Source organism: Cupressus sempervirens, chromosome 2, assembly GCF_028749045.1.
Source record: "Cupressus sempervirens isolate cs-2001-9-10 chromosome 2, ASM2874904v1, whole genome shotgun sequence".
Lineage (NCBI taxonomy): Eukaryota > Viridiplantae > Streptophyta > Pinopsida > Cupressales > Cupressaceae > Cupressus > Cupressus sempervirens.
The window spans coordinates 221,407,977-221,552,155 of NC_143119.1; the positions used below are offsets into that span (position 1 = coordinate 221,407,977).

At 33.5% G+C, this 144,179-nt stretch overlaps 1 pseudogene; it reads right to left on the bottom strand.

The window, feature by feature from the left end:
- Positions 1-9,628: 9,628 nt before the first annotated feature.
- LOC149571847 (uncharacterized protein At2g33490-like) lies at positions 9,629-100,394 on the bottom strand (annotated as a pseudogene).
- Positions 100,395-144,179: the final 43,785 nt, after the last annotated feature.

Below are 144,179 nucleotides of genomic sequence, written 5' to 3' on the forward strand. Positions count from 1 at the left end.
AAAAAAACTAATTGATGAAAAAAAATTAATCAATTAATTGATGAAAACAAAAATTGAATTTGACTCAAAAACTAAAGAATTAAAGAATTGAATCCTGATGGAAATATCACAAAAATTAATCAATTAAAAGTTATTAAATAATGAATCTTATTATTAAATTAATTAAATCCCAATAAAAATAAAAATAATGATATTCCTCTTGGTTTTCAAATAATGTCAAAATGCAAAATTTTCCAATTTTGCCTCGCACGCAAGCCAAAATTTCCCAATTTTGCTTCCCGCGCAAGCTAAATTTCCCCAATTTTTCTTCTTGCACATACAATCAAGGGTTTGCTGAGACACAAAATAAAGCTCAAAATTTGCAGAGAGCATTGATTTAGCTAAACATACAACATATTGCAACAACATATACATCGAGAGGCAATAGCGGAAGGTGTAATATTGCTCAGTGGGTAGAGCAGTTAAAAATATTGGGAGGCAACATATTCTATTTATCTGTACTACATTTCAATTCAATCTTCAAGGTAATCAATTTATTCCCTTTTCTTTCTCAAGATTGAAGGATTCATGACATATTGGCCAGGGATTTCATTCATCTCCATAATTCTTTGATTGAATCTTCAAGGTAATTAATATGTTCATGTTTCTCTCTCAAGCACTAGTCTTAGGTTTTCTTTTCTCTTTCAGATCAGATCAATATTATTTTAAATGGTTTAAATTGATGCCCTATCTAGGCTATAAAATGCATTTTCTTAGTGTTTGTGATTCATCCAATATGTGATTAAGTTTAAGATGTCCTATGAGATACTCAGCATAGGCAAGAGGCTCAACCCCAACTATCACAGGAATGATTAGCATCTTGATGATTAAGTTGAGGATGTCCTTTGAGTTACTTGGCATAGGCAAGAAGCTAAATAAAGGTCATCTGATAAAGTTCATGCATTGTAGGGTTGCAATTAAGGCCATTTCATGTGATTGAAATAACAATCCTCACCCTCTAAACCTGAATGGCTACATACACATAGAACATAGATAATTCTTATAATTGTGGTATATATTCTACAGTGCTACATTAATACAAGCAATTTGAGCACACAGTTGCACCAATTGGTGCACAACACATCCATACCCTGCTCCAAAGCTTCTTTTCTCCACAACCTACAAGAAAGTAGACAAAGGTTGTAGAGTTCATCTTTTGCACCAGTCAGTAATTGCATTTGCTTGTTCAGCCCACACAAGGCCTACATTAATACAAGAAATTTGTTTTCAACTTTGACATATATCACTCTCTTTTAATAGCACATATCATTGTCATGATAAATAGTATTGTCATTCGCATTTGTGAAGTTGTGCCCTCATCCACTTTTTCACTGCTATAGATGGCTTTTCCACAGATTCAATCACATTTCCACATTAGATGTTAATAATAAAGTCAAAGAGGAAAAGGAAACACTTGTTAGATGTGAAGAGCACAAGTCAAAGGAGATGTAGTAATACATGCACTATCTTCTGACATTTCAAAAGGCGAGTCAAAGTTTGATTTACATATTAGTTTTGTGGATGGGTGTGAACTTGAAAATAATATGTTGGTTAGTGCTAATTCAAAGATTTCAAGTCACAAAATAGAATTATCAAGGTTATTAAAATAGAAAGAGGATGAACATATTGTTTGCAAGATCAATGTGAACCTCTAGTGAGCCTAATTCTATTGTTCTGTTCTATTATCTACAATTCATCCTGATTTATACCATTCAATTTTAACTATGTGGTTTTTGAATCGAATTCATTGATCTCCATTTCATGAATAGTGATTCAATAAGAACCCATCAATCATACAATAGCTTAATACCAATAATATAGTAAACATGTATGGGGTATAAAGTTCTTTTACTAAGAAAATGAAACACAAAACATACCCTCTAGCATTTTGAATATCCCAAGTCTTGCTACCATAAAATTAACTAGTTTTAGTTTCGGCATGTCTTGGTATAGACACAATTACAAGAATTTAAGGTATGCAACATGGAAATATGGAGATGTGAAAGTCTTTGCTAGATATCTTGTGTGTGTTTTCTCAGTGGTACCATTACATCTGGCATCATAGATCCACCATGGATTGAGAAACTCTATAACTATAAAACATCATTATTGCCTGCTAGTTTGATAATGGAAGGAGTGATTAGTCCATACATGTAGCATGAAAAAGATACTGAGAATCATTGAGGTGGGCACTCATGTCATCATTAATAGAATTAATTATGCAAAGTAGTTGTATCTCCTCTTGCCATTTATCAATTTGTTGTTGATGTGTCTTGCATTATCTATGTCAAGAACAACATTCTAATAATAATAAAAATGTATTTTATAGGGATAAAAATGTATTTTATAGGGACAGTCTAAAATATAAAACCCATGGGCATAATTGTAAGGATATTTTTCTTAGCCCTGGCAAAACCAACCCCTTGAAATTCCTTCTCCAATCCCCTAGCATTCACATCCTGATAGGAGTGTTTTGTCTGATCATGGTGGGTAGCAAAAATCTAGAGCATAAAATGGTTGTCTCAGATAGTTAACCCCCATATTTCTACCTCCTCAAAGGCCCCCACTACCCCTCACCTTCACCCTCACCCTCTTTGAGGTCTACAAATGGTCATTCTCAAAAGAAAATGCAAGTTCCCTCTGTGATTCCTCTCCAAAAAAACTCAGCTTTATCTCCTTCTATGGACCTCACAAATGACATAAACTTTCAAGCCTCTTCTTGTATCCTTCTCCCCATGTTATCATCTCATCCACCATTTATTGAAAGTGGATCCTCCTAGAAGAATCCTAATCCCAAACCCCAGTACAACAATGAAGTAGAAGAGAACAATTCTGCCAAAGATCTATCATTATTGACAGTGGTTGAAAATGGGAATTAATCAATCCCCAAATCACTTGTTCCTCCTCTAGTTTTGAAAATGGGAATTAAAATGTTTGATGCAGTACTCCTATTCCCTCCCAATATGCCATGTCCACATGCTTTCCTTAAATTTTCCTTGAATGTACTTCTTTATCTCCCCATTGATGCTTGGGAACTGGCTTATTGAACCATTTGATCTTTTGCTTCATCAATGTGCTCTTTCTTCTGTCTAACTTCTCCTCTTTCCTCTGTCTAATTTCTTCTCTATAGCCAGCTTTGGGCAATGATATAGCTCCATATTCTCTATTCTTCTTAAATAGATTAGCTTTTTGTACCTAGCTTCTACTTCAATAAGTTGGTTTGAAATTAGTATGGTGGTGAGTAAATTTCTCTTTGATTGTCATGCTTCACATAAGATAGTGGAAGACCACCAGTCATGGCAAAGCCATGCCAGATTGATAGACTACCACTAAATTGTAGCCATTTTGGATTTATTATGGGAGCTAGGTTTTTAAAGAATCAAAATTAATGAGAATTTGGAGTCAAGACTTTTAGATGTATCTTTGAAGAAAAACAATCGGTTGAAGTTTAATATTTCACTATGGAAGTGTATGCAAAGTGTATGTACATCCTGGATTATGTTAGGAGGTTTCTAGTCCCAATAGTTAATATGAACATTACAGTTGACTTTGTTGCTAGACTGGTGCAAGTATTTCCACTGTTGTTGTTGGAAATATCCTTACTATCCTTGGCCTAATCAGAGTCCAAAGATGCCACCTCCAAACTTATGGTAATGGAAATATCCTTATTATCCTTAGCCTTGTCTCTTTACAACACAAGGTAATAAATGTCTTTCCATGCTCGTAGCCATCAGTTTCCCCTCTTCCCAACTAGATCAAACATTATATTGGCACTTTGCCAAAAGTGAAAATAATTTTATTTAATTGTTATTTCTTAGCACTTGCCTTGTGTATTATAGGGTAATGATATGGACTTTGGTAATATATTATTATAATTTTTTGGCATAAGCCCTTTTGGGTTAGTTAAATATCCTTCACTTATGAAATTTGTTGATGTTAGAGCTCTATAGTGATGTAATGTACCTTGTCAGATTGCTTGAAATATGGAGACAATGTTCTCTGAACTTCAAAGTGAATGATACTTTTCCCCATTAAGCCTTCGAAGATATGAATTTAGTTCTCTTAACACTATGAGAGATTTTTCTTATCAAGTGACTCATATAATGAGACATCACCCATTTGTCTCAATGCATATTAATTTTGGTACAACTATGGGATATGGTTGCAATTTATCATATTGGTGTAGAATAGATTCGATTATTCACAATATATAATATATAGCACTGTCTCTATTTCACTATATTTATTAATTGATCTTTAATGTTTTAACAATGATTGTTGATGATATTCTTGACATAAGCGGCCAATACCAATCACGACCACTATTACAGGCATCTTCACATTAGAATTAGTGATATGAGAATTTCAGAACATAGAATAGCTCTTCCATTATTCAAGCTACTTTTTAAACTTACAAATAACATGATTACATCATTTGCAAAACGAAAATTTTGACAGGAACACATTGAGTAATGTGGATTAAAAATTCTATAACACTGACTACTATTAATTTGTGCTATTAGTTCCTGCCATGGCATGGAACTATTGCCATGGCTTACAGTTAAATAGTGATTAAACTAAAAGGAAACAACCAATCAAGTATCAATTTTCCAATATAGATATTTAAATTAATTTCTTTATTCAATGTTTGCTATAAATATTTGATCGAACATTAGTGGTTTCTTGTAAAATATGAATGGTGGTAGGCTCCGGTTGGTGGATGTAAAGGCATCGCCAAATTCCACACAAGAGAACTCCTAAATATAGAGGAAGAGGGTAAAAGAAAGTCTAGAGGCTTGACATAATTTACATTTAGGGTTATCCTCCATGTATTATGTGTTGGGTCTCTCAAGAAACTTCAGAGGCCATAGCGAGTAGACCAAGAGAAAAATGAAAAACAATTATCATCTAGGAAACTTTAACAAGTGTAGGTGGCTGCTTATGAAATCAACACTTGGCATCCATTATTCTCTTGAAGATGAGAAGTGTGCCCTCTTTATTAGCTTTGGTGCGTATATTTTAATGAAAAAATGCTATAGATCTGTAAACACTCTTATGTTGTTTAGGCTAGAGAGATCATTCAAAGTATACATAACATGTTGTTGCTGACGTTGGCAAGGTGTGGAATTCCATTTTCTCTCATGTCTCTAGCTCTTACAAATTGGTAATTTGGATTAGGGCCTAAAAAAATGCCTTAGCCCTATACCCCATAATTATAAACCTAGTTACAAACTACTCTTGCAAAATAGTATAAATAAGGATGATTGTAGGGATTATCTACCTTAAGCTTCCAATGGAAATCTTTCAATCAGCATGGATTGTGCTACTCATTGCACTGAGAAATCTAAGAAAACTTCTATAAAAAATGCTCCTTGTTCCAACACTAGTACCCATCATTGGCAATCTTCATTTAATCTCCCATCTTCCTCACAAATCTCTAGCCACTCTTGCACACAAATATGACCCAATTATGACCATCTATTTGGATTCTAAACCAGTCATTGTATTATCTTCCTCACACATGGCTAAGAAAGTCCTCAAAACACATGACAACATATTTGCAAACCACCATAATCTTGTGAGAAAGTATATAGAAGTACCTGATTGGTGGTTTTTCATAATTCTTGTCTTGACTTTAACAGTCACCATTATAGTATGTGAATGATTTAAGGATCAACTTCAATTGCAGTAGTGGGGAGTACTCCTTTCATGTGGCCTTTGCCATATTCTTCACTCTACCAATTGCCATTAGAAAGGCTACTATTGATAAGGTATCAAAGAAATCCATTTTGGAAAAGAGGACTGCTCATGTCGTGAATTCTTCCATAAATGTATTCTTAATATTTTCAAATTTCCACATAATATAAGGCTGATATCTTACAAGATAACAGTCTATGGATTTGTCCATTGAACCAAGTAATATATGATATATCTGTGGTTTGAGAACTGATCGACCTAAAGGAAATTTTATTGTGCTTTTAACTAACCTCTTTCCTAAGGCTGATATCTTACAAGATAATAGTCTATGGGTTTTTCCATTGGACCAAGTGATATATGATATATCTGTGGTTTGAGGACTGATTAACCCAAGGAAAACTTTATTGTGCTTTTATTAACTTGTAAGATGTTTTCTTATAAATTTCATTTCTTGGAAGTTGCATATTTCGTAATAGTATTTTTGAGAAAAAAGGAATTTCTCTACCTCCAATTGCTATTGCAGACAACAAGAGAGTTTTCCACCATTATCAGCACATTAGAACATATGGCTCTAGTGATCAGCCGGACAAAAAAGATTCTTTGTGTTTGGCTCTTGGATTTTACTTCCTCCAGTCTTTGACACTACTATGGCCATCCAATCATCTCACTAGCCCATGAATATGACCATAAAAGAAGAACAATTTCCAATTAAGGTCCACAGGTGACAGTCAATAGAAGATTTTTGTGCATAAATTTATGTAAAATTAGTAAGTTAAAATTCAAACTCCTTTTCAACTAGATTTCATAGAATCCTGGGTGTCTGCTGAGGATTTCAGATTGCTTTGGTGTTCCATTATTTGCCAATACTATAAGTTTCTTTAACTTTTGTTACAATTTCTTTTTATAGAAAAAAATTGATTCTAAATTGGTCCTTTTTTATTGGAAAAAGTTGATATCAGAAATATTAAATGGGTTTATTGCATACCTCTACAAGTTCAGGCTTTCTTATTGGAGAATAGACTTTGGAAGGCTGGCTATTGAAACCAGGGGATGCCCTATAACTGCTTGTCACCTCTGGCAATCCTATTTCTACTAGTGCTATTTGGGGGTGAATGTAGTTACTCCCTGTACTGAATTCTGTAGGCTTATCAAGATTTTCATATCCCTCTGCAATTTCACGTTCTGCCAATGCAATATCGACTTATGACACATCGTTACTATAGTGTAACTATGTCTTGCAAATTTCTTGACTCTTAAAAATCCCATTTTCTAAGATTATGGTTTTTGTTGCTGATGATACATGGAGAGAATCATCCTCTGCTGATGCAATATTGACTTCAACAACATTGTTATTGCAATGTATATTTGTCTTGCAATCCTGCAGACTCTCACCAAACATAGTTTTTGAGATTATGGTTTGTGCCACTAGTGATCAATGGAGAGAATCACGATCATTTTCTACTCGTCATTTCTGATGGAATTCTTCAGGCTCATCAAGCTTTTCAAATACTTCTAGTTCGGGCTTGTTCAAATTTTTATTGATTTCTGTCATGACATTGTGTTGTAACTATGTCTTGTAATCCTATTGACTTTCTTCTCAAAAAGTAGGGTGTTTCCTTATCACTTTTCTAGACTTATTTCATTTCATTTGTTTCTTCTTGTACAGCCTCTAAAGATGCCTTAAACTAAATTTGGTAAGGTCACTATCGACAGCTTTCCTAGATTGAAAGCTGGGATTATCATGACCCATTTATAAATGAGAATCTATTTGAAGGATCTCCAAGCCTTGTTCTAGAGCATAACTATCAACATCCACACATTGGAATAATCCATCAATGCCTACAAGCTTCGACATTTCTAATGATGTACTAGAGCCTTGTCTCACTAGTTCCATTTGTAGTTTGAATCTTTTGTTGTATGAATCTCCAACATTTTGTGCAGACCAGAGTTAGTGCCATCTGAACAAATAGATATTCAGTGCCATTTTTAGCTTTAGACATTTCAAATATAGTAGTAGAGTCCATGTTTAAGCAGGGTGATAATTTTTCATCCTTCATGAGCTCAATACCTACTTATAAAGAGCAAAGTACTTCAAGGGGTCAATTTAAAGAGCAGTAAAGAAGATTGGGATCATTCTAAAATGGAAGTATCTTGAACATTTCCCTTTTTTGATGTGTATGTCTTTGTAGAAGTAGTTTTTTTATTGCTTACATATGGTCATACCTTGAACAACTTATTGGATTTATTTTGATTTAATTTTGGCATCAACACTATTCAGAACACCATGAGGCTGCTTTAACTGAGATACTAGAAGTTATAACAGCTTTCTGTCGGACACACAAACTTCCACTAGCACAGACTTGGGTTCCATGCAGACATTGTAATTTGTAAATAGATGAACACATGGATGGAAAGAGCAGTGATACTCAAAGTGGCAACTTGAAGCAGACTTTCTTGTCACTTCAGGATGGGTCATGTTATGTATATGATCCTGTTATGAAGGGCTATAAGGATGCATGCTCTAAATACCATCTAGAGAAAGGGAAATGAGTCTCTAGGAAAGCTTTTGAATCGAACCAACCATATTTTTCAAAGGATGTAAAGTCTTTTAGCATAACAGAGTACCTGCTTGTGCATTATGCACACCTATTTGGTATGAATGCTAGTGTTGCTATTCATTTATGAAGCACTCACAATGTAAAGGATGACTATGTTCTAGATTTTTTCCTACCAACCAATTGTGAAGATATCTCTAAGCAACAACTATTGTTGAATAGTTTATCTATTACCATGCAGAGCATAAGTAAAAGCTTAAGAATTGTAGGTGATGATGAACTGAAGGAAGATGGAAGGAAGGGGAAGGAATATACATAGAATGAGTGTGAAAATTTCCCATCTGTCAGCAATATGCAGAGGAATTATAAACTATGCCAAATGCCTTCACCCGACATTTTAATTGGTCAGGACAATTTCTCTAGGGAAGGAATGGCTGACTAGGATTTGCATCAGTAGTAGGTACTTAAATAAATTTAATATTTAGATAGTTTAATGTGTGATAAGTCTTCAGCAATTGGTTTCTTTAAAGAACAAAACATGGTAAAATGTTACTCTGGTTATAGAAGTTACTTATGTGCATTTGCATCCTTCTTTCCACACAATTTCAAGGAAACACTTAAATTAACAAGGACCTTTTTGAGGTATTATTGAACTATTTAATTTTTAGCATATTGATATCTAGAGTATATATTTATCCTACGTAATATCTTACATTTGTTAGCCAAGTTACATGATTTTGCTTGCATAATGATGAGAATCATGTAATCTACTTCATTATAGATATCTAACATCATGTATTACAAGGAAGGTTCTCATCTGAATGATTGGACACACACACACACACATATATATTTATATATATATTAAGGAGATTACAATGGTGGAATATGTCTAGACTGTGGATGATTTCTAGTAGCCTGTGGTGTCTACAAGTAATTTGGTTTCTGGTTCTAGTCTTCTAACAAATTCTGTTCAACTATGTATATGTTGAGTTCTAAATCTCCTTAAAAAAAGTTAGGATGAATGTGAAAGTACAATCCATATGTCATTTCTTTCATTTGAGTAGTCTTTTAGATTTTATATGGAAGAGATCTTTAACTTGTTAAAAAATTTCATCTTGCTGCATTCCATATATGCAAATGGTAGTTAAGCACGCTCAGGCTAGAGTAGTACTGGGATGGGTAACCTCCCGAGAAGTCTCGGTGCTTCACCCTTGTGAGCATCACCTAGATCCAATGAGTGCTAAGTGTTCCATTTATTCTCATGAGAGATGGATTCATGTTGAATCACTACTCATAAAACATGGGTCAATGAGTTTTACTCAAAAATTACATAGTTAAATCCTGATGGTCATCTTTGGTGAAGTATCTAAATGAGCAAGTTCCTGTCTAGAATCTTCTGTTGGAAGACAATCCACAGTCTGATCTGCAGTAGAATTATCCATGCCAAATAAAGGGCCTGTCATCTACAAACAAGGTTTCAAGGCACTTAGAAATTTTTTAATCTTTACATATAACTTTTTTATAATTTTGTATGGATTCAAGTATATTTTTCCAAACCGAGAATCAAAGATTAGTAGGAATACATTTTGATATCATGGGACTCCTACTCTATCTTGTAGATAACTCCATTAGGACATAAAGTTTTCCATATTTTAAAGAAGGAAATTTTTCCATAAATATAGTGTCAACAAATGTAGATCAGAAGAACTGGGTGACTTGCTCCCTGTTGGAAAGTTTGGAGTGTCTTCTAGGCAGAGTATGGAAGTAAGAAAATGAGAATGAGACTGACTATTAGAAACTTTTGGTTTTGGTATTTGTAATTAAATTTTGAAGACCATTATTGTACCTTTGTAATTACTTGTTTTGAAGAATTTTTTGTCTTTTCTCTATATATTGTATCTTATTTGTTTCATGTATCAACCTTCCATGGCAAGTTTTGAAGGTTGGGACTATAAAGTGAAAGTATGAGAAAATATGCGAGAAAAAGATGTCAACACCAATCGAGGTATTATTTTCATATCAATACAATCTCTCTCTAATAAATTTGACCATGCACATGATTGTGATATTTTATGGAGAAGTATATTTCAACTGAGTTTCATATAGAAAATATATCTCTAAGATTGTCACTTCACTGACAGTTAAGAATACATTCAATTCTTTTATTTGAAGCTGGATCTCTAGTTTATCATGCATCTACCTTGCATACACATCACCAAGGTTATACCAAATTTCTTACACATTATCTTAGTTATTAAATAAAATTCCTAGCCCCAAAATGTTAGTAGAGTCTGTAATTGCAGTTTTACTATTGGAAAACACAGAATTTCTTAGGAAAATCTTGCTAGGGCATCATGTTCCTTGTAAAGTAAAAAATTATTTAAGTTAAAACCAGAACCATTTATGTTGATGTGCCTATGTTAAATCACTGGTGATGAGGAGCACAATGATTCTAATCACATCCTATGCATAAGGGTTGATTTTGCAACTTCCTTGGAACTACTCCTAGATCCCATAACTGATCACCAAGTATTGCATCCACTTAATTTCTCCCTCAAGACATATTAATGGTTATATCCCTCATATCATACCTTCTCCAACCAAACACAATTCTCCACATGCTAACATGTCTCAAACTCTAATCACACCCAAAAGTATCGATCACAGACTCCAACAATAACTTTATGTACTAGTCCTCACACATTAATCTACCTACCGACCTTATGAACACATAATCAAACCTTATCATTAACATCCCACACAAGGAACTCTCACTTCTATTGATATCACCAAACATTTATGATTCATTCTTGCCTTATGGCTATCCCAACCAAATCAGATATTTAATTATTTTACTGTCAATCAATGCTAGTCTCACATTGCTGTCCTAAATACCAAAAATCTTGTCCAATAGAATCTTCCCTTCCATAAACCTTTGATCCTTAAGAATTATATCCTTCTATCATCATCAACATTTCCCACATTTTCCACAACTTCCACTCATTCCAATTCCTGATTACTGATAGTGATACATCTCTTGCTGTCATTATGTGACAATCAATGTATTAAAGAAAATAGTTAATAAACATACCTTGTTTTGGTCTATAACCTTCTTCAAGGTAATTTTCAAATAAAATTCTCCCTAACGCACCTATCAAACCTCTCCCTACACTTATCTCCCTTGTTCAAACATTTTTCTTTTATGAACTAGCTTATATTTGAAGACATAGTGTTCCCTTCTTGAATGAGACAACATTTCTCATTTTTCATTCATTCAAAGAACATGCAAACTTGTGAATGAAATAGTACAGACTTAAGAATGTAAAATATTTTATTCCCTACCATCTATTATAATTTTGAGTCTTGGTCCACATTTTACATTTCAGATCTGCATTTTCAAAGTTACTGTTTATCCTAGTACGTGTTCAAACCAGATTTCATTGAAACTTCAATATCTCACTCAACACATAATGAAATTCAATGAAACAAAAACATAAATTATAGAGGATTAGGTATGTCCATAAAACCAAACAATCATCATATGATTTGTTATTTTTTGAGAATTTTCATGCTACAAATGATAGGCTGGGGATAGTAGGCTTCCCCTTGATTGTTAAAAAACATCAAAATATGAACTTATGAACAACCTTCCAAACAATAAATAAATCCTCCTTGACTTTGACCTACACAATGGTTATAAACAATGAATTCTACTCCTCATATTAATGCATATTTTCTTGGACCATTAGTGTCTCTACTGCAAACTTATGTGAATATGCCATTTGTATCATCCATAGGTACCCTGTTGTCTTCACATCAACCTACAACATCTCTATACTAGGAGAGAAAAAACTCTTCAATTAATCATCATGGCCCACCACCTCATCTTTAGCCTCTTGCATTCAGACCTCTATTGCAACCAAAGAATTTTCATCCCATTTACCTTGAAACTCAACTACTCCCTTATTCATCTCAAGGATGTCTCACCGTTGAGCCTCACCATTTAGTTTCATAGGAGTACCTTGCATGGTACCCTCCCTTTCTTCATCTACCATCTTCTTTTCTGCTGCTAACCTTTGCACAGGCCATTTTATCTTCTTAATCTTCAAATTCCAACTTGAATTTTGTTCTCCAATAAACCTTTCCAATGCCTCTAGCCTTTCCCTTATCTCCCTTAAATCATTTTGTCTCAACTCTTCTTCTCTCTTTCTCTTTTCCTCTTCCTCTCTTTTCTTCTTCTCATCCTTCCTAAACTCTTTCCATGCCTTCAATATCTCCCCCTCAAACCTTGTCAAACCAATATCCAACTATCTAGGACTCCCAACCATGATATCCCAACCCTTTGAATGTAGAGTGTCAGTGGGCCTTTACACAATGTCCAGTTATTAAGGATAAATTCATAACTGTTTATGAGATAAAACTTCTCACATTATCTCCCCTTACCAATGTTATTGTTCAAACTCAACTTAACAAACATCAAGTATTCAAAATTTGGTCATAATGTTGTTCAACATTCCATACAATATGGAATTTTTACCATGAGATCCTACCCTTGGATCAATCTTGTTTGTCTTGGATTCCCCTTACAATTTATCTTGAGAAGAACCTCCAATTATCCTATCAAGTGGTAAAGACTCATCACCATCTAACCCATCAATTTGTTCACAACATAACAACAACTCTTGTCCTTGTCCTATCTATATTTTCCATACTTTTGACACTTCCTTATGATAGTCATTTATGACTTCCAACCCAAACCCAAACCCAACTACTCAATACTTTCAACAATGGATCCATGCACTTTCTCCCTATAATGTTATCACAATTGGGATCCTACAAAAACCTACACCTTTCCCACACTTAAATCACAACTTACCCCAAACAATAACACTTATTCACATCTTGATTCTATTCTATTAGAGTCACTCTATCATAGTCCAAACATTCCTTTAATCATAGTCCCTTTCTTGGTCCAATTCATGTGCACTCCTTTGTATGGATATATGCAAGTTTCGAGATAGGTATTTTACATAGTCATCCATATTCATGTTGAATATGGAGGCTTATTCCTTCTGATCATGAAATAAATTACATTGCAAAGGGTCATTGATTATCCTAGTTAAGGGTTTTATCAGTTTCATTCAAGCTTAAATATCTTAATTGATTCCCAACCAAATTCGGTGCTTCAAGAACCTAGGGAATTCAAAGTGTTAACATACCCAATCAATGAAATGTTCAAAAAAATGAAATGGACATGTAACATCTTGGATAAAATTATTTTTTGGTATTAAAAATATTAGAGTAAACATTTGCCTTTGGTGGGGATAGCCTATGACTTGTTCTATCTTTATTGTAGTTGACATACACAGACAATTTGAGATGGTAGAATACACTAAAGAAGACTATCAGAAGGAGCTAGAACACATTGAAAAGGTAAGATATATATATATATATATATATATATATATATATATATATAGTTTTACAACAGTGAGTAACAAGTGTAGTTTGAGAGATTTTCTTGATATGGATTAAAATGTTTTAACTTTAAACATTTTACATATATTGTAATTTTTTGTATGTGTTTGTTCCTCTAGTAGATAAATGCAAGAACTATGGAAGGGAAATATACATTGGCATAGACCATGGAAGTCTTTCTAATTGGATCATGAGTTAATATGGTGATTCTCCTAGGGGAATGGTAAGTTCATCTATTATTTATATTTCTATTAAGTTGGGTGTATAGATTGTATGTTTAAGTAAAAGTTATTTTACTTTGCTAGAAAATTGTTTTATGTTCATAATTAATGTTAATTATATTTTTTTTGAACATACTAATGTCCATTGCCTTAAAACAAGTGAAATTAGTATTTGAATTTGCATGCATTTGTTAGAAGTTGGATTTCCAGATCTTTTTCTTCTTAATGAAAGAAAGCAACCAAGTAATTATGGTCCAGGTATATCATTTTCTTGTTTTAGAGATGAATGCCCTAGGATGGGATTATCCATTGCATTTGGGAGTTACTTAAGCTGGTGAAGGTGAAGATGGGTGAATGCAATTTGTAATTGGCATTGGAACACTTTTACAAGTTTCTTCTAATAATTCTCTTCCTCATTTTTGTGTCAAGATATGACAATTCTAGTTTCCCTGATGGAAGCTCTAGAAGAGTAGATAGATCTATGTAGAAGACTTGCAAATCTTGTAATGCAAGCTGCCAAGCTTGAGAAAGGAGTGGTAAGCTTGCAACTAGCTTCTGTGTACATGTATGGTGTTGATGTTTTTCTTAATCATCATTTTACTTTTAAATTTAGTATTGATATTTTAGAAGCTATTATTTTGATAGGCTCCTTTTGAGCAGAAACACTGCCACTACTTTGATTTCCAAAGGAGAACCAACCAACTTCCCATTCAGAAGGAGGTGTGTTACACTTTATTCTTCTAGGCTTGCTTTTTGTAGAATCTTTATACTTCCCTTTTCCCATTTGTTTGATATTCTCCTTTTCAAATTATATCAGTGTTTATTTTTCCATAGTGGAAGTCTTGTTTAATAATTTCTTTTTGTACTTCTACTCAGTCAAAGTCTCAACTAAAGGAATTCAATTTTGTGTTGTTTGAACTTTTTAATTAATTCATTAAATTTTATCATTCTTATTTTTAGTCATTTAAAATCTTGACACTTGATCTAGGCTCAAATTGGAAAAGTAATCTAGTCTTGATGTCGATACGTTTTAAAGAAAATTACATTTTGTTTATTTATCTCTTTCTACAGATCATGCTTATCATTAATTGAATTCCTTTCACATGTACAGGGTGATGAGGTAGGTTGCATGGGTGTTCTACATCAAGATGGGTCAGTTTTAATGTTTGTCACTCTTGATCAGTTGAAGGTGAATTTTGGATATAAGTTTTTGTTCTATTCAACAATAGTTGCTATGTCTCTATGGCCCCAAATAGTTGTTGAGCTGTAAGATTTCATTTGATTATTCTTAAATTCCTAGTACATGAAATGTGAATTTCTTAGCTTTGACTCTTTGTTATATAACCTTTTTGGGTGTTATATTGAGAATGAAATGAAACAAATAATAGTTTTTTATGTATTTTTAAAGGGTGCTAGCTCAATGGAAGAGCACCTGCTTTACAAGTAGGAAGATGTTGGTCGATTCCATCGTGCCCTATTATGACCAAGTACACTACCAAATATGTGACTAAATATACTATTGAATATGCTACTAGATATGTGACCAAATATAATATTAAATGTGCTACTAAATACACTATAAAATATGTGCCAAATATGTGACTAAATATGCTATTGAATATGCTACTAAATATATGACTAAATATACTATTAAATATGCTACTAAATACACTACCAAATATGTGATTAAATATACCAAATATGTGATTAAATATGCTATTAAATATACCACTATATATGTGACTAAATCCACTATCAAATACACGACTAAATATGTGATTAAATTGATGATCAAAGTCAGTGATCAAATAAGCAACTAAAATCATTTAGTAGTATATTTAGTAGCATTATAAATGACTGGATATTAACTACTATTAGTCATGTGATTGATTTTAGTCACATATATACAAATTTTAGTAGTTTTTCTAGTCACATATTGATATTTTTGTACTAGTGATAGGCAGAAATGTTCTTAGAGCTTTTCTTAAGATAGTATCATCATCTATTGTACTAGTAGCTCCTCTTATCGCATTAACACCATCGTTTATCCTTGAGAAATATTTTCACCTTCTTGCATTCTCATATCATCAAACTTACCTTTAAGACTTTCAACTTTGGCTCATAGAAAATTCATGTCTCCTCCATAGATGGTGCTTAAATCATCCCACATTTTCTTTGCACTGTCAAGACTTTTGAAATCATCAAATTCAGCATAGGTTAGGATAGAGGCAATCTCCAAAATTTCCTAGTTGTGTTCTTTCTTCTTTTTCAGATCCTTAGTAGTTACCGCTCCAATAGGATCAACATGCTTAGTAGTAATGGTAGATTGTGCATGATCTCCATGTATATGCTATTAGAGTTTCTACAATACCAAAATTGAGATGTATACCAAGGAATACTCTATCTCTTGAAGGTCTGGTATGTAGACTTACTACTTTTGAGCTATCCAACTATGATGATTACAAACTTAAAAATATTGAATTTTCTTTCAAAGATAAGCTATCATTGAAGGAACCTGATGACAAGAAGAAGAAGAAGAAAAAGACAAACTATATGTCTAGTGATAGTGATACAGTTGAGCAGGATGTAGATCAACTTGAAGTATTACTAGGAAGAAGATTTCATAGAGGTAAAGGCAAGTTTAAAGAAAAATTACCTATCATTTGTTTCAATTGCAATGAAGTTGGTCATATTGTTGCTAGATGTCCAAAGAAGAAGAAATATAGAGGTGGTGACAAGTACAAAAGTAGAAGAGATGAAGACAAAAAGGATTACAAATACAAAGGCATGAAATCTTGCTACATTGTTGAAGAGGAAAGAAAAGATGAATTTGATGAACATGATGGTGAAGTGGTGTGTGTTGCAATGAAGGATGAATCTAATGAAGATAAGGCAACTACACTTGTGTCTTGTGTGAACAAGAATGACAGATGGATCATTAATAGTGGGTGTTCACATCACATCACTGGAGATAATAGTAAGTTCATTACCTTGAAATTTTATGATGGAAATAGTGTAAAATTTGGTAATGATGCACCATGCTTGATAAAATGAAAAGGTTCTATCAAACTCATAGAAAAGATTTTATGTGACAATGTTTACTATGTAGAAGGACTTAACCATAATATATTGAGTGTGTCACAATTGAATAATTTAGGAAGTAAGGTTGAGTTTGAAAAAAACATTGCTAAGATATATGATGTTGATGGAAAATTGATTGGAAAGGGTGGTCAAACTAGGACTAATCTATTTTATATTGATATAGAGGATGCTACTTATCTAATTGCAAAATTTGATGATGTATGGCTATGGCACAAGAGGTTATGTCATGTTAATTTTGATAACTTGGTTAATATCAGTAACATGAGAAAAGTTAGAGGTTTTCCTAAGTTGAAGAAGCCTAGTAATATAATGTGCAAACAATTTCAATTAGGAAAAATGAAAAAGTCAAGTTTTAAGAGTAAAATTCATACCTCTAAATGAATACTAGAAATTGTTCATACTAACTTATGTGGACCAATTGAAGTGCAAAGATACAAAGAAGATAAGTACATTATGTTGCTTATTGGTGGTTATTCTACAATGATGATGATTATGCTTTTGAAATAGAATTATAATGCTTTCCAAATGTTTAAGTTGTACTTAGCAAGAGTTGAGAAGGAAATAGGTAAAAGTCTAAAATATTTGAGATCTAATAGAAGAGGAGAATTTACATCAAATGAGTCTAAGATGTTCTAAAATGACAAAAGAATCAAAAGACAAACATTTTCTCCTAGAACCCCTCCACAAAATGGAATTGTTTAAAGGAGGAATAGGTTTGTAATGGATTTTACTAGGACATTCATGATGGATAAAAATTTTGCTTTGAAATACTGGAGAGAAGTTATGTAAGTACAACTCTCTATACCTTGAACCATGTACAAGTCAAGAAAGGTACTCATTCAACACCTTTTGAACAATGGTATGGATACTCGCCTAATGTAAAATATTTTAAGGTATTTGGAAGCAAATGCTTTATTCTCAAAGATTTTAGGAATGGTAAACTAGATGAAAAAATTGAAGAAGGTATATTCTTAGGTTATTCCACAAGAAGTAAAGCTTACAAGTGTTTAAATACTAACACTAACAAAGTTGTAGAAAGTGCAAATGTGAAATTTGATGAATATATAGAAGTGCATGAGGCTAAACCTATAAAGGAACTAGAATAATACAAATAATTTGTATGATTTTATGAAGGTATGCCTACTAAAGAAGATGTTGTAAATCAAGCTACAAACCAACATCAAATGTTAGTGACTACCAAGTCGCATACATGAATGGTAAGTTGCATTTAGGAACCGAGCTACTTTCAGATGCTGAGTTACAAAATAAAGTTCAAGTACATTCTAATTTTAAGATTAGTGTACATTATATATATGCTAAAATACCTAACAAAAATTTACATAGTGACTCTGAAGTAGATAGACCAAATGAAAAAACCAAAGTTGAACCAAGATTGTCAAAATATGCTGAGAGACATCTTCTTATTATACAAATTATTGGAGATAAAGATGCTAGACCAATGACAAGAAACAAGTTGAGAAATGCATGCTTGCTAAGCATAAAATATCCTAAAAGAGTAAAATATGCCTTAGAAGATGTCGTCTAGAGTAAAGTCATGGAAGAAGAGATTGAACAAATTGAGAAAAACAAGACATGGAGTCTAGTTCCTAGACTAGAAGACAAAAATGTGGTTGACACCAAGTGGGTATATAGAAATAAGTTAGATGAAAATGGTGAAGTCACAAGGAACAAGAAAAGATTAGTCTACAAAGAATATGCACAAGAAGAAGGAATTGACTATGGAGAAACATTTGCTCCTGGTGCTAGATTGGAAGGAGTAAGAACTCTACTTGCTTATTCTACATACAAAGGTTTCAAAGTTTATCAAATGGATGTTAAATCTGTATTTCTAAATGGTATATTAGAGGAAGAAGTTTACATAGAATAGTTAGAAGGATTTTTTGATATCAACAATAAGAATATGGTATGTAGATTACAAAAATCTTTATATGGTTTGAAACAAGAACCAAGAGCATGGTATGAGAGACTTCATAGTTATCTTGTGAAGATTAGAACTGAAAGGACTAATGATAACAATAATCTATACATGAAGATAGAGAAAGGAAAAGGTATTTTTTTATCTAAAACTTTTGTTGATGATATCATATTTGGAGGTGAAGATGTTTTATGTAAGGCTTTTGCAAATGAAATGAAGCAAGAATTTGATATGTCTATGTTTGAAGAGATCAAGTTCTTTATGGGTTTGCAAATACATCAGATGAAATATGGTATATAATTCACTTAGTCAAAGTATATCAAGGAGATACTAAAATATTTTGGATTGGAGGATTCCAAATTAGTAAGTACACATATGGTGTTTGGACATAAATTGCCTAAGAATGATGATTCAACTGAGGTGAATCAAACATTATATAGGTCCATGATTGGAAAATTATAATATGTAGTACATAGTAGACCTCATATTGCATTATCTATAGGGATAGTTTTGAGATTTTTTGCCAATCCCAGGGAGAATCATTTGATGGTTATAAAGAGAATAATGAGATATCTAAAAGGAATGGAGGAATATAGTCTAAACTATAAGAAAAATGAGAAATTTGAATTAAAAGCCTATACTAATGTTGATTGGACTAGAAAAATTGATGATAGAAAGAGCACTAGTGGAGGATTATTTTTATTAGGCAAGATGCTGGTTACATAGACTAGCATGAAACAAAACTACACTTCATAATCTATTGCTGAAGTTGAATATGTTGTTGCTGCTATAAGTTGTACAAAAATTGTATGGATCAAACTCTACTCAAAGGTATGAAGAAAGAGATCACTAAACTAGTGACACTTTAGTGTGATAATACAAGTGCTATAAATTTATCAAAGAATCCTATGATGCATACAAAGACTAAGCACATTGCAATCAAGTATCATTACTTGAGATCTTTAGTTCAAGATAAAGAGGTGAAAATGGAATATATTAACATAAAAGAGAAAATTGTTGATATCTTCATAAAATAATTACCTAAGGATGCTCATGATTATCTAAGAGGTAAAGTAGGGGTGATACCCCTATCAAAGGCTATCTAAGTAAAAAAAGGAGTGCCCTACATCAAAAACGTTGATTATAATATGTTAGAAATTGATTTATTGGATCTTACTTTAGAAGCTTCCTAAAGTAATCAAAGAGCTCAAACTTCAAATTAGTCACAAGCAAGGTGACATAGGAGCAAGCAAGGTGACATAGGAGGAACTAAAAAAGTTCACATCTACATATTAAGATGACAAGTCTTTGGCATTGTTGTCAAAGAGGGAGAAATCCTAATGCACAATATGAGGGAGAAACATTGATTGCTAAGAAAGAAAGTGTATCTGCTAATAACATCTACCTTATAAGAGGGAGATACTATAGAAGGGAGATATTAGAATAGAACAAATTTTGTAACCTATTCAGAAGATGAAAGTTGTTGATAGAGGGAGATATTTTAATACAAGGAATTATTTTCTTTTTGGTATTTTTTTGGTCTTACTATTTTAAACCAAGTTAGTTTGGTTTATCTATTTGGGTTTCCATCAATGCCAAAGAGGGAGATTGTTAAGAAGGAGATTGTTGAAGATAGATTGATACAAGTATAATAAATGTGTTTTAATAATTTTTTTGTCATTGACATCAAACCTACTATTTTTTTGGTAAGACAACAACTTATATGACTTAATTACTATCACTTGTTTGATTGATGGAGAGGATTTGATCAAAAATATGTAATAAAAACACCCAAAAGAAAGGTTGAGTTATGATATAAAATGGAGTACAAGAATCAGCTAAGATAGTGATATCATAGTGCATTGATAATCTACTTATGGTTGCAAATGTTGGTTACACTAAGCAAGTTTAGGAGAACAAGTTAAACAAAGTTTTTCTACCAAGCTTGATTGAATGGATAGCAAGTGTCAAGCAAAGTCAGTGCAAGCCAAGTAGAAAATTAGTTGGAGCCAAGTAAAAGCCTAGTTTAGTGTATGCTAAGCAAAATAATGGATATCAAGTAAAGTTTAGTTGATTTCGAGCACTAGTAAACTTTAGTTCATGTGAAGTGATTTTAAAAAGTATATCAAGCAACACAATATGTGTCAAGCATCACAAGCAAGCTAATGTTAAGTGTCAACATTATGCCAAGTCTTAGTATTATTAGAAATATTATGAATTCAATGGAATTGATCTAACAAATTTGTTTTCTTAAATTGTGTGAACTAGGTGGAAGATAAGATTGATGAGTTGGTGGCATAGAATTCATGGTAAACTATTTTGAAGTGAATTCAAAGAGGATCAAAGGAGAAGCTTCTAAAAGTGATATAAAGTGAGGGGTAGATTCATTTAATCCTACCTAATCTTTCCTAACCCTAAATTGGACAATGGAGAATGAATGACAAAAGATTTTAATTCTCTATTTATAAGGATGGTTGATTAGAAGCAAGGTTTGTCATGTGAAAGAACCTAAGGAAGATAAGGAGTCAAGGGTATTACTTCATTTTAGTGATCTAATTGAGAGTTTGCATTGGCATGTTAAGCAAGAAGGCTTAAAGAGTATGGATTCTTGAAGGGCACGAACAAGCTATCAGAGCTAAAATGTGTGAAAGCCAAGTAGAATGGAGGACTAAATAGAGATCTATAATCTATCAATGGAGTTGTAAGTTGTTATTAGATCAAGCCTTACTATTACTTTCTAATAATTGTATCAGTCTAGGGCAAATCCTTTAGATTATGGTTAACCTAACAATCATTTGTAAATCCTTTAACCAAGTGACATTCCAAGTGAATGGTCTAAAGTCCTCTAACAAGGCTCACTCCTAATAGGTTGATTGAAATCTTTTAATAGAATCACATTTAATAGTGTGTATTGTAACCTTTAATAGGGTTGGCCTTTCATAGGGCATCACTTTAGAAGAGTGAAAAAGAGGAGCATGTTACTGGTGGTTTTTCCCAAATTGGGTTTCCACATAAATCATTGTGTCAAATATGTTTTTGAATATGTTATGTTTCATGTTTATATTTCTACAAATTGATTTGATAGTAACCTACAAGTTTTTAGTGATTGCATAAATCTTATTGATGCATGCATGATGATAAATATTTTATGGGTTCACTAAGTTGTGAAATTTTTTATTTATACATCTAGACCTTGGATAACTAATTCACCCCCCTCTCATTTATTATAAAAAATTACAATAGTGCTTGGTAGCTCTACTCTATCATAGTATCATCAAATTGTACTGCTTTTAGCATAACCTTGTCACTTGATCCTCTCAACACTAATAAATTATTATTAATCTTTCTTTTTATAGAAATATTGTGGCTTCTAAAATTCATGACCTAATTAGGGTTTGAAAACTTCTAGAATGTTCATTTGATCAAATCTATGATTCATTTTCATCCTTATCTTCACATTCATCATGCCTTTATATCATTCATTCTTACTTTTCTAGGGATTATAAACAATAATATTTTCATCCCTAATAAATCTTCTTAAATATTTACCTCAATTTCTATAAACTATGTTTTAGCTTAGTTAGATTCATTTACCTAGAATTTAGTGAACTTTCAAACATTCATGCTCGATCAATGTAGCTTGGTAACTCTTGATGTTCTTTCTTGGTCAAGATGTTGTCCCTCACGTATGTTCTTTTCTTGGTAATAATACTCACTTTGTTTCGCCATGCCTTCAATCAATTAATATGTACCTTCTTGATGATACTCCTGTGCTTGGTTATGATACCTACTTAGTAATAATTGCTCTTGTTTATTATTCTAATCAATTGTTATAATTCACTCGGTTTACTCCTAGGTTTGGTAGATATATTCCTATCTGGTAAGTGTGCTCACCAAGCATACTTTTTTAACTAATGAAAATATTTAATGTATGTGGGAGTAATAATGGGCATGTTCACATGCAAGGAATATTAAAGGACTAATTAGATATTCAAGATATCAACATAGTCAATATTTTGGTAATTCTCTATACTACTTTTAAAATTGTATATTGGGTGAATGCACAAAGTTGGGTCACAATTCCATGAAAGTCAAATTCGCGGAATGAGACCTCGTAGAGACGGGTACCCGATTTTTAAAAATGGGCACCCATTTTCGGCTCGAGTGACTAAATTTAAAAAATGGGCACGCATTATTTTTAAAAATCAGGTACCCATTTTTTATTTTCAAAAAATGGGTACCCATTTCTAAAAAATTAAAAATTTGAATTTTTAAGAAACGGGTACCCATTTCTTAAAAATTCAAATTTTTAAGTTTTCGACAGATTTTACATGCCACTTTTAGCTTTTCAAAATGGGTACCCATTTTTTGAAATTCAAATAATGGGTGCCCATTTCTTACAACATGAGGCAGGATTTTTTTTTTTTGCCTTAGATTTTTGTTTGGGACAGGCTTGGTGAGACCAAGCCTATGCCTTGGCCTCTCAAGATTTGGCTAAGGCATTGAACTGACAAATTTATGCCTTGCCATAAGTTTTAGAGGGTCTTCGCGATCAATTTTTTTTATAAAACAAAAACCCATTAGAGCTCTCACTGTCCTGATTTTAGAAATATAAATTTTATAGTGTTATGATTTTATTTACTATTCTTGTATTATTTTTTAATCAAAGGTGGTACCTAAATGTAAAATAGAAACATTCACTAAAACTTTAATAACTTTTTTATTTTATAATTTTTCTTAAATTAATTTATATGTCATCAATCTACATTCAATTCTTTTGAGGTTAAATTTTTTTATTTTTTTTGAAAAAAGTGAAGTTTTAATCAAATTATGGTGTCTGTACATGAGAGGTTTTAAAAATTTCCTTTATAGCCAATTAATAATTAATAATAATAAAAATATTCATTAAAAAATTCAAAAAAAATATTCTCATCAATCTTTGGTGTGTCAGGTAACTCCATTTAAAAGGATTCAAAAAAATTCATTCATTTGTGTCAAATTATGGTGTCTGTACATGAGTGTGGTATGGTCCTGAAACAGGCATTTTGAAAAAGTGGTTTTTGAAGATCCATATCAAAAAAATAATCCATCATATGGGTATACAAATAAATTACAAATTCAAAAGGAAGATTCCAAGCATTACAATTTTTATTTGTGAAGTATTTTATATTTAATCTCTAAATGGCTCAGATTTTGGCATCAATTGACAAAATATTTCAAAAAAAAGAAAAACACTTCCACTTTTTGGCCAAAAGTAAGACCCAACTTCTTGCACTGACCCTATTATTATAGTGGAATGAGAATATTTTTAATACAATTCCTAATATGGTTGAGGCCTCTAATAAGGTCATAGTCCTCTAACAAGGATATATACACTATATGTATGCAATAGACTCCTAATAGGGTCAAAACCTTATACAAGATACTTTTGATTAGTGGATCATTTTGTGGGTATCATCCCCATCAGGGCTTTCCTTTGGTTATGGTTTTCCTAGTTTACAAAATATGGTTTTATGTGTTTCTTTGTGGAATTCTTGTTATTAGTATTTGTTTTAATTGTTTATGTGTGTATATGGTTTATTTTTTTATATCTATAATTGGTCAAAAACCTGCCCCCTAGTATTCCCTATTTCTAACATTGACTATCTCACTCCTCTCCATTTGAGGTATTTTTAAAGTAGTTAATCACCTTCATTGGGTCAACATGTGGAGATGAGGGTATTGAGATGGATTTATCTTCCTCCAAATAGTTAATGTGTTTACCAATATTAGTGGCTCCATCAGGTAACTAGTTAGGTTGTAAAGCTTGAGTTAGTAATCTCAAGCCACATTCACTTCCCACTCCATCATTATTTTATACCTCCTCATCATTTGTTGGCTTCTCATTGGGCTAGAATTTATGTGGATGCACAAGCACACCCTTTTTTGCATTAAGTGTTGTTCATTAATTATTTCTATTGTACTTTTATTTTTGTCACAAGATTATGAATTGAATTTGCATTGTATCCATTCAATTTCATAAATAGATACAATACAATTATCTTTGCCTCACCTTGAATTACATTTATACCACAACCTAAAACAAAAATTACAATTTTACCACCTAATGATATTGGAACTATATTTGTGACAATATCTAATATTGATTCAAGTTGAGGTTGGACTAGTTATTTTTCCATTACCATCCTCATAAATAGAAAAATCCTCACTTGGCTTCATATCATCCAATAAGGCATATAGGTTGAAAGGAAAAATGTATTTCATACTAAACCCACTCATTGTATTTATTGGGTTCAATACCAACTTAAATTTTTTACTATCCATAGTTACCAACTCTTCATGTCCAATAACAATATGGAGGTTATTTTCCAACATCACATTCCCATTTTGTTTAAGTTATGTTTTCAAAGGTAAAAATACACTCACATCAAATTATGGACACTTGTAGTTGGTATGTTTGGGAAGTGTAAGTAGGTATATTTCTAGATATATTTATTGGTCAATTGATTCAATGCCATATGGTTGTTATGGTCGTCAAATTCAATAGGATTCATCTTTGAGGGAGTGACACATTTGGTGATGTTTATATCAAAAATTTTACACATAATTCAAAAATAAGTTAGTCATAATCAAGTGTCTTCTTGTATTATTATGCATATCTATGGCTCATAATTCACAATTTAATTATTTGTGTGCATCTTCTCTTTGAATAAGTAAAATTTGGTTATTCTCAAACCAATAGTATTGACATGTGCAAGGACAATGATCCACTTTATTCTTTTTTAGATTATATGGGGGGCATTTATGGATCCCATAAATGAAATTACTCTCATACTAAAGTTCCTTCTAAATTGCATGCATGTTTCATCACAGATCCAAATTATATTGGAGATGTAGTGGTTGAGTTTGTATGAACTTTATATGTTGTCATAAAAAATCTATAATAGTATGATGAACTATTATATCCATGTATATTTCCACACCTTTTTTTCTCCTAATAGGCAAGTCCTTGTGCTAGTGTTTGACACTTAGGTACCATGATCTACATGACATTCCATCTATAGATGGACTAACTCTTCCTACAATAATCTAGGGAACTATTCTCTGAAAGTAACTCATGTATACCCCATTCCTCATATCCACCAAGTCCTTGCACCACTACACTAATTATTCCTCATCTTTATTAATTAGAACTATTTTTGGACCCCTTATCTTTATCATTGTTATTTCCATTAGCTACACACTCAAGATGGGAGTACGTGTGTTCCACTTCTTTTCTATGACCCTCACTAATATACATCACCATTTTTATTCTTATGGATAAATAATTTATGTACTCAACTTTCCATCATCTTAATGGAGTTTTATGGGACATGTTAGTTGCAAAAAAAGCTCTCTACTACCTTTTTTTGGAATTGCCTCTGCTAAATTGATAGTAGGGGCATTAGTAGAAACTTGTGCATTTCCAGTATGAGAAATAACCATGGCATGTTTTTCACTGATAACATCTTGTGCATTGACATTTATATCTATGAAATGTATGTCACTTCTTACTCTTACACTTTTATGACTAGTGTTTACTATCCTTGACTTTCATTTTCCTTTCATGGTTGTAACTTAAGATGTAACCACTTTTCAAGGGTTCCCATAAAATTATTACTAAATACATGGGAATTTAATTTTCCTTTCATGGTTCTAACTTAAGTTAAAACCACTTTTCAAGTGTGCCTATAAAATTAGTACCAAATCCATGGGTTTACCTTGTTTAAATAAAGAAACTATGTTAAATTATTTACAAATATTAATGTGTGTTTGAAATTTTTTGTGCCTATAAGTAAATATATATATTTATGTATGAATGTATTTTTGAAAATAAATGTAGAAATATGCACATTAATGTATCTATATATGTGACTTTATACATACAATTATGTATGTATTGTATATGAGGACACATTTTTACATATTTCATAACCTACAACTCATGAGCACAAAAAAGGTGTTAGTAAATAGATTTGTCCTTCAAATAGAGATAAAAAAGGCTGTACAAGATGCCAATCATGAAGAAAAAATAATTCTAATAGTTGGACTGATTATCATTATATTGATAATCATCCTCTGAGTTGAGAGGTACACCTCCCTCTTAATAGATATATAATGAATCAAATAAATTTGTATATGTTTAACCTAAAGACACAAAAGTGGTTAATATTCATTAATCAACATGAAATGAATGTGATAATCAAGCTTATAAATGGAAATGAGAGAAAGACTAGTAGCTAGCCACATGACCACTTGTTGAATCTTCCACATCACAAAGAAAATGAAAAGAAACAATTTCAGCAACAAAAAGGATGAGTAATCCTATAGACTCAAACATCCATTTAATGAGAAATACAAGAAAATAACCAAAACCTAAAAGAGATCACCATATAATTTATCTCAATTAGAGAAATTGATATTTAGACCAATAGACCTAAAACATGATTTAACTATTTATTTCAGATACAAAATGATATGACCATAAGATCAAATCATCTTTGTTATTATAATCAAATTGCAAAAAAAAGAACTCATCTTCTTATTATATCTACTATAATTAGTACACATAAGATATTCTCTCTCTTTCCCAAACCACAAGACCTATAGAAAAGGAAAAGAAAACTAGGTGTGTTGATAGTTTTACAATAAATAATGTTTTTCTATTGCATTTTGATTCTTGTAACTATTTCTTGGAAATCCTTTTGATTATTCCTATGAATCATCTCCTTCTTTTCACTTTACAAAACTTTAATATTTCACCTATTTTAAATTCACATGGATAATAAAAAATATGTTTACCAATTTAAAATGCATCCCATACATATTCTTGGACAGGTGGCATATGTTGGTGACAAAGTGTTGTTGTGATCTTATGACTGTCGTTAGCAATTTAGATAGTATTGTAATCCAACATTCATAACTTTTAATTTGTGATAAATTCTACAAAATGACTTGGAGATATTCTATATAATTATATTTTTGCAAACCAATCCAAAATTTATCACAATCCAATGGTAGTATTAAAATTCACATCCCTTGAAACATGACTAGTTTTATGGTTTCAACAAATTCCTAGTTTTTGGTCTAATTGAAAGACTAGTATACAATCCATTATAAATTTTCAATCTGGCCATATTTTGAAAATCAAATATTTGATTATTTAGAAAACTTTATTTTGCACAAAATCTCCAAAAATTATAAAGATCCAATAGTGGAGCTAAACACTAGGCCCCCTGCACTAAGACCTATTTTTTAGTTTTTAGAAAATCTATTGTTACAGGTTACTATTGTTAAAACTGAACAACTTGAACTTGCACATCTGAACCTTTGAACTTGAACTTGCAAACTTAAACTTTTTAACCTTTTGATTTTGAACTAAATTAATGATTTGGGAATCTTGAGTCACATTTGGATTTTTAATCTAAACTCAGATCTGTGCTTCTGAACTATTGAACTTGGACTTTGAGCTCGGACTAGTGGTTCGAGGTTCAAGTTCAATATGAGTTGGAGGTTTTCAATTTATTTTGATAGGCCTATACTCAGAGATTTAACAAATTTTACATCTTATATTTCCAATCATTCCAATGAGAATTTGGGAAATTTTCCTCTCAACAACATATCCAAAATGGAGATAAATCCAACAATTAAATTTGGAGATATTGCCTCTGCATAAAGACTATTTTTCTAAGACTGTCATTTTGAAATTTTAACTTTGAACTCTGAACTATTGAATTTTTATTGATGTGCATTTTTTAATTGGTAGATGGAAAGCTAAATTTTGAATTTTAACTTTAACTATGTGGTTTAGGTTCAAGTTCAACACCTCCTTGAAACATTGTCCCTTTGCATCTGAATTTGGACTTTCTACACTTTTGAACATTTGAACTTTGAACCTAAAACTTTGAGGTTCAAAGTTTAAGTTTAACACAATCTTGGGATGATACCCCTTTACAAATTATACTTCACAAAACATCATTATCAATAAAAACCCACAAGATACCAAAAAATTTAGGGATTCCTTCCATGGGGTTGATTGTCAAAAGTTTAAACCTAGGGTGTTGAAAGCAAGCTAACAACAGGTATGAAAAAAAATGATTAACAATGCATTCAGTTAATGTAATCTTATAATGCATATATTTAATTTAACCTTAATAATGCATGAGATCAATGTGAATAAGGCATTGCATATACTCAATGATTACAAAGAAATGTATAGAGTGAATGAATAAAGAGAAATTCATAAAGTAAATTTTGAAGTCAATTATAAAATTATCCATGAAATAATTTGATAGTATAATTCCAAAACTGATGGACCAAATCAAACCCTTGATTGAATATGGAGAAATGGTTGAAACAAATAGGAAGCCATAAAATAAAATGAACACAATAACATTGCATGATTAAATGAGTAGGTTAAAATAAGACAAATACATATGGTCAATGTCAACTAGATGAATGTAAGACAAATACATATAGTCAATGTCAATTGAATAATGGATATAATCAATTCAAACTTATAAAATTAGTAGAGTGAGAGTGGAAAATAATTAAATTAATACTAGAACAATAGGTATTGGGTTAATTTAAGTGTCTTTGATCGAAGTCTTTCAAATATTTAGATTTCTCTCAATTCTAGCATTATAAGAGATGATAAGCATGATTCTTTGATTTTTCCATTTAGCTCCAGTAGGAACTTTATTTTCTCTTCTAGATTGGAATCTCTCTTTCCTCTTGGTTGGAATAATCCCCCTTGGGTCTCATGATGGTATAAAAATCTCATCCCTAAAATTGATTTTTTTTAGTTTATTATTCAAAACAAAAATCATCATTATTGATCATTTTTCCAAGAGGGTTTTTTTCCTTATTAATAGATGCTTCCTTTGAAAGAATGAATTGGAATGTATTTACCGTCTTTTACTTTAGTTCCCTTTTACCTTGGAAATGTGTAGACACATACTTAGTATATGGAACATTTCTTGGGTGTTTCCTAGAAAAATAAGGACTTCTTTTCTTAGTGAAAATGTCTAGCTTCTAATATGGACTTGAAGAAGGTGTGGTCATTGATTTCTCCCCATGCCTACTAGAATATTTGGGAGGAACATTATACTAGGGTTTTTAAGGATTAAGAGGAATTTTTGTGAATGATTGGAAAAAAGACTATCAATGACATTAAAGAGAATTATGCATCAATTAAAAAATAATATAATCTCAAAGAAGATGGTTATGATCCCAATTCATTTATATTATGTACTTTAAATTTCAAGGGGAAGAAAAAAGATGATAGGAAGGGTATGGTATGGTCCCCTCTTCCTGAGTGATGGTTAAAGGCTAACTTCAATGGTGTCACTAAAGGTAATTTGGGGTAGGATGGTTTTGGAGGGGTGGTAAGATACATGTATAGAAATTGTGTTGGCATTGCGGCCATCAATTAGGTGTATAGAATAGTCATGTGGTTGAGGCCAATAGAGCCTTCCAAGCCATTAAACTAGATAAAGACCTTGATTTCCATAATCTTTGACTTGAAGGTGATTCTAATATTATTATTAGATACTTTTTTGGAAAGAAAAAAGCTTTTTAGAATATATAATCTATCATTAATGAGGTAGAGATTATTATTAACACCTTCAATAAAGTGTTTATCTCCCATGATTTTTGTGAAACTAAGTTCTTGAACACATTTCCAACCTAATTGTGATGAGTAAAAACATCATTAGTGGGAAAAGGAAATATTAATAAAGACAACAAAATTAAGGAGATAACATAAATTGATTTGACAAATAGCTATGTTGCAAAGAATGTTTATAAAGACAAAAATGATATTTAAGTACTCCAATGCTAGGAAAAGAATCATTATTGGGACAAACACATTAGAAAAATATTTAATTCTACTATGCACATTTTCTAGGTCCTATTTTGTGATCTCATTCTTAGTTGGATTTGAAAAAGCTATTTGGGTCTACACATTGCTCATAGCTATATGGGAGGGTATCCAAAGATATAGTAGTAAAATTCATGCAAAGAGTGGAAAAACAAGGAAGAGATTTTGATTTAACTCAAAAAAGGTAGAGTCACCACTTACCTAGAATGCCTTAATGATTTCAAAATGGAGGTAATTTTAAAATATTTTAATAGATAGAATGGTGATTTTGTTACAGTGTATGGTGTTGGTGTGGAGATAAATGTTAACTTTATCTCTATTAGTACTAGTATCCCTTACTTTAGAATGAGTTCTTTAAGGAGAGGAAGGCTTTTGATGCTACAATGCATAAATTTCACAAAATTGGTGAGGAGGAGAAAATTCTAGTGAAGGTTGGGGAATACTATAACATAGAATAACATAAAACCATTTGGAAATTGGTCCTCACTTGTATCATAGCTTACTTAACCCTTGATGGGAGATATTCTAGTCCATTTCTATTATTTTAATTTTCTTAACCACTATTTTCATAAGGACAGGGTTTGCTTCCGCATCATTTTTCTCAAATCTTTGCATCATAGTTTGGTTGAATAGGGAAAGAAACCTAGAAGCCTATTTTGCATGAGGGCCTTATCCTTCTTATCTTAGAATATTATAAATCAAGGACTCTCATATCTAAATTAAGGACCCTAAATGTAAGAGGAAAGTTAAAGGGGGAGGTGTTTGAAGAGACTATGAGTGAAGAGCCCTTGGGGTATTAAGGATATTAAGAAGTCCCCTCTTAGCCTTAAAAATAGTTTGGTAAAGATAAGGGTATGGAAAAAATAATGAGAGTGGCCCTGTGTTTGAAAAGAATTTGATTGGTATTGTTAAGCCAATGTTTAATGAATCAAAAGGAATCTAAACTAGGGATAAAGATGTCTCCTCCATAAACCCCAAAAAGAAGAATGATGCATCTCCCTCAATCTATAAGAAGGGTGATGATAAATATATTGTTAATCTTAGATTGGTTTTGACATATGAGTGAAAATAAACTTAATTTATTACTTAACAATACTTATTGTATGTTGAGAAAGTAGTGTATGTTGAGCATAAGGTATCAGATAATACATGTTGAGCATAATATACAGTATGTGTTGAGCACTAGTATGTGCTAACAAAATAGTTAGTGCCGAGTCACTCTAGTGGAAAGCGAGATAATGCATGTCAAGTGATTCAAATTTTGAGTGAATAGTGGATGCCAAGTCATTTATAGGATGAGTTACAACATTAAAGATATAGTGGATGTGGAGCATCAGAGGCTTCAAGTGCCAAGTAAATAGTTTTAGACATAGTTGTTTGTAATGGAACATACTCCTATATAAACCATTTTTGGGCCAACTTGAGGATTTTTTTGAGATTCTAGAAGGTATATAAGAATTGGATTTAGGGATGTTCTAAGTAGAAAAATGAGTGAATCAAAATCATTGATTCCTACCTAACCTTAGGTCACGTATATATTTTTAAGAATGTAAAACCCTAAAGAGTTTATATGTGTAAAGGAAGAGGTTTGCATGCATAGAAAGAGAATTCATGGTGACTAAGGAGATGTGAAAGGATTTTATTGCAAAATCAATTAGAGGAAATAGAGGAAATCAGAGAAGACGATAGAAGTGATACATTTGATTAAGAGGATCAAGTATACACTGGTAAAAAGAAGATCTGATATCTAGCAGACTAGTGCTAATCAAAGGATCGAGGCTAAGACATTCTAATAAGTGAATCAATAACATATCTTAATAGAGTAGCCCTAATAGGTTTCAAGTTTCTAGCAAACTTTCATATATATCTCTTAACAAAGTTATTACTTTATTGTAAGTTAAAGTCCTTTAACCAAACACACTTTTAGCAAGGTGTTGAAATCTTTTCACAAGATGAGACCTAACAGTCCTTGTAAGCTTTTAACAGGGAAGACCTTTCATAGGGTAGATCATAGTTTATGATAAGGCTTATTTTAACCTTAATTGGCTACACTTTACAATTGTAGTAGTGAATATTTGTGGGTGTCATCCCCACCCCAATTTTACCTTCTCATTAGAGGGTTTCTAGGTAACCAAATATCTTGTGTTGTATGTTATTTTCTTTCATGCTATGAATGAATATATATTTAGCTAACTATTTCAATTACATGAAAATTGTGAGATGGATGTGTGGTGAATGTTTTATAGTTAAAGTTTAGAAGGAATGATTCACCCCCTGTTAGAAATAATAGTCCACCAAGATAACTGGGGGGGGTGAATCAACTATCCACTAATTAAAATATTTATAAACCTTAAACAATCTTATCTATTCAACCAAAGTAATAGAAACCATAGCAAGATGTACATAAACAACTATGCTAGATATGTTAACTAGGGAAACCCTTATCCAGAGGGAAAACCCTGGTGGGAATGATGCCCAAAAGATGATGTACTGATATAAATATTCCTTATTAGAGGATGGACCCTAGTAGGAATCTATTACAACATTTAGTACATATGAGTCCCTATTAGGAAACTTTGAGTCCTTGTTAGAAGATTCCAACCCTCTTATGAGTTGTAGAAGATAAAAAGACCCACCATCCAAACAAATTCTAGGGAAAGATCACTAAAATCACCATCTAACTTATCTCTCAATCATTCCTTGTAGAATAATTGTATATACTATATGTTAAATTCCTTACTTTATCCTCTCAACTAGACCAATCACTTTCAAACCTTGTAGACCAAATCACAAACCTCATATCCAAGTATCCAACTTTGGATCACACAATAAAATCTTGGCAATGAAGTTTCCTTCACTTCCACTCTACACTACTCAACTTCACATTCTGCTCTTCATGCTACTTACAATCACTTCATCCATCTCATATATGATAAAGGAAAATGTCCTTCATTTATACTAAACCCATGAAATAGTTCCTTGAGTCAACTATTACACCTGCTCAATTAATTATTATAAGACCACATTAAGAACACATTATACATAGTGATAACATTAATCTTTCACCTTACAACTTGGATATCTTTCTATACACATAATATTATGTTGATAAATCTTAGCCATGTCGTCACATTCATGTCTTCTTCACATCTTTAACTTCAACTTCTCATAATAAAAAATCTACTAAGAGATATAATAAGTTTACCAAAACATGCCTCTATAAATTCTTTCTCATAATAGTCTTCACTAAAACTTGTATAACTTATTTAAAACTAATATCTTATGCTTTTGAGGTTAGCTACATATACTAGAAACTTAGTATTATCTTCCTTTAACCTTGCTTAGTGAAAATTCTCAAAGATCTATCCGTACCAACTTGATCTCTTTGTTGTTCTTCTATTAGATACCACAAAAAATTGCTATGTTGACATCAATGATAAACATAATCATGAATGTAACATATCATCATGATAATGACCTAATCATGTATCTACAATACTCCCCCATAGGAATATCATCAGCATTCATGCTTTCAGAAATCTTCCCCTTTGGCATTGATGGAAACATAGATGAAAAACATCTAGTTCCAAGAATACCAACTACAAAATATTGTTAACCTTTCTTTTCAGATCATCATCATCAATCATTCTCCCATGTTGTACTTCTCTCAAATTTTTTTTTATGATAAACTTCTCCCTTTAGTGTATTCAAATTATTTTTCATGCTAAACTTCTCACCCATTGACATCAATGTCAAAGGTTTTAGCAACTAACAATCTCTGCAATGACTATTTCTGACTAGCTCAAGTGTCCAAAGACACTACTCAAAAACAACATCCAACAAGAGTCCTAGATGACTATGTTCATCATAGATACTCCCCCCCATAGGATGCATCAACATTCAATCCAAAAAAAACAATAGTGTTGTATTACACTAGATTGATGAACTCTTGCATCATTTACTCTAATGTAGGAATGGGCATAACCCTTATTATACCTCACAAATACTCAAAAGCCTATTTGGGAAGAGGCTTAGTGAAAATATTTCCAAACTTCTCTTTAGTGCTAACATACTCCAATCTAATTTTCTTTTCTGAAAACTTTCTCTCTCAACATGTGATACTTGATAGAAATGTTCTTGGTCTTAGAATGCAACATTAGATTCTTAAACATATTTACTATGCTTGTGTTATCACAATGTATGATAATAGGTTCAATGAATTCTATTCTTATATCCTTTAGCATTTGTTTCATCCAAATAACTTGATTAAAATTGATTGTTGTTGCAACATATTCTACTTTTATTGTACTCTATGAGATCTAATCCTACTTCTTTCTTAACCAAGAAACTAATCTTCCTCCAAGAAATAAGGATCCACCATTGGTGCTCTTTTTGTCATCCACACTACCTACCCAATCAACATCAGTATAAGCATAATAGTGAAATAATTAGAAATATCATACCAAAATCTAAACTTTGGTGTTCCTTTTAGGTATCTAAATATCCTTTTAACTATTGCACAATGTGCTTCTTGAGGATTAGATTGGAATTTTGCAACAATTCCAATTGCATTTTCTATACCCAACCTTGTGTGAGTCAGATATTGTATTCCTTCGATCATGGATCTATACTTCTACTCAAGAATAGGTTTCTCATCCTTTGTAGATAGCTTGTGTCCAAATATCATAGGTAGTCCAATGGATTTACATGTTTCCAAACCAGAGCTTCTTAGTAAATCTTTCAAATACTTAGTCTGAGAAATAGAGATTCCTTCTTTATCCTATACAATCTATAATCCTAGAAAATATTTCATTTCTCCTATCATGCTCATTTCAAATTCTTTTTTCATTTCTTCTACAACCTTTTCACTTTCATCATCATTTCCTCCAAATATGATATCATCAACAAATATTACCAAGATCATTAATTCATTATCAATTTCTTTCTAATAGAGATTGCTATCTGCCATACCTTTGCTATGTCCAAGCTTAGTCAAATTCTTGTCCAACCTTGCATACCAGGTTATGGGTGGTTGTTTCAAGCCATACAATATTTTCTTCAATCTACATACTATGTCCTTGTCATCTATCAAAAGACAACCTTCAGGTTGTTCTATGTATATCTCTTCTTCAAGTTCTCCATTTAAAAATGCTGACTTGACATCCATCTAATACACTTTGAATTTCTTATATGCTGCATATACTAAGAATAACCTTACTGCTTCTATTCTAGCCATAGGAGCATAGGTATCATCATATTCTATTCCTTCTTATTGTAAGTAACCTTTACATACCCATCTTTATTTGTTCCTTACAACTTCATCTTGTTCATTCATCTTGTTTCTAAATACCAATTTAGTTCCCATCACATTCTTGTCTACTAGTTTGGGGACTAATTCCCATGTCTCATTCTTTACTATCTAATTCAATTCCTCTTTCATAGCTTAATTCCTATAGTCATCTTTACATGCTTCATATATATTCTTAGGTTCAACTTGAGATATCAAACATAGTTCTTTATTGATTCTACTTCTTTTCATCACACTTTTATCTCTACTTTTGATGATATTCTTGGGTGGATGATTCTTTGTCATATTCTTACCCGAAGTAGGACTTGTTATCTAAACTCTTGGCTCTACTAAAGGTTTTGATCTTTTTTTCTACCTTCGCTCTCCTTCATTTTGTAAATCATTGTTAGTCTCAAGGAATAATTCATCATTCCTTGGCTTAGTACCAACATCATCATCTAAATTGTAATCAAGTACTCTTTCTTATATTTTGAACTTATCATCAACTCTCACATTTGCACTTTCCATAATAGTCTTGGTTCTTAGGTTATAACATCTATAAGCCTTCCTTTTCAATGGATAACCAAGAAACATACCTTCATCACTTCTAGCATCAAACTTACTGGTATCATCATCTCTTTTGATATAACACTTACTACCAAAAACTCTAAAATACTTAACTATAGGTGAGTGACCAAGCCATAATTCATAGGGGGTCTTGTTTGTGTCTTCTAACCTACACTCTATTTATAGTGTAGACTATTGTATTCGCAACTTCTCTCCAAAAAATCTTCGATACATCATTCTTAGCTAACATAGCTCTTGTTGCTTTTGTTATACTTTTGTTTCTTCTTTCTACTATACCCTTCTATTTAGTGGTTCTCAGAGCTGATAACTATCTTTTAATTCCATTATCTTCACAAAAGATGTTAAAATCATTTGAAGTAAATAATCCTCCTCTATCTGATCTTAAACATTTAATCTTCATACTTGATTCATTCTATACTCTATTCATGAATATCTTGAACTTATCAAATGCGTTAGATTTTTCTTTAAGAAATGCAACCCACATCATTCTAGAAAATTTATCAACTAAAATCATGAAATACCTTTCACCATAGAATCCTTTAGTCTTCATAGGAGTGTTGAGACCTACATGTACAATCTCCAATTTTGTTGTAGTAGTAAACTTCTTATTGGGAAAACAAGTTATGTTATATTTTGCCAAAATACACTCCTTGCAAATTGTGTTAGTAGGCTTTATAATATTTGGTGAATCTCTAACTACAAACATACCACTAGTCTTCACAATAATGTCAAAGTTTATATGGAAAAATACCATATGCCATTACCAACTGTCATCTACCTTTGCAACCAAACATGTCATTTTAGTAGGATTCAACAAAAATGCATTACCTCTAGATCTGGTTCCTATTCCAATTACCTTTCCATCTTTGTCTCTGACCATGCATATCTTTTTCATGAACTACAACTAATAATATGTATCCACTAGTTGTCTAACACTCAAAAGATTGTACTTCAAACCATCAACAAAATATAACTAGAAACATACCACTATTCTTCACAATGATGTCAAAGTTTATATGACAAAATCCCTTATGTCATTACCAACTATCATCTACCTTTGAAACCAAACATGTAATTTCACTAGGGTTCAATATAAATACATTACCTCTAGATCTAGTTCATGTTCTAATTACCTTTCCATCTTTGTCTCTGATCATGCATGTCTTTTCTCTTAACTGCAACTAATAACCTTTATCCACCAATTGTCCAACACTCAAAAGATTGTAGTTCAAACCATCAAAAAAATATGCATCCTTAGTGTTAGTCTTGCCATCAAGAGTTATAGATCCAATACCTTTAACTTGGCATGTTGCATTGTTTCCAACTCTGACAATGCCTCCATCTTGATTTTTGAAGTCAACAAACTAGTTCATATCACTAGTCATATGATGTGAATAACCACTGTCAATTATCCAATTAGATTTCTTTTCAACCTATGATATCAAATCTATTTTCTCTAGATTTTCTTCTTTAATTGCTATAATTCCATTTCATCATCACTAGCACTTACTAATTTTTCATCAAAATCATCTTCATTTGCATACAAACATTCTTTATCTCTTCTAGGTTTGAAATTCCTTCTATACTTTTTCTCTCTTTTAGGGCACGTAGATGCAAAATGACCAAATTCATTGCAAGTCCAACATTTAAATATTTTATTACCATCATTTTCTCTTTTTACTAGAAGCGCTACTCCTTCAATATTTCTATCATCATCACATCTATTGCTACTAGCATAGTCTCCTCTAGAACTTGTGCTCCTTGATAAACTAGGTCAAATATGCAAGACACTGAAAGTTGTTTTTGTTCTAGTCAATTCTTTGGACTGTCTAAACTACTTCAAGTCTTCCAAGCAATGTCTCCTTTTCAATTCTTTTTTACAAGATATCAAAAAATGTATCATTCAAACTAATAACTTAAATGGTTGTGTTAAGCTCTTCAATATCTTCCATATAACCTCATCATTGTTGGAAATCTGATTGAAAAGATCATTGATGAAGAAGATTGATTGAAAGAGGGAGATTGTTGTTAAAAGAATGTTTCAAGATATCAAAAAATGTATCATTCAAACTAATAACTTAAATGTTTGTGTTAAGCTCTTCAATATCTTCCATATAACCTCATCATTGTTGGAAATCTGATTGAAAAGATCATTGATGAAGAAGATTGCTTGAAAGAGGGAGATTGTTGTTAAAAGAGTGTTTTCAATCATTCTTTTGTCATTGATGTCAAACTAGTTAATTGTAGGAATGATAATTCCTTATAAGATCCAACTACTATCACTTAGTTGATTGATGAAGAGGATTTAATCAACAAGATTTAATAGGAGCACCTAAGGAAAAAGTTGAGTTATGATTTTGTAAAAAAGTAAAAGGATTAGCTAAGATAATGGTTAAATGATGTATTGATAACATACTTGAAGATACAAAGGTTGGCCACACTTAGAAATATTAGAAGCATAAGCTATAACAAGGTTGATGCAGGAGCATCCAGAGGTATAAGGGCAATCTTGTGTCACCCAAAAAATATACCTAGACATAGTTTTTGTTTCATGTGTTTTCATTTCTGGATACTCATTTGGGTCAAATAAAGGTTCCAACTCTTATAGTTTCACTATTAGTGTTTTGGGTTAGAGTTTATAAGCACCTTGGGATACATGTAAATGTCAAAAAAATAGGACTATGTAATTTAGCCATAATTATTGTGAGTTAAAAGGTGTAAATTGGAGGGATGATTAAAATTATAATTTAGAACATTCCAAAAAAAGAATAAGGTCAAAAGGCTGCATGGTTTGAAAGTTATCATAGTTTTTCAGTTTTTGGAGACCTCCTAAGAATGCTTCAAAGTCAGGTTTGAGGCACTAAATGACCTCGTACAGGCCTAAAAAATGGGGGATGAAAAAAACTATCCATAGGGCTATAGAGCACTCCAAGAGCTTTTTGGAAATGTAAACGGTTCATCAATCGAAGCTATGGTTCAAAAGTTATGCCTCCCAGAAGTTTGGCTACTATTTCTGGATTTTTCTAATTTTGCACCGACTTCTAAAGCAACTTCTGGAGCCTTCCATTTTGGCAGTGGATGCCAACTAGCACTTTATAGAATGTATTCATAATCCTTAATGCTTTAGGGTCTTTCTAAGAATATTTCTAGCATTGTAAAAGGCAATTTAGAGTGGAGTTTGAGAGAAGGTACTAGAAGAAGAAATTATCTCTAGATTTATACTATTGTAAGCCCATAGGGCATATTTTGGAGTCTATTCTCTCCACACTAAGTGTATTAGCATATATTTATAGTTAATAAAGTTTTCCCTTTCCTATTGTGTCCATTCTATTCTTGGGTTGTGTCTCCATCAAAGGTTGACTGCAAAGCTTAAACTAAGTTCATTAGTGGGTGCCAAGCAAGCTAGTTTAAGCCAAGAAAATTTCTAGTTGGAGCCAAGAAAATGCAAAATCTAGTGTTATCAAGTGAACTTTAGGTGTCGAGTGAAGTTCAAGTGCCAAGAAAAGTAACAGCTGCTAAGCATCAGAAAACATAGTTGATGCTGAGTAAACTTCAGGTGCTGAGCATCAGTAAAACACAGTTGATGCTGAGCAACATGGCATGTGTCAAGCACTAAAATTTCAATAGTGTCAAGCTGCTACATTATTGGAAATGACAAAGATTTTCCAAATCTAAGTTGACAAAGTTATTACCTTGAATTTTTTGAACTAGTCAAAGGATAAGGATAATGAGCTGGTGGCACAAAATTTTATGTATATGGTTTTTGAGAAAATTCAAGAGGATTCTTCATGATATTTCTAGAAGAGACAAAATATGGGTTAGATTCAATGAATCCTACCTAATCCATACAAATTGAAATTAAAGAAGGGAAGAATTGAGAAAGAAAAGAAACTCTAAGTCTTCTATTTAAGGAGTCATAGACCAAGAAGCAAGACCTACTAGAGTGCCAAATTGTGAAGTGGTTGAAAGGGTTTCAAGAAGAAGACATCTAGGAGAAGGAAGAATAGAGCACAAAGACTCTTCTTTGACAAGTAGTCAAAGAGAGAGGATTGCACTAGTACATTGAGCATGAAGACTCAAAGAGACTAGGAGGGCAAACTATCAGAGTTGCAAAAATTGAAAGCCAGGCAAAGATATGAGCTAAGAAGTGATCTAAAATCTATAAGTTGAGTTGTATTCTATAATTAGGTCAAAACCCCTTATTGGTACTCTCTAGCAATTGTATTAGTTAGGGTGGAAGAAAATCCTATAGAATTAGGTTGGTTTAATAGCCATTTGTAAATCTTTTAATAGGGTGGCATTCGAAGTGAATGTTCTAAAATCCTCTAACCAGGCCCACTTCTAATAAGGTGGTTAAATCCTTTAACTAGGTCACATGTAGCCTTTAATAGGGTAGGCTTTTCACAAGGCATCACTTTAGAAGAGTGAGAATTGAGTAGCATGTTATTGGTGGTTTTTCTCAAATTGGGTTCCCACATAAATCTTTGTGTTATGTGTTGATCTTTTTATGTGTTATGCCTACATGTTGATTTACAGTATCTTGATAAATAGGAAAGTTAAATCTTAGACGAATGAATAAGTGTGACAGGTACACTTTACTTGATAAAAAGTTTGAATAGGACATTTGGACCTTGAATAACTGATTCACCCCCCCACCCCCTTAGTTATTCTAAAGCATTTCTAAGAATTGGAATCAGAGCCATCTGCTGATTTAGTTTCAAGGTACTAGAAGCAAGCAGATCAAGATGTCCAAGAGAGAAGTTTCCAAGCTCAAAAAAGAAAACTTCATTGCATGGAAGAGTCTGATGAAATTGCATCTCTGATCAATAGGTGATTATGAAAAAAACTCAATTAGAATAGAACATGTAGAGCTAGCTAGACCTCTTACTACAGATGATTTAAACAAGAGGAAGGAGCACAATTAGGCAATGCTAGAGATTGTCTCTACACTCAATTATGCTAATTTTGATGACATCAAAGGATGTGAAACTACATTCAAGATGTGGAAAGCCTTGTAAGATATCTATGGAGGAGATCAGAATGTCCATAGAGAAAAGAGAGAAAGCCTTAGAGGAAATTTTGATGACATGAAAATGGAGGAAGGTGAAAATGCTGCTCAATATGTTGCTAGAATAAAAGAAGTGATAAGTACAATAAGAAGTCTAGGTGGTCAATTGAAAGAGGAGACTATCAATAGAAAATACTTAAGGACCTTGCTTCCTATTTATTCTATTAGAGTTTCAGTCATTCAAGAGCTAAGGTTTGTACAAGAAAACACACTAACTTTTGAAGGAATTGTAGGAAGACTTACTGCATTTGAATTGTCCAACTTTGACAACTATAGACTTGAGAACCTTGAATCTACTTTCAAGGCCAAGCTAACATTGAGAGACACTAAGGAGGTGACATTAAGGAAGAAGAGTAGAAAGGAAATCATGCATCTAGTGACAGTAGCAAAGATGAGGAAGATGTGGAATAGTTAGAAGCACTACTAGCTAGAAGGTTCCATAGAGGCAAAGGTAAATTCAAAGGTAAGTTGCCTATCATTTGTTTCAATTGCAATGAAGTAGGTCATATTGTTTCAAGGTGTACACAAAAGAAGAACTAAATATAAGGAAAAATGTACAAGAACAAAAGAGAAGATGATAAGGACAAAGACAAAAGATGCTACATTGTTGAAGAAGATTCTAATGAGAATGATGATGAAGTAGTCTATGTGGCCATGAAGGATGAATCAGATGAAGATGAGGCTACAACACTAGTAACCTGTGTGAACAAGAATGACAAGTGGATCATAGACAATGGTTTCTCACATCACATGATAGGAGACAAAAGTAAGTTTATTACCTTCACTCAATATGATGGAAATAGTGTTAGATTTGATAATGATGCTCCATGTAAAATCAAAGGAAAAGGCTTAATTAAACTTACAAAAAAATTTTCATGTGATAATACATACTATGTTGAAGGATTGAACTAAATTTTTTTGAGTGTATCATAGTTAAGTAATGTAGGTTGAAAAGTAGAATTTAGAAACAAAACTACCAAAATCTGTGACACTAATGGAAATCTGATAGGAAAAGGTGAACAAACTAGAAGTAATCTATTTTACCTAGATATCAAAGATGCAACTTGTCTTGTTGTTAGACTTGATGATGTGTGGTTATGGCATAAAAGACTATGTCATGTTAACTTTGACAATCTGATTAGCATGATAAAAAAGAAGAAAGTCAGAGGTTTGCCTAAACTAAAGAAGCCTAAAAATAAAATGTGCAAACAATGTCAACTAGGAAAAATGACTAAATTCAGTTTCAAAAGAAAATCATACACTTCCAAAGAAGTACTAGAGTTAGTCCATACAAACTTATGTGGTCCAAAAGAAGTGCAAAGATACCTAGGAGACAGATACATAATACTATTCCTAGATGACTATTTTAGGATGGTGACTACTATGTTCTTAAAGAAAAAATCTAATGCATTTCAAATGTTCAAGTGGTATTTGGCCAAAGTTGAGAAGGAAATATGTAAGAGTCTAAAATTCCTAAGATCAAAGAGAGGAGGAGAGTTTACATCAAAGGAATTTGAGATATTTTGTAATGATAAAGGTATCAAAAGGCAAACATCAGCACCAAGAACTCCACCTCAGAATGGTACTGTTGAGAGAAGGAATAGGTCAGTAATATATTGTGCTAGAACCCTGAAGATGGAGAAAAATATTACTCTAAAGTACTAGAGAGAAGCTATAAGTACTACTATTTACACCCTAAATAGAGTCCAAGTCAAGAAAGGTACAAATGCAACACCTTTTGAATTGTGGTATGGTCACTCACCTAATGTAAAACATTTCAAAGTCTTTGTTTATAAATGCTATATTCTTAGAGATACTAGAAAGGGAAAGTTTGATGGAAAAAGTGATGAAGGCATATTCCTTGGATGCTCCACTAGAAGTAAGGCACTTAAGTGTTTGAATACTAACACTAACAAGATTGTGGAGAGTGCAAATGTAAATTTTGATGAGCATGTAGAAGTCCAAGTTGATGAGTCCAAGCAATCAGAAGATTATAGATCTTTGTATACTTCTATGAAGGAATGATTGTTGAAGATAATGTTGTCAATCAAGTTGGAAATCAGCAACAAATCTTACTATCAGTTGAGTCACAACCAGTGAATGTTGAGCTGCATTCAGAAGCTGAGTTGCAAAATGAAAAAAATGCACATTCTAATTTTGAAAATAGTATACATGAAAGAAATGATGAAGTACCAGATGAAGAAGAAAAAAATGACTCTAAAGATGAAGGATCAAACATGGAAATAAGAAAAAAACCAAGATTAACCAAGTATGTAAGAAGACATCACCTGCAAATCAAATCATTGGTGACAAGGATGCAAGACCGATGACAAGGAATAGACTAAGAAATGAATCATGTTTGCTGAGAAAGGTTGAGCCCAAAATAGTTAGAGATGCTCTACAAGATGATGACTAGTATAAAGCAATGGAAGAAGAGATAGACCACATTGAGAAGAACAAAACCTAGACCCTAGTTCTACGACTAGCTGATAAGAATGTAATTAGTACCAAATGGGTGTTTAGGAATAAACTTGATGAGAATGGTGAGATAACTAGAAAAAAAGCCAAACTAGTTTGCAAAGGCTATGCACAAGAAGAAGGACTGGACTATGGGGAAACATTTTATCCTATTGCAAAAATGGAAGGAGTAAGAAATCTACTTGCATATGAAACTTACAAGGGTTTCAAAGTCTACCAAATGGATGTGAAGTCTACTTTTCTAAATGGTATACTAGAAGAGGAAGTCTACATAGAACAACCAGAGGGATTTGTTGATGACAACAACAAGGATATTGTTTGCAAATTGCATAAGGCACTTTATGGTTTGAAGAAAGAAACTAGAGCATGGTATGAGAGACTACACAAATATCTTGTGAAGATAGGATTTGAGAGAATAGATGACAATAGCAACTTGTATATCAAGGCAAAAAAAGGTAAAAATATTTTGATATCTGAAATCTTTGTTGATGATATAATATTTGGAGGAAAAGATGTTCTATGCAAAGATTTTCTTGATCAAATAAAACATGAGTTTGAAATGTCAATGTTTGGAGAAATCAATTTCTTTGTTGGATTACAAGTCCATCAATTAAATTATGGCATATTTGTGACCCAATCAAATTAGATCAAGGAGATACTCAAGACATTTGGATTGAAAGGCTCAAAACTAGTTAGCACACCAATGTTGATAAGACATAAGTTATCAAAGAATGATGAGTTAGCTGAAGTGAATTAGACAATGTATAGATCAATGATTGGAAAGCTGTAGTATGTTGTACATAGTAGACCAGACATTGCATTAGCTATTGGAATAATCGCAAGATTTTCTATAAATCCAAGAGAAAATCTTTTGAAGGCAGTAAAGAGAATACTAAGGTACCTAAAAGGAACTGATGACTTTGGTTTCTACTACAAGAGAAGTGAAAATTTTGAACTAAGAGCCTACACTAATGGAGATTGGGGAGGTAATATCGATGACAAAAAAAGCATCAGTGGAGGAGCACTTTTCTTGGGAAGAAGATTGATTACATGAACTAGAAAAAAGTAAAGTTGTACCTCACAGTCCACTACAGAAGCTAAATATGTTGTAGCTACTATCAATTTCACTAATATTGTGTGGATTAAACATTTTTTGCAAGGTATGAAGAAAGAATTAAATGATCTTGTGATATTTTTTTGTGATAATACACGTGCTATCAACATATCAAAGAATCTTGTAATTCATGCCAAAAAAAAGCACATTCCAATCAAGTATCACTATGTAAGAGAATTGGTGGAAGACAAACAAGTGAAAATGGAATATGTTAGCTCCAAGAAATATATTGCTGACATCTTCACAAAAGCACTACCTAAAGATGCTTTTGAGTATCTTAGAGGTAAGTTAGGGGTAATACCCCTAGCTAAGGCTACTTGAAGAAAAAGAAAATCTTCCCTGCATCAAATGAATTGATTGTTGAAATATTAAAAATTGATGCAAAGGATATTTACTTTAGGATTCATGCCTACAAAAGCTACATTTACATATTAAGAACAATATGGTTTTGGCATTGTCTTCAAAGAGGGAGAAGTAGTAAGAAACTAATCAACAACATTTGATCAATTGTACGAGGGAGAAATATATTGATCAACAGTCAAGGGAGAAGATGAAGAAGATGAAGAATTTTATCAAAATAGAAAATAGTAGAAGATGAGCAATGCATATAGAGGGAGAGAATGTAAGACAAGATACAACAACTAAGAGGGAGAAATATAAGTAAAGCAATTAGGAGAGTGGATCAAGTGAAGAAAATGAGACAATTGATGGTAACACAATTTATTTTTGGCATTTGACTTATTGTTCTAACCTAGATAGCACTTTGATAACATGATTGAATAGTTTGGACTGATGGTTGATCAGTTTGGTTTTCCATCAATGCCAAAGAGGGAGATTGTTGTTAAAAGAATGTTTTCAATCATTTTTTTTTCATTGATGTCAAACATGCTACTTGTAGAAATGAAAATTTCTTATAAGATCCAAGTATTATCACTTAGTTGATTGATGAAGAGGATTTAATCAATAAGGTGTAACAAGAGCACCTAAGGAAAAGGTTGAGTTATGGTTATGTAATGAAGTACAAGGATCAGCTAAGACAATGGTTAAATGATGTATTGATAACATACTTGAAGATATAGAGATTGGCCACACTTAGAAACATTAAAAGCATAAGTTGTAAAATGGTTGACTACAAAGCTTAAACTAAATTCATCAGTGGGTGCCGAACAAGCTAGTTTAAGCCAAGAAAATTTTTAGTTGGAGCCAAGAAAATGCAAAATCTAGTGTGTGTCGAGTGAACTTCAAGTGTTGAGTGAAGTTCAAGTGCTGAGAAAAGTAATATGTGCCAAGAATCAAAAAACATAGTTGATGTTGAGTAAACTTCAGGTGTTGAGCATTAGTAAAACAAAGTTGATGCTGAGTAACATAGTATGTGCCGATCACTAGAATTTCAATAGTGACGAGCTACTACATTATTGGAAATGACAAAGATTCATTGAATCTAAGATAACAAAGTTGTTACTTTGAATTTTATGAACTAGTTGGAGGATAAGGATGATGAGCTGGTAGCACAAAATTTTATGTAAACTATTTTTGAGCAAATTCAAGAGGATTCTTCATGATGTTTCTAGAAGAGACAAAACATGGATTAGATTCAATGAATCCTACTTAATCCATACAAATTGAAATTAAAGGAGGGAAGAATCAAGCGGGAAAAGAAACTCCAAGACTTCTATTTAAGGAGTCACAAACCAAGAAGCAAGAGCTGTTGGAGTGCCAAATTGTGAAGTGGTTGAAAGGGTGTCAAGGAGAAGACATCTAGGAGAAGGAAGAATAGAGCATGGAGACTTTGCTTTGATAAGTAATCAAAGAGAGAGGATTTCACTAGTACATTGAGCATAAAGACTCAAAGAGACTAAGCTTGAAAGGAGGACAAGCTATTAGAGTTGCAGAAACTGAAAGCCAAGCAAAGATATGAGCTAAGAAGTGATCTAAGATCTACAAGTTGAGTTGTATTATGTAATTAGGTCAAAACTCCTTATTGTTACTCTCTAGCAATTGTATTAGTTAGGGTAGAAGAAAATCCTATGGACTTAGTTTGGTTTAATAGCCATTTTTAAATCCTTTAATAGGGTGGCATTCCAAGTGAATGTTTCTAAAGTCCTCTAACCAGGCCCACTTCTAACAGTGTGGTTAAATCTTTTAACTAGGTCACATTTAATAGTGTATTGTAGCCTTTAACAGGGAAGGCCTTTCACAGGGCATCACTTTAGAAGAGTGAGAATTGAGTAGCATGTTATTGGTGGTTTTTCCCAAATTGGGTTTCCATGTAAATCACTATGTTATGTGTTGATCTTTTTATGTGTTATGCATGCATGCTGATTTACAGTAACTTGTTGAATAGGAAAGTTAAAGCTTGGATGAATGAATAAGTTTGATGGGTACACTTTACTTGATGAAAAGTTTGAATAGGACATTTGGACCTTGTATAACTGATTCACCTCCCTCTTACTTATTCTAAAGCATTTCTAACAATCATATCCTTTGGTTCCTCCTTGAGATCTAATACATGTAGTAATTTCTAATATTCTACCTAAATATGTCATTATAGATTCATCTTCCATCATTTTAGCATCTTGAAATACACAAATCCAACTTTGTAACCTTAATTTTTTAGAATGTTCATCACCTTCAAAACTATTTTCCAAAGCTTTCCAAATCAAATGAGAAGTAACAAGTGACTTTACCTAATTGTATTCAATTCCAGGAAGTGTAGCCAATAGTGCTTCTCTAGCTCTCATGTCACACATAAAAAGATCTATCTCTTCTTTGGTGCAATTTTCCAAATCACTTTTAACAATGACTGCCTTTTCTAATTTTGTCAAATCCAATATCCTGGACCCATACACAGTAGATGTGTCTTCATCTTTTCCTTCCAGCTATCCTAAGTTGTTCCATAGAACTTCATATTATCTTTCTTTAACATGCTTGCCATGGATCTCCCAAAGCTATTAAACTTCATCTTCAAGGACCTAATGCTCTGATACCAATTGTTAGAAATAATAGTCCACCAAGATAATTAAGAGGAGGATGAATCAATTATCCTATAATTAAAAAATTTATCAACCTTAAACATTATTATCCATTCAACCAAAGTAAAAAATAACCATAACAAGATGCACGTAGACAATTACACCAAATATGTTAACTAGGAAAACCCTTGATCAGAGGGAAAACCCTAGTAGGAATGTTGCCCAAAGATTATGTACTATTATAAATATTCCTTGTTAGAGGATGAACCTTGCTATGAGTCTATTGCAACATTTAGTACATATGAGTCCCCATTAGGAGACTTTTAATCCTTGTTAGAAGATTCCAGCCACATTAGGAGTTGTAGAATACAAAAGCACCCACTGTCCAAATAGCTTCTAGGGCAAGATCACCGAACTCACTATCCAACTGATCTCTCAACTATTTCTTGTAGAATAATTTTATGTACTCTACTTTAACTTCCTTCCTTTGTCTTGTCAACTAGATCAATCACTATCAGACCTTGTAGACTAGGTCATGAACCTCAGATCCAACTATCCAACTTTGGATTGAAAGTATCCAACCTCAAATATAAATTTAAGAAACCCCCTTTAGAAAAAAATTATAAAATCATGGTGAATCCAACATAATTTTATGGGGAAAAAATATTTTCTATTGCCGATTTTTTTTTCAAAATAGAAAAACAAAAAACTTTATTGGTGATTTTGTTTTTGTCATATGAAAATTCTGAAAAACCTTGGTGAATCTATAAGTATTGAATAAATTTTCAATCAAATGTATAAATACCTAAAAACAATAATTTTATATCATCTAAAATAAATAAAAATTTTTAATAATCATCACTTGATCCTAAATCAATGATATAAAGCCTATTTCGGGCCAAAAGGTTAAAGAAAAACAAGTTTTGGAGAAAGTCTCTAGAATAATGAAACATGTCCACATTCAAAATAATTCATGACCAAAAGTATAAATATCTAAAAACCATAATATTATATCATCTAAGATACAATAATAATTTTTAATAACCATTAATGATCCTAAATCAATGGTATAAGGCCTATTTTGGGCCAAAATGTTAAAGAATTTTTTTTTGTGGAGAAACTCTCTAGAATAATGACACCTATCCACATTCACATCTATTTTGGGCTAAAGATTAAAAGGGTCAAAACTTACTTGAAAAGTCTCTAGAATAGAGACACATGTCAAGTATATGTTCTTTAACATATAATCTAACTTAAAGATCTACCACATATTGGTGAATGTGTCTATTGAATAAGACAAGCCTTAGAAACTGTAGGCAAAAATATTTGACTTACCATGTGGAAAGATTAAATTCTATTGGCAAAGTCACCACTAAAATAAAAATAATTATGTATCATTATTGGTGATTGGTCTAAGCATGGGACCTAATTTTTGTAAACTTCAAGCATGACCACCCTGAAAGTGCAAAAAAAATATCTAAATTATGGGTCCCCTATGAGTGAAATTTTCCATTTGGCTAATATTTGAAACTAAATTTAACCCTGATAATCAACAAGTTCATCTGGAGTTTCTCCACAATTTGAAAATTGGACTTAGGCCAAAAAGAGTTGAGAAGAAAGGGTTGGTTAGATCCCAGAGAAGATAAGGTCATATGAGGAGGATCTAAAGGAAATTCTTCATGGAAGTGAGGAGAACATGAATATAACAATTCATAAGCTTAAGAATGTGTTTGGCATTTTAGAGAAGAAAGATGAGAACTAAGAACTTGGTCAGATTGTTTCTGAGAAGAAGGTTGACACTATTGCTAAGGGCCCTAGAAAATGTATGTGGTAAAGCATAAGGAAGATTACCCTTACTTCTTATAAGGCTATTCAAATTTTGAAGGATTCTATGGAATAAACTACTATCATCAAGAAGCAAGTTACTAAATCTCTCAAGGAACTTGCCTAATCTTCTATTTGTATCTATTTTTGTTTCTTTATTTGTCTCTCTATGTGTTTAGTTGTCAAAACTAGGTGTCAAGCTTTATCATGTTGGTTGTTGGTTGGATTTATTGGTTTTGTTTGTGCTAGCACTATTTTTTTTTTTGGTTATCTTCATTGAACATATTTTTAATGCTTTGTAAGGGGTTGTGGGTTCCCCTCTTAACCTATTTTTTCCTTAATCCAAAAAAAATTCAATGAATACAATAATATTTCATGAAAAAACTAGGAGAAGAATACAATAAAATAATTTTATGATTACGATAGTAGATTTAATCATATCATCAACTCTGTACCCTATCTTTTTGACATTCCATGGAATAATGTTAGTATATGAATATAAGCCAAATGCATGTGTCATGATTAGGGCTTGTCATAGATAGTATATGGCTTTAATAACAAAAACGGTATGCTTGATTTCAGAAAATGGGTTGAAACAAAGTCATACTTTTGAAAGAAGACAAGAAATGATTGAAGAAAAGAAGACAATGTAAAAAAAACATTTTGCATTAACTTCTCATGATTAAATTGACAATATACCTATTTCTTTCATATGTCATGCAATAATATAAATTTCAACCAAAGAATGGTTAGACTCAATACATTCTTACCAAATGAGTACAATCAAAGTGACAAAAAATTCAACACAAGAACATTTCATGATTAAACTAGAAAATTATTATAATAAACTAATCTTATGATTAAACTATCAAATTTAATTATATTATGGAAATTGTACCTTATATTCTTGGCATTACATACAATAATGTAAGTAGATAAATATAAGTAAAATATATACAATCAATGTCAAATTAAAAATCCATACACCATAGACACAATGTAAGCTTAGGAAATTTGTTGAATAAATGTGAAAAATAGTTCAATGACAACTTAAGAATGTATACAATCAATGAAATCTTATAAATTGAGTATAATTAGTGTTTCAAACAATTCAAAGACAAATAAAAAATGTATATAGTCAATATAAGATTAAAAAATGAGACCGGTAGATCAAAACCCTCTTTGCATATAGAAAAAAATTTTCTACAAGAAGTTATTAACAAAGATGAAGTTTCAAGAAAATGATGTAAAGGGGGTAAAATATACATGATTTTGTGTCTTTTTATGGATAGTAATGTTGGAAACATGAATTATGATGATACTTCTATGGGGGAGTATTGTAGAAACATGATTAGATCATTATCACTATGATATGTTACATTCATGAAGTTATGTTTATCATTGATGTCAACATAGCAATTTTCTATAGTATTTGACGGGAGAACAATGGTAAAGATCAAGTTGGTACAAATAGATCATTGAAAATTTTCACTAGCAAGGTTAATGGGAGATACTACTAAGTGTCTAGAATTTTCAGCTAACCTCAAAAGAAAAAGATATTATGTCTAGAAAAATTTATGCAAGTTTTGGTGAAGATTGTTTTGAGATAGAGTTTACAAAAGCATTTTCTAGTGAACTTGTTATATCACTTAGCAAAGTTGTTATTCTAAGAAGCAAGGTTAAAGGCATGTAGAAGACATGTTGGTGATGAGATGGCTAAGCTCACCTATCATAATATTACACATACAAAAACTTATTCAAATTAAAACATGAGTAATTAATGATATCGCTAAGTATAACATGTTCTTAATGAGGTGCCATAATAATTAATTGTGAAGGTGTAATAGCCAACTCAAGGAATTGTTTTATGGATTTGGTGTAAAGGAAGGACATTTTCCTCTATTATGGATGAACAATTGCATGAAGCACAAAGAATGGAATAGAAGAGAAACAAGTTGATATGCAAGGATAAGTAGAGCATAGAAAATTTGAAGAGAACTTCATTGCAGAGGTTTTTTTTAAGATCTAAGGTTTGATATTTGGATCCAAGGTTCATGACCTGGTCCACAAGGTCTAATAGTGACTGGTCTAGTTGATAGGATAGAAGAAAGAGGTTAAAGAATAGTATGAACAATTATTCTACAAGGAATAGTTGAGGGATTAGTTGGACAATGAAGTTCAGTGGTTTGATATTTGGATCCAAGGTTCATGACCTGGTCCACAAGGTCTAATAGTGATTGGTCTAGTTGATAGGATAGAAGAAAGAGGTTAAAGAATAGTATGAACAATTATTCTACAAGGAATAGTTGAGAGATTAGTTGGACAATGAAGTTCAGTGGTCTTGCCCCTTAAGCTATTTGGACAATGGGTCCTTTTCCCTTCTACAACTCCTAACAAGGTTAGAATCTCCTAACAAGGAATCTTACATATTGAATGTGTTTATAGACTCTGAACAAGTTCCATCCTCTAACAAGGAATATATATATCAATATATCTTTGTGGGCATCATTCCCGCTAGGGTTTTCCCTTTGATCAAGGGTTTCCCTAGTTAACAAATTTGGTTTAATTGTATATGTGCATCTTGTTATGTTTGTTTTCTACTTTGGTTGCATGGTTAAGATTAATTAAGGTTGACAATTTTTTTAATTGGATAACTAATTCAATAAACCCCCCCAAAAAATTTATCTTGGTGGACTGTTATTTCTAACAATTGGTATCAAAGCATCAGGTCCTTGAAGATAAAGTTTAACAACTTTGGTAGATCCATGACAAATATATTCAGAAAGAATAGTTTGAAGTTGATGGAATAAATTATGATAGTAGGAAGGAAAATATGAAGGCACATTTTTTGTGTATGGGTCCAAGATATTGGATCTTGATAAAATTAGAAAATATAATTATTGTTGAAAGTGCATTGGAAACTTGTATAAATGATGAGAGAGAACTTTTCATGTGTGACGTGAGAGCTAGAGAAGTACTATTGTTTGCATTTCCTAAAATTGAGTACAATTAGGTAAAAACACTTAATACTTCTCATAAGATTTGAAAAGCTTTGGAAAATAGTTTTGAACATGATGAACATTCTAAGAAATTGAGGCTACAAATATGGAATTGTGCATTTTAAGATACTAAAATGATGGAAGATGAATCTATAAGAACATATGTAGGAAGAATATCTATACTAGAAAGAAATAGATGATGGATTGATGGTTTTGGTAATATTTATTGATGATATTATATTTGAAGGAGATAATAATGAAATTGACAAGTTTGCAAAAGAAATGAAGAAGAAATTTGAAATGAGTATGATAGGGGAAATGAAATACTTCTTAGGATTATAGATTATGCAAAATAAAGAAGGAATATTTATTTTTCAGATTAAGTATTTAAAAGATCTATTGAAAAGGTTTGGTTTGGAAACATGTAAACTAGTTGGAATACCTATGATAATTGGACATAAGTTATTTATAAAGGATGAGACACCTACTATTGAGAAGAAGAAGTATAGATCTATGATTGGAGGATTGTAATATCTAACCCACACAAGGCCAAATGTAGAAAATGCAATTGGAATTGTTGTAAGATTACAAGATGATCCTAGAGAAATGTTAATCTCATATTGGTTTTGATAAGTGAGTGTTTATACACTTAATTCATTTACTTAGTTCATGTTGAAGTAACATATACAGTGCACAACATATAAGTTAGAGCATGTCGAGTAAATAGTAAGTACCAAGCCACTCATGTGCCGAGACACTCAAGTATCAAGTAGATAGTATGTGCTAAGTGATTCATTTGTTGAGAAAGTAGTGAATGTTGATTCATTCAATTGTTGAGTGATAGTATTGAAGTCATAGTTAGTGCCAAGCACTAGGGACTTCAAATGTTGAGTAACACAGTTTTGACATAGTTGTTTGTATTGGCACAAACTACTATATAAACCATTTTTTAGCCAAATTAAGGTTAATTTTACAATCTTTTGTTGATAAGGAAAAATATTAAGTGGGAATCCTTATGTATTACATGCGTCCAATCAAGAAAATGGAAAGTTTAAGTGGCAATATGGATGAATCATAGATGTTGATTCATACCTAACCCTAAGTCACCTAGGTCTTCTTAAGGAGGACAAACCCAAAAAAATTTAATGAATGATCAGAAGGAGGGAAGGAAAGTTTGCATATGAAAATAAGACATTCATGGTGACCAAGGTATTATGATCTAAATTGCATTGTAAAATCTGTTAAAGGAGAACAAAGGAAGGAAATAGTGAACAATAAAGAGACATCTAATCAAGAAGGATCAAGTACACAATAGTATAGAGGTGATCTAACATCAAACAATAGAGTGCTAATTGTAGGATCATTTTTGGTACATTCTAATAGGTGAATTAGTTAAATCTCTTAACAGGGTAGTCCTAACAAGCTATATTGAAATCCTCTAACAAGTTTCTTATTTAATTGTGAGTTAAAGTCCTTTAACTAGGCACAATTCTATCAGGGTGTTCAAATCCTCTAACAAGGTGAGACCTAACAATCTTTGTAAGCCTTTAACAGGGTAGACCTTTCACAGGGTAGATCATGTTTCATGATCAAACATTGTAACTTTCATTAGATACACTTTATTACTTTAGTAGTGAAGATTTTTAGGTTGCATCCCCACCCCATTTTTACCTTCTCATTGACGAGTTTCTGGGTAATCATATCTTGTGTCATATATGTGTGAATTCTTACTTGTTTACATACTTTAGATGTATAATCTTTACATGGCATTTTAGTTTACTTATTGAATTGTGAGATGGATGCATGGTGAATTTTTTTATGGGTTAAAGTGAAAGCACTTATTCACCCCCTCCCCCTCCCACCTCTCAGAGTTTACCTTTCCTATTGTAATTCCAACAATTGGTATAAGAGATGAGTTATCTAAAAGTAAAGCTTTAAAATTTTGAGGAAATATCTTGGAAATGGAAGTCTACAAGTTGGGAAAAGTTATTGAGAACCAAGAGATTGAAATACAACTCATTCTACATAAGTTGAGTGAAGTAAGAGAATATCTAAATAAATCATTAAGAAGAAGGAAGGAAATTGATATTGAGGAAATGACACATAATACCATGAGATGGACACTACTAAGCTATTTGCAAATGGAAACTCAAATAAATTTGATGTAGCAATTACAAATCTAATGGAAAAGAATAGAATCCTAGCTAAATAGATGAAAAATATTAAGATACAACAAGAATCACAAGCCATATTACTATGTGAGGTTACTAAATAGAAAAAGAAAGCTATAGAAGAAAAATTCTTAATTAAAGATGAAAAAAGAGTTTTGACTAGTAGACTGGAAGAGAAATCATCAGAAGTAAATAGGATTGATCACATGCAATTGGAAACAATAAATCAAGTCATGATTTCTAATCATGAAATAAATAGTAAAGACATTAACATCACAACATTGAAGTTGTAGAATGAATAGTTATGCAATGATGTGAAAAGGGAAATTGAGTTTGCTAAAAGTTTCAATAAACCAAATGAAGCCATCAAGTACTTTGAACAATTGATGATATCTCCTAGATCTAACAATGATACATTTGGACTAGGATACACTAGTTTTAAAGAAGGATAATCATCCAAAAGTGTTAAAGAGAGAAATAACAAAGGTAAGAACTAAAAACCCACTTATCATAATTGTGGAAAGATAGGACATACTGCTAAAGTGTGTAGGAGCAAGAATGTTAAGTAAAAGAACATGGGTCATTGCCATAAGTGCCACAAACAAGGTCATCTGGCATATGAATGCAGAACCAAGACCTTACACACTCAAAGATTTGAAGGATATTGTTATAAATGTCAAAAATATGGATATAGAACTTTTGAATGCAGATCCAAACCCAAGTGGTCATCAAAAAATCAAACAGAGGTAAAGAACAATGGAAAATCTTATAATTGGGATTATAATACAAGGTATGGTTGTCACTACTATCAAGAGTATGGACATTTTCCTAAGAAAAATATTAGAATACACTTCAAAAGTAATTACAAAAGGTGGTTGAGTCAAACCACATTAATTAGCTATTTGAAGTCACATTAGCAGATGTTGTCCAATAAGGTCAAGGGCACCACGTTGTAATTTCAACAAAGGAAAATGTAAGGCAAATATTGAAAATGTTAGAGATGAGATGAAAAAGACATGGAAGATAAAGGAGGATTGCAACAAATCAAGTGCAAATGGGATCACTTCACCCAAAGGCTCAGGTGGTCACACCTCATCGAGTTAAGCAATCAAGAGGTATCTAGGACTAATAATTAAAATTTATACCATACATAAATTTCAAGGATTTAGTTTTGAAAATATTACATATGCATGAATAAAGATGCAAAGTGTTGTTAGAAATCAAGGACAAATCTTTAATTTTTGTCATTTTTTCATGTTACTACCGAGTGTGAAAAGTTTCATATGGCACTAGTAAATTTGAACTCAATTTTTGATGAATTTTGGTCAAAATTTCAACCCAGTTTGGTTGAAATTTTGACCAAGCAGTTCATGGGAATTTTGTTGGTCAAAATTTTGACCAACCTACAAGTTGGTCAAAATTTTGACCAATACATTCATCAAAAAAAATTAATTTTTGGTAGCTCTAATTTTTCATTGTTGGTCAAAATTTCCACCAAGTTTTGGTTAATTTTTTTATATAATTGGTGGAAATTTCGAGCAAGTCTTGGTAGAAAACTATGAAGAATTGGTTGAAATTTCCACTAATGTTTGGTCAATTTTTTTTTATAATTGGTGGAAATTTCAACCAATTCTTGGTAGAAAACTATCAAGAATTGGTCAAAATTTCCACCAATGTTTGGTCAATTTTTTTTTATGTTGTATCAAGAAATTGTTTCTTATCCAAGCTATTTAATTTGTAACCTTTTATATCTTTAAAAAGATAAAGTTGGAGCAGGAAAAAAATTCTTCTCAAAGGTGTCCTCTAATTGTAAAGCATCCATTCCATTATTTGTTCAACAAACAAGACATATCTAGTTCAACAGATAATGAAATGGATGCTTATGTCTTATTTGTTCAATAGATAATGGAATGGACACTTTACAACCATAGGACACCTTTGAGAAGAAAAATTCTCCCGCTCCAACTTTATCTTTGCAGATATTTAAAAGGTTGCAAATTAAATGGCTTGGATAAGAAATAATTGCTTGACACAACATGTCAACCAGCAATAAAAAAGTTGTGGGATGAGAAACAAATATTAAATAGTGCAAGCAAACTCAGCAACTATGAACAAAAAGTTATATGAAAACTAAATATACAGTAAAATAATCACAAGGATGCATAGTTATGGCTATCACAAGTTGGCAAGAAAGAAAGTGTATTAAGATTTGATGATGTTGAAATTCTTCTTACTAAGGACATGAAGAGGAAGAATCATAAAACTTCATTAGGATACACTTTTATAAAAAAAAAGGGGGATGGATCACAAGGAGGTAATCATTACCAGGGAGGAATGTTCAGATGACTATTAGACTTCACATTCAACAATAACCACATTATCTATCATCCCAAATCCATTTAGAGAGTGTCACAATGTCTATATAGAGTGTCACAATGTTTATGACCTTACTTTTTTCCAAGAATTTCTTTTTAGCACTATGGATTGTGGAAGCTTCCCATACTATTCACACTATAAAACTTACAAAATATAATGTTCAACCATAATTGAACTATAATTTTAACTACACACAAGAAAACTAAACTAGATGAATTTGAACCAATCTTTGGAGGAAAATTCCCAATTTTAATTTTTTCAGAGCATTTACTTGTAAGGTTTTTAAGCAAATGTTGTTGTTAGTTTTATAGAAACTTGTCAGCAAGTTATTGTGTGACTTGCCTAGTGAAGAGGATCTTGAGTTTTGCAAGGATTAAAATATGATTCTGACATTCCTTATATGTCTCTAAATTTCTTAAATAGGAAATAGTTTTAAAAGTATTTACAAGATATTAACATTGCCTTGGACTCTTCAACACTATTGTGAATACTCAGAGGACTGCTCCAACTCTATAAAACCTATAAATTTCTCCATAATTTATCTTCTTTCCTCTTCAAACTAATCAAATGTTCATAATTAAACTTGGACCTGAATTATCAGAGTGCTTATGATTAAAATTCTTAAGGGTTGATTGTTCAAGATTCAATGATATCATGAACATCAGACAAAAACTCTTGTTATCTCATCAAAGAAGACATATCATAATTCTTCAATCTTTGTATGAATACTTACATGTAAACTATATACTTCACCATTTACATATGTTGGAAATATTTAAGACTAGGCTAGGTTACTAAGAGGGGAGGGGTGAATTAGTAACCTTAAAACTTTTAACAAATTTAGACCTTAATTGCAATAACCCAATAACCATTTAATTCATTAACTTAGATCTAACTGCATGCATAAGAAACTAAAAAATATAAACATTCATGACACATGAACACAATGATTCAGTGACCTAGAAACCTTCCAAATAGAAAGTAAAATTAGGGTGGGGATGATACCCACCAAACTTCAATGCTACAGCATAAAGTTGGCATGTTAAGGCTTACAATGATCACTTCTAATTATCTACCCTATTAGGAGCAATTAGGATTGCTAAGTCCACCTTGTTGGAGGATTTACAAACATACAATGGAATATGCACTCGATAAAGAGATTTGACAAAAGACTATTAAGTCTACCTTGTTAGAGGATTTTGGAGCTGATTCACCTATTAGAATGAAATAGTAGATCTTTGACTTACAACTAATTTTTTGATAGAGATTCTTTCAAGTATTGATCTCCTATATGTGATAGATATAACTCTATTGCTCTTGATATAGCCTTACAATTCACTTTGCTCTACTGCTGATTCACTTTTGTATGCTTGCATTTCATTCACATTATCTCACAATATTACATTATACACTTGGATATGATACAATACATTACATATATATCAATCCAATTCACATAATTACAAAGTTGACCAATACACAAGTTAAAACCAATGTTACAGAGTCAACTCAAATGAAGACACTCAGGTTTTGAAGACTGATTTGGTGAAGTTTTGATACAGGACATCCACTATTATTACTCAACATCATCATGCATTCAACAGAAGTGGAAGCTCAATCCATACTAAACATCTCAGAGTAGTCTCAGAGTTGGTCTACACTAGCAACTTGGTAGATACTATGCAACTTAGTAGAAACTAAATTCCACATTTATCATACTTAAAATCAGTAAACACTAATCATCTCATCACTTTATTAACATTAACTTCATTGCACATGAACTGATGGCTTGGTAGAAACTACAAAGCTTGGTAACCACTAAACTATTGGTAGGAGCTATACTACTTGAATTTACTTGGCAACCATTGGAATGCTCAGTAAGAACTATGAAGCTTGTTGGCTACTAAATTACATAGCAAACACAATCGACTATTCAATGAGATTAGTAACCATACAGAATCTGAATAAGTGTTGTCACTAATAAAAAACTTGACTTAATGTCAACAATCTCCCCCTTTGGCATTAGTGACAAAAACACTTATTAGCCAAAACTTATATACATTATAGTGTGATACTGGCTCGGTACTGGAATACTATTTTTTGATATTTTATAAAGTTTGTCTCTATAAGTATGTACTTTCCTTTTCTTTGCATGATTCTCCCCCATACAATATACATACTATGTGTTTCTCCTCATATATACATACAAACTCACATAGATATATTCTATTTCTCCCCCTTTTTGACAATAATGCCAAAGATTTACTCAAAAATTATTTACACAGATACACCAATGTAAGAAAGAAACTCAGAATATACCTTAAGTATGAGAGCTAAATTCTTATCCCAATTTTCTTGAAAAACTTTGCACATTTGTAGAGCAAATTTTACTTCTACAATAAGCTTGATCATGTGATCTATAATTGAGAAATTATTATCATGGATCAATGTTTTGGAATAGGCAATGTGCTTCTACATTATATCCATAATGGGAAGGACCATTTCTAAATATCTATCAGTGAAGATCAGATCCTTGCTTCCTTTCTCAACAATTTTGCCAACATATCTGACAAGAATCTGATTTTCATATGATGTGCAGAGCTTGAACTAGGGTCAAGTCACAACTGCTATGCACTACCCTTCATATCTTCATCAATTTTATTCAATTTTCTCTTTATTTCCTTAGTATGCTCAATGATTTCACATAACTTTGCAAAAAGTGATGTAACATTTGTGCAAGAATTTTCAAGATTGGTCAAAATTGAGGAAAACTCTACTTGTTGAATAGAAATTTGTTGAGCAATGTGCTCAAGCACTTTGTTATCAAATTTCTTCTCTACTTTCTCAATCAATTTATCTTGACCACTAGAATCCTCATTAAAATTTTGCATTGCTTCTTCCAATTGAAATAGAATGTGTTGAGAAGTATTAACTTCAACACCTATTACCTTAGTCAAAATATCCTTAGCACTCTCTATGATTTCATATTCTCTGTCTCTTTCTTCTCTTAATTTCTTCTTCTTGGCTTTCTTTTGGAGGAGTTTACTAGCTAGTTGCATTTGATCTACAATGGGATTATCAAAATCCCACTTTGGAATTTCAATTTCCTCATCTAAACCAATATCTTCCTCTATCTCCTTTCCACTCAAAATTATTGTACAAGGTTGAGCCTTGAGTTCAACTACCTTAGAATCCATAATGGAAACAATAGTAGAGATAGCAAGACCAGTAGTAAAAACTAATATAACACTAACAAATGGAATAGTGAATGGAATGCTTACTGAATCCAAAACTAATATACTTATAGAAGTATCCAAAGCTATAGAAAACAAAACTATAGAATCCAAAATTGTAGAACTTGAAATTGTACTTGTTTCTAAAGAACACAAAATTATAGAACATGTTGTACATACTGCTAAAGAACCTGACTCAAGAACTAAAGAAGAGGGAGGCTACAAATTAGTAGATGAAGTGGTAGAAACTTCCATTAGTGATAAACTAAGCTAAGAGGGAGTGAAGAGTGATTGGACATTTGATGTTTCTTTTGTGGTCACAATCAAACTTGTTGAAGCTGACTCCAAATGTGATGTAGCTATTGATTTTCTTGGAGAATGAGGAAGTGAGGCAATGACTATTGTAGCTATATTCATAGGATCAGTCTCCTCATTATCTTCTTTGACTTCCTTAATAGCTTCTTCATCTTTATCTTCTTCAACTCCTTCACTATCAAATTGAATTGTTTCAAAATTTGTTTCTTCTTCCTCATCATCACGGTCATCATCCTTGACTTCTAATTAAGAGCCACTCAGTTTTTGCAAGTGATAGATATTCTTCCACATGCCTGTAGCATTCTTGACTACATGTTCTATATCCTTTGAAAAATTAAACAAGTATTGAATCTAGGAGTCATCCCATCTTCATATTTCTTCATAGACTCACTTACCTCAGCATTTGTAACACTTGGTAATAGTTGCCTTAGGTTTTGTTCATAGATATCTCTTGTTGTCTGCATGGCTAAGTCCCATCTTGGCTTCAATCTATCTAATAGATCTTTACAAATATGAGAAGCTATCTAATTAGGTGAATACTTCCATTTACCCATCTTGGTTAGCACCAATTCCTCAATCTACTTCTTCTAAGCCTTTGTCCTGGTCTCACACTTCAATGATTTGAAGTTGGTTATGCCTACACCTTCTTCCATTTGTTTCAATCTTTCCTAAAAGGTGAGAAGAGGCTTGCTAAACAAAACTTCCCTACCTTTCTTCCTGGATCTTATGGTAAACACTATAGTGGATGGTTTTGATGGCTTGGTGATGATCACATTGCCTTTCTTCTTCACTAGCTCTTCTTCCTTCTCTGATTCATCTTCATCCTCTATATCATCATCTTCTTCTTCTTCTTTACCTTTGGTCAACAAAAGAGTTGTGCTAGTTTTGAGTTTTTCTATTCTCCTCTTGCCTTTGTTAACCACTTGTGGAAGCTTGATTTCAAGTTCTATTCTTGCCTTGGCATCATCATAGGTTCCAAAGTGTAGTGCCTTCAAATCAATAGGTTCATTTAATAAGGCTTCAATTATGTCTTTTGCTTCATCAATTTTCACTTCACATGGAAGAGGTTTTACCCATACAATTCTTGGAATCACTGCCTAAATGTAAACTTTGTCATTGTCTACCATGAAACAAACATCATATTTGTAATATTCAACCAATTTCATGAGAATCTTGAATCTATTATTCATTTTCTCTTTGAAAACATCAAAGTAGTTATCCATTATGCTGTCAAAATTCTCACCCATTTCTACAATGTACTCATTAATTTGATACAAAACTAGCACATCCTTTCTGCATATGATTGTACCTTTTGAAGGGAAAAAAATTTGAACATAGAAAAACAGACATGTCAACAAAGAACTAAATTTACAAGGATTTTTCTTGGATGTCCTTATACTTTCCATGTTTTTGTTGAACTATTTCAATAATAAGTCTACAATATCACATGACATATTATTTTTCATGACTTTGAATGCCAAGTCTACTGCTTCACATGACACACTATTGAGATGACTTGAACTAAGAAAATTGTGTGCTATCACATGTATGCCAAATTTTAGTTATGCATCAGTTACACTACTAATCTTCATGCCTTTGCCATCCCACTTGGCTAAGGTTTACTTTTCTAACTCCACTCAACCTAGGGTTTTAGTAGCTTTGGCTTTGGAGAGCATGAGAAGGTTGGTGATATGATGAATCATCTTCTTAGTAATCAAAATTGGTTGTTCAAGCCATAACTAACCACTATGAACTCATCTTAGGATTTATCTAATCCATTTGATTTGGAAACTCTAGGGTAGGTGGGGAATGTGGGTTAAACCTTTATCTTCCAAGTGCTTATGCTTGGGTTTAAAAACACCATTTCCAAATAATTCACCTAGGCCATCATCCATCTCTATGGTTCTAATTTCTTGAATTTCATGATTAAAATGAGTTCAAATATCATTAAAGAGAAGTACCTTAGGAGAGATTTGTGATTGCACTCCATTTGGATCGAGGGTTTTCGTAATTGCTAGTTACAAGTTTGAAATTTGGTAGTTTCCATTTGACTCCTTAGACCAACATTCCTAAGCCTTCCTTTGCCTTGTTGTTGTTACTTGATGCTACCATGGTTACTTGGTGGGATACAGAAAACTTCAAGAAATTTTTGCTGCAAATTGTGCTTGAAATCTCACTCTGTAATTTGCTTGAAGACTTTAAGATTTTCATGAAGAATGATTTCAATTTATTCCCCTTTTGATAACATTTTTCCATTAATACTTGGTCCAAAAGTAGTTGTGATGACATCATTATGTGTAATAGGATATCATCTACTAACTACCTAGATTGCTCGATGAATACTTCATAACTCAGTAACCAAACATGTGTGACTAGTTACTCCGAACCTTGGTTTGTAGAGTCCATGACCTAACCTTATTTAGTGATTACTAATATTGATCTTTTTGTGATCCCCTTGTATCTCAAATACTGATTTGGATCTTTGTTTCCTTTCCAATTTTGGAACTATTTTAGATGTGACCATGATAATGCAGTTCCAATTCATACTTAAAAACTTAGTTGGAAATGGTGGAGTCACCCACTTTTTTGAGTGACATGACCATTATTGCTTGGACTAGCTTCTTTAGTGGACTTAGCAATCCATTGCTACCTCATTTGCTTTATGATGTTCTCTACTTTTTCCTTCTTTTCATCTTCAATTCTACCTATATTCATGCAATTTTTGGCTAGATGACCAAGTTTTGTACAAATGTAACATCTTATGGTGGTATCTCTCTTCCTTGTGTGATGTTTAACATAATTCATGCCAATGTGTCCATACTCTCCATAGTAATGACATCTACACCAAGTGTTATAGTCTTAACCAAATAATGCTTTTACAACTTGCTCTACTGGATTGAATGATTTTGTTCTATAGTTTGATGTCTTGTGACCTTGTTTCTTGCATTTGTGACATTTTCCTTCAAATTTTGGTTTCTCTTTGCATTCATTAACCTTGTGACCATGTTGATTGCAATTGTAAAATTTACCATTGAATTTTTCTTTTCCATTACTCCAACATTTATTTGATGTATGACCTATCTTACCACAATTATTGCAAGTAGGTCTTTGATTCCTTTGAACACCTTGTTTGGAGGTTTCACCTTCTTCTTTGTATCCAAGTCCTAGCTCACCCTTTTGTCTATAAAGATTATACTCACTTTACTAATTCAATTGATCCATGTCTGCTTGGGATTTCATTATTCTTTCATTGAGTTGATTTTTAGAGTTTAGATCAATTTTCATCCTTTCATTGATTTTCCTTTCAGTGTTTAAGTAATTCCTTGAGCTTTCATTTTCAGATCTTAGACTCATGATTTCTTCATTTACATTAGAGAGCTAATCAATAAGATTTTCTTGCTAAAGGGATTGATTTTGAATTTCATTGTTCCTTGCATCCAAGTCTTCTTTTTCCTTATTTCTTTGTTTTGAGATTTTACACAATCTTATTGACTAAATTTATTGTATTCTTTTCAATTTTCTTACTTCTTCTTGTAAGGAACCATTCTTTTCTAGGAGTTCTTTGATTATATCACTTGCTTCATCTAAACTACTTGAAGGGAAAAATCCTCAATATTTTCTTCAATGTACTGATGATCATTCATTTAATTTGCAAGTTTCTCCTTAGCTTTCTTGAGTTGTGCAATGGCCATTTCTAGATCTAGCTTTTCATTATCAATTGCTTTATCAAGTCTAAAAATTTCCATTGTCCTTGATCTTTACTCAAGCTGTCAAGCTTTATCCTGAGAACCACAAAGGCTCTAATACCAATTGTTGGAAATATTCAAGACTAGGCTAGTTGACTGAGAGGGGATGGGTGAATCAATAACCTTAAAACTTTTAACAAATTCAGACCTTAATTGCAATAACCCAATAGCCATTTAATTCATTAACTTAGATCTAACTGCATGCATAAGAAACTAAAAACATAAACATTCATGACACATGAACATAATGATTTGATGACCCAAAAACCTTCCAAATAGAAAGTAAAAATGGGGTGGGGATGATACCCACAAAACTTCAATACTGCAGCATAAAGTTGGCCTATTAAGGCTTAGAATGATCACTTCTGATGATCTACCCTGTTAGGAGCAATTAGAACTACTAAGTCCACCTTGTTAGAAGATTTACAAACATTTAATGAAGTATGCACTCAATAAAGAGATTTGACAAAAGACTATTAAGTCTACCTTGTTAGAGGATTTTGGAGCTGATCCACCTGTTAGGATGAAATAATAGATCTCTAACTTACAACTAATTTGTTGATAGAGATTCTTTGAAGTACTGATCACCTATATGTGATAGATATAACTCAGTTGCTCCTGATATGGCCTTACAATACACTTTCCTCTACTACTGATTCACTTTTACATTCTTGCATTTCATTCACATTATCTCACATTATTACATTAAACACTTGGATATGATACAATATATTACATATATATCAATCTAATTCACATAATTACAAAGCCGTCCAATATACAAGTTAACACCAATATTATAAAGTCAGCTCAAATGAAGATACTCAAGTTCTAAATACTAACTTGGTGAAGTTTTGATACATGGTGTCCACTATCATTACTCAGCATCATCATGCATTTGATAGAAGTGGAAGCTCGATCCATACTAAACATCTTAGAGTAGTCTTGAACTTGGTCTACACTGGCAACTCAGTAGATACTATGTAAATTGGTATAAACTAAATTCCACATTTACTATACCTAAACTTAGTAAACACTAATCATCTCATCACTCGATTAACGCTAACTTTGTTTCACATGAACTGATGGCTCAATAGAAACTACAAAGCTTGGTAACCACTAAATTTCTTAGTAGGAACTATACTACCTAAATTTATTTGGTAACCACTTGAATTCTTGGTAAGAACTATGAAGTTTGGTGGCTATTGAATTGCATGGAAAACACTATAGACTGTTCAATGAGCTTGGTAACCATACAGAATCTGAATAAGTGTTGTCACTAATAAAAAACTTGACTTAATGTCAACAACATAATACTCTAAGATCTAAAATATTATAAAGGCATGGTCACACACTATGATTTATATGATTTAATAGGAAACTTTCTAGGAAAAGAAAAAACAAATACATATTTTTGTAAAGCATAATCACTTCTGATGATTCTCTAGATGTGCCAGAAATATCTGCACTAGATTATTTTGCTCTAGTGCTAGGAAAGGGGATGGCCATCAAAGGTGGTGAAGGAGATTCCTCAAGGATTTTCTTAGTTTTTGAGACTTCTATAATCTTTGGCAGCTACAAAAATTGACCCTTTGGACCATTAGGCGGTATAGATAGACTACAAGTTGCAAGAATAGGAGGAGGTGGAGGCAATGCAAATGCAAGCTTTGGGATTGTTGATCTAGTATTTTGTATGATTGAATTCTCTTGACTCTTCTTACCAAAAAAGGTGTTGAATGAGTTACATTAGATATGTTAGAAGACTTCAAGGGCTTCACTAAATCAATAGGTGGCTCGGGAAGCTCATATAGTGTGGTTTTGTGAGGTGGAGATAGATTAGTAGGTGAGACATTGGGAGAGAATTTTGATGGACCACCATTACAAGATATTGAGGAACAAAGGATAGGGCCAAATTTGAATGAAGAATCTATATGCTTAGATGTCAGTGGGCCACTATGAGGTATACTTGACTGATTAGACCACAACTTGCCTGTCAATAGACCTAAAAAAACATGTCATTTGATTTTCTTAGAATCAAAAGCATCTAGAATGTCAAACGTTACCATAGGTAGCCTTTCAACTAAAGCTAGCATAGGCAATGTGTTTTCTCAAATGCCTATATTTGGTTCTTCCAGAAGTTGCTGACCTATTGATATGCCATTTTGACTCAATATGTGAGTAGTACAAAGGTTTTTAGTTGTTTCAACAAGATTCAACTCATTCTTTTATGATCATGTATATTGATTATTGGATTCTGATAATGGAGATGTATGCCACAAAGAGCCAATAATCTTAGTTCCACCTTCTGTCCCTAATCCCATTGCAAATTTGCTTCCTCTACCAATTGTATTCCCACTTCCACCACCAACTAGAATTGGCAGAGCATAAGTCACTAATACATTTGGTACCAAATTGCAACGGTAGTGACGTTGCAATTTGGTACCAAATGTATTAGTGAGTGTGAAAATTTCTCTTTGTTAATGTTCTTGTATCTTGTATCTTGTCAAGATTGTTACACTTCCTATGCATGGATGGTACCAAGGGTGCTAATTTAATGCCAAACATTGGACACCTAGTAGTACTAAGCCTATACTCAACCTCTTTAAGTCTTTCTTGTGCACACAAAAATATTCATGTTACGGATCATTTGAAAAATTCAATCATCTTAAATTTGATGCTTACTCTAACAAACAAAATATAACAAGGATTTAATAATAATAGTCTAGATAATAAAGAAAAAATTAAGATCCTCATGGGTAATTGGAATTGAACTAAAATTTTCCGAAAATAGCTTGCTACTACTACTCTAATTGGTGGACTTTCAAACTACTAAATTCTAAGAGAATATCATGAATTTTCAATTTATGGAAAACAATGTATTGAAGCATGTATGAATATAAGAGAAAGAAGAACATAAACATATAACATGGACATGTATTCTTTGAAATGAAAGCATCCAAGAATGTAAGTAAAAGTAGAACTATTGAAGTGTAACATACCTCGTTATGCACTCTTGATATTGCCAAAGTTGATAGAAATTTTTTCAATTGTGAATAATGATATATTATATAATCAAAGTAACAAAGGAATTTCATATTCATGATAGTCAGTTTTCAAAGTATAGTATAGTACATAGGTTGAAGAAGAAATGTATCCTAAACTGAACACCACTATATGAAAATTATGCATTTTATCCCACAAGAACTTTAGCACTAGAACAACTACTTTAAAGTTTACTAAAAACAAATAGGCATAACATTTATATAGAAAAGAGATAACAAAATTTCATTAAAATATAGCATATGCCTTGTTGTGTGTGTTGACTATGGATGTCCATTTTCTTTTCTCTGTAAGATGACCTGTAGCATTTAACTATGAGTAAATCTAAAATAAAATGTTTCTAGAACTATGCATTCTACTTGGCATTTGCTAATAATAATAGTTATAAGAAAGATCTCTTTTTCACTGTTCTATGAAATTCTACATAAATATCCTTAGTATTTTTTCATTCTTCACTTTCCAAGTTGGTTCAGATAGATTGTTAAAAATGTGACTCCATGTCTAAGCTTTTCCTTGAAGACTAGACTCCCAAACATGGATCTAAAGACAATTTTGTCTACAAGGTCAATCTATAATGTAGCATCCTCACATAATTTTATAAATTTAAGTCAATCAAATTTGAAGTTCATGAAGCAAATTGGAAAATAGTAAGATCTCTATATCGTTGTACTAAAAACTCTGCATAAATATCCTTTACTATTCAGCCATTCTTCTCTTCCCAAGATGGATGAGATAGATTAATACAAATGTGACTCCATGTCTAAAATTTTAGTTGATGACTAGACTCCCAAGCATTGAACTAAAAACAAAATTTTGTCTATAGTGTGAATCTATAATGTAGCATCCTTACATAATTCTATAAATTTATGCCAATAAAATTTTTAGTTTGTGAAGAAAATTGGAAAATACTAAAATGACCATGTCCATGCTTGGAATTCATTATAATCATAGTTTCAATAGCAATTACCAAATGAAGAACTTGCCTATAAAATACTAGCCAAACAAATTTTAATTATCAATTAAACAAAAAATTAATCTTAAGCTAAATCTTTTGTTGTCTTCATTTATATGTTACACTATCCTCCTTTCAAGTAAGGGAGTGCTTAAATACCTCTGATTGGGCAGGTTCAACTTGCAAAGATGAACATGACTCAAATCTATCTAACTACAAAATATGATTGCTATATAAAGTTACATCAAAATTTAATCTAGTATATGATAACCAACATACAATCAAAAGCATTCTTTGGATAATTATATTTGACATTAAGACAATTAACAAAAAAAGACCTTGATATCAAGCACGCAATTGAAAATAGATTAATGCAAATCCATTAAGTCAAAGATTTGCCAACATAGAATCCAAATATTCCAACTAAATAAGCTAGTGCTTTCTTTTGAAAGCATTTTGAATAGAAAACTATTAAACTATAATTGTCTTTTAAGAATATTCTACAAAGCTATGATGAGTGTAAATCTCACTTTATCTTTAGTAGAAATATGATAACATCTTAAAATCCACACAACAATAATCTCATGGCTGACTTTCACAAAATAAACATGTTTAGATAGGAATAAAGAAAGAATTTATTGGAGAACAATTTCTATGTTAAAAAAGATAGAAATGTAGTGTACCTCCATGGAATTATTAGAACTAGTGGTAGATTCATCATATTCTAGATAGAATTCAAAACTCAATTCTCCATCATCTTCCTCTAGCTCATTAAGTTGATATTCAATATGTTGCTCCTCAACAATATTCTTTACATGAGGTTCAAGTGCCTCAGGAGTAGCAATCCACTTTTTATATAAATACAATTGTTCCATCAAGAAAAGGAAAGAATTGGTGAGAAAGGTACCACAGATTGATTTCTTGAAACTTAAAAAGATAGAGTGAGGGAAGAGTGCAAGCATTGTAGTTATAAACCTAAGTGGTATAGTGACGAGTAGCTTGAGTTAAAAGACTGCAAGATTTCCCTTGCTTCAAAGACTTCAACTAGAAAACAAGGAGTATCACCTCATTCTCATAATCCTCTTTAGTTGACTACAAATATGCAGAGGTAAATACTTCCCCTTTACTAGTCTTAGATTTTTATTTTTCTCTATCTTCTCACATATGCTTGTATGCTTGTCCAAAATTGATAATATACTCATAAGAATATATTTATCTAATAGTACCACTTAACATAAAAAGCGGGGGAATAAAGAATAAACAAACTACTATCTACCTTTTTGCATCACACTACTCTTTCAATTCCTACAACTAGACACAGAAATGTGAGGAGTGAGAACATAAGTCAACTATACTTATGTAGAATCATAGATTCAAAAGATATTTTGGCAAAACAGTAATATTATATTTATCACTTTTAGGTTTCGTATATGTTCTATGAGGAAAGCTTCATCCTTAAAATAAATTTTCATGGCAAAATAATGACCAAGTATCTAAGATCATTAGTTCAAACTTTTAGGTACATAGTGCCAATATTGTAGTATTGTTCTCATTTCACTAAATTGGCAAAAAGCTATGTCATTAAGTCCAACACTTTCCCCCTCCCTTCATTTTCTTTTTTGTTTTTATATAGAGAGATCAAGCAACAAGTGGGAAAGATGGAGGTGAGGTGAGAGGGGAAACAAATATGAAAATGTTAAAAGAGCATTTGTTGAAACCCTAGATCCATATTTCATTAGGAAAATAACATGGGAATGGGAAGAATAAAGATCAAGGGATGGTGAAGCATCCTTATGGAACATAGCTTTTGACTAGAGCATGAAGCATGATTACTTGTTAGTTTAGTACCAACCTTTAAGTAAAAGCAATAGATTGGTTCCCATTGACCCTTATTCTTAATTGACTCTTATTTAGCTGAAAAGAATTTACAAAATTTTCATTCCAACATAGTCATCTATTGAATTGAACATTGATGGTACTCTTAAGGGCCATCTAGGAGCAGCATGTTCTAGTTGTTTGCTTCATTATTAGAAGTATATTTTTCTCCAAGAAAAATTTGTAATCTTGGTATTAAAATCAATAACAAAGATAAATGGGAAGCTCCCACTAAAGATTAATCTTGATGCCTAATAAGGGTTGCAAAGAATTACTAATTGAAGGTGACTCAAGCACTGGTAAAGGTATTAAGAAAAGGTTAATAGTCTTAATTGACATATGAGATTGTATAGTAGAGAAGCTTTGGGGTGGATGAAAAAATATTTTGAAGTGGAGTTTGTGCACTACCATTATGAAAAAAACTGAGCTATTGATTTGCTAGGTAACAAGGAATTGATAATAATATTATAATTTCAATAGAAAGCTTTGATATAGTGGCATGGGAGGGTCTCAATAAAACTATTGAGATAGATAAAGAACTTATAAATAAAATTTTCCACTCGACTCTTTTTGGCATCTGGAAGCAATAGGTGGCTTGTGCATTTAGGCATGCATAGTATGATTAGGTGTCATAAGTGTACAATATATGTGGTGAGATATTGTAGCATCTAGTATTGAATAGGCCAGCTTTACATGTTGTAAAATAAGGTTATTCAATTAGTTCTTTGAACTGTTTGCTGGTATGGTATGTTGGGCCTTATGTTTAGCTAGTGTGGGCTTCTTTGTAATAATCTAATTATGTGCTCCTTCCTTTAGAGATTTTCTTAAGAAAACCTAGGTTCAAATTTTAGATTCAAAAAATCTTTTATTTTCTAAATTGAGCTTTAGTTCCCATCAATGTGAATTTTGGGCCATAAAGGGTGTTGGAGAAGGGTCATTTTGGGTCACAAGCTACCTAGTGTATTTCTGGTCAAAATCTGAGGTAATCAGCTATGTTAATTGCATGTGTAGATTGTGGGCCATTGAACCTGGTCATTAGATGCAGAGTCATCTTGGAATAAACATGGAATCAGCTATCCAAGAAGCCCAACAATGTGACCTATTGCCTTCTAACTAGAAGGATTTTGCCTATGTGCTCTTAGATTGAGAAGGAAGCAAACATACCTTTCTAGAATGAAATATTTTATGCAAAGTATGATTATGCAACTCATCTAGATGAAGTGCAAGCATTAATCTAAGAAAAAAAAGATATTAAGCTAAATGTATGCATCTTTACTCTAAAATGATATCAATTGCTAAGACAAGTATGAAAGCTAGAACTTAAATGAGCAATTACTTTGACAACAATTCAATACAATTCAAATTCAAACCTCTATAATGAGGGATTAGAAGCTTCTTATATAGAAGTCTCAAAATCCATCAACAGTCAAGATTAATTGGGATGGATGGTTAAGTTCAAAGAGAAGATCCAGTTGAAATGGAAACTTTTTTATGCAGGTGAAGCTAACTATTTTAGATTTGGGTGTGATAAGTAGTTAACTGAGCTTTTCATGAGTGTGAGAACAAGTTATCTAAATCAATTCCAATTCAAGAGATAGTTCACTCAAAGTTTCCATTTTGGAATTGAAGAGAATATTTTGAAGATATTATTTAATTTAATAAGATGAGATATGACCTCATTAAATGCATATTTCAATTAATTGAATAATCACATTCAATTAATTAAAGTAACCATATTATTAAATTAAATCTAATCAAGAGGTTTAACGCAACTAATCTAAGTCAATACTTTAGGAATTAAATGAGTAATATGATTAATGTAGATTAGGGTTTCTGACATTTGACAATTAAGTCAAGTAGCAAAAATCAAAATAAGAATTGCCTATTAAAATAGGACTTTAGGGTTGACAAAAATAGACTAGAATTGGTTGTCATGGCATTGAGCCAATTTTGGGGTATTACATTTTTCCCCTCTTTGAATGAATGTGTGAGCAACACGTTGAATTCAAAGAAAATTAGAAAACATGATGCATAGGTCAAGAAATGAGATTGATTCTAAAATTTGATGATGCAGAAACCAATTAATAAGCTTTTAAAGATTATCTCCAAAACAAAACTTAATCTTAAGGAATCTAGATAGAACACCTAGATACCTAGAGATGATAAGACCAGTTCTGAAATTAATGACATAGAGACCAAATGATAAGATTTTAAAGATTATCGCCAAAATAGAGCTTAATCTTAAGGGATCTAGATAGAACACCTAGATACCTAAGTTGAATAAGATTTTAAAGATTATCTCTAGAATGAAGACTAATCTTAAGGGATCTAGATAGAACACCTAGATACGTAAGTTGAATAAGTTTTTTAAGATTATCTCCAGAATGGAGCCTAATATTAAGGGATCCAAATAGAAGACCTAGATACCTAACCATAAAAGATAACAAGATCCAATCATGAGTCATAGAATCATCCCCAGAATGAGGCTTGATCCTTATGAGTTAGGGTTTAGACTATCCCAATACCTATCCATCAAACTTTGACCAAAAATTTTATAAGGTTGATCAGTAGATCAAAAGATGAGATAGATCACAAAGATGCTAGATAGGGGGGAAGAAGATGCCCCAAGTGATGAAATGCACCTAGTGATGAGGACATAAGATGGGAACAAGATGCCCCGAGCATTGAAGATTTAGACCAATTTGAAATTTAGATTCAATGATGTAATTATCCTACCCCCTTGAGAGCAAAATTAAAAGATGACACACTAGGAATATGATGTGAAGTAGTATATTGAGAGAGACAAAGGAAATTCAAGATTCAGTAGAATATAGAAGAGATCAAAATGATCAAAAGAAAATTCAAAGTCAATTCAACATGATTTTGAGGTCCAAAAGACCAAGTTTGACTAAAAGTTCACTAGTTTTGACCATAGTTGACTTGAGTTGACTTTTTCCAACATAAAGTTTTAAAATTTGAAGGATTTTGAGTTGAAAAGGTTCTAAGAGTCACAAAGTATCAAAAAAATTTGGACTACACAAGTGTTCGATTGTGTTGGTCTCAAAAAATTAAAATGCATTTTTGAGCTATTTAGGTGTGTCAAATTTTGAATTTGATCCCAAAAATAGATTCAAAGCAGTCAAATTAGCCAGGAGGTGATTTTCACACAAATTGGAACACTTTGAAAAATTAGATCAAAACCTATATAAGAGCCCAAAGGGTCTTTTTCAAATCATTTGTGCATTTTGTCTTTAGTGAAGAAGAGAGCTTTGAGGTGAGAATGGTAGTTCTTGTGTGTACACAACATTTTGAGTGCTCCCAATGACACAGCTGACTGGTGGACTACGGACCTTCAATGAGTAATCAACAATCCCTCTTTGTATTTATTTTTTCACACATTTTGAGTCATATTTAGTACATTTTTAGGATTTTCCAACTTGGGTTTGTCAGTTCTCGAGTGAGGGTTTCATTCCTTGTGTAGACCAAATTGGTCTTCGTGTGAAGAAACACTACACCAGTGTTTCTTCATGTAAACTAGTGAGGATTCTCGCCTTAAAGATACCCACTTCTTGCACAAGATGCATAGGATAGTGGTCATTTTTTTCCCAATGTCTTGTTATATCTCATGCAATAACATGCTTTCTCACACAAAGATGTGAAATCTCATGCAAGAAAGAACTTTCTCGTGCAAAAAAATGGTGTCTTCTTCAACATTTTAAATTCAATTTTTCATCATTTCATTGGATTTTTGAGCAGCGACTAACCATTTTATTTTTGTCATTGGTCATGTGTGTAGGTTGTCTTTGATGACATCTCATTCAAGTCCTAGTATCTGCCCTACGGAGCTCTGTTGCAAAGTCTTCATGATGCCAATATGGCACATATTAATTGATTGGGGTTATCATATCTATGCTAGATCCCAATAGTGCTAGTGAATCATGACCTATTGACAATATTGGTGGAGCGTTTCCATTTGGAAACGAACATCTCCACCTGCCATAGGGAGAGATGACCATCACCCCTGAGGACATCTATAGGATTTTGCACATACTCTTCCATGAGCTGAGGGTTGTGTGTGATACAATATTGAGAGCAAGGACAGAGGCACTGTGAACCATCTTTTAGAGAGGCTTGGCTATAGGGCAAGCCATCACATGGGAAAAGCTCATCTATACATATGGCCCTACTCACAGGTTGGCCTCAATTTTGGCAATTTTATTTAGTTTTTTTTTGGTGCCTGATAGAGGGCAACACTGATTAGAGTGTGGTTGGGGTGTGATGCTACAATGGATGTTAGATGCTCCAGAGAGATTAGGGTGGGGAAAATGCATGCTCACCCACATGTTTCATAAGATGTACAAGATTATTTACAATGAGAGGAGGAGCATAGCTATTGGGGTATATGTTTTACAAATCTGGGCATGGGAGCACCTGCTAGTTACTAGACCCATTTTTGAGGATGCACAAGAGCCCATGGAGCCATATATATGTAGGTATAGGGGCCAACTTACCTAGGTCAGTTTGTAGAAGACTGAGCACTAGAGGAAAAATCTCAATGACCTAGTATCCATTGTATGGTAGCCCTAGAGAGAGACCAAGGATTGGGATGACACTCCTTAAGAGTTGAGCTAGATTTTCACCTTACAGCCACTGCTAGGCTGAGTTGCCCATATTATAGAGAGATTTCCCATCACTCAAGTATGGTGACAATATGGGTGGCCTCAGGATATTAGCCAAAAGTATTGCTCATATTCTCAAGTACCTAGAGATCTGGAGCAAGGGTGGTCAGCCAGATTGGACTCAGGGAGGTCAATGATCAATGTGCACAACCTTATTGTTACATAGTGGGACTATCTGCCAGCCATAGTAGACATGTTGGGATGATGCCTACCTACCAGAATTTCTTCATTAGCCATCCCATCCCATGGTTTTTAGACCCACTAGGGATAGCAAATCCTGGGCCACTGATAGCTTAGTAGGGACCACAAGAGGAACCAACACAATAGCTAGCATAGAAGCCATCACAAGGACAAGCCGAGTAGGTTAGAGACTGGGTTAGGTAGGTGTAGATTCTTCCCCAAAAGATGGGGTCAGATCTAGGTGCTGGTGGTAGTGAGACAGAGTAGGATCGACAACAGAGATTGCACATGGAGGAGTAAGAACCAACTAAGTAGTAGGCCAAGTAGTTAGATGGAGGAGATGTAGGACTAACCTGTTGCTAGGCCCCAAGATGCACTAAGGAGGGCTAGAAAGTAGATTTGATAGGCTTCTCAATAGCTAGGGGAGCTACAGATATAGGTGGCCATATAAGACACGTAGATAGTAGAGTGGGATCATGAGATCCTCAAACTATGAGAGGAGGTACATGTAGTTGAGAAGAGAGTAGAGCTATTGTAGGATGAGGTCCAACTATAGGTGGCCCAAGTGGCCTATTATTTTTTAGCTTACTCCATATTCATGCTCGATGAGGCTTAGTAGGTGCGTAAATTCTCCCATAATGCTCGAGAGTCAGGCAGTGCACGACCACTAGCCAAACTAGACATGCTACCACCTCCTCATCCTCTTCCTCCAAGAGGTGAGGGTACTAGATAGAGCTAGAGCTGATGTATTTTTGTCTCTGAGTTTTGATCTAGCTATTATCGATTGGTGTGCCAAAACCATTTTATATCATTTTTGATCGATAGTACTCGAGTAACACCCATTTTTTGTACTAACATACTCATTGATGCTAATATATATATATATATATATATATATATATATATATATATATATATATATATATATATATATATATATATATATATATATATATATATATATGAGATTTTGAGTTGAGTATCCTATGTGCATATCATTGTCATTTTATTCCTTTTAATTTGATATACATGAGATGTCTTATGTTGTGATTATTGTTGAGATAATGGGTGTTGCACACATTGCATAATATTGTTATTTTATTATTTTATTTTTTATTATGTAATATTGTTCCTAGATGGACGTGCAACATGTAAAGATTCCCATGGAATATTCTTGATGAGTTGTATTGTAACATTGTGGTAATATTTCATGTAATTATTTAATATTGGGGGAAAAGAATTAAATGCCCAATATTAAATGTGGGGTCAGTGGGTTATGTAGCACATGGTTTTAGCACATGGTTTATGTAATACCACTTGGTGGTTTTGTGGGACTTGCTACTATATAAGCAGCCACAAGGGTAGTTGTTGTAGAGTGAAAAAGGAGTGAGAAGGGAAAAAAGGCAAGAGTCGAGCGGGACAAGGCTTGACAAGTTAGCCAAGGGAGCATTTGTGAAGGTTGAAAGCATGGCATGGGATGTGTGGATTCATGCTTGTTCACATAGTTTGCTTGGTTGTGGCTATGGCCATGAAGGCTTCCATGGTTGTATGGAAATGGTATTTTTGCTGAATAATACATGATGATGGATGCTTTTGGAGGCTGGGTTTTTCCCTCAATGAGGGTTTCCCAGGGTATATCTTGTGTCACATTTTATGGGTATGTTGTCTATTCTCTTGCATGTGGATTTTAATTTCGTATTTATTTCAAATCTATTATGGGTTATGTGGAAATGGTTATATTCTTTATTGCCAAGTTTCCTTACAATTATGAGATGCAAAACATGATGTGATGTATGGATACATCTTTTATTTGATTTTTACATGTAGTGAAATGAGTTTATGGATTTATGGATGAAATGTATAGGTAAATGGACTGACATCTCATGTAGTGCTTCATATTTTTTCTTGATAGTAACATGTATCCCATCGAGGAGTGAGAGGATGAACCAAAGAACTGAATGCTTTTGCTGCCGTGAAGAATCATGATACTTTGAAGGGACCAATAATCCCTCATCATGGAAGATGGAAGTAGATTTGCAATCAAATTATGTGCCGAACCAAGTAAAGTATGCAATGCCAACCTATGTTAGATGCAACCCTAGGTATGGTTACCAAGCTTTGACAATTATCATCATGAAGCATATAGAAAAACCCCATATGCCATATAATTCCCACTTTCCAATCATGAGAATATGAATAGGACATCTGTTCTAGTTTTGTTGAGATGAAATGTAAGCATTCAAAGCACAAGAAGATAGAATGATGAAAAATTTTTATCCCTTTTAATGTAGCAAGTTAACATAAGCATCAAAGCATAAATTCTAGGATGACCAGAATGTTTCATACATACAGACATACCAGACACACAAGAGATCTATCATATGCTAAGTATTCCATAAGTATTATGTCCGCAATGACCCTTGCATTTGTAACTTGAGATAGAATTGTGCTAGATATACTCATAGTGACCCATACGTTCACTTTGTAGGATGAGTATCAATATTTAGTATAGCATGAAAAGTCCACTCCAACAAGCAAAGAGAAGAACCAACATTATTGATGTATCCGTATAGAAGGAGTTGAGGTAAACCTAGCCATCCAATATGAGATGGAGGCTCTTATAGTGGACACCCTTCTTATATGAACATTTCAAATTATTGGAACTAAACCACAAATAGAAAGAAAAGAGAAGGTCATGCCCCCAATCATAACTTCTCTAGTCAAAAATGACATCATTGAGTTGCTTGAGGAGACATGATGGGACAAAAACAAAACAAACAAATAAAATGCTCAACATATCCAAACAAGTAGATCATTTTGAGTTTTTTTGTTATAGGATTGATGTCAAGTGTTAAGGCCAGAACATGGATGAATTAAATATCTTCAATAGGTTGATGACAATAGACAGATGTAGTCAAAATGACTAGTGACTAAAGTCAAAGAGGATTCTTCATTATGAAGAACCTGAGTAGAACTGAGCAACATTAGACAAACATAGCCAGAATGACTGGTGACTGATGCAAGAGAGATCTTCCATAAAGGAATCTCAAAAAGTGACATGACAAATAGTAGGGAGATGTAGTTGAAACAATTGGTGACTATCGCAAAAGAGATTCTATGAGAAGAATCTCAACAAAGAGTGACACTAGCAATAGTAGGCAAACACAGTTAGAATAACTTTTGACTATAGCAAAAGAGATTCTATGAGGAGAATCTTGATAAAGAGTGAGACTAGCAATAGTAGGAAGATGCAGTTGGAACAACTAGTGACTGTCACAAAAGAGATTCTATGACACTAAAGGGCAGTGCCCCCAAGTTGTGACAAGATTCAATCCAAGGATACATGAGTGAAAAAGTAGGAAACTAAAGTAGGAAAGCAACTATACAGGAAGCTAGAGGATGTGCTACAAGATGGAGCATTGGGAACAAGAGGTGCCTATTTGCTAGATTTTCACCTTCTTGGTAGAGCTTATTTTTTTTGCTACCATGATGCCTATTTCCAAGTTTTCTTCAATTGTACTTTTCTTGTTTTTCAATTTTTTTTGTATTTTTCTCTATTTTTTGATTTTTTTGTATTACTAAGGTGCCTATTGCTAGGTTTTCACTAGGGTGATGATTTTTTTAGGACTTTTTGCAATTTTTAGATTTTTTTTAGGACATTTAGATATGTATAGAGAGCTTTTGAGATGAGATCAGCTGTAGAACCACTTCAGGTGGAGAGTGTTGATAGGCTCCTTGAGCACTTCTCCCTCGGCTGTAGAAAGCTGGTAAGCACTAGATCCAAACACTATAGTGATTATGTAAGGACCAAGATAGTTTGGTTTGAACTTCCCTTTTTGGCTCCATTGTTGATTCTTAGGATTTTCTCTTAGGAAAAGATCACATAGTTGGAAGTCATGTGTCTTAACTTTCTTATTGTAGCTTATGGACATATGCTTTTGATAAGTTCACAGATGATCGCACACTACTTGCCAATGTTCATCTAGTAAAACTAGCTCTTGAAGCTGAGATATTCTATAATCTTCATCAATAATGAGACCCTTCATAGAGATTCTTAGAGTAAGAATCCCAACCTCTGTTGGAAATATAACATCTACTCCATAAACCAAATCAAAGGGGAGTTATGATACTTTTTATGTATGCCCATAGAGCTGGATTAATTTAGAGGTGCTAGTCCCTCCTAGATTTTCTAATTGTGTGATGGAGGATCTTGAGGATCACCTTGTTGGATGCCTTTTCCTAGCCATTACCCTAGGGGTAGTAGATAGAAGACCAATGTTTCATGATTTTGAATCTTTTTCATAGCTCCTTGAAGTCTTTTTTTTAAAACTATCCTCCATTATTAGTAATGATGGAGGATGGTACACCATACCTACATATGATGTAATTTGTGATAAAAAGAGCTATAATTTTTCCATTTTCTATTGTGAGAGGTACTACCTCTACCCACTTTGAGAAGTAGTCTATAGCTATAATAATGAACTTATGTCCATTAGAAGAAGATGGGTGAATTTGACCCACAAGATCGAAGGCCCATTGTTGAAATGGCCATAGTGTGGTTGATGGAATTAGCTCCCTAGTTGGTGCATGAATCAGATTCCCATGCAGCTAGCACTATTTTTAGGACTTGGCATACTTGATTTCCTCTTGCTCCATTTATGGCCAATAGTAACTAGCTCTAATGAGTTTTCAAGCTAGTGTCAAGCCATTTGAGTGAGATCTTCTAATTCCCTTATGAACGTCAATTAATGTGTATTTGGACTCTATAGGTTCTAGACACCTACGAAGTGTTCCATTGAGATCTCTCCTAAACAAGTTATTAGTAATAATGACATACCATGAAGCATTATGGAGAAGGTAACATTTTTCATTCTAGGTTAGACCATCTAGAATGGTTTGGTCATAGAGATAGGAGTAGATGTGGTGGTAGTGAGATGAGTCTTGTCCTACAATAGAATAGATTATCCTAGAATTTTGGGTATCATAGGTAGGGTAGAATAACGCTTCCACTAGGAACTTGTGTAAGAGATTGTTTTTGAGCATCTATAGCAAGGAGGCCAGAGTAGCCATGGCATCAACCACTTTTTTGTCTACTTGAGGAATTTGTTGGAAGGTGATGTGAGAAAAATATTTCTTCATGTCATCAACCATGCATTTGTAAGGGATTAATTTCTCATCCTTTTTCTTATACACATCATTGACCTAGTTTCTTATGAGCTGAGAGTCCCCAAAGATGTTTAACTGATCCACTCTCCATTTAGCCATAATCTTCATGCCATTAATTAGAGCCTCATATTATACAATGTTGTTTGTACAAGGAAATAGAATCTTGTATGCTTTAGGCAATGAATATCTCTATGGTGTTATGAAGAGTAACCCAGCACTAGATCCCTATTATGTGAAGGACTTGTCAAAAAACATCACCCATGTTTGGTGTGTGAGTGTCAAAATTGATTCATTAGGGATGTTGATGTTCATTGGGAGAAGACTCTACATAGGTGTTTCTGCTAGCTAATATACAATCGCTTGTCCCTTGATAGCCTTTTGTTCGACATACTAAATGTCAAACTCACTAAGTATCATGACCCACTTAGCCAATCTTCCTATTAGAGCCACCTTGTTGATAGAGTACTTTAGTGGATCGATTTTAGCTACTAGTCATGTAGTGTGACAAAGCATGTAGTGTCTCAACTTTTGGGAAGCAAAGACAACCACCAAGCAAGCTTTCTCAATGATGTTGTAATTCATCTCATAAGAGATCAGCATGTGACTCAAATAGTAAATAGCTCTTTCCTTGTTATTATTGTCCTCTTGAGCTAATAAGATTCCTAGAGATTTTTTAGTTGTTGGGATGTACAAAATCAAAGGCTTCCCATAGATAGGAGGCATCAAGATTGGCAGATTAGCGAGATATTGTTTTATCTATGTCAAGCTTTTTTCGCAATCCTGACTCTAGTTGAATTTCACACCCTTATGTAGAGTCTTTATAAAAGGTTGTGATCTATCCATCATTTGTGAGATGAACCTATGAATAGATTGGAGTCTTCCTTGTAGACCTCTCATCTAGCTAATGTAACAGGGTGGAGGCATATCCATAATTTCTTGAACTTTCTCTAAATCCACCTCGATTCCTTTCATAGACACAATGTATCACAATAGTTTCCCTGATGTGATGCCAAATGTGAATTTCTTGGGATTAAGCCTAAAATTGAATTTTTCCATGTGATCTAGTATAGGTCCCAAATCTTGCATATGAGTATTGCATTTTTCACTCTTGACCAAGGTATCATCCATGTAGTCCTCCATGGTCTTATGCATCATATCATGGAAAATTGTAGTGACTACTCTTTGATAGTTAGCACCAACATTTTTCAAGCCAAATGGCATTATGTTCCAACAAAAGTTTCCCCATGAACATGTAAAAGTAGTATTTTCCTAATCTTCTAGTGCAATTTTGATCTGATTATAACAAGAAAACCCATCCATGAGTGAGTACATCTCATATCTGCTATCATGTCCATTATCATATCAATGTTGGGAAGTGGAAAATCATCCTTAGGACATGCTCAATTGAGATCATGAAAGTTAGTACAAACTCTAATAGATTGTTGTGCTTGGAGACTAGAACAATGTTGGATATCCATTTAGTGCAATCAATAGCACGGATGAAACCAACTTTCAGAAGCTTCTCCAATTTAGGTTTGATGAGCAATGCAACATGAGGATGCATTTTTTGAAGTTTTTGTTTAACTAGTTTAATGCCTGGCATGATGGACAAATGATGCATAATTAGATCAAGATCTAGTCCTAGCACTTTAGAATATGTACATGAAAAGTTTATCTTCTTCTCTCAGAAGAAGGAAATGAATTTCTCTTTTTCTTTTGGAGATAGTGACTGTGCCAGATGTATCATGTGAGGATGTTCTTTTGTGCCTAGGTTGATCGGCTATGTTGGCTCTATCAGCACTGATGATCTCTCTTGAAAGTGACTAGGAAGTGTATCAAATATCTCATCCATGGGCACCTCAAAGAGGTTTTCACCCTTGGATACATCTTTTATTTTTACTTTTTTAGGTTTTGATACTGTCGCAATCTAGTTTTCACCATCAGACCTTCTATTTTTTTCTTTTTAATTGTATGACTAAGATATTTGATGTCATCTTCAATCATATTGATGCATTGTTTGCTCATGGAAAAAATTATTGGTTCGACAGTGCTCAAGTAGTAGGCAAGAGCATAGTCATTCTTGAATGTAGGGACTTCACTAGCTGTATTAGAATTCCAATCAATAAGCTCAAGATATGTGAGTGAAAGCGTAATGGAAGATTCAATTGCATTCACAGTATGGTCATTAAATATTTCAACCAAAAATTTGAGACCTAGAGTGGCTTTGTCCACAAGTTTGTTTGAATGCCTTTGAGTACTAATTTCATCAACCGAAGACTCGAGGACACTAGTTGGATTAGACCCATTTGACCTAACCCTAGACACTTCACCCACTTTGAGTTTTTTTTCATAGACATGAACTTGGCCAATGTCTTTATCTATAGTTGTTTCTAAAAGGGAATCAATTCATATTGCTTAAAGTTAGTGCTACAAAGAAATAGACTATAGAATTCCTCAATAGTTATAGGGACATACTCTCCTTCATCATCTAAATTTTTACATAGGTTCTCAACACGTAATGCTTGACTAGACTCTCCCTATTCTAAATGGGCACGGTGTGGATTAGTATTGTCCTTAGAAGAATCACTAGTACCATCCATAGTGCTAACACATGGCACAAAGTCATCTAGATCAGCAAAGAATTTAGCAAGATTGTGAGGAATAGGATAAGGATAATCATCATCATAATTATCTTCTTTAGTATCTGACTCATTTCTGGATGAACCCTCAGGCTCTGGTATGAATTTGTTGACCCCTAAATGGAAGGGAACCTTCTTAAAGCCTAGACCAGATTTATCTTTGTTTCTTTGAGATATTTTTTTAATAGGATCAACTAGACCATTATTATTGCATCCAATAGGACCAATTCCCCTATAGCCAAAGTGCTTCATGAGTCTAAGACCAGGGCCATATTTCTTAGGAGTGATCTCATGAGCTTATTCTATGAGGTAAATTGGAGTCTCTTCTTTGTAAAGCCATGCAAAAATAGCTTTGTTTTCACTTTCATCCTCTAAGGGGACTGTAGCCTTGATAAAAGTGTCATTATACTTGGTTTGAGGTGTCAACACAAATGGCTTCTTTGCCTTAGATGGTCTCATGTAATGATGAGGAGACTTAGGAAGATATGTTAATGATAGCACTAGTTTGATGTGTTATTCACCCATTCTAGTTTCTTTCAACTTGAATGACTACTCAAGTTGCTTTATCTTATTATCATGATAATCAATATATTCCCTAGTAGTGGGTACAAAATTCTTAGTAGCTTTTAGCATGTTGCAGGTTTAGCTAGTACTTGTAGGGGTAGTGACTTCAAAGCCATAAAGGGAATTTTACACATTGATGGTATGTGGATGGCATAGCATGCATCTCATGTATCCATGGCCTTCCTAGTAGAATTTTGTAAGCCAAGGGAATGTCAAGGACCTAACAGGTGACATCCCTTTCTATAGGATCAACATGGAGGGACAATACCACAAGACCTAGAGACTTTCACTCAACTTTGTCATATGCTTTGATAGTGATCTTGCGATGAGGATCAATAGATTCCTCAAAATAATTTAATTATCAAAGTAGAGCAATGGAGACAATGTTTAGCCCAGATCCATTATTGATGAGCACCCAATAGACATGTGTCTAATGTATCATAATGTCAATGTGTAGAGGTTGATTGTATAGGTGACTCAATGAACTATCATCCTCCTTAGAGAAGGACATATAGTAAGGTGAGCTCAAATGACCTACCATAGATTGAAATCACTCAAGATCAAGATCTTGAGGAACATTTTCCTTAGTGAGGGCTTTGCCAAGAATCTACCTATGGGCAGGTGAGATTTGAAGCAGCTCAAAGATTGTGATTTGAGCATTAGTTCATTTTAATTGATCAAGAACACTATAGCTAGTCACTGCTAAATTTGTTGCAAGTTTTGTACCTCTACCAGATGGACTGGCAAGGGTATTATCTTTATGCTGCTCAAGATGAAGAGTAGAAGGTGCAAGGCCTTTAGGCACCAACTTGGTGCAAGAAAGTGTGACAGCATTGGCATAATATTGCAAAGATGTATTGACAATTGTATGGGAAGTAGGGCCCTTGAAGACAATGATGTCTTGGATTTATCTTTATCTTACTTTCCCTTGATGGTAATAACATCACAGTACTCAAAATCCATAGGTTCAACCATGTTGATCACATTGTTGTTAGTAGAATATGTATAGTTGACCTTGTTGTTAGGTTTTGGTTTTGAGCTCTCTCCTTTTTCATAAGACGGGAAGGGCTTCTTGAAAGCCTTGTGATCTGAGTTCTTGTTATGTATGTCTACCACAATGTCACCATCATTGATCATGTCTTGGACTTTGTGATGTAGGTTTAATCAATTGCAAGTTTTGTGCCCCTTATTTTGGTGGTACTCATAGAATGTAGTTTTGTTCCACCATGGTGGGTGTGATTGCTGATCATAAGGGTGAGAGTTGTCCAATGGTGAAATGAGCTTTTTTTGTAGTAGGGTCTTGTAAACCACATCCAAAGGTTCACCCAGAGGCATATAATCTCATTTAGGGCATGTAGCCCATGAGTTTCTCAATCTATTTTTAGATTTTTTGTTGTCAGGAGTAGGTTTCTCAACATTCTTGGTTAACCATCTGTGAGAACAAAGGCTACCTTAGTAGGTTTAGGAGTGATGTTTTCAACAACCCCATCATATAAAATTTCTCAGTTCTTGTTGACATACTTGGGTTTTTCCTTGTTAGAGGTGGATCCTTATTTTATGTCCTTCTAAAGGGTAAGTTTTCCCTTCTTCATCATGAATTCCTCTATGCAGATAGCTTGTGTGACCATGTCCTTGAAGGTGCATGGATCTTGTAGTTGGATTCTATACCTAAAATTGGGCAGCAGATTATCAGTGAAGATGTCAAACTTTTCCATTTTGGGAATCTTGCATGAATATTTAGTATAGAGTTGTCTCCGCCTCTGAAGGAATGTGAGGAAAGGTTCCCCAACGTTCTACTTAAGGTTACACAAATCTTGAATATTAATAGGGTGTTGAATGTTATGAGAATACTACTAGACAAACAAGTTGGCAATTTCATCAAACATTTTGATACCAGGAGGCAAGTGTGAAAACCACTTCATAGCCTGACCACCTAGACTTCTTGGGAATAAATGCATGAGATATGTCTGATTATGCATAAATTCCATAGACAAGGCACCAAATTCCTACAAATAATCTTGGGGATTATTAGTTCCAAAGTAATTATCATACTTAGGTAACTCTACTCCTCTTAGAAAAGGAGGCATGCATATGCTCTTGTCAAATGAAAATGGACAAAGAGCATCTAAGGTGTATATTTTTGCAAGTTTGTCTTTATCACACATCATCTGAGCTAGTTGGTCTTGTATGATTTTTAGTTGTTTTTGGAGTTTGGAAATCTTAGTTTCCTCTTCAAGCGTGATGATAGTTTCTATATTAAAATGATGGGGTAGCTTAACTCCCTCTTGGGCAAGTTTAAGAAAGTATTTTTCTTTCTCTTCATTGAGCAAGATTTCCATGACCTTTTGAAAGTTTTTTGTCTTTATGACAGTTTTCTATGTGTTCAGGAAGTATTTCCACCTCTTTCTATTGCTCATTAGTGTCATGGTATTTTTCTCTATCATTCCTAGGTTGATTGCGGTTTCTACTATAATTTCCATGTTCAAGTTTGTAATCAGCCATTGTAGAAACATGTTCAATTTTAGTATGTTGTGGTTGGAAAGGTCCTTTGAAAAAGAATTTAGATGTGTTGTTTGGAAATGTAGGGCCTTTCCTAGTTTTAGGATCCTCTTGATACAGCAAGTTCCTAGTTTTTTGTAAGTTTAAAGAGAATGTTTTCTGGACTCAAGGTGATCTGACAGGTCAAGGAGATCGTGAAGATTCCTCACTAGACAAACTAGATGCAGATTGTGTATAAAAGGGAGGTGACCTCTACCATGATTATGACCCCTAACTCAACCTTGCCTAAGTCTAAGTGGATAAAACATGTTTCCACTTCTTGTTGTGACAGTCATAGATAAGGACAAGAAGCAAAGACCAAGACAAGGATCATATTAAAACATAGTCTCAAAAAGCAAGAGAAGAGTGTTGTATACTAAGGTATGAGTAGTCTAAGTGAAGTCTAGAATAGCCAAAGATTATGACTATCATGAAACAGAGTATAATGAACACTAGAGGATGAGAACAAGACAACTAAGAGATGAGACTAGTTAAAGTATAGACCATAAGTCATTAGCCTAGCAAGATGCCATTTTCTGGGACTATTTATAGATAGAGAAGAGGTAAACTAATGTAGGAAATAGACTAGACATAGAGTATAGATAGCTCTAATAGATTGATTTAATAGTTTTGACTCAAGATCTTGTGCGAACATCCCTTAGTAGGCATGCAAGAAAGTACAAAGACATAGATGAAGTCTTAGAACAACAATCTAAACTCACATGAAGATGTACTACAGGTTGTGTAAAGAAGTGCTAGGATTTGGAAAATGAAATAGAATACTAATAGCAAGATCTCGCATAGGGATGTGCAAGTACTTGTGCAAGGACTTGGATAGAATCATGCAAAGAAATGATAGGACAAAAAGTACTCAAGTGAAATGTTGCAAACTGTGTGAAAAAATTGAGACTAGATTGATAACTGAACTGGATTTTGAAGAGATTTTGAAAATTTTAGATTGTTCGAGATAAATTGTTGGTTAGTTTGTGTTTTCAACAAGACATGGGAAGCAAGAAATAGTTGAATACAATCCAACTAAGGATAAAGCAACTTAGAGGGATGGGGGAGTCTTGACTTTAAGTTTGTTTAGACAAGTTTGGACATGTTTAAGACTTGATAATAAACACACTTTATCCCTAAAAAACAAAAAATATTAGAGAAGGAAAAACCTTTGTCCCACAACTTATGTGCATGTGTGCACCTCACATAGCTATGTCACCCCCTAGAGGGTACCCATTTTTTTGTGTATTCAAAAGGCTAAATAACATATACACTGAATGAACACCCTTGTGGAAGGGGTTAAGCACGTATACCACCTTCCAATGCCCAATAACATGCCTATGGTGAGTTCTACAAGAGAGATTCTTCCCCCTCCTTGCACAAAGATTATGCCCCCTTTTAGAGGTGAACCAGGTAGCTACTAACTATAGGATTTTACTTGGTTTCCATTTGTATTAATCCCCAGTGGCTTTGCAAGTGGAGTTGAGACCAGCAACCCACACCAGCATCTAAAAATGCACACACTTTCTGAGCAAGACTATGGCTAGTGCTAGCTAGTGCAACATATAGAGCCTCTCCTTGATATGTGATATCAAGAATGAAGGAGAGGAAATTAGTATAGCTTTGGAGTGTGCTCACTTGGGTCATTCCTAGAAGTTGGATCACTCTGGCAAGCCCTCTAAAGGATTGATTTGGACTGGTGGTTCAAATATAAGGGTAAAAGTTTTTGATTTCCCTCAAGGGGAAAGAGCATACTCCTCTACCTTATTTCCTCACCCAAACACACAAAACACATTAATCATCGACTTAGCTTAATCAATTTAGACTTATCCTTTCTAAAGATTCTGATCCCCTAAAAGGAAATCATCATCCCATCATAGAAGAGAATTTGCACTAGAGAACCACTAAGATACTTGCCTCCCTCTAATGCTATCTTTCAAAGGCTTCTAGGTTTCTAATTCACCCTTGGCCATGACTTCTAAGTGGTGAAGACCATAATCCCCTATTCCTCTATCTTGCACCCTACAAAGTTCAAAAGCCCTAATTAGACTATGTTTAGAAAGCAGGAAAAAGACACAATGGAATAAACATGGAATCATTTATCCAAGAGGCCTGACAATGAAACCTATTGACTTCTAACTAGAAGGAATTTGCCTATGTGCTCTCAGACTGAGAAACAACCAACCAAACCTTTCTAAAATGAAGGATTTTATGTAGAGTATGATTATGCAATTAATTTATATGAAGTGCAAGCATTAATCTAAGAAACAAAAGATATTAAGCTAAATGTATGGATCTTTACTCTAAAATGATATCAAATGCTAAGCCAAGTATGAAAGCTATAACTTAAATGAGTAATTAATTTGATAGCAATTCAATACAATTCAAATTCAAACCTCTATAATGAGGGATTAGAAGCTTTTTATATAGAAGTCCCGAAATCCATCAACAATCAAGATTAATTGGGATGAATGGTTAAGATCAAAGAGATGATTTAGTTGAAATGGAAACTTCCTTATGTAGGTGAAGTTAACTATTTCAGATCTGAGTGTGATGAGTAGTTAACTAAGCTTTTCATGAGTGTGAGAACAAGTTAATTAAATCAATTCCAATTTGAGAGATAGTTCACTCAAAGTTTCCATTTTGGAATTGAAGAGAAGATTTTGAAGAGATTATTTAATTTAATAAGATGATATATGACCTCATTAAATGCATATTTCAATTAATTGAATAATCACATTTAATTAATTAAAGTAACCACATTATTAAATTAAATAAATTTAATTCCTTAGTACATTAGCCTTAAGATATAATTTAATTTAATTAAAGTATAAGCACTTTATATCTAAATTAAATCTAATCAATAGGTTTAATGAAGCTAATCTGAGTCAATACTTTAGGAATTAAATGAGTAATATGATTAATGTAGATTAGGGTTTCTGGCATTTGACAATTAAGTCAAGTAGCAAAAATTAGAATAAGAATTGTCTATTAAAATAGGACTTTAGGGTTGATCAAAATAGACCAAAATTGATTGTCATGGAAATGAGCCAATTTTGGGGTACTACACTAATATAAAGCAGTGTATTGTTAATTTCTTTGTTTTAATGTTGATGGAGATGATTTTTTGTAATTCAGCTTCAAAGGAGCCTCTAGTAGTTTCTTGTGAACCAATCCTAGCAAAAGACATGACAATGAAAGAGTTTAATATCCTTAGCAGTGATGTAGGGGTTCTAATAGAATTTTAGCAAGAATGTAAGGATTTTGGTGGTTTTCTTCCTAAAAATATGGGTATTTCCCATCATCATGGATTTCTAGAAGAGTGGTTATTCCTATCATAAAACGTACATTGAACACATTACATATCATAAAATAGTAATGAAAATAAAGTAAAATAATATTTGAGTAGGTAAATCAGAGTCTTAGACATTCTTGGAGAAACTATATGTTGTATGTGACAATAGGATAAATATTTAACATGGTTGTCACATTGGAAAATTGGAGAAAACTTAGTACTAGATATCTAATTCATGGGTCATGGTTTTGAGAAAATGGTTTATGTAATACCACTTAGTGATGTTGTGCAAAACTATTTCTATTAAAAATGAGTACAAGAGTCATTGTTGAGGTTGGCTTGGTAACCTTTTTCTTGTCAACTAAAGTTTGATCGAGTATCTCTTGTAGTTTGCATTTGTGAGCTGGCAAAGCATGGATTGAGAATGTGGCTACATCATTCTCATTTCATTGTTCACATGTATGAATGCAACCAGGTTGTCTAATGCTTCAAAAGCTTTACATGGAGACTTTTCAAGTGTATTAACAATCGTGTTTCTTCAGATTATACAATGAGTGTGTGAGTGTTTTTTATTAGATAAACAGGTTTTACAGGGAACTTGAAACCTGAAAGTTAGTACATAAGAAGGTTGATAATAAGCATGATAGCCCATCCAAAAAAGTATAAGTTCAAAGGCTGAAAATAAGCATTAAGCCCAGCCAAAGGAAAGAGTACTAAGAAACGACTAGGAAAAGGAAACAATCAAAGCCACAGCCAAAAGATAGTGATAAACAAAAGAACAGGCAAGAGTTATTCCTCGTTCTTTTGCTCTAGATCATGCATGACCTAAGAAAACTCTAAGGCCTATTGATTCTCCTCTATTTCCATCTATTGCACCCTTTGATTCCCCTGGTCCTGAGTAAGAGTGGAGTTGTCCTTTGCAGGGTCATCCTCCGTTCTAGCCTCATCCCTGTCATTACCATCCTCATCATCGTGCATTTCTCTGTCTTTGATCCAGCCCATGAGAGAGATGATGTTGTTGTTAATGGAGCTTAACAAGGAAAACATTTGATTTGAAAGGTTGTGATTCTAGTTTTCCAGATTATGTATCCTCTATTCTACGAGAGTGAGCCTATAAGCTGAATTTGTCCTCCTGTTGACATCCATTCCTTTCCTTGTTGCCTCAATGGGTTTCACCTAGTTTTTAACCTCCTCAAGCTTGTGGAAAAGCCATTTGATTGATCTAAAATTATCAATCATGTTGTTGTGAGCATTATTTAAAAGGTTCATCCCTATCTACCTAGCTCTGTCTGAAATAGCCACAATCGCCGGATCAATTAATTCTTCCAGCCACTACTCTTCTTGATTATCCACAAGGATTTGGGGATTCATGTCCTCCCTAAAGATTCCCATTTTGGTGTTCTTGACATTGAATTTGATCCATGCTTCCCTCCTATCATTGGTCTGCACTTCCCCTTCCACATACCCAGCTTTCTCCTCTTTCTGCTCCTCAGGGTGGAGATGGACAGGAGAAAGGGGCAGCATAGATGCCTCCTCATATTGAGAGCACACATCCTCCAGACTCTCCCTCTTGTGCTTCTTCCTTCCACTTTCCTCCTTTGTTTCCTCCTCAATCCATCCTCATGAGTGTGTGAGTGTTATTAGAAGCTAGGTTTTCCCTTTAAAAGGGGTTTACCAAGGTACATCTAGTGTCATCTTGTGGCATGTTTTTCATTCTCTTACACTATGTATTTTGATTTCTTATTTCATATAACTTTCTCTAATATGGGTTATGTGGAAATGAATATTATTGCCGCAAAATTATTTTTCAATTCTCTTCTTCCATATTTAAATGATACTCTAGAAGGGTAGAACTACTAGAGTTCATTTGTCTAGTATGGAATTAGCCACCAATGACAAGAGAAAGAATGGTAAGTAGGGCTAGCAATCAATGGAAAACTATTCTAAGGGTATGTGTCTTCCTTGTTGGGATATTCTTGATTTTTGATAGCTGAAGGGGTGGTATTGTTATTGTGGCTCTAAGTTCTTTGTGCGAGCTTATATACGAGTGGCACCCTATCCCAATAGTGCCAATGTCTCTCAATGTTGAATTTTAGAAATACAATGGGTCAGTGTGAGATGGGATTTCCAATTTGTGTACTTAAGGGTGTCAACTAATGTTTGTTTAATGTTCCTTGGATTTCTCTATTGTATATAAGAAAATTTATAGAATATTACTATTGGTAACATGTAAAATCATTCAAATATAAAGCCCAAATTTAATGGAATCTTTTAAAAATATAAAAAAGATAAGCACTCAATAAAAAATGTTTATAGAGAGAGACAACAATACAAAGAATCTAAACAAATAAGAAAATGTATTGACCAAGAGAAAAGACTAGGATTATCAAAACATTGAAAATATAAGGCAATAATAATGAAAATTTACCTTTCTTACATAGCTACATTAGATAGAACACTGTCATATGCCCTATTTATAGCTCTCCTACTTCTTTTTAGCCTACTTGCCCTGTACTCAGCAAAATGGGGGATCTATAAAGTATCAATCCATCAACAACAAAGATGAAGACTATCGGTCTATGGTGTAAGTTAATCACTGATGAAGTGGACAATGAAGAAGTGCCCTCTCCATAGCCCTTACAACCACAATGTTGACCTCATGGAGATTAGAAATATATCATGAAACTATGGTGCACAAATGCAATGAGGACCTACAATGTAGAAGGATCGACAAATGTAAAAGATGTCAAACTGCATATCCAAACAATACAAATAGTATTAGTTGTTAGTTGATGCTAGGGATTTTCTTGTAGTATCAAACAACATACAATCTATTCAAGCTATTATTTCACAATTTTCTCTACAAAATATTCAACTTTCATGGATAGATCCATCATAACATTAACAAGCTATTTCATTTCTATAGGAAATCACACAAAAACTCTATATCTGAATCCATTCTAAGAAGATATTAAAAAGTGGCAAAGGCATGTGTACTTGAAATAATGTTATAGTACTCTTTGATAAAAGAGCCAACTAAAAATTAAAAATATTTGAAAGGAGGGAAAATAAACTAGTCTCTAGTTTGAGTTTACCAGATACACATTTTTCACTCGATACATTTAAAATATCAATCAACAGACATGTAAATAAAATCTTACCATGTAAATGTTCTTGCATTTCCCAACATCAAAAATTTATAGATCCAATCCATCTTTCTTTATATGGAGACTTAGGGGGGTAAATTCTAAATAAGCACTTTGCAAGCCCTTCAAAGACCAATGCAATATCAATAGAACCTCCTATTGTTCTTGAATCCACTCAAAAAGAAATTGAATGGTCCACTTGGTATAACTACCATACATGTCTAGAGCAAGTCATGTCAAATGAGATCTAAAAAGACATTTATTTAGTGGAGGAACACAAAGAAAAATCAAGCTCTTTGACCACTTGTTACATATAAATTACATAGAAGGAATTTTCCAGTCTTTGTAGTATTTAATTAGCTATACTACTTCGTGCTACAAATGCTCATGTAACAAAAGATTTTTCAAAGTCTAGTGTCTCCATCATTATAGATTACTGAAAGGACCCAAATCAAATGGGAATGAAAATTATTAGCATGCATGGAGGATCTCATTGAGTGGATGGTGTTCTCAATCCTAAAGAATACTTAAGAAAAGGAATTCTACTAAAAAAATTTAGGCAACATGGAAGAGACTTTATTAACCATTCAGTACCTTTATTCTCATGAAGCAATTGTAGAACTGAACCAGACTGAGGAAAGCCTTTGAGAAGATGAAATTTATTTCTTTCTCTACCAACATTAGATACCATGTAATGATATAAGACTCATTCAAATGAGCTAAAGGCATTTAAATGCTATATGGAGGAAAGGACTTTATCAAGCAGAGTGAATCCAAATTCTCATAGAGCTTGCATAGACTAAACTAAATTGAGAAAATTCTATAAAGGGATGACTCCAATTTCCCTTTGAATCAAATTTAGATGTCCTAGAACAACCCAAGTCTCATTTAGCTTGGCTAAAAGAGTTGGGCCTTATGTAGAAGAGTAGATTTTACACAATAAATTGGTGCTTAATGTCTACATAAGGATATTGAAGCACGATAGAATTAACAGGTTTTTGAATCCCATATCTTTTGACAATGGATTAAACAGTTTTGTTACAACACAAGTCCAATTTAACCGAGTTGAGAAATTGAAATTTCATGTAGAAGGTTGGATATCATCAATCATATACTATCCCAATTCTCCCATATCTATAAAAGATCCCAACTGGACTAGGGTCTATGAAGGATAAGCCCCATTTCCATTTATTATTTGGATTCTATAATTCAATTGAGAGATTCAATCATATGTGATAAAGGGGGCTTTAGGAGTAAGATAAAACCCTAGTCTTCATAAATCTATAATTTATGATAATAGAAGATGAATTCTACTTAAATTTTCTTTGAATTGACATGTTCCATAATGACCAAATCTAGATTAGACCTAGTTTAGAGATTCAAGCATTATCTACAAGATAGAATAAAGCCATATTTTTAAAAAAAACACAATAGAGCCTAACCAAATTGAGAAAGTTTCATGAAAGGATTGAAAATACACTTTTCTATTGAACTTAGATGCCCTACAACAACACAACTCATAATAAACTTGGTTATGAGATTTAGGTGATATGTCGAAAAGAAGAGATCATCAACCTTACAATCTCTTCATTATCACTGGACCCTTTATAGCTTGACTTAATGATTTAAGTTAAGAAAAATTTTGAAGTCATGAATCCTAATCCTTCTTTAGTTGGAATTATGTACCCTATGATGAAATAATCCCCAATCTTCTAGAATCATGTTGAACTCAACTACTTATTAAAATTGTTTCAGTAAAATGAAAAAATCTATTCATATTCAAAAGTAGGCATCCTCTAAATTTTTTATAAAAAAGTAGGAGATGTGATGATGGAACATACTTGATGAAAGCTCTATTCTCAAGAAACTGGTACACCAAGCTCAGTAATACAAGCATGCAACCTGTTATCATTATGACTTACTTGAGGATATCCTTTAAAGAAAGCTTCAAGCATAATTGGCAAAGCTTCCACAAGACCATAGCTTAAAGCAATCCCTGTACCACTAAATTCCATGGCATGTGCATGCCCATGATTCTCAAGATGACTCTTAGACTCTCCCACAATATTAACCAAGTTGCTCAAGTCATACTTTGCCAAAACACTCAATAAATTCTTTGTTGAAAAAACTATATCATCCTCGCACAAAAAAAACCATTGTACACCAAGTGGGTGAACTCTAAAAGTGTTGAGAAAAATCATGCAAAGGCACATACCCAGAGCATAAGAATCATTAGAAACTAAAATAGGGGGAAGAAATTTCTCATCATCTGAGTCAACTGGGACATTTTCCTCCATCAATATGAACCCTCTCATTACCCTAGGCTTAAACCACAATTTTAAAAATTTGTTTCCTTTTTACCACACTTTGGAAGACCCATGTATTATAAAAATTATGTTTTTGAGACTTAGAGATTTCTTAGAATCAAATCCCCCAATTGATAGAGTCTCATTTTTATGCGAGTAATCTAGAATGGATTCTATGGAAATGATGAAGGCTCTACTTCCCCATCAATTGCTGCCCCTTTGTAATGATTTATGTGGCTACAAATAAATGTTAATGCCATGACTAACACTAGCAGTGATTCCAAACCAATAGACACTGAATTGTACAGCCATTTTCACCTTTCACCAAAACTTTAACTAGTTCCTTCAATCTCAATTTCAATTTCATGGAAATTTTTAGGGAATCTATTCACAAATTTCCAAATTAATATGCAAGATTGAGACCCCAAATTAAAACTTAAACATGGTTTAGGGATATGCTCTAGTCACCCACTTTCCAATTCTTGTTCAATAAGAAAACCCTTACACCATGCTCCATCTCTAGCTCCTTCGCGCACTTTGCCAAACAATGAAATACAAAATGATTTTTCATTTTAAAGTTAAGCCTATGTTGTTCAAAATTTTGACCAACACGGGCTTATATTTTTAAAAAATAGAATTTTTTCCTTCTATAATCCAACCAACCTAAACCTTTTTAATTGATGGTTGAAAATTTTGGTAGAAAAATGAGGTCAAATGTAGTAGTGTGGTTGCTAAGTAAAATGTTAGTGGATGCCAAGCTAACAAAATGTGTTAGTTAAGGCTAAGCTTGTAGTGGTTTCTAAGTGTATAGAAAGACATGTGGATGTCGAGTGAGCCAAAAATCAATTGATGTCGAGCTTATAGTTATACAAGCACGTTGCATTAAATACAATGTTTTAAAGGATATTTGATCAATTTTCACTCATTTAACATCATTTGAATTTGAGAAAAAACATGGAGAGATAAAGGAAATATGGAGAATTTGATCTAAGCATTTTTAGGAGATTTTAATAGTCATTCAACACCATTTCAATAGGATTTATAAGGTATTTTCCATATGCTGAGCTATGCAGTTTCAAATTTCACAAACCCTAGATATATGTAATGGCATCTAGTTCTTATAAAGTGAAAGGTGTAGAGGGAAAAGAGGTTTTAAATGTTCAATTTATTAGAAATGAAATCAAATAACCTATTTTCAAGGTTATTCCAGACATATCTTATAAGTAGGATCTCTCTAGTGCATTGTCTATGATACCATCGCAAGTATTGATGATTCAAGCTACCAAAAATTGTTACACATGCAAGCTTGAAAGCATAGGAGATATGGAAATTAGAGAAGGATATGGGAAACTATGTGAAAATGGAGTTTTGAAGGAATAATATAAGATTTTCAAGAAGAAAGGGTTAACTCATGCCCTAGATTTCCCCAACATCTTCAAAACAGAGTGGATCAAGATTATTCTAAGAAGAATTCATGATAGCTTTGTATGGTTAGAAAATGTGCCAATTAAAATTACAAAGAAGATTGTTCATAGGGTAACAAGGTATCCAACCCTAGATCAGCCAAAGACCATGAGAAGTGATTTAAAGGAAGTCATTGAAAATAACATAGGGGCTATATGGAATAAAAGGGGAATGACCATTGATGCAATTATAGATCCCCTAATAGATTTTGCAATAAAGGTAATAGCACGCAAGTTTTATCAGTATAGTAGATTAAATAGTGTACCTTTCATTGTTGTGGAAATGGGCTACAAAATTATGAAGAAGGATCATACTTATGATCTTGCCGAGTTGCAGTTGCAATAATTGATTAAGAATTTGGGAGCCACAAGGAAAAAAAAGTGTGATTAGTGTAAATTTGGATCTATTTTGGTATGTATTTTCTTTTATGTACAAAATACATTCCCTACATTTGGTAAGGTTTCTTGGAAGGTTAATGGATCAATTGTAGTTCAAATAGGAGAATTTATTGAGAAATTAGGTGATAACTTTGAGTTAGTGATGACTAGTTAGTTTGAAGATTTTAACAAAAAATGAAGAAAAGACTAAGTATACTAGTCTCACTAGTGGAGAAACATTATAATGAAGTTTTCTTCCTAGTTGATACTTATTACACATATGTATAAGCAACAATTTCTAGGGTGAGATAGCTAAGGCCATTAGGTTATGGAATCAATGTCGATGAGGCCTTTGCAACAATTACAACATTACTTGTAGAAGAAATGGATAAGGAAGGCAAAGAATTTGGTAATTATGACTTGGCCAAATCAAAGATCACTATGGAGTTGAAGACTACTTTAGTGATGAGGAAGAAGATAAAATTGGTGAAGAAAATGAAAGAAAAATTAGATGAATGAGTTGAGGAAGAAGAAGAGGAAGATGATGATGAAGAAGATGGCACATAGGCTCAAGCACCATTGGCACCAACACAAGGTCAAGGAGAAGATCAGCAAGAGGAAGAAGTAGAAATTAATGAAGTTACCAAGGAAGAAGAAGCCAATGAAGTACCTATTACTATTGATATAAGAAGAAAAGAAAGGCAAAGACTCAAGCAATGAGAAAAACAAAGAAGGTTGCAAAACCTAGTTAGCCCAAACCTACAAAACCTACCACAAGGACTAGTACTATCTAGTCACTGCACAGAAGGCTAAAGAAGTAGCCAAGTCTAAAGAGAAGGAAGTTCGAGGACAAAATAGATCAAGGAGGAAGGATATTTCCCAAGCTAAGACTAATGAGGAGATTGTTGGTGTTTGAAAATGTTACCTATTTCCAATTACCCTGATGAGAACAAGATGCATCTAGGGGCAGCTAACTCCCATTATCAACACATCCATTCAGACACCAGGCCAACTATAAGGCTATACTCCTTCTGCACTTCAGGCTCTGCAAAACCTAGGCGGGTGGACCTATAGATTCTTTATATGGTACCAGTTGTCAAAGCATACACTGAATCTAATATGAAGCAGATAAAAACCCCTAAATCTTCTATATTCAACCAGGAATCATAAGCATGAAAAAGCTAAGAACATAACTCATGAAACTGGCAAGCTAAGTGCGGGTTAACATTGAATAGCTTTCAACATAAAAGGGAAAATTGATTTAATATGTTGATAACAGCAAGACCCAAGTATGAACAACAGAACTTAATGATCCTATCTCTGACCAGTGCCTTATTTATTGGGCAATTAAATGAATCATAACCATACATCTCCTGGAAACCTCAGATGTATCTCTACATCAAGATCCTTGATCTATCTTTCACCTTGTGAATAGACATCTGCTACAGAATGAATCTCATACTCAGAACATCCTATCATGAAATCTGCAAACCCTGTGACAAATATCAAGCAATTACATGGTTCTTTGTTCCATAAGCAAGACATTTTAACCCCATACATTTCAAAATGAAATGCAACCTAATTCATGCTCTTTGATCACAAATTAGAAGAATTAACAAAGCCATAATCAGGAGACAAGATTCAGACTAAACTTCAAACCTTTGCTGCTCTTTATTTGCTTTCCTTGAAACCAAATACATGAAATGTACAGGAAACAACTCATAAATCACCTAACAGACCAGAACTATCTGCATAAAACATGAATGTTGCTCAATACAAAAGAGAAATGCTGGGTGTGTGGCTTTCACAGCCTGAGCAGAGCTCCAAGAACTGGAAATAGAAAACCAACCAACAACCTTTTTTCAGGGAAGAAGACAGAATATGTATGGAGAAGGCAATTCCCAGATTTGATTTGCAATTGACACTTGTCTATCTGAAAAACCTTCTTAACAGGTTAAAACAACTCTTTAATCTTTCCCCCCAACTGGTGAATCAAATCTTTTCATTTTACCTCTCAAGAGCCTCAAATATCTCAGCAACCTAATGATGAAATAATGTAACTGATTTTGACAAAAAAAAGAACTCAATGTAAAAAGTGAAAATCAGTTCACAGTGACCTCCAAAATGCAAGAAAATTGCTGAGAGTTGATTTTTCTCCATATTCAGATCCCGACAAGCTTTTAAAATTGCCCTCTAACCAATTTTGATGCTCTAGAATCAAGTTTGCTCATTTTGTCGCTAATGGCCCAAGAAACACAAATTGACCTATAACTCGAACTGGTGAGCACCTGTGCAAGAACCAACCTCAAATTTGGAAATTTCAGATCTTCCCGGTTCTGATGGTATATTGGAGTGCCCAATTTGGTTAAAAATTGCCCCAGATATTGCCTTTTGAAAATCTCAGTCTTGTTCATGACTTCCATGTAGTTTTGCAAAAATTTCAACTTTTATATAGTTTCAAACTATATGATAAGTGAAAATTTATTTAAAAAAACTACCCCACATGATCTTTTAAAAAAAAATTTAAAAATTTTTTTTTTTAACCTTTGAAAATTCCACCATATGTTTCACTCGGGTCAAACTTGGTTTGACCATATCGCCATGTGTCACGTGCTGATTCGCTGATTTGACTCTTGCCGGATTCTTGAGTTTTTCGGCAACCTCGCTATATCGCTAGCCGGATTTTTTGAGATTTTCCGGCAAGCGACATAGCGACCTGCCGGATTTTTGACTTTTTCGGTCGGATTAAACTGCTGACGTCATCATTTGGGCATGCATTTTTATTTAAAATTTATTATGTCATTGCCTAACTGGCCAACTGGACCCACCTACACATGCACTTGGCTTCAAAAGCCACTGTCTTATTGACACTAAGCATTGGACTGCAAATGTATTTAAACATTATTATAACTCCCCACAGCTCCAATGTGGGACAAATGAAACTTAATGAATATTAGATCAACACACCTGTAGATGCTCTTCTTGTGCTATGGCTTTGTATATCTGCTGTGTAGAGCATTTCATTGCCCATTGTGAATGTTTATTTCAAAACCTGGGTGTTAACTTGCTGTCCCATATGAAGTTCTTCACCTGCAAAACATGGATCTCTCTTCTTTGGTCATTTTTGCCATGAATCTGCAGACTCCCCATAGTGCTGGTCATTTTTAAGCTCATGGGCACTTAAAATGAAGCTCCCCCCTTCTAAAAAACGTGATATTGTTGCTGGAGGAAGCCATGGGCTTCAAAAACGTGGATACATGCTTCCTTGAGCTTTGTTTCACTAGCAAATCTGTACATTTTATTAAAAACGTGGACTGCTCCTTCCTCTGGCTACATTTTGTTTATTTATGGATGTCTCCTTTTCATGAGCAACTTTGTTCTGTAGGAGTGTAGATGTGGAAGTGTTGCCATTTCATTATTTCAGCTGTTCCTTGTCATTAGACATGCTCTATGTTGCATATTATCTGCTTGGTTTCTCTTGGCTCCATCAAAAAAATATTGGCATCTTAGTATGATTTTGTTGTTTGAGTTCTATTCTTGAATGTTGAACTGGGAGATCCTTCAATCTGAGATCCCCTTTACCTCACCTCCATATGACCCGGATATTTATTTTATTGTCTTCAACAGAAGTATAAAATTGTTTTCTCTTTTGTCCAGTCATTGTGGGCAATAACATAATTGTTTTTTCTTATTTCTTTACCTCTCCATTATGCGTAGGATCCCTTTGCAATGTGAGCTTTCTCCTTATTCCTTTTAGACAATATGATAAACATATGAAATGCATTTCAGTGATTAACATTATTACAATCTCTCCTCTGAGATATCTTTAAGTTCCCTTGAGCTTTATCAATCCTAGTAGATTGAGCCAGGCCTCAAGTGGGTCCGGCTAAAAAATTTCGTTTCCAAACAATTGATTCGGCCAATTGATCCCATGACTCCATTGCAATGACTGGAATTAAAAAATCACAAGAACATTACTTTAAAACTCCTTCTTAAATCATTTCTGCACCATTGTGAAAATTGTGTCAGGAGGCCTGCCAGGTGGCTGTAAAAGCTAACTTAATCAAGTAACCAGGTTGTAAAAATTGGCATGAGTGTTCAATCCTGTATACTTTACCACACTGCAAATTTTTAGCCCATGACGAATTTCCAGTCAAAAGATTTTAATTGCCGAACATCCATACTTCAAATATCCTGCAGGCAGACAATGTTAAAAAACATAAACTGGGCTCGGATTCGGCATCATAAACTAGGTTATTGATCACTTGGGTTTCTGAAAATTGGGATATAGGTTCTTTGCCATGAGGAGAATGGAATTCTATAGTTTGGGCTCTTGACGAATCACCAGGCACATTTGGCGAATTTCCGAAAATAGGCACTTGGAAATTTTAACTGGCAAATGTGTCAAAAAGTGATTTTTGGCAAATGTACGGACATAAGAAAGTATGCAAATGGATTCATCATGACTTAAGAATTGGCATACTTCAAGGATTTCTAGGACACAACACAATGGTACAATCCATTTAGGCTAGCCAATCATAGGATCAAAGTTATAACATGCCGAACAGGGGTACGGATCAATCTGGATACCTTAGCCGTAACAAAACAATGCAAACTGGGTTTTTGATCATGTTAGCAAACTGATCAAATGGATTTGACATGATCTCAAAATTGGAATGTATGAAGTTTCTTACCCCTAGAACACAATGCAAAAAGAATTTTTTCATTTGGGTCAACTGGGTCAAAGATATGATTGGTCGAACAGGGCTTCCCAGAATTGTGAACAACTAGTTAAATGCACAAAGCAATGAATGACCAACTTTGTGGGGTGCAAAACCTAGTCAAACGGATTCGAAATGACTTGAAAATTGAAACATAGGTTCTCTATTATGGACACTAAACATCCCCAAAGTGACTAGTCATGACACAGTCCTGGGTAAAAGATATTCAGATGCAAACTGGGCCTCTGATCGCTATTTGACACTTGGGCAGAATTGCAAATTTTGACACTAGCTCAAAATGGGACTTCACAGAATGGTTCGAAATGTCAGTTTAACTTCATAGAACACATAGATGCACTAAATGAAAGGTTTTAGAAACATTAAACACCTCTTAGGCCTCAGACTAACAACCGGGTACAATCTCATTTAAAAGCATTTATAGGGCTAATTTTTCTCAACAGGGTTCAAAATTGACCATGCAAATTTTAGCGCCAACAGAGATGACTAAATTAAATGACAATAGATAATTCCAAATGGTGAGTCATAGTCCCTCCTCAAATATAGAAAATTTATGTGAGAATGTTAGAAATAATGCTAGTTTATCAGGTTTCTCTCACATTGAGTTTGATAATCTTGGAAAGATTGAGAAGAACCAAGTAGAGGAGGCAATATATGTCATGATGGCTACATTTAAAAAGAATCCTCTAGAACTTGTCAACTCCATACCTAAAATTTTATATGAAAAATTTGATAAAAAATGGTATTATTGTTTGATCACTAAAAGACAAATTAGGCAGACATCCCTTGCTCAAGTTATGCTAGAACTTAGTAAGGGTGAAATGTCTAGAGCCATAAAGAAATATGTTGTGAGATTTGTACCTAAGTATAGGGTAGTTAGCATATTATATAACAATATAGATTATGTTGTCAAGAAGTCCAAACAAGTGTGGAAGATAGCATATGGATTGTCAATATCAAAGGAAGATTACTAGAAACCTATTGAAGTAGGAGAAGATGAAGAAGATAATAATAAACAAGGCATAGTTTAGAGAGGCACTAAAATGAATATTGATAACCAAGAACAAGCTGAGGAAGAGCATCAACCAAAATAGAGTGTACAAGTTACAAAAATGTTGAGTGCCAGCCCTCCATAGGTGATAAGTGAAAGCACTAAAACTATTAAAGTTAAGGATATTTTTGATACTCCTCTTTAGAACATCAATCCCCTTACAAAGGAATATTTGAAAAGGATACTTATCTAGTCCACTCTCTAGGACAAATTATGTGAGAACCATGTACTAGTGAGTGTAGATGAAATTTAGAAGTTAGAGAGGAAGTGAAAACACAGGAAATACCTATAATCACTCCTCAAGTCACAAGTGTACAACCTTCACAACCCATAGTTGTATATAAAAGGAAGGATATAGTAGATTTCACTATTAGTACACTCATACAAGACACTCCAATCTCAAGAAATGAACAAGAAACTAAGAAAGACAAGTTTGAGATAATTGGAGAAGACAAGGTGGAAACACTAGTAAATGATGGGACACAAAGCGAAATAGGTCAGGTAGATACACCTGCACCTCCAGCACAAAATCAATGTGTAACTAAAACCACAAAGATAGAAAAGGACAAGTCAAAAGAGACAAGATTGACACCCAATGTTGAAGGAGCTAGTGGCAATCCAAGCACTAGTGACATTACCAAAATTTGGTACTCATTCTAATCAAACTCTTTAGAGGCCAAGCATAGATGCTACACCATTACAATTTTTAGTGTCAATTCTTAGCTCATCTAAGGTATGAAAGGTAATTACTTATAGAGATGTTAGCTTAGATGAAGAGATTGTATTTCCAAAATTTGATTATGTTGTAATAACAATTGAGTAGATGGGTATACTACAAGAGGCCCTAGAAAAGAAAAAACATTAAGAACTACTCAGAAGGGGGCATAGGTAGAAGAAAGCTTTCATTGAGGTCAAAGAGATTTTTTAGATGCATTCAGTCTACATACTCTAGATGAAACAAAGCCAATCATTGAACAATTGACCAATATAGTGGAATGAGTTAGTGACATAGACCTAGATACTAATATAAAACTATTAGAATGGTCTGAAAAGAAATTTTAGAACAAAGTAAATGAGAAGATATCTAGTGGTATTGCAATGACACAAATTTAGCTAGAAACAAAGATAGAGAGGTGAAGAAGGTAATAGAGAATATTTTCTCTCTATACACAAAACTGTGTAATCCTACACTCTTCACACAAGAGATGAGGAATCATATCCTGAGTTTGGAGAGCCAAATGTAGTCATTTAGTGCAGCATTTCCCAAGTCTCCAACTCAAAGTGAGAAACACCTTAGGAACCTATTGCAATGCTAGAGTTAGTTAGCATCATTACAAGTAGATGAAACCAATATAAGGGCTAAAATGATGAACATCCACTTGATATTGACTCCTCACATGGAGATTTTACATAAGGAACTAGGCTATGTAGAAACACTTATGAAGAAAGACCCCAATCTTTCTACATTAGATGGCTTAGTCCACCTTGTTGTTGAGCTGGCCATCCAAATTAAGTCTTTGGAGGTAACTTGTGATAATTGGGATGTAGCTCTTAAAATTATACTTGAGGTTTGTAAATATTTTTTGGACAAATACATTATAGGTGTATAACACATTGACATTAGTGTTAAAAAGGGGGAGTAAGAGAAATAAGTGAGAAAGCAAGAGAGAAAGAAAGTAGAATAAAGAGATATCTATCCAAAGGGGGAGTAAGAACAAAGGGAGAGTAAGAGAACAACAAAATACAAAAATCAATTTAGATAGAAAGCAGAGAAAGAGTATTAGTTGATACAAATCTACTCAGCAAGAAGAAGATTTTGATAAAGAGTATAGTATAGAATAGATCAAACAACTCAGAGGGAACTATAATATTTTGAGGTATAAGTCATGTTGCAAAATTTTGATATTTTTAAATTTTGTATAGAAACCAAATAAACATCTATGTTATGCTTGTAAGAATAAGATTATTGATGTATGATCAATTGTTGTCGACACTCGTGTCAAAGGGGGAGATTTCTAATCTTAGATTGGTTTTGACAAGTGATTGTCTATACACTTAGGTCAATTACTTAGTTCATGTCAAACAACTAACATATGTTGAGTACAACATATAAGTTTGAGCATGTCGAGTAAATAGTGAGTGCTAAGCCACTCATGTGTCGAGTCACTCAAGTGTCGAATAGATAGTATGTGTCAAGTGATTTAGTTCTCTAGCAAGCAGTGCATGTTGAGTCATTTAGTTGTCAAGTGACAACATTAAAGCCATAGTTATTTCTCAGAACCAAGGACTTCAGATGTTGAGTAACACAATTTTGACATAGTTGCTTGTATTGGCATAAACTACTATGTAAACCATCTTTTAGCCAACTTAAGGATTAATTTACAATCTTTTATTGATAAGGATGAATCTTAAGTGGGATTCCCTATGTATTAAATGTATCCAATTAGGAAAATGGAAGGTTAAAGCAGCAATATGGATGAATCAAGGCCATTAATTCATACATAACCCTAAGTCATCCAGGTCTTCTTAAGGAGGAAAAACCCTAAACTTTTTTAATGAATGATCAAAAAGAGAGGAGAGTTTGCATATGTAAATAGGAAATTCATGGTGACCAAGGTATTATGATTTGAATTGCATTGTAGAATCAGTTAAAGGAGAAAAAAGGAAGGAAATAGTGAATAAAAAATAGACATTTGATCAAGAATGATCAAGTACACAATAGTATAGAGGTGATCTAACATCAAAAAATAGATTGCTAATCACATGATCATTTTTGAGACATTCTAACAAGTGAATTAGTTAAATCTCTTAACAAAGTAGTCACACTAGGTTGTATTGAAATCCTCTAACACGGTGCTTACTTAATTGTGAGTTTAAGTCCTTTAACTAAGAATACTTCTAATCGGGTGAGACCTAATAGTATTTGTAAGCCTTTAATAGGGAAGACCTTTCATAGGGTACATCATGTTTCATGATAAAACATTGTAACCTTCATTAGATACACTTTAGTACTATAATAGTGAAGATTTGTGGGTGTCATCCCCACCCTAGTTTTACCTTCTCATTGGAGGGTTCCTAAGTAATCATATCTTGTGTCATAAATGTGTGAATTCTTACTTGTTTACATACATTAGATGTATATGCTTTACATGGTATTTTAGTTTACTTATTGAATTATGAGATGGATGTATGGTGAATGTTTTAGTGGGTTAAAGTTTAAAGTACTGATTCACCCCCCAAAACCCCCTTAAAGTTTACCTTTCCTATTGTAATTCCAACAAGAAGCACATTATGTAGTCATTAAAAGGATATTTATATACCTAAAGGGAATACCCGAGCTCAAATTATGGTATGAAAGTTCTAATGATTTCACTTTATATGCCTATATTGATGCTAATTGGGCAGTCAACATGGATGAGAGAAAGAGCACTAGTGGTGGAGCATTTTTCTTAGAGGAATATTGGTTTCTTAGTTAAGAAAGAAATAGGATTATATCTCACAAAGTATAGAAAAGGCATAATATGTTGTAGTAGTAAACAATTGTAATCAAGTTTTTTGGATGAAGTAGATGCTGAAGGATATAAGGATAGAATTCAATGAACCTGTTGTCATACATTGTGATAAAACAAGCATAGTGAATATGTCTAAGAATCTAGTGTTGCATTCTAAGACAATACATTTCTATCAAATATCACATTTTCAAAGAGAAAGTTGTAGAAAACAAAATTAGATTGGAGTATGTAAGCACCAAAGAGCGGATTCTAGGTATTTTCACTAAGCCTCTTCCTAAAGAGACTTTTGAGTATTTGCAAGGTGTGCTAGGGGTTATGCCCCTACATACATCAGAGTAGATGATGTAAGAGTGCATCAATCTAGTGATATAGAGAACTATGGTTTGTTTGGACTAAATGTTGATGCTTCCTATATGGGGGAGTATATGTGATGGATAGAGTCATCTAGAACTCTTGATAGATGTTATTTTGAACAATGTCTTTGCACACTTGAGAAAGTCAGAGATAGTTGTTGTAGATATAGATGGTTGCTAAAACCTTTGACATTGATGTCAATCAAGGAGAGATTATAGCATGAAAATTAGTTTGATATAGAGTACACTGAGGTATATCAATTAGGGGGGGGAGGGGGGGCGAATGATTGATGAAGAGGATTAAAAAAGAAAGGCTAATAGTCTTTTACAGTTGGTATTCTTGGAACTAGATAATTTTCATCTATGTTGCCATCAATCCCAAAGGGGGATATTGTTGGAAGCATGAATGCTGATGATACTTATATGGAGGAGTATTGTAGAGATATGATTAGATCATTATCATAATGATATGTTACATTCATGACTATGTTTGTCATTGATTTCAACATAGTAGTTTTCTGTGGTATTTGACAAAAGAACAACGTTAAAGATCAAGTTGGTATAGATAGTTCATTGAGTATTTTCACTAGTGAGGTTAATGGAAGATACTAAAAATCATCTAAAATTTGTAGCTAACCTCAAAAGAAAAAGATATTATCTTTGGAAGAAGTTATGCAAGTTTTGGTGAAGATTGTTCTAAGATAGAGTTTACAAAAGCATGTTCTAGTAAACTTGTTATATCTCTTAGAAGATTTGTTATTCTAAGAAACAAGGTTAAAGGTGTGTAGAAGACATGTTGGTGATGATGTGGCTAAGCTCACTCATCATAATATTACATAAACAAAAATTTATTCAATTTACAAGGTGAAAATTTGATGTTATCACTACGTATAATGTGTTCTTAATAATGTCCCATAATAATTAATTGAGAAGGTGTAATAGCCAACTTAGGGAATGATTTTATGGATTTGTTATAAAGGAAGGACATTTTTCTTTGTTATAGATGAATGATTGCCTAAAGCATGAAGAGAAAAATAGAAGAGAAATAAGTTGATATGTGAGGATAAGAAAAGCAGAGCGAAGTTGAAGAAAACTTCATTGTCAAGGTTTTATTCTAAGATTTGAGGTTTGATATTTGGATTTGTGCTTCATGACCTAGTCTACAAGGTATGACAGTGATTTTTTGTTGAAATTACAATAGGAAAGGTAAACTTCTGGGGAGGGGTGAATCAATAGTTTAAACTTTGACCCATAAAAACTTTCACCACACATCCATCTCATACATTCAATAAGTAAACTGAAATACCATGTAAAGCATGTACATCTAAATCATATAAACATTCACAAACATATGACACCGAATATGATTACCTAGAAACCCTCCAATGAGAAGTTAAAGCTAGGGTAGGGATGAGACCCACAAATCTTCACTACTACAGTAATAAAGTGTATCCAATGAAGGTTACAATATTTTGATCATGATACATGATCTACCCTATGAAAGATCTACCTTATTAAAGGTTTACAAAGACTATTAGGTCTCACCTTGTTAAAGGATTTCACTACCCTATTAGAAGTGTGCCTTGCTAAAGGACTTAGCTCACAATTATGTAAGCACCTTGTTAGAGGATTTCAATACATCCTATTAGGACTACTCTATTAAGAGATTTAACTGATTCATCTACTAGAATGACTCAACAATGATCCTATGATTAGCACTTGATTTCTTGATGATAGATCACCTCTAAACTAATTTATTCTTGATCCTTTCTAATCAGATGTCTTTTTGATTTATGCTCTTCTCTTCCTCTGTTCTCCTTTAATTGATTATGTAATGCAATCTCAAATCATAACTCCTTAGCCACCATGAATTCTTTGTTTTTGCATGCAAAATTCTCTCTTCACTCCTTCATGCCCCTTAGAAAGTTTAGGGTTTTTCCTCCTTAAGAAGGCTTAGGTGACTTAGGGTTAGGTATGAATCAACAGCTATGATTTATCCATTTTGTCACTTAATCTATCCCTTTTTCTAATTGGCTGCATTCCATGCATTTGGGAATCCAACTTAAGATTCATCCTTATCTCCAAAATATCATAAATTAATCTTTAAGTCACCTAAAAAATGGTTTACATTTTTTTTGTGCCATTACAAACAACTATGACAAAACTATCTTACTTGGCATCTAAAGTCTTTGATGCTCGGCATATACTAATTTCTATTATGTGACTCGACATCTATATCACTCGGCATACACTACCTACTTGGCTCCTAAATCAATTAGCATACTTTGTCTTCTTGGCACTTGAGTGACTCAATACATGAGAGGCTTGACACTCACTATGGACTCAACATGCACTATTACACACATGTTGTGCTTGGCATTTATTACTTGTTTGGCATGAACTAAGTAAATGACATAAGTGTGTAAATACTCATTAGTCAAAACCAATCTGAGATCAACATTATTCTAGTTGACAAGATAGAGAAAAGAGGTTAAAGCACAATACAAAAAGTTATTCTGCAAGGAATAGTTGAGAGATTGGTTGGACAATGAAGTTTAGTGCTCTTTCCCCATAAGCTATTTGGACAGTGGGTCATTATGCCTTCTACAACTCCTAATAGGGTTGGCACAACTCCTAATAGGGTTGGAATCTCCTAATAGGGATTCAAAGTCTTTTAATAGGGAATCTTATGTACTGAATGTGTTTATAGACTCCTAATAGGGTCCATCCTCTAACAAGGAATATATATCAGTATATCTTTGTGGGCATCATTCCCACTGGGGTTTTCCCTCTAATCAAGGGTTTCGCTATTTAACAAACTTGGTGTAATTGTGTGTGAGTGTTTTGTTATGGTTGTTGTTTAAATTGATTGCATGGTTAAGATTAATTAAGGTTGATAAAAATTTTAATTGGATAATTGATTCACCCCCTCCCTAGTTATCTTGGTGGACTAATTTCTAAGAAGTAATTGGGTTAATCACAAGACATAATGTGTTACTTAGTGAGATGTGAAAGTGTTAAGGTGATTAGGTATGGGGCAAGGAGAGATTAAGTCAAGTCCTTCATGGGGTGTAATTAGATGATATCTTGATTAGTACAAGGACCAAAGTGATTTTATTAAAATGACCTCTTTGCATATTTTCTAACCTAGTGAGCGGGTCCACATTAAAAACAACTTATAATATGAAATCATGTAAGTATTTCATGTAGTGACCAATATGTTTATTTATTGAAGACATACGAAAACTAATTCAACATTGTGAAATATGAGATATGAAGCTTCCATGCATCTAAATAATGCATACAATGAATAGGTTGATATATGATAACAATAAAATAGTAATGATAATATTTAATAATAGTGGAAATAATAAACACTTTCTTAATTTTTAATAACATTAATACAATAATTGGAAAGTAATACAAGACAAAATAAAATAATAGCTAAATTATTAACACAATATAAAATATGTAAATTTGTAATGAAAATAGTTTTAACAATAGATATGAACATACAATGATAACATTAAAATAGTAACTAAAAAGTACTACAAAGTAAAATTAAAAACACTTCAATTAATAATGCAATATAAAACATGAAACAATTGTAATAAAAATAATTAATAACAAATATGAACATTTAGTAAGTAGTAAATTAGTAATGAAAATAATTAATAATAGATATAAACATACAATAAGCAATGAAAAGCAATGAAATATGGGAAGAAGAAAAAAAGCCTTTAAAATAAAAGAGGAACATGCATTAGCAATATTAAAAAAATGGAAAAAACAACAAATCAATTATACCAACCTAAACAAGAGCAAATAATATGCATTGAAATAGGGAATTTGTAGACTAGAAAGGATAAAACAATGCTCAAATAGGTGATTTAGTACTCAAAAAGGGAATTTGCACTAAGAACTTTGTGTCATCTATCCTTTTTATAAGAATTCAATTATACAATTTGTAGTTGGTCAATTTAAAAGTAAAAATAAGGTGGGAAAGAATTGTTCATTTCATGCATTTTTAGTACAAGTAATTGCATTAACTTTGTACTTCATTCTATGGTTTCATCAATTCAAATTTGTAATATTTTTGGATTTTTTAAATTTGTCTTTGGTGTTGTTTATTTATACTCTATAGGTTAGGCTTATACTATTAGTTGTTCATGTAGGTACAATTTGTAGCTAAATTAATTTCTTGGAGGTAGCTTTTTGGGTGAAGGTTCATATGGCAATATTACAAAATTAAAAGTATTTCCATTAAGATTTATTGTGTACGAATAGTTGTGCATGTAGTTGACACAAAATATTGTGCACGAAAATTGAAATTTGTTTTTTATATTAATAAAATATATTTATAATCTTAGAAAAATCTATTGTATTTATAAATGTGACCAATGTTATTTTTTAATATCAATGTAACCTTTTAATGCAAGTTGATGTATAATAGAAACATAATCAGATCAAGCACATCTAGTGTTTTGTTAATAGTATCATTGTGAATAGTTATTGGGTGTGTAAGTAATTGTTCTTGAAGAATTTTGGTTTGTAAGAAATGGATATCGACATGTGCATTTTTTAGAGTAAACAAGAAAAAAAGGTCATGGTTATTGGACCCCCTAAAGGTAACTAGTTCACTTCCCCTATTAAGTAAAACTCAAAGTGAGATCTCATAGAAATAGGTATTTCTCAAGTGTGAAATTTGTATATGAGGACTAAGCTAAGATATTATAGATAGCCTTTCCTAGGAATTTAAACATGAGTAGACAAGTTATGAGAAATATATGATGATTTTTACAAGCTGGTCATGTAAGTGTCAAGTTAATGATTGTCAACAAATGCAAAGGCTAAACTAACCCAAAACTAATATCTCAAGATAGGTTTAACTAACCTATATATAATGTTCCATTACTTGGAGGAATTTATATTTAAACACATCAAATAAAATTCACAACGTGTCTTCTTGCATTTTAGATAGCTAATGATAGTAGAATGCCATAGATACTACCACTAGACTAAGAGGGAATTATCATTTTAGATAAGGTCAAGATGGAAAAAATGAAGAAACTCCTAATATTCCCACACGATCTGGTAGTTATAGTAGGAATTTTTTAATTTCTCCTTGCATTGTTTATTTGTACCCTATTGATGAGCCTTACACCATTAGTTGTTCATGTAGGAATATATTGCAGTTGAATTAATTGCTTGAAGATGTTGTAGCTTTTTGGGTTAATGTGCAAATAACAGTATTACAAAATCAAAAGTGTTTGTATTAAAATTTATTATGCACTAATAGTTGTGCATATATGTAGTTGACTCAAAATATTATGCACCAATAGTTGTGCAAGTACATAAATTGAAAAAAAACTACATTAATAGAATATATTTATATTCTTGGAGAAATCCATTATATTTGAAAATGCAACCAATGAATTTCATTTTAATAACAATTTAACATTTTTTATGCAAGTTAATGTATAATAGAAACATAACTATACCAAGCATTTTTAGTACTTAGTTAATAGTATCATTATGAATGCTTATTAGGTGTGTAAGTAACTACTTTTGAAAATATATAAATAACATTGGTTCAAGGTTGATAGTAGAATAGCATGGGTACTACCATTAGACTAAGAGGGAATGACCTTTTCAGACAAGGTAAAGATGCATAGAACAAAGAAACTCCTAATATTACCATACAAGTTGGTAGTTAGGGTTGTTATACTAATTTTGGGGGATGAATTTACAATAGTGACTATATTTATTGTAAAGACTTTATACATGTATGAACAATTTAAACTTAGGTAATTAAAATTGGTTTGAATATGAATGGAATCACTTATTTTGTAAGCATGACATGATATCAACATTGTTATTATATCCTTATTTCATAGCTTGTTGAATTTACTATATTCTCTCATAAATTAGAATTTTACATGTATTCCTCTAGTCTATGGTGTTATTTTAAATATGATAGTTTTCATGATAAATATTGAAAGATTGGTTTAAATTAAAATATTCCATAAATAAAGCCGGAGTGGCATTACTAGTAAAATAAATTAATAAGAGCTAAATTTATTGGTTGATATTTTGGATAATAAATGACATGGTGGGTTTAAAATTATGACAGGAAAACTCGATCAAGTATTACTTGTACGATACACACACACACACACACACACACACACACACACGTGTGTGTGTGTGACTAGGACATTGTTCATTAATGTATAGAAAATAGGTTAATTATTCTACATGAGAATTATGCCCTTAGTACATTGTATATCTTTATGTTATGGTTAAAACCTTAATACATTGGAGTAATGGCTCAGGTAGTATAACATTCTATTCTACTCTCTATGCAATATCAAACTGAAATTAAATCATACACTAAATAAGAAAAATGTGGTTTTCATTTATTAGATATTTTCTTAATAAGAATAATTAGAGTAAGTATGTATTTGAAATTATATATAGGTTACCACTTATTGATCATTATGGTAAATTTTCTTATAGAACCGGATAAATTTGAAGAACATCTAAATTCAATTTGGCTAAAGAGCATGGAAAGGTTGAAAAGTGATAGTCTTATTAGATATCAATAATATGATAGTTTGTTTATTTAACCAAAAATGAAATTAATCCATCATGTTAAATGGCTAGGATAGTATTTGGACAAAACAAAGGTAAAGGGGTGGAAGACATAGCAATTAACACATAGCAAGAGTTTTGTGAAATAAAACAAAATTAACTTAAAATATACCCTTTAGATGATTGAATAAATTCTAAATTTTTGTAGACACCTCAACAATAATTTTTTAATCTTATTTTGGTTTTGACAAGGTAGTTACAAAACACTTAGTCATTATTCAACAAAGAATAGTGCAAGCCAAATGCATAGTGCATGCCAAGTGAACAAAGCAAGCTGAGTATTCAATGTGAGCTGAATGAATAGAGCATATAGGGCATAGTTCTCCAAAAATACATGTCAATTAATATGATAGATAGTGTTGAGCAATAGTATGTGTCAAGTAAAAAGTGTGTTGAGTCACTTAGGTGTCGAGTAGTCAGAGAGTGTTGAGTGATTCAGGTGTCGAGAAAATAGAGTGTGTCAAGCTATTTAGAAGTCAAGTATCAATATATAGAGCACGGTGAAGGCCAAGCAACACATCCTATGGATGCTAAAAGAATAGTTTATGTCATAGATCTTTGGAATTGCAAAAACTTCTATTTAAACCATTTTTGGCTGACATGAACATGATTTTTTTATTATAAGGAATAAGGACGAAGTCATATTATGCATCCCTATTCAATTCATGCATCCAATCAGATTGAGGGAAGCATTAGGTGGAAATGTGGACCAACCACATTCATTTAATCTAACCTAATTTCATCTCCATGATATTTATAAAAGAAGGAAACCCTAAGGGTAACCTAATATAGTGAAGAAGGATACTAAGGAGAGTATCTAGTGCAAAGAAAGAATGGAGAAGATGCCTAAGATAGAGTTTTGCAATGAAGAATTAGTCTAAGAGGAATAGAGACAAGTAGTCACAGGTTAGCTAAGGTAGATTTGATCAAGAGGATCAACAAATAATCAATAGAGAGGAGATCTGACATCAAGAATTAAGGTGCTAATCAAAGGATCAGGTGTTGGATCATTCTAACATGTGATACAGAGAAATCTATTAATAGAGTAGTATTAATAAGATTTTGTAAATATTTTAACCAAGTGCTTACTTAATTGTGATTGTAAATCCTTTAGCAAGGTGAGACCTAATAGTCTTTGTAAGCATTTAATAGGAAAGACCTCTCACAAGGTAGATCATGGTTTATGATCAAAACATTATAGAAATAATAGGCCACACTTTACAACTACAATAGTATAAAGATTTGTGGGTGTCATCCCCACCCCAGGTTTACCTTCTCCTCGGTGCAGTACACTTAAATTGGCACAATGGTATTCTGAACCAATTTTGGTCTATCAATCTTACTTAAAGTCCTATTATACTAGGCAATTCTAATTTTGATGATCTCTACTCGACCTAAGTGTCAAATGTAGAAAATTCCTAATATTTATTAATCACATCCTTTATTTAATTCCTAAATCAAAAGTGAATTAGCTAAATCAAACCTATTAATTAAATTAATTTAATTATAAGTCCTAGTACTTTCACTAAATTAAATTTGCACATTTAGCTAATATACATGAGGAATTAAATATATTTGATTTAATTAATACACCCTCATTCTAATTATTGAATTTAATTATTCAATTAATTAGTGTATTCAATTATGAGGTCATATTTAACCTTTTAAATCAAATATCATCTATTTAATTCTCTCTTCAATTCAAAATTGGAAATAATGAGTGGACTAGAATCAAAAAAGGAATTAGATCAATTAACTCCTTATTAAACTTAGAAGTGATTAGTTAACTTCCTTTTTATATGGGAATTTTCTATTTTTACTGAATCTCATCTTCAATCTCAACCACTAATTCAATTTGATCTCAACCATTGATCAAATTCCAGGATTCTATTTAAGAAACCTTCAACTCCTCATTTCATAAGGATACACATGAAAAGTATCAAATTAATGTCAATTTGATTACTAAATTATCTTGCATTCTAATTTTCTATTGCTCTCATATACTCATCATCTAGATTAACATGCATTCGTCTAGTTCTATTTTCAATTTTTCTTAGATAGGTTTCTTTTCATTTAGATTAGATTAATGTACATTGCTTTCCAAAATCCTTTGTACTAGTTGGTCTAGTTGTTGACCTCTTGATTTTGAGAGTGAATAGAAAAATCTATCTAGTTAGAAGGCAATAGATCAATTTGTTGGATCATACCCAATGGACAATCCCATGTTCATTTTAGGATGTTTCTAACATGTAAATATAATGTTGAAGTGTGTGGATTTAGAGGCCCATAATTAGCACATACATTTCTGGTGCCCATCGTGGGGTAGAAAAATCAATTTTTTGGCCTCAATTTTTTTTATCATTTTTTGGTATTTTGACATTATGATTTTTATGTCCATATGATTCAATGAATTCTCATTTGATAAGACCAATCCTTGCACAAGGAAACTAAAATCTTGCCTATAGTTGTGTACTTTCTTGCATGAAAAAGTGTATCCTCAAACACGAGAAAGCCATTTCTCACATGGTACACAACACATTCTCATGTGGGACTATGTAGAAGCTCATGTAGAACTTGACACTAGTAAAAGAAAATTGCAATTTTGAATTATGTTTTTCATGATGTTGATTGATCTGACACTTGTTTCTGAAGCATTTGCTTTTGATTTTTGATTCTTGAAATAGCTTTAAAATGGTGTGTAGATCATTGTCAAAAACACCTTATCATGAGCATACAAATAGTACTAATAGTTTGATATTAGGATGTTCAGTTGAAGATTTTCTTGTCAAAGAATTTATTCAAACCAACTCAAACAATGTGTCTATTAAATGTTTTCTTACACACATAGTTTAATAGGGCTTGTGAACTTTGTAGGGCTCTAGACAAAGGAATAGGGGAGTATGGTCCTTACTACTTGAAAGTGTTTCCCAAGATTACTAGAAATCCAGACACCTTTGGAAGATGGTACCCAAGGGAGGCAAGAAAGTTAGTGGTTCTCCCATACAAGCTTTTTATGAAGAGATGATGACTTCCTTTTAGCAAATCAAAATCGTGGAAAAAGACAAGTTGGGATTGATAAACTAATTTTGTGATTAACATGTTTTGTGTGTTTGCGTAAGGTGATGAGGTAGTAGAGTATGCTCTTTTCCCTTTGGGAAAACTAGAAACTTTGACCCTTGAATCTAAGCTACAATCCAAGTCAGCCTTTAGATGCTTTGTCAGAGTGATCCAACCTTTGAGAATGACCCAAGTGAGCACATACCTTTTGCCAGTGATTCCAACTCACTATAATAAATAATATTTATAGATAGAAAGACTCCAAAACCATGTTAATTTCCTCTTCTTCATTTTGATATTGCATATCAAGAAGAGGTTTTTTTTTTTGCACTAGGTAGTGCCGCCCCCAAGCATCATAGTCAAGTGTGTGCACTTACAAATTCTAGTATGGGCTTCTAGCGTCAACTTCATTTGTGAAGCCACTAGGGATTAATGTGAATGGAATCCAAGTAATTTTTTAAAAATAGTTTCTACCTAGTTCACCTCCAAAAGGGGGCATAATCTTTGCACAAGGAGTCGGAAGAATCTCTCCTCTAGATACTTAGCATAGGCATGTACCTAGATGCTGGAATGTGGTATACACCCTTGACCCCTTCCACAAGGGTTCCCATTGAGCATATATGTTATTGAGTCCTTGGAATACATCAAAAACACATGTGCCATCTAATGGCATGACACGACTATGTGAGGTGAACACATGAATATAAGTTGTGAGACAAAGGTTTTTCTTCCTCTACCATTTTTGGTTATAGGGATACAAAGTGTCTTTTTCAAGTCTATTTAAATTGTCCAAATCACCCAAAGAACAAAAGGTCGAGGCTCCCCCTTCCTTCCAAGTTTCTTTGTCCTTAGTTGGATTTTTTGTGACTACTACTTACATTGCTTATCTGAGAAAAAACTCCTTAGTTTCAAACCAAAATGATTTTGAAAAGCTGAAAACAATGTCCATATCTACCAAAAATTTTCAAATATTGCTAATCCTCTATTCAAAAACTACCAAATCATTAAAAATCTCTTCAATTATAGTCCAAACCTATCAGTTTTTGTCCTTTTCTCACTAGTAGTTTTGTGAAACTTCATGTGAGAAAACACCTTTGTAATTGTTCATCTATGTTTTCTTGCTTGGTTCTTTGTGTTTTCTCACATGGTTATTTGTATTTCCTCGCATGAAAGTTTATCAAAATATTGAAATTAGGAGTCAAAACATGTTGTCTCTATCAATTTTTCCTTTCCTCACTTTGCTCTGTCCATATTCTCATGTGAGAAAACTTTTACAAAATTTTTGTTCTAAATTCTCCCCTGTCTCATTTTACTTTCTTGCATGGTTCTTTGTGAATCTTCACACAATCTTTTGTCTTAAATCTATCAAATTTTCTCTACCAGAGGTTTTTCCTTTCTTGGAAGTTATTTCCTCATGTGATTCTATCCAAAAATAGTGAGCTATTCTAAGCTCCCTCATCAAATCTTGATTCAAATTTGACCCATGTCTAAAAACATTTAGCCATTTCTCTATCTACAATAGTGTCAAACTCTAATTTCTTGCTAAGTTGATCACTTATGATTCATACACAAAATAGTCTTCTTCTTTGGATTTTCCTATTTTTCTCTCTTGTGTTTGTTATACCTTTTATCATGATAGTTAAAACTATTGGTGGTTCTAGCCATTTCTTAGACTATTCATACCTAGATATACAACACATTTACTTAGTTCGTGATATAATTATAGTTTTATTCATGTTCAAACTTTTTTTTTAGTCATTGTCTATGATTTTTTCCATATGGAGTGTAAACTTGTTTACTCCATACAGACCACAATGTGGTAGAGCTAGAGTTAAAAATTGTAAAAGAGGCCGCTCACAAGTTTACATACAATCTAAATCTAGTGAAGGATCCTCACAATATCTTTCACATGTTAGTCCACCTAGTCCTCAAAGAACATTTTCCATAAATTTTTAGCAAAAGAGAAATCCATTATATCAAGAGAGTCTTGAAATTGACAAAACACCTTCTATTTTTTAATGAAACAACTGAATTCTTGTTCAAAACACCTTTTCAACAAACACATACGAAAACCTTCTACACTCCTAAAATGGATGACCAAGATCAAGAAATAGGAGACCATAGTGGGAGACAAGACTACCAGAGAAATGGAAGACTAAAAGAACCTTACAACTACACAAATGGGTATGAGGATACTAAAGAGATACCCCTTGAAGACATAAAGAAATGTCATTAGGATAGGAACTTTGACAAAATGATGGAGATTTTGATTCACAATAAGAAATAGAAATGCTTTCTCAAACTCACTTAAGAAGGAATAAAACTACCTCAAAATTTTAATGTTGAAACAATTATTGCACAAGATGAAGAAACTAAAACATCTAAGTTACAAAAATAACTTTAGGCCTTGCAAAAACAATTGGCCCAAACAATGCGACACAAGGATAAACCAACAAAAATATACACTTGATACAACATTTGTCCATTTCCTTTCGAAAAGGGTTTGGATATGCCTTGTTTTCTAAGAAGAGTTGAGTTGCCCAAATATGAAAAATACTTCAGAACATCAGATCCCCATGATCATTTGAGGGAATTCAGTGCTTTGCCTATGGAATTCATGAATAATCAAATGTATCTTATGCATTTATCCCTACAAAGCCTAGGTGGTCAAGCTATGGAATGGTTTCCAAGGTTATTGACTAGTATTAAAACATTTAACAACATTTCTAATATGTTCATTTAGAAATACTCACACAATATACAACATCTAGTCAACATATGTGATCTGTGTAACCTCAGACAAAAGATTGGAGAACCTTTCCCTATGTTTCTTCAATGGTGGCAAGAATTGTTTACCAAGTATTCATGAAAAAATTTTGAAACAAAAAACCTTGATATCTTCATGGATAATATTTTTCCTAATTTTGGGTATAAAGTACATCTTCAAGGTCCACACACCTTTGAAGATATGATCACACAAGCTATCTAAATAGAGGAGTTTATGGTCAAAAAGGGAAAAATAACTCTTCAAAAGGATATTAAGAAATATCTACCTCTAGTAAGGACAAATTGAAGTATGTGAACAAGAATTGAGAGGTAGTAAATGATGGAGTAGTTGATAACATTACCCCTAAGACTTCTAAACTAGCTTTCAATCTCATATACAATATCAATGCATCTAAAAATGTTGACAAATCTACTCCTGATAACAAGATATTTTAGAACAAAATGAAGAATTCATCTTGGGTTACATGACAAAAATGAGAGTACACACCTCTTGGAGAACCTCTAAATGTGGTCTATAAGACCTTGCTTCAAAACAAGATCATTACTCCATTGGATAATTCTCATCCTTATGATCCACAACCATGACCCACTATTACAGGATAGGGTTTTCATTGCACCAAAAGATTAACCTATTAATTCTTGATACAACCACTAGACTTATAGAACATGGGAGATGGTTAAGACATATTATGAATCTCAAAGGGAAACATTGGTGTTTAGTCCAAAAATCCCCCCTTAGCATTACCCAAGGAGATTTGAACCTGTGACCAAGATTTGATACCACTTGTTATAATCTAGGGTTGTCATTGCACCAAAAGATCAACCTATTAATTCTTTATACAACCACTAGACTTATAGAACATAGGAGGTAGTTATGCCATGTCAGGAATCTTGAAGTGGAACATTGGCACTTAGTCCAACACCCACATGGTGGAATGAGAATGAATTTTATAAATACCATTAGAAAAAAGGTCACAAAACAAACAATTGTATCAACCTATGTCATAAAGCTCAAGACTTAATTGATAATGGTGAAATCATTGTGGATGGACATAATAAGAGTTTAGACCACAAGTCTTTTAAGGAGCCATTTCCACATTATGAGAAAGGAGAAAACTCTAAATAGAAAACCAATAATAAGGTTAATTATACATACACTAATGATAATAATGTGATCAACATGATTGAACCTGTGGACTTTGAATATTGTTATGTTATGAAAATTAAAGGAAAACATGACAATATGAAATTGAAAACACCATTGTTCTTAAGAGCTGCTACATCTCTTGCAACTAATAAAGAATAGTTACAATCTTGTGCCAATGATGTTATACATCCTTGTGCCAAGATATTACTTAAAGGCCATGTGCCTTCTACTCTTGAGGTAGATCAACATAATGAAAAACCTATTGTTGGTCCATCTAAAAAAGGTACCAAGATTGAAACATCTTACATGGTTACCAACTATAGTGTCCTTGACCAATTGTAATGGATGAATGCTCAAATAAAAATCTTTGAACTACTTAAAATCTCACCTACTCACAAGAAGATTCTTAATAAAGCCCTCAACGAGGCAAGCATACCTCAAGATATTGATCTTGAAAGGTTTCAATCTATGGTAGGTCACTTGACCTCACCTCACTATTTGTCCTTCTCTAAAGAGGACAATAATTCATTGACTCGTCCTCATAACCAACCTTTACACATTGAATTTATGATACATCAAAAATGTTTCTATCATGTGCTCATTAACAATGAAGTTGGTCTACATATATGTTCTACTACTTTTCTCAAACAATTGGGTTATTCAAAAGCATCTCTCAATCCAAATCACAAAATAACCATTAAGGCATATAATGAAGTCAAGCGTAAATCCCTAGGTCTTATTGTATTGTGTCTATGTGTTGGTCTAGTAGAAAGAGATGTTACTTTTTAGGTCCTTGACATTCCATTAGCATACAATGTCTTGTTAGGCAAACCATGGATATATGAATTGCAAATTGTACCTTCAACGTACCATCAATGTATCAAGTTTCCATTCCAAGGCTCTAAAGTTACCACACCTTCTAATATTAGTTACACTTGTAACATGCTAAAATATGCTAAAATTTTGTACCTACTAATAGGGAATCTATAGATCATCATGCTAATAAGCTAAAAGAAATGGAGAATTCACTCAAATTGATAGAAACTGGGATCGGTGAGTATCACACGGAACTTGTTCTATCTTTTACATCTCTTCCTGAGTTTCTCCATTATTATGGAAGACCATCTAAAGAGAAGATACCTTTTCTGCTCCCACCTCAAACTAATTTCAACAATATCTTTTTCAAATATATTGTACTTTTGGAAGATGAAGACAAAAATAAAGCCATCACTACATGGATATATAGAGAAGAAGTTTCAGCTGATCTCACAAAATACTTTCGTGAGATTACTCCTAAAAATTATGGTCCAGGTCTTAAGCTCATGAAATTCTTTGGTTACAAAGGAAATGGTCCAATTGGATGCAACAATAATGGCTTGATTGATCCTATCAAAGCAATATCTAGATAATCTTGGGATACAATAGGTCTAGGTTTCAAGAAGATTCCCTTCCATCTAGGGATTAATAAGTTTATAATAGAATCTAAAATTGCATCTAAATGTGAGTCACAAACTGAATCAAATAATCATGAGGGAATCTCTAATTTTGAGGATACTTATCCAATTCATTTTGATCTTGCTAAATTATTTATAGAACTAGATGGCTTCATATACTATGTTAGCACAATGGGTGTTGAAAGTGATTCTTCTAACAACACAATTGATCTTCCGGATATTCAACATGAATAAGGAAAGTCTAGCCATACTATATTTTTTGAACATATTTTTGAAAATCAAGATGATAATGAAAGTGGAGAATGGGTTCCCATCATTGCTAGGGAATTCTATAGTCTAACTCCATGTAGAACAAACTCTTGAGAGTATGAGTTTGATTCTCTCTTAGAGGATACTCTAGACAAGGATGTAGATCAAGTTCACATATATGAAAATCATCTTGAAATAGGTGAACAATCTAGGGTTTAGTTAGATGAGTCTTATACTACTAGTGTCAATGAGTCTTCAATTGATGTCGTTAGGACTCAAAGGCATTTGAACACACCTTTGGATGAAATTGCTTTAGATCTCAAATTACTTATCCATGCATTTGATGAATATACCATGAATTCCATCAAACCATTCACATCTCTCTCACTCACCTATCTCGAGCTCATAGACTAGAATTCTAATCAATCTAGTGAAGTCCCTATATTCTAGTATGACCATGTTCTTGCCTGCTATTTAAATGTTGTCAAACTAGTGGCATCCTCCACTAGTGAACACAGTATCAATATAATTGAATTTGACATCAAATATCTTAGTCACACAATTAAAAGAAAAGGAAATATAAGGTCTAATGGTGAAAACCACATTGTAGCAGTATCAAAACCTAATTTAGTAAAAAAAAGATGAATCCAAGGGTGAAAACCTCTCTAAGTCACCTGAGGATGAGATATTTGATGCACTTCCTAGTCATTTTTAGCAATGATCATCAGTGTTGATAGAGCCAACACAACCAATCAACTTGGGAACATAGGAATAGACTCATATGATACACATTGCACAATCTTTATCTATAGAAGAAAAAGAGGATTTTGTTTCTTGCTTTTTTTTAAAAAAAAGATAAATTTTGCATAGACGTACTTAGACATGCCAAGATTAGATCCTGACCTCATAATATCTTGCTAATCCACCAATCCTAATGCCTTTTATTTATGGGAAGTCTCTCATTTTTTATATCTCGACAATGGATTCATCTCTTGATATCTTGCTAGCTCAAGAAGACAATGATAACAAGGAATAAGCTATCTATTATTTTATTCACATGTTGATTTCTTATGCAATGAACTATAGCATTATTGAAAAATATTTCTTGGTGATTGTCTTTACTTCTCAAAAGTTGAGGCACTACATGCTCACTCACACCATGTGATTGGTTGCTAAAATTGATCCATTAAAGTACTTACCTAGCAAGGTAGCTCTAACAAGAAGGTTAGCCAAATGGTTCATGATGGTGAATGACTTTGATATTACATATGTTGAAAGAAGGGCTATCAAGGGAGAGGCAATTATTGATCAATTGGCAGAAGTACCAATGCAAAGTCTTACAGCACTAAATATCAAATTCCTTAATGAATATATTCTAATGTTAACACATCAAACCTAGGAGATGGTTTTTGATGGTTTTTTCACATAACAAGGATTTGGTGTTGGGATCTTATTCATAACACTACAGAATTATTCATTGCCTAAGGCATACAAGATTCTATTTCCTTGTAAACATTATATTATAGAATATGAAGCCTTAATCAATGACATGAAGATTGCAGTCAAATGGAGAGTAGATGAATTGAAAATCTTTGGCTATTCACAGTTGGTAATCAATCAGGTCAATGATGTTTATCAAAAAAAGGATAAGAAGTTGATACCTTATAAATAAATGGTAGATGATTTGAAAAAATACTTTTCTCATATCACTTTTAAGAAAATTCCTTAGGAAAACAATAAGGTAGTTGATACAATGGCTAATATCACTTCCATGCTACAAATTCTTGAGAATGATCTTCAACATAAATTCCTAGTGGAGATTTTAATCTACCCTACTAATAATTCACCTAAATCTGAAATGATCTGTTCTATTGTAGGACAAAATTCATCATGCTACCATCATATCTATTCTTACCTATGTGACTAAATAATTATGGACAATCCAACACACAAAAAAAACTATCACCTAAACCATAGTGCACCATGATATGTTATTATTGTTGATGACTTATTTAGGAGAGTTCTTGATGAAACACTCCTTAGGTGTCTAGAATCTGATGAATCCAATTGTGTATTCATTGATGTACATGAAGGTATTTGTGGATCTCACTCTAATGGCTTGACACTAGCTCATAAACTTATCAAAGCTAGTTACCATTGGCTAAAAATGGAGCAATATGTAATTAAATATGCCAAGTCCTACAAACAATGCCAACTCCATTGAAATCTAATTCATGCTTCAATTAGGGAGCTAATTCCATCTATCACACTTTGTTCATTTCAACAATAGCCTTTGATCTAGAGAGTTAGATTCATCTATCTTCTTCAAATGGACACAATTTCATTATAATAGCTGTAGATTACTTCAGTAAATGAGTGGAAGTAGTCCCTGATGGGGACACAACCCAACAACCAGAATAGACACAATAGAAAGGGGAAATTATATTAACTGAGAAAATAAGCTGGTACAAATAGTGCAGCGAAAATAAACTCAAAACATGCCCTGCGGGCTTACAATAGCATAAATCTGGAGAATATTTCTCCTTTTAGCACCTCCTCTCAAGCTCCAATCCGAACTGCCTTTTACAATGCCAGAAATCTCCTTAAATAGACCCCGGAGGGTTAAGGACTAGGAGTACATTCTAGAAAGTGCTAGTAGACATCCACCGACAAAATAGAAGGTTCCGAAAGCTGCGTTAGAAGTCGGTGCAATTCTAGAAGAATCCAGAAACGGTAGCCGAACTTTCGGGAGGCATAACTTTTGAACCGTAACTCCGATTGACGAACCGTTTACATTTTTGGAAAGCTCTCGAAGCGCTCTATAGCCCTATGGACCAGCTTCGCTCGTCCCCCATTTTTCGAGCCTTTTCAAGGTCATTTAATGCCCCAAACCTGACTCTGAAGCATTCTTAGGGGGTCTCCAAAACCCGAAAAACTGCAATAACTTTCAAACCGTGGGGCCTTTTGACCTGATTCTTTTTCTGGAATGCTCTAAATCTCGATTACATTCATCGGGCCAAGTTACACCTTCTAGGTCACCAAAATGATGGTCAAATTGCATGCTCCTATTTTTTCGGGATTTTTAAATGCACTGATAGTTGAACTATGAGAGTTGGAACCTTTATTTGAGCCAAATGGGTATCCAAAAATGTAAAGACATAAAATAGAAACTAAGTCTAAGTACATTTTTTTTTTTGGGTGACACAGGATTGCCCTTATACCTTTGGATGCTCCTGCATCAGACACCCAGGGTAGATTGAAAAGTGACCCTGTCACTTTATGGATGGTAGAGGAAATCCCAAATGGGAAACCTCAGCTGCTGAAATCCAAGTTGAGTCTTCGATCGGTCGTCCTTTCCATTTGACCAAATACTCTTCATACTGCCTGTTTCTGGTACTCCTACCCACACGATGATCTAGAATGTCTTCTATCTCCTCCTTCTTGGAAGCAGGAATTGGACATGGCTCTAAAACCAGCTCCTCATCTGCACCATCATCACGATACTCTGTTAAATCTGCAATGTTGAAAATGGGAGAAATGTGAATACCATCTGGCAGCTCCACCTCATATGCATTTCCTGAGTTATGTTTCTTCAAAATTTTGCAGGGGCCAAATTTCTTCATTTTTAGCTTGTTGTAAGTACCAACTGGAAATCTTTCTTTCCGTAAGTGCACCATGACAAGATCCCCTACTTGGAATTCCTTATGTCTTCTCCTTGCATCAGCCCTAGCTTTATACTCTTGATTCATCTTGATAATGTGTGCTTGAACCTCCTCATGTAGACGCTTGATGTGTTCAGCAAACTCCTCAGCTTCAGCACTTGTTCTCTCCCCTTGTTCTATTTTCCTCAATTCTGGTGCAGTCCTTGGGCTATTTCCATATACAATTTGAAATGGTGATTTTCCAGTACTCCTATTTACAGAGTTATTATAAGCAAACTCTGCCTGTGGTAGAATCAAATCCCATCCCTTGGGCTTATCTCCAACTAAACATCTCAGCAAATTGCCCAGACTTCTATTTACCACTTCTGTTTGGCCATCAGTCTGTGGGTGATGCGTGGAACTGAATTTCAAGTCTGTTCTCAACTTCTTCCACAATGTCCTCCAGAAATACCCCACAAATTTAGTATCTCGGTCAGAAACTATACTCCTTGGAAGACCATGTAGTCTTACCACCTCTTTGAAAAACAAGTCTGCAATATGGACAGCATCATGAGTTTTATGGCATGGAATGAAATGTGCCATTTTGGAGAACCTATCAACCACCACAAATACTGAGTCATTACCCCTTTGTGTCCTTGGCAATCCAAGAACAAAATCCATACTTATGTCCTCCCATGGCCTTGATGGAACAGGCAATGGCTGATATAGGCCAGTATTTTGACTAAACCCCTTGGCAACTTGACAAACCTGGCAACTCTGTACAAACTTCTTCACATCCTGTGTAATTTGAGGCCAAAAATAATGTTCTCTAAGAATGGCAATGGTCTTATCCCGACCAAAATGTCCTGCCATCCCTCCACTGTGTTTCTCCTTAATCAGATTTTCCCTCATGGAACTCCTTGGAATGCACAATTGACTTCCTTTGAACAACATGCCATCCTGAATCAAATAGTCTAACCACTTGGTTCTATCTACAGCAACAGGTTCTTTACAAGCTTTCCATGCTTTAGCAAAATCAGGATCCTCGGGGTACAAATTCTTGAGTTCTTCAAACCCAACTACTTCAACTTGCATTGTTGTAAGCAACAATTGTCTCCTACTTAATGCATCTGCAACCCTGTTAGATTTTCCACTTCTATGCTTTAACACAAATGTATAACTCTGCAAGAATTCTACCCACTTCATATGTCTCTGATTCAACTTACCTTGGCTATTAAGGTACTGTAATGCCTGATGATCAGTATACAAAACAAATTCCTTTGGCAATAAATAATGCCTCCATTTCTTTAAGGCCTGAACTATCGCATAGAACTCTTGATCATAAACAGAATACTTCTTCTTTGCATCATTCAATTTTTCACTAAAATATGCAATAGGCTTACCTTCTTGGCTTAATACAGCCCCAATAGCGCTACCACTAGCATCACAGTCCACCTGGAATACTTTTCTGAAATCTGGAAGTGCCAACACGGGCTGTTCAGTCACCTTCTTCTTCAGCAATTCAAAACTTCTCGCAGCTGCTGCAGTCCATTTGAACTCTTTTCTATCCCCTCTTATTGTATCAGTTAGAGGTGCACATATGCCACTGAAATTCTTAATAAATTTTTTGTAAAAACTAACCAGACCATGAAATGATCTTACCTCAGTAGCAGACCTTGGAGTAGGCCATTCCAAGATGGCTTTTACCTTTTCTGGATCCATTTTGAGACCTTCAGGTGATATAACAAATCCCAAATAGACTAACTCCCTTTTTGCAAAGACACACTTCTTTAGATTAATTAACAATTTCTCTTCCCTTAGCCTTTCAAAGACACTACGAATATGCAGTAAATGTTCTTCCAAAGTCTTGCTGAAAATTAAAATATCATCCAAATAGACAATAACAAATTTTCCCAAGAACTTCTTAAGTACCTCATTCATGAGCCGCATGAAGGTGCTTGGGGCGTTTGTCAATCCAAAGGGCATGACTAACCACTCATAAAGACCCTCCTTGGTCTTGAAGGTTGTTTTCCACTCATCTCCTTCTCGTATCCGTATCTGATGATAGCCACTCTTCAGATCTATCTTTGTGAAGTACTGAGCTCCACTCAAGCAGTCCATAAGATCATCCATCCTTGGTAAAGGAAACTGGTACTTGATGGTTATCCTATTTATAGCTCGAGAATCTGTACACATCCTCCACTCTCCATCCTTCTTTGGTGCAAGTACTGCAGGTACTGCACATGGACTCAGGCTCTCTCGAATCAAGCCCTTCCTCAATAGCTCCTGAACCTGTCTATTTAGCTCCTCTGTTTCAGTAGGAGTCATCCTGTGAGCAGCCTTGTTAGGCAAACTAGCTCCTGGAATCAGATCTATTTGATGACTGATTTGCCTTACTGGTGGCAATCCATCTAGAACATTATCAGAGATAATATCTCCAAATTCTCCTAGTAAATCTGAAACTTCAAATGGTATTTCACTACTACCTTCTTTATCTTTTCTAGGAATCAAAGCATAGCACATACGTTGATGTTTCATGCCATCTAAAAACTTCCTTCCATCAACAAGACAAATCCTAGCACTACTACATACCTTTTCACCTTCCTTTTTCATGGGCTTCAATTTGTGGCGAACTCCATCCTTTGTCAGAGAGTATGTGTTTGCATGTCCATCATGTATAGCATGTCTATCAAACTGCCATGGTCTACCCAACAATAGATGGCAAACATCCATCGAAATAACATCACAGAGGACTTCATCATGGTAACTACCAATTTTGAATTTTACTAAACATTGTTCACTTACCAGGACCTTATGATCATCTTTTACCCAAGAAATTCGATAGGGCTGGGGATGTTTCTCCCTCTTGAGCTTCAGCTTAGAGACCATCTCTTCGGATACCAAGTTATCAGTGCTACCACCATCAATGATCACATCACAACATTTATCCTCACACTTGCATCTGGTACGGAACAAACTCCTTCGTTGTCCTGGTTCATTTTCACCACTTAGTAGGACTCTTTCATTTACCAAGGTCTCTCCTCTTTCTGCATCCTCTGAATGTGATGATTGTACATCCTCATCCACATGAGCAACCCTAGCTTGGCCCTCAGCTCTCCTATCTGTCCTTCCTTGTCGTTGAGGGCATTCAAAGGCACGATGACCTTCTTCATTGCAATGGAAACAGGTACCACGGAAGCCTCCTCTTCCTTGTCCACGTCCTCTACCTCTTCCTCTTTGATTTCCAAAGTCTTGATCACGGGAGCGGTTGAAACCCTCATTCCTCTGGTTCCTGCTAGTACCCTCATCTTCATTTTTCTTTGGAGTTTCATTGCGGCCTCCAGATGATCTACCACTTCCCCTTCCTCCTTGACCGCGCCCTCTTTGTCTTCCTTCAAACCTTTTACTCAGCTTCTCTTCAACTCGTAGGGCAAACTGGTATGCTTCTGCAACGCTGGTCATTCTTACCAGACTTAATTCCTCCTGGATGCTAGGTCGTAACCCACTAATATAACGAGCAACCTTCTCCTTATTTGCTTCTGCATGTCCCGCTCTAATCAGGAGTCGGTAAAACTCCTCTGTATATTCTTGGACTGATCTTCCTGCTTGCTTTAACCCATGCATCTTCTTAAACAGATCAAGCTCGTAGTCCACAGGAATGAACTGCTTCTTTAATTTGCCCACCATGCGATCCCATCTTGTGATCTTCTCCTTTCCTCTTCTAAGTCTTTCCAGTTGAACCTCTTGCCACCAGATTTTGGCATGGCCTTTTAGTTTGGCCTTTGCAAACTTAACCCTATCTGGGTCCCTTATATCCTCATACTCAAAGTATTCGTCCAGTTCATTGATCCAATCGATCAACTCATCTGGTTTCAAATTTCTCGAAAATATACCCACTTCAATTGTAGGTCTTTTCCCAAACCTAGAAATGGCCCTAAAAAGCCTTTCCTCTACAGGATTTAGAACTTCCCCGTCAACTTCCATTACTTCCTCTTCATTGTCATCCTCACTATTGTCATCTGCGGCAATATTTGCTCCTCTACGAAGCTCCTCTTGCAATGCTTGTACCTGTCTCTGGAGGGCTCTAACCTCCTCAGGATCGACAGCTCTGGCCCTTCCACCACGCTCTCTTCGTGGAGGCATCTTCTAACTCGAACCCACAACCACACAGTCCTGGTGCAAACTGCCTCACAGTCGGCGCTCTGTCTACACACTCAGGAAAACCCGCTCTGATACCACTTGATGGTGACACAACCCAACAACCAGAATAGACACAATAGAAAGGGGAAATTATATTAACTGAGAAAATAAGCTGGTACAAACAGTGCAGCGAAAATAAACTCAAAACATGCCCTGCGGGCTTACAATAGCATAAATCTGGAGAATATTTCTCCTTTTAGCACCTCCTCTCAAGCTCCAATCCGAACTGCCTTTTACAATGCCAGAAATCTCCTTAAATAGACCCCGGAGGGTTAAGGACTAGGAGTACATTCTAGAAAGTGCTAGTAGACATCCACCGACAAAATAGAAGGTTCCGGAAGCTGCGTTAGAAGTCGGTGCAATTCTAGAAGAATCCAGAAACGGTAGCCGAACTTCCGGGAGGCATAACTTTTGAACCGTAACTCCGATTGACGAACTGTTTACATTTTCAGAAAGCTCTCAAAGCGCTCTATAGCCCTATGGACCAGCTTTGCTCATCCCCCATTTTTCGACCCTTTTCGAGGTCATTTAATGCCCCAAACCTGACTCTGAAGCATTCTTAGGGGGTCTCCAAAACCCGAAAAACTGCAATAACTTTCAAACCGTGGGGCCTTTTGACCTGATTCTTTTTCTAGAATGCTCTAAATCTCGATTACATTCATCGGGCCAAGTTACACCTTCTAGGTCACCAAAATGATGGTCAAATTGCATGCTCCTATTTTTTTGGGATTTTTAAATGCACTGATAGTTGAACTATGAGAGTTGGAACCTTTATTTGAGCCAAATGGGTATCCAAAAATGTAAAGACATAAAATAGAAACTAAGTCTAAGTACATTTTTTTTTTTGGGTGACACAGGATTGCCCTTATACCTCTGGATGCTCCTGCATCAGTCCCTCTTTCTACAGAAAATGGAAAATTTTTATCTTTCTTCATTATTAAATACACCATATATAGGTATGGTGTACCATCCTCCATAATTATTAACAATGGGAGATAGTTTTAAAATAAGGATCTCAATGCATTGTGCTCGAAGTTTAGAATCAAGTAGCATTGGTCTTCTATTTATTACCTCCAAGGTAATGGCTAAGCAAAAACATACAACAATGATATCCTTAAGATCTTACATCACACAATCAAAAATTCTAGAAGGGACTTGCACCTTCACATTAATCCAAATTCATGGGCTTAGAAAACTAGCATTAGAACTCCAACAGGAACAATGTCCTTTGCTTTGGTATATGGGGCAGATGTTGTACTTCCAATTAAGGTCAAGATTGATACTTTGAGAATCTCTATAAAGGGTCTCATCAATGATTATATTTATAGAATATCTTAGCTTCAAGAGGTAGAATTTATAGATGAGCATCGACAAGTGACATGTGATCATCTCTGAGCTTACCAAAAGCATATGTATGAAAGCTACAACAAGAAAATCAAGCCACATGACTTCCAAGTGGGTGATCTTGTTCTAAAGGAAAACCCTAAAAATAAATTACAAAGGATAAAAAAGGGAAGTTTGAAACCCAACTGGCTTGGTTCATACATAGTTACTAGAGTGTTTGGATCTAGTTCTTATCAACTTTCAACAACTTAAGGAGAATTGATCAAGGAGCCGATCAACATTCTCCATCTAAAGCAATTATATAGTTGAGAAGATTTTAGAATCTCTTTGTACATACTTAAAATTCCTAAAAAAATTATTATCTTGGTGAAAATCTAGCAATAGGCACATTGGGAATACCAAAAAATATGAAAAAAAAAAAAGACAAAAAAAAAAGAACAAAAGAACAAAAAAATTAAAAACAAGAAAAGTGTCATTGATGAAAACCTAGAAAACAAGCATCATGGTAGAAAAAATAGGATCTCTTCCAAGAAGGTGAAAACCTAGTAAATAGGTTCATTTTGTTTCAAATATTATATCCTTTAGCACATCTTCTGGCTCTTGTAAATTTTATTTCCTGCTTTAGTTTGTTGCTTTTACTCATGCATCCATGGATTGAATCTTGTCATAGTCTCGGGGGAAACACCCTATAGTGTCATAGAGGATCTCTTTCACATTAATCACTAGTTGTTCTAACTGCATCTATCTACTATCACTTACTTCACTATAGAGATTCCTCTCGAAGAAGATCTCTTTCATGTTAGTCACTAGTTGTTCTAACTATGTTTTCTTACTGCCACTTAGTTTCCTACTAAGGTTCTTCTCAACAAAGATTTCTCTTTGACATTAGTCACCAATTTTCCTAGCTAAGTTTTTCTATTATTGTCACCCTACTAAAGAGATTTCTTACACATATGTTCTGAACATTGACAATTGGCATCAATTATATAACACTAAAACTAAAATGACAACATTGACACTATTTGAGTTATGTTGAGCTTTTCTTTGTTTTTTTTTTTTTGCTTTATCATTTCCTTTTGAGAAATTTGAGGATGTCTCTTTTAACTAGAGAAGTAACGACTAGGGGCATAATCTTTTTTTTTTTCTTTCTATTTGATGATTTAGTTCTATTGATCTAAAACATCCATATAAAAGGGGTGTCCACTACAAGAGCCTCTATCTTGTATTAGATGGGCATGTGTACCTTGACTCATTTTATAGGGATACTTCAGTGAGGTTGGTAATTTTCCTTTCTTATTTCATTGAATTTTCTATGCTATAGTATATACTAATACTTATCCTACTAAGTAAATGTATGGGTCACTGAAGTATGCTTAGCACACTTCTATCTTAGGTTACGAATGCAACGATTGTTGTGGAAAAAATATTTACTAAATAATTAACAGAAGAAGGGATCTCTCATGTGTCTTGTGTGTTTTCACACAAGAAACATTCTAGTCATCCTAGAATTTATGCTCTAATGCTTATGTTAGCTTGCTACATTAAAAGGGACAAATGTTCTGTTCATTTTGGATTCTTGTGCCCTAATACTTACATTTAATCTTGACAAAATTAAGACATGTGTCATATTCATATTCTCATAATTGCAATTTCTATGTGAATTGTATGACATTTGTGAATTTAACTGAATGCTTAGTGATGATAATTTTATGAGTTTAGTAACCAAACGTGGGGATACATTTAGCATAGGATTGCATTGCATACTCCACTTGCATAAGAGTACAGTTTGATCACTACTTTACTTGCATCTTTCAACATGAGAGGATGTTTTTTTCTTTGAAGTATCATGTTTCTTCACAGCTACACAAGCATTTATCTCCTTGCTTCATCCTCTTGACTTTTACAAGACATCTCTCGTTAGCAACAAACTTGAAACCTGCATGAGATGTTAATTCATTCACATTTCACATTTCATATACATATTTTCATATTCATCTCATTAACACTACATTCATAAATCATATCAATTTTCATTCTTCATAATCATATCATTAACATCTCATGTATGAAAAACTATAAGAGAAGACGTGACACATGTAAAGGTACTCAAATTAACATATCTCATATATATAAACATCTCAAATGGAGTCAAGTGTACATCGATACAAAAATGGGTACTACTTGAGCATTGTTGATCTCAAAATGACACAAAATGATGTTGGCACACTAATTAATACACAACTAGAAAAAAATTAGAAGAGAATAGCTAACTTTTTCCTCTTCTCCATCCCTAGTTGGATAAGGAGGGGGAGGAACATCTTCTCTAGTTGGAGGATGTGCACCTTCTGACACTCTTGCATACTCTAAGAATCATGACACTTGCTCTAATAGATCCAGTACTACCCCAACATAAACTACATAATAGTATGTCACTCTCACTAACTACAACCGAGCCTCATTTTGATGTCTCTCAATCTTCTCTCATAGCTCATGGTTCTCTTGCTTCCACTTTGCTATCCAAGTATCTCTCACTACAATCTATATCTAAATATCTCCTAGCTTTTTCTATGTTGCCTGGACTTGATCTCTTGCTCTCCTGAGGGCATCCTAGGTCTATGCCAGGATATCTCCACCTTGTGGCTTGATTGCAAGCCAATCCCATATCTCCTCATTACCTACTCTAGGCTTGGCCTACTAAGCTGGCTTCTCCTCTACATGTGGCCTTTGTGCATTACCTCTAATAGAACCCAAGGTACCCATCTCACTGCAAGCATGCCAATGCCCAGACCCACTATAACCTATACCTAGATCCTCTCTCATTTGATGAGGAGGGATCTACACCTATGTTGTGCATTGTCTTGGTCTCTGTTTTTGTTGTGGAAACTTTTGTGGTGCCTACACTGGCTATATTAGTATTGCCATCCCCACTAGGTTTGTAAATTGAGGAAAGAGATGACTCATAAAATGCTCCCTATATGTTAGAGTCATTCCCCCATCTACAACTATAGGCATGTAATTCCAATGCACCATGGTGATGGAGTGCATGTCAATCATAGATCTATTGGTATCTAGTATAATAGAATACCCCTTCTCCACCTCCAAGGTGAAGCAGGAATAGGTGCAGTACTCTTGAGATATTTCTTGTGTTCATCCATACTATGGCATCATGTGTATCTATGAAAATATCTCAACCACCTGGATTGAGTGACCAATCAATGGTCAAGAGGAAAACATGTGTCCGAGCTCTACTTGTGCATCATCCCACCTCTCAGTCTCTCTCCATAGTCATCATACTACTATTATTAGATCATCAAGCTGACCTCACTATTGCTCAATCTTACCTAGAGCTATCTAGATCATTTGTCCTCAATATCTATAGATATAAAGCTCATGCTCGTGCCTCAAGTTAACACAAAACAACCTCGTAATGGGAAAGTGTTCCCATTCCCACACCTATAGAAGATAAATTCCTACGACCATGATCTTCTTCTTATGATATAAAATATTTTGTATCTCATGATACATATGGGCCATCATATACTAACCCAATCCAAAACATGTTGGCTACTCCAGCATCCTCTATAACATCTATCCCCATCCACACTTAAGCCCATGCTGAACTCTACTAGGCATCAAAAAGAAACTAAGGAATATACCAAGTACCAGTGCCAGTCTATGGGTAGGACCATATGTCTACACTAATTCCTCCCATGTGATAGCTCTATCCATAATGAAATCTTCCTAGAAAATAGCCCTCAATGCCAATGTACTCAACTGTGGTTTTATGTCATACTTAAACCATCACCTATGGAAAGGTATCCATAGAATATTGTATATGTGTTGAAATTTAGTCAAGTTTGTTATTAGTGACAACACTTATTCAAATTACATATGGCTATCAAGCTCATTGAACATTCTATAGTGTTTGCCATGTATTTTAGTATCCACCAAGCTCTACAGTTCCTACCAAGCATTCGATGGTTACTAAGGGAATTCAGTTAGTGTAAAGTGCAATAGTTCAAACCAAGTAGAATTAGTCAATGTGAAGTCCAATAGTCCATCCCAAGCATTTTAATGGTTACCAAGCTTTGCAATTTCTACCAAGCTAGTAGTTCATGTAAAGTGAAGTTAGTGTTAACCAAGCTATGTAATGATTAGTGTTTACTGAGTGCAGTCATGGTAAATGAGTAATTTAGTTTCTACTGAGTTACACAATATCTACCAAGTCACTAGTGCAAACTAAGTTCAAGACTATAGTTAGATGATTAGTCTAGACTAAGCCTTTACTTCTACTATGTGCATGATGATGCCAAGTAGTGACAGTGGACACCGAGTATTAGAACTTCACCAAATCAGTCTTCAAAACCCAAGTATCTACATAAGGGCCAACTTTGTAATATTGATGTTAACTTGTATGTTGGTTGACTTTGTAATTTTGTAAATTGGATTGATATATATGTAATGTATTGTATCATATCCAAGGCAGTATGAATGTGCGATAATAATGTGAAAAAGAATCATGCAAATGTGAATCAGCAACAGAAAAAGTGTATTGAAGACCATATCAGAAAAGGAGCAACAATGTCATATCTATCACATAAAGGTGATCAGCACTTCAAAGAACCTCTATCAGCAATTTAGTTGTACGTTACAGATCACTTGTTTCATCTTAATAAGTGAATTAGTCCAAATGCTTTAACAGGGTAGACTTAACAGTCTTTTCTAAAATCTCTTTACTGAGTGCATACTTCATTATGTGTTTATAAAACCTCTAACAAGGTGGCCCTAGCAGTCCTAATTGCTCCTAATAGGGAAAATCATCAGAAGTGATCATTGTAAGCCTTAACAGGCTAACTTTATGCTTCAATATTGAATTTTTGTGGGTATCATCCCCACCCTAGTTTTAATTTCTATTTGAAAGGTTTCTGGGTCACCAAATTATTGTGTTCAAGTGTTATGAATGTTTTATGTTTTTAGTTTCTCATGCATGCAATTAGATCTGATTTAATGAACTAAATGTTAATTAGATTATTTTAATTAAGATCTAAATTTGATTTAAAAAATTGAAGTTACTGATTCACCCCTCCCCTCTCAATAACCTAGCTAGTCTTGAATATTTCCAATAATTAGTATCAAAACTTTATGGTTCTCAAGATAAAGTTTTACAACTTGAGGAAAGATCAAGGACAATGGAGATATTCAAACTTGATAAGGCAATTGACAATGAAAAGATAGATCTAGAAATGGCCATTGCACAACTCAATAAAGCTAAGGAGCAACTTTCCCAATCCTTGAAAAGAAGGATGAAACTTGTAAATCAAATGAATGATTATCATTACATTGAATATTTTTTCCCTTCAAGTAGTTTAGATGAAGCAAATGATGCAATCAAAGAACTCTTAGAGAAGAATGGTTCCTTGCAAGAAGAAGTAACAAAGCTCAAAAGAGAATAAGAAATTCATTCAGTAAGGCTATGTGAAATCTTGGAACAAAGGAACAAGATGAAAGAAGAAATGGATGGAAGAAACAATGAGATCTAGAACCAAGCCCTTCAACATGCAAATCTTATGGATCAAATCTCCAATACAAATGAGGATATAATAAGCCAAAGATAGATCAATGAAAGATTAAGAAATGATCTAAATTTGGAAAGACAAATCAATGAAAGAATAAGAAGTGAACTAAGATCTGAAAAGAAACTCAGTGAAAAATTGAAAAATGACCTAAACACAGAACAAAAAATCAATGAAAGAATGATGAAATCCCAAGTAGACATGAATCAATTGAATTAACTGAATGAGTAAAATCTCTATAAACAAAAAGGAAAAGTGGCAATTAGATATAAAGAAGAAGGTGAATCCTCCAAATAATGTGCTCAAAGGAATCAAAGACCCACTTGCAATCATTGTGGTAAGATATGTCATAGATCAAAAAGATGTTGGAGTAATGGTAAATGCTACAATTGCAATCAGCATGGTCACAAGGCTAATGAATGCAAAGAGAAACCAAAATTTGAAGGTAAGTGTCACAAATGCAAGAAAGAAGGTCACAAGGCATTAGACTATAGAATCAAGTCATTCAATCTAGTAGAGAAAATTATGAAAACAATATTCAGTTGCGACTATAACACTTGGTGTAGATGTCATTACTGGGGAGAATATGGACACATTGGCATGAATTGTGTTAAACATCACACAAGGAAGAGATACCACCATAAGATGTTTCACTTGTGCAGAACTTGGTCATCTAGCCAAGAATTGCATGAATATAGGTAGAGTTGAAGATGAAAAAGAAAGAAAAAGAAGATAACATTCAAAAGCAAATGAGGTAGTAATTGATTCCTAAATCTAATGAGGAAGCTAGTTTAAGAAATGATGGTCATGTTACTCAAGGAGTGGGTGACTCCACCATTTCTAACTATATTCTTAAGAAAGAACTTGAACCACGTTATCAAGATCACATCCAAAAAGTTCCAAAATTGAAAGGAAGCAAAGATCTAAATCAATATTCAAGATACAAAATGATCACTGAAGATCAATATCAATTATCACTGAGTTGACTTCTCTACCAAGAAAAATTAAGAGTAATAAGAACATGTTTGATTACCATGTTATGAAGCCTTTACTGAGAAATCTGAAGAGATAGTGGATGAGAGCCTATCACACATAATAATGTCATCATAGCTACCTTTGTACCAAGCATTAATGGTGAAGTTTTGACAAAAGCAAGAAATTGAATTCATTTTCATCGATAATTCTAAGTGTTATTGCGATCAAGCAAATTGCAGAGTGATCAGCAACTTCGAGCATAACTTACAACTAAAATCCTTCAAAGTTTTTTATATCTTACTGAGTAGCCATGATTGCATCAAGTAGCAACAAGGCAAGGAAAGGGTTAGAGATGTTGGTTTGAGGAGTAAAATGGAAGGCACTTGATTTTAAACTTGTGTTGGCAGGTGCTGAAACCCTCGATCCAAATGAAGCACAATCATACATCCCTCCTAAGGTACTACTCATTAATGATATTCAAACTCATTTTAAGTGTGTAATTTAGGAAATTAGAGCCCAATAGATGGATGATGCCCTGGATGAACTATGTGTGAATGGTGTTCTTAAACCTAAACATAAGCATTTGGAAGAAAAGGGTTTAACCCACATTCCCCACCTACCCCAAAGTTTCAAAATCAAATGGATTAGATACATCCTAAGCTGAGTTCACAATGATTAGTTATGAGTTGAGCAACCAGTTTTGATCACTAAGAAGATGATTCATCACATAACCAACCTTCCCTTGCTCTCCAAGGCCAAAACCACTAAAACCTTAGGTTGGGTGGAGTTAAAAAAGAAAACCCTGGCTAAATGGGATGGCAGAGATAAGAAGATCAGTAGTGTAACTAATGCAGAACTAAAATTTAGTATACATGTGATAGCTCACAAGATCTATAGTTCTAGCCATCTAAATAGTGTGTCATGTGAAGTAGTAGACTTGGCATACAAGGTCGTAAAGAACAATCTGTCATATGATCTTGCAAATTTGTTTTTATGAGATGGATGATGCCCTAGGTAAACTATGTTTGAATGGTGTTCTTGAACTTGAACATAAGCATTTGGAAGAAAAGGGTTTAACCCACATTCCACACCTGCCCCAAAGTTTCCAAATCAAATGGATTAGATACATCCTAAGTCGAGTTCACAATGATCAGTTATGGCTTGAGCAACCAGTTTTGATCACTAAGAAGATGATTCATTGCATCGCCAACCTTCCCCTACTCTCCAAGGCCAAAACCACTAAAACCCTAGGTCAAGTGGAGTTAGAAAAGAAAACCCTAGCTAAATGGGATGGTAGAGGTATGAAGATCAGTAGTGTAACTGATGCAAAATTGAAATTTGGTATAATGTGATAGCTCACAAGATCTATAGTTCTAGCCATCTCAATAGTGTGTCATGTAAAGTAGTAGACTTGGCATACAAGGTCGTAAAGAAAAATCTATCATATGATCTTGCAGATTTGTTTTTCAAGCAATTTAACAAAAACATGAAAAGTATTAAAACCTCCACAAACAACCCTTTCAAATTTGGTTCATTGTTGACATGTTTATTTTTCTATGTTCAAAAGTTCTTCCCTTCAAAAGGCATGGTAGTATGGAGAAAGGATGTACTAGTGCTATATCAAATTAATGAGTATATTACAGAAATGGGATAAAAAATTTTTAGCATAATGGATAACTAATTTGATTTTTTCAAGGAGAAAATCAGTAAAAAATTAAAGATACCCAGGAAATTAGTGGAAGATTGCAAAGATGATGTTTGTTTCATGGTAGACTGTGACAGAGTCTACATTCAATTAGTAAAGCCTAGAGTTGTATGGGTAAAACCTCTTCCCTATGAGGTGAACATTGATGAAGTGAAAGACATTATTGAAGCCTTGATAAATGAAACTATTGATCCAAAGGCACCCCACTTTGGAACATATGATGAGGCTAAGGCAAGGATAGAGCTTAAAATCAAGCTTCCATAGGTAGTTAACAAAGGTAAGAGGAGGATAGCCAAACAAAAAACAAGCACACCTCTTATGTTAACTAAGGGTAAGGGAGAAGATGATGAAGAAGCAAAGGATGAAGAGGGGTCAAAAGAGAAAGAAGAGCCAGTAAAGAATAAAGGCAAGGTGATCATCACCAAGCCATCCACTATAGTGTTCACTAGAAGATCAAGGAAGAAAGGCAGTGAAGTTGTTTTTAGCAAACCTCCTCCCACCTTCTAAGAAAGACTAAAAAAATTAGAAGAAGGTGTGGGCATAACCAACTTCAAATCATTTAATTATGAAACCAAGACAGAGGCTAAGAAAAAACATGTTGAAGAAATGGTGTTAACCAAGATGGGAAAATGGAAGTATTCACTTGATTAGATAGCCTCCTAGATCTCTAATGAATTATTAGAGAAAATAAAGCCAAGATGGGACTATAATATGTAGACAACAAAAGATATATATGCAAAAACCTTGAGGCAATTGCTACCTAGCATGACAGATGTTGAGGTAAAAGAATCTATAAAGAAAAATGAAGGCAAGATGACTCTTAGATTTAATACTTGTTTAATTTTGGTAAAGGATATAGAGCATGTGGTTAAGAATGTCACAAGTATGTGGAAGAATGTTTATCACTTGCATGAACAAAGTGACTTCCCATTAGAAGTCAAGGATGATGATAGTGATGATGAGGATGAAGAAACATACATTGAGCCAACACATTTTGACAATGAAGAAGTTGAAGAAGATAAAGAGGAAGAAGCTACCAAGGAAGACAAAGAAGATTATGAGGAGACTGATCCTATGAAGATAGTAGCCACAGTCATTGCCTCACTTCCTCACTCTCTAGCTAAACTTGTAGCATCATCAAGCTCAGAGATAGCTTCAGCAAGTTTGATTGTGAACACAACAAATACATCAAATGTCCAATCACTCTTTGCTCCCTCACAACTCAACACATCATTGAAATAAGTTTCTACCACTTCATCTACTAAGTTTCAACCTCCCTCTTCTTCAGCTCCTAAGTCAACATCATGAGCAATGAGTACAATATGTTCTACAATTTTGAATTCTTTTGCAATAAGTACAGTTTTAAGTTCTACAATTTTGGATTCTACAATTTTTCCTACTAAAGTTTTGAATACTTCTATAAATGCTTTAGTTTTGGATTTAGTAAGTGTACTAGTCAGTATTCCATCTATTGGTACTATATTAATTTTCACTGCTAGTCCTACTATCTCTACAACTGTTTCCATTCTAGATTCAAAGGCATTAAGGTCAAAGATAGTTGAACCTAAGGCTCAACTGAGTACAAGATTTTTGAGTAGAGGTAAGGAGATAGATGACGATATAGACCTAGATGAGGAGATTGAAATTTCCAAATGGGATATTGATAATATCATTGTAGATCAAATGCATATAGCTGGTCAACTCTACCAAAAGAAGGCAAAATACAAGAAATTGAGAGAGGAGAGAGACAAAGAATATAAAATCATTGATGATGCCAAGAATATTTTGACTGAGGTGATAGGTATTGAAGTTGATACTTCTCAGCACATTCTATTTCAATTAGAAGAGGCAATTGAGAGGTTTAATGAGGACTCCAGTGGTCAAGAAAAAATCATTGAGAAAGTAGAAAATAAATTTGATAATAAAGTGCTTGAGTACATTGCTCAATAAATCGTCATTCAATGAGTGGAGCTTTCCTCAATTTTGACCAATCTTGGAACCTCTTGCACAAATGTAACATCACTTTTTGGAAAGTTGTGTAATGCTACTGAGTTTACAAATGAAATAAAGAGAAAACTGGCAAAGATTAATGAAGATCTGAAGGCTAGTGTATAGTAGTTGCAACTTGACCCTAGTTCAAGCTCTATACATCATATGAACATTGTGTTCTTGTCAAGTATGCAGGCAAAGTTATTGAGAGAAGAAGCAAGGATCTAGTCAACACTGATAGATATTTAGAATGTGATCCTTCCCATCATGGATAAAATGTAGAAGCATATTGCTTGTTCAAAAAAATTGATCCATGACAAAAACTTCTCCATTGAAGATCAAATGATCAAACTCTCTGCAGAATTGCAAGTTGCTCTATGTACATACAAAGTTTTGCAAGAGAATTTGGATAAGACTCTAGCACTTATACTTAAGGTACATTCTAATTTTCTTTCTTATATTTTTGTCTCCATGTAAATAAATTTTGAATAAATCTTTTTCATTATTGTCGAAAAGGGGGAGAGACACTTAGTATAGTATATAGGGAAGAGAAACTCAATATGCTATATGGGGAGAGACACTTGTTATACTATGTATATTGTATGGGGGAGAATCATGCAAAGGGAGAAAGTGTATATAGTAGAGAATTTTTAGATATAGTATACTATATATACTTACAAAGACAAATTTTTAAAAATCTCAAAAATAGTATACCATACTGAGCCAGTACCATACTCTGATGTATATAAGTTTTGGCTGATAAGTGTTTTTGTCACTAATGCCAAAGGGGGAGATTGTTGACATTTAGTCAAGTTTGTTATTAGTGACAAAACCTATTCAAATTTTGTATGTACTAAGCTCATTGAATAATCTACAGTGTTTGCCACGTATTTCAGTAGCCATCAAGCTCTACAATTCTTATTGAGCATTCCAATGATTACCAAGGGAATTTAGTTAGTGTGAAGTGCAACAATTTAAACTTAGTAGAATCAGTCAATATGAAGTCTACAAATTCATCTTGAGCATTTCAGTGGTTACCAAGATTTGTAGTTTCTATCGAGCTAGCAATTCATGTAAAGTGAAGTTAGTGTTAACTAAGCTATGTGATGATTAGTGTTTACTGAGTGCAATCATAGTAAATGAGTAATTCAATTTCTACCAAGTTACATAGTATCTACCAAGTCACCAGTGTAGACAAAGTTCAAGACTAAATTGAGATGATTAGTATGGACCAAGCCTCTACTTCTACCAAATGCATGATGATGTTGAGTAGTGATAGTGGACCCCGAGTATCAGAACTTCAGCAAGTTATTCTTCAGAACCTAAGTATCTACATATGGGTCAACTTTTTAATATTGGTGTTAACTTGTATATTGATCAACTTTTTAATTTTGTAAATTGGATTGATATATATGTAATGTATTATATCATATCTAAGGTAGTATGAATGTGTGATAATAATGTGAAAAAGAAGCATGTGAATGTGAATTAGCAGCAGACAAAGTATATTGAAGGCCATATCAGAAAAGGAGCAATAGTGTCATATATATCACATAAAGGTGATCAGCACTTCAAAGAATCTCTATCAAAAATTTAGTTGTAAGTTAGAGATCAACTATTTCATCCTAACAGGTGAATCAGTCCAAATCCTTTAACAAGATAGACTTAACAGTCTTTTCTAAAATCTCTTTACCGAGTGCATACTTCATTGTGTATTTATAAAACCTCTAACAAGGTGGACCTAGCAATCCTAATTGCTCCTAACATGGCAGATCATTAGTAGTGATCATTGTAAGCCTTAACAAGCCAATTTTGTGCTAGAGTATTGAAGTTTTGTGGTTATCATCCACACCCCAGTTTTACTTTCTATTTGGAAGGTTTTTGGGTCACCAAATTATTATGTTTAAGTGTTATGAATGTTTTATGTTTTCAATTTCTCATCCATGCAGTTAGATCTGATTTAAAAAACTAAATGGTAATTGGATTATTGCAATTAAGATTTGAATTTGATAAAAAAAAATTGAGGTTATTGATTCACCCCTCCACTCTCAGTAACCTAGCTAGTCTTGAATATTTCAAACAATATGTCCTCAAGAGTGATAGTCATCTCTTTAAGGGGCAGATGAAAGGTGTTCATCTCTAAGTGGAAACACTCTGCCAATGTTATCAATAACTCATTATTCACTTACAAATCAAGGATATCATATAGATGTGAGAGACCAAGTGAATCAATGTGTGTCATCTCTACGACATCTAACTGATGAATCAACACCCCAATTAGGGGATAATTAGATCTGAATGTGACATTTGGAAAGCTAACTTGTAAACATGAAAACAACATGAACATGATCAATATCTATCATATAAAATATCATACTATTCCTAA